The following is a 134523-nucleotide window of genomic DNA, read 5'->3' on the forward strand; positions in this document are numbered from 1 at the left end:
CAACTAACTCTTCAGGAAACGAACAGTTAAGCATATTAAATCGTTTTATTCACCTTTTTTCCAATTTTTCGTTTATAATTGAAATAATGCTATCTTATCCTTGAGTAGTATAGGGGAAGAGAGGGATCACGGCCGCATCAAATACCAGATAATCCTCAGCCTTCAGCTATAACGGATTAATCCAACTAGAAATGTTTTCCTTTTCCTTCCTTTTCCTGTACTATGAAAACTCAAATCAATCACAACGCAGGGCGACTCGGAGCCACATTGAAAAAAAAAAATGGGGATGTCAGTGCAGGTACAAGAGATGTCATATGCTGTCGAGAGACAGTCTGTCCACCACCGTCAAAGCAGACGAAGTATTCTTTATTCTTCAAAGCTGACCAGATGTTCAAATCGTTCATATTTATATCGGGAGCTTAGAAATCAAATAATGAATCTATTCTGCAAGAAGCTATTTTCTGTTTGCGCAGAAAAATCAAATTTAAATTTTCAAAAACTTTAAACAGACAGATAAACCAACCAAACGCCTTCTTGAAACCACCACCACGTTAAACTTTACGCTTATCTCTTCCTCAATAAGGATATAAATAAAGAAATGATGGAATTTCAAGTTTTTTGCTCTTGTTCTTTTTTTTCTTCGCATCTCCTCTGCCCTTAGTTTCCTTTATTTCGTCACCGTCATTTCCTCTCCTCCATCTATTCATATTTTTCCTTTGTATACTCTTTCTCATACATGTTTTGTTGTCTGCTCGTTGCATGGTTATCTAATAATTAATGAACATCTTGTTATCATTACAAAATAAATTTTCATTTGAAAAAACACTGAGTATAAAATCACTGTGTCGTCATATTAAGCTCACGCTCCTTCCTGCTTCAAATTCCTTTGTTCTTTTTTCTTTCACGAATATGCTTAACTGAAGCAAATATCTTGGTATCGTACCGTATTCATACATTAACTTTCCCGAAACAATACGAATGAGACATTGGTATTTTACATGGGAGGAAACTGTATAGAGCAGATCTCATATGTGTCAAGAACGCTGATTTCTCACTTATTATTATGAAGTGGGCGTTGATTCCCTCATAGGTAGAAAAAAATCATTCTAGACTTGATTCTATTCCTCGGATGACATAATGCAATCATCTGCAACTTATTCATATTGATCAATAAAAAAATCTGAACAAAACCAAACTCTTTAAATAACGCATAACTCTACAATTTTGGCAAAACTATACAATAAACGAGAACGACAATCTTTCACTGAACCGAAACTACTCCGATTGTAAATGCGCTACAGGTAGCACGGTAGGCTTATAGCGGCTTATTGCATGCTTATCTCAATGGACTACAAAAATGCTCCATCACTTTCAGAACTATTTACGCCGATGGATACCAATCACAAACAAATATTATTGATTTGAATTGATTTGAACGTATGGTACATTTGAATGAGGGCATGTAAAGCAATTACTTACAACATAGAAAGGGAATCACATCACATCTATTCACTGGAATAAATATAGACCAATAAATTAAGAGAACCTTGCACAACTCACAAAACAAGAGTCTAGCAGCTATAACCACTCTAATTCAGAAAGGCCGCGCCGGAACAATCGGCCTTGCTGGAATCTGGGGCGCTGTCCCATTGCTAGGTGTGGGAACTCGTCTGAAAGCAAACACATAGATTCGATCAGGCCGATAGATTATGTTTAAATGTAAAAAAAAATAGGAAACTAGAGAACCTACTTCATACCATAACAAGCACATGACGCAAAACCACTCAAGGATTTAGCTAAGAACAAACTCGACTTCGATTCATCTTGACCACAGGGAGGCTATCGTTTTAGAAGAATTTTATCGTGAGTAAGTTTCAATTTGGAAAAGCAAGGATATCGATGTTGGAAAAAATAGGCTTGGAAATTTGCACTATTTGTTTATTCAAAACTGGACGATTTACCGGTCAAGTTCTGTAGTAATTACGATTGTTTAGCAATTTCTGTAGCAATTATCTGTTTACCTAGCTATATCAAAGATCAACAACAGCAGCAAAAAACAAAACCCCAGCAGTGGAAGCAGAAATTAGCATATCTGTCTTCGAACAAGACATCATGTTCATAATTTTTTCCTGCATACATCCATAGATCCATCATGTACGTATATGTCTTTCACTGAAGGTGAACTATCCTAATTATAGCTCATTAACTCGTTAACTATTGTAGTTAACACTCAAATAAAATCACACCTGAAAAAAGAGCACAAATGACAACATTCCAAAATCCTTATCGAATCTACAATATTGACACCACCACCACAATCACAAAGAAAAAACTCAAAGCTTCTATAAACCCCGCAATGGGAAGCTATACGTCACATCTACGGCTGAGATATGTTGGGGATGAATATAAAATGAGCATTCTATTCTCAGCACAATATCAGCACCCACCATTTCTACTTCGGAGGACCCATCATTCCTGGTGGAGGTCCACCGGGGCCAGGACGCCTATTTCGAAACGACAGTTGATATTTGAAAATGAACGAGAAGAAAAACATTAATGTATGCCAAAATACTTACGTTGGAACCAATGGTGGGGGATATCCTCCAGCACCAGGCGGGGGGCCCGGAGGACCCCTATGCATAGGTGGAGGACCGCCCGGACCGCCTGGTCGTGGTGGCATCGGAGCTTGGCGTCCGCCAGGAGGAGCAGGTGCAGGGCGAGGGATTGGTGAAGGACCCGAAGGCATGGGTCTGGATGAGGAGATAATGTACCATATAAGATGTAGTACGCATAAAAATTCTAAGCTTTTTTTTTTCGAAAACATGCCCGGACCTACCGATAATCACTAGGAGGAAGTGGAGGCGGTGCATCGCCTAGGGTTGACATGTTAACCTCGGAAATGATACGAAGAGCTTCTTTGCATGCGTGGTACATCCGCAACATTTCTTCTCGCTTCTGAGCCTCTTGTTGTGATTCTTCCATCAAAGTCTCCTGGAAGATTTTCACAGAATAAAAAACGGTGGCTTCCATCAAAGATTTCTTACCGTATCTCCACATTGATAAATATGAGCTAATAATTCGTCGTGCATAAATTGTGTGACCTGAAATCACTCTATTCACAATACTTTTGAGCAGCGGATTGTGTACATTATTATCATTACCAATATGCTCTACATTTCTTCTGTGAGTTTAATTCGGTTGGTCTTTGCGAAATATTCACCGCTTTCATAATAGTATATTGATTAATGTGCAACACACTACACATTTTATAGAGGAAGATCTTACAGATCAAGTCTTTCTTCTGATGATAACGTATGAATTGTTAATTCGAGCTCTCAAAAATCCAGAATCCAATATTTTTTTCACGAAAAAAAAAACCTCAGTAGTTCATAATGGCCGTTTGTGCATCTAGAAGGCTGAGAAATAAAGTCAGCGTATCACGATTTTGACGCGTTGTGGGACCCACAGCGAAAGCGTAGAGTTCGGGTAGTACATTGCGAAACGCAGCATGGTACCGCTCAACGTTCCTTAATCGCCACAAACGTGCTTGTATGTACACATTTCGGCACCTTCGGCAGCCTATTCATTATCTGTCACTGTGTCTCACTTGAACACCCTCGAGAGAAGATGTCATTAATTTTCGACCGCTCGCACTTGAATGCGGTGCGTGCATAGCAGTGGCGAGTTGCAAATGAAATTATCGCATAGAACGGGATCTTCCACGTAGTTTTTACGACGATCAGAAAAAAAAATGAGCGAAACGAAGCTGAGTTCCCTAATCTACCCACACTCTACGCTTTCGTTGGGGATTCCGCAACACGTCCAAATCGTAAGATGCTGCCTTTAAGGTGTACTACTGTGTAGACTTCCTCGTACATTAAGCATATGAAAAAGGCATACAATTTCCTTTTGGATCGATATTTCCAATCTAAATCATAAACTACAGTTCCGAAACTTGGCTCTACTTACTAATAATTCGTTTTGTTCTCGTCGATGAGCTTGATATGCTAAAAGCGAAAAACTTCGAAGATCTGGAGAAATACGTGTGATCAGTTCTGCACTGGTACCCGAGAGAACAGAGGAGCCATTTCCACAAACGTCAAAGGGGAAAGGGAAAATCATCAAAAAAAAAGAAACTGAGATGTTATTAAAGGGTCAATGGAGTCATAGGTGGTCCTCCAAATTTCAATAGTCCGCATTCTTAAGGAAAACACCAGAAAGCGAAAACAAACCTGTGAGACAATGAGGTGCATAATAGCCTTTGGTACGAGATCCTTGATTGTTTTCGTGATAATCCGCATGTAAGAATCCACTAGATTTCGGATTGTTTCCACCTGAATATATTTATTAGGAAGTTCCACTTTTGAATTGTGTTCGTGCCAATAAGTAAATAAATTCTCAAATCACTAAGAAATCCTAGTTACGCAGTATATTACTACTAACATTCATTTCAGTGACTATTTGGATGAATGACTCACCTGACGTTCCAACTGTGGATCCATAGAAGTCTCCTCAACAACCTCCTGATTCTAAAAAACAGCCTTATCTTGGAAAATTTGAAATTGGTACAGATCAGAAATTCATGCGATGAAAGTACATGCAATGTGAAAGAGAATCCATGACAAATTTCACACAAAACATGCAATCCACCTATACAGAAAAGAAGACGAGATTACTTTACCTCCTAAAAAAACATGGAATTACATCACCAAAATTGAAGGATGTAAACAAGTAACTATAACTTGTAACTGAAATCCTCACCTCATCGTCAGGTGCCTTTTGCTTTTCGGGATACACGCCAGCACGTAGGAATGAAGCCTTCCAAGCGTCCACTTCATCAAGGTTATTACATCCCAACTCAAGTTGTTTGTAGTCTTTATAGATGTTCCTTAAGTTACAAAAGTAACTTCAGCAATATAACTCATTGACAAAAGGAAGTGCAGAAGATTAGCAAACTTAGCACATGCCACAGCACATTTCACACAAGGAAAAGTATTTCCACAGGACAGAACTAAGAGAATGCAATTGAAAAAGAAAAATGTAAATCTGAAAGCACCATCCCTCCCACTAACAATGTGGTAAAGTCTTGGTAAAAATTCTCCTTGGATGCGGGATATTCACTTAATTCCTTCTTTTTGGGATAAAAAATTAGTTAGGTAATATCAGAGCTTTTCACAAAGGAAGGAAGGTCCGGAATTATATTGAAGGTGGTTGGTTCATTTTAGATAGCAGAAGATTTAATTAGTGGTAAATCAGCCAATATAAATGGACATGTCTATTTATATTGACTGATTTACATCTCATGGCTCTAACAAAAAGATTTACATCTCATGGCTCTATATACGTCAGTTATATGGTGGGCTTATAATACAGTCTACTCTTACGCTGATATAGTCGGGTCAAAACGATATGAATCACAAGTTTAGTTGCGGTGCATTTGCGTACGCGCTCGAAACGGCGCGTACGCAAATGTTCCGTTACGCAAATTCAACCGTTAATGTGTCGGTCTTCAAAAGCTTGGAAAATCATCCTTCTATTTTTTTTAACAATTTAGTCCAAGCCGGTAGCATCTTGAAAGCGTCCATATAACAGGCCGCAACTTTGAAAAAGCAGATAGCTGTGGATTTATCGAAGAAAGCTTTCTTTGGGAAGGCAATGCCAAACATGTTTCATCCACTGGTATTGAGATGAATGCCGCAACTGAACACGCTTTCGTTTCTGGGCAAATGTAAATTCCATAAAAACTTAATTTGGAAACATTTTCGGGCATGGAAAACATGAAAACGGCACATAGAACAAAATTCAAGTTCTGCAAAGTTCACTTTCAAATGTTGCTGTTCCTCAATTTGATTTTTCAAGTTTTACCAAAACCTACGTGTGTACTATTCTCTCAAGCTGTGTAATTTATGAAATATTTCTTGTATTCTTGCAAGAGCATGTTGCTTTCCTTTAATTGCCATAATAAATCGACCATCTACGCTCTGGACGTGGGGAGGATTGAGCAGCTAGTGGAGCCTTATTTGTTAAGTCTTTTTTTTTTCAAAATTATTCTCCCGTATCCCAGAAAAAAGTAGTAAAGAGCATGTAGTTCAGGCTTTGATAAAAAAAAAAGGTCAAAATGTTTGGGAGGGGACACTAGGGAAGACCAATCATCAGGAAAGAAATTAGCTCAGGACTTTTGGGATGGAGATGGAGCAAGCAGTGCTAGGACGCAAATGTTGTGGGAGAAGAGCGACGTACGCTAATAACGTCAGTGTCACACTACAACTATACGACACGACCGCTTATAGCGTGCGCTTACGTGATATGTTAGCGTTCTATAGGTAACACATATAGAATCACTCACTTCCTGAAAAAATTAGTAAAATTGGTATTATTGTTAGCGTGTGATGGAGATTGAAGCAAAGGTTCAGATCGAAGGACAAACGTTGGACAAAAGAAATAAGAGAAAGTTGACACCCCAGTTACCACATTCATTCACATAATTGCGCCATGATTCTGCGCGCCAACTTACGTTCTGAAAACGACTAGGCAAAAGACATTGGTGAATGGGAAACAGTACAAGTAAGTGAAATAAAAACCAATGCAACGATGGTTACTAGGCAAAGTCAAAATAAGCCAAGCAAAAAGATTTTTATAATCTTCGAACATCTTACTTTCCATCCGGGTAGAAGAGGGCGAACTTATGTTGGCGGGACATAAAACCGCTTTCAATGTCACGCAACTTAATGCCATCCAATGGGAGCATGTATTTCTTCTCCTTCTCCTGAACGACAAGAATATCAAACTCGGATCTTTTAATATTCGATTCATATAACTCGCCTCATCATCTTTGAACCAGCTAAGACTGTCTGACATCAGTACAAACCAACAATCTTTTGAGCCTTTGATGAATGAGATGTTATTAATGGACAACCACCCCTTACGGATGACTTGCACGCCGAGGTTCTTCTTTGTTGTTTGTCCCTGAGATGCTTTCGCTTCAGCACTAAACCAGGATCAATCTTAGTCACAAGGAGACTTTTTTCCATTTAAAAAAATGATGCAAGTACTGAACAATTGTACAACTGTTGAGAAGACGTCTAAAAATGGAGATGAGAAGGAATTTTGTTTGAAATACTTCAAAATTAAATACTATATAGTAAATAAATATACAAACATATATATATACAAAAGATAGCACATACATGTTGAACTCTGTAAAAGTACTCACTTGCTGAACCCAATGAAGTCCTCGTGATTTGTATTCATGTAGGCAAGCTCATAATCGACGATAAGTGATATCTGGCTTTTTGCATATTGTTCCTTCTCACGGACTCGTGTCACAACAATTCGCTCGATTTCATCACGTAGTCTTGGGTAGCGTGCTAGCTGTAAAAAAAAGAAGTACATGATCCATCAAGGCAAAACAAATGGCTATGTATATTAGTAACTCACGCATTCGGCACATTGTCTAATGACGTTGGCAAGCTCATTTACTACAAGATCTACGCATTTTAACGACGGTTCCTTCAAACGAGCGATTTGTTTTTTTGCGATTGCTTCGAAAGCCATGTCAGGTGTGAACAACCCCACCCTGAAGTATGTATCTTAAATAAAAGAAGAGTTCAAGAAAATGTATGGTCGAGTTCGAAAAGGCAATAGGCAACAAGAGTTATAAAGGTTAATGGATAAAAAACTATAAATATAATATTTAGTCACAAAACAAGAATAAAACTGCTTCAAATTTGAAATAAACCACTAGTCCTTTCTTTTCGAAAAAGAAGAAGTTGTGTAAGACCCACCAAATCATTCTTAAATGTCATGTTAACAAATGCAAGGAAAAAAAAACTTTGTTTAAAAATATATAATAACAACTGATACTTGCTTCATCAACTTCATTATGAAATTCTTTGCGCCGTGAATACAAGGAGAAAAAGCAAAGAAAAAAAGAGAAACATGAACACACCTAATACCATGGATATTACGGATTGCAAACTGGATCTCCTTTCGCATTTCCTTCTCATCAATTTCCATTTTGACAATTTCAAACGGAAAACGTTCATGGAAGAGTCTGAAAAAGAAAGATATTTGAAGAAAACAAAATATAGTATTATTTGTTACGGTTCCTTTTTAAATTTAAGGGCACAACCTGTTGATTCTTGCACCACCACTTAATTCGTTTGTCGAGACAAGTTTAGCTGAAGATCCTTCAATGGACCTCTCAATGTCTACGGTGAATTGTTGCACCATTCTGGAATTTTGTATGCATCTCGATACTAGTGTAAGTAATAATTGAGCAATACTGCATTCGATTCTTACTGGAGTAATGCTTTAGTTTTTCGTCCTGGATCATTCGGTTGGAAGTTCTTATACTCAGCAACATCTTTTTCTAATGCAAAAAGCTTCTTCTGAAGGCTGTCACGAAGTGTTGGTAGAGTATCCCTACAATTTTAAATAACAATAAATGTCAGTAAAATTCAGACGCCCTTCGTACCTGATATGATTGGTTAACTGCTGATTGAGTGTGTGCTGAAGATACTGAGTACCCAATCGATCAGCCATATGTCTAAAGAATGATTGATCATACGGTCATCACATGATATAACCAAACATGAAATTTCAAGCAAATCGTTAATTCAGACTCAACGAAAATAAAAAGGAACACAAACACTGAGCGAAAGCAAATAAAGAAAATGAATTAGAATTCACCTGTAGGCAGGGTGTGCCATGAAGAACTTCCTTTCGGCATCTAATGCGGAACGGATATCTTTCTTTCCAACAATATCCTTCTGACCGCGGTTAACCACTCCAACATACCCTGAAAAGATACGCAAGACAGAATATGACCGCTACTTTCCTTACAAATCGCAAAATAAGAACTTCTTTTACTATCATTCACATGTGCCAAACACCTACAAATTGCGCTCACAGAAATGTTTCCCGTAGCTTTTTTTTGTTCCTCTACATTGACTCTCTCTCCATAACAATCCATAGATTACGATTGAAAAAAGAATGAATATTGAAAACATGTAAACACGCCCAAACGAAGCTAATAAACGTATGTCGTTACTCTCACAAAACTCATGTCACTCATGTTGTTTTGATAATTTCATCGTTCTTGCCCTCCTAATAGAATTGAAAAGCATATTAAAAGATTACGTTAGGATGAAGTAAACGGTTACCTCTCCTAAGAGGGAACAAACGATTCTCGAGAATATCACGTGCATCAGTGCCTTCATCCATTAGATCTAATTTTGTCAGCACTCCGATTGTCCGCAGGCCTTGTGGATCTACTTCCTGGAAGTTTTCCTTTAGAAAGAGCTAGCGAAAATTAGGCAAACAAGATTACCTTCGCTAGTTTCAAAGCATCAGATGTGGCCAGATCACTATTAGCAGGTGTTACTGCCAGGATCAAGCACGTTTCTCTGTTTATGAACGTCAATATCATATCTCGAATCTGATGTTCGATATCGGGAGGCTGATCGCCAACTGGTACTTTCGTTAGGCCGGGGAGATCGATAAGGGTGAGGTTCAGCACTAAAAAATGACTATTGTACTTTATAAACAATAGCATATGTGTAACAGGAGAGCAAAAACGTTCAAACGATTAAAGACGGTGATATTTCCAAGGAAATAACATTAACATATGAAAATGGAAGTTATGAGTTTTAATTTACTTTAATTTTAATTAAGTTCTAAGCGAGTAACACTTACCATTAGGACTGAAAACTCGCAAGTTGATTGGATGTGGTGATATTCCTTTATTAAGACCAGTAACTCGATCTGTTTCATCTTCAATTTCTTTGCGAACGGCATCAAAATCCGTAAAATAATGTCCTTTTTTGTGCAAGAATTCGGCATACTCTAGAAAATGTGAAAAACTTAGGATAAGAAAAACAAAACAAAAACAAGATACACACTTAAATGAGAGATATTCTAAGAATAGAAACCAGAAATCGAACTTACCATTTCTATCTTGAATTAATTGGAGAATAAGCGGACGGCGAGTAACAATACCGGATCCGCGAGGTAGGAAATCTCTGAAAAAAGTCATCATCTCAAATGATATATAACCTGATTACTATAGATCGATCTAAAAAATCAAATCCTATTCCAATATGCATGTTTCGAAAAAGGGCAACACGCAAAATTAGAAGGGATGACATCAAATATCGCCAAAATCGATGAAAGATACATATGGCTATGCCCGAGCGTTGTTAGGCGTTAGACAATATCGGTTTCAACTGAATCTCCGTCTAAGTTGCGAACAACGAGGACACTGCTAGGATTACGGAAAGCTCAGCCTATTTTTTTAATTCAAAAAAATAGAGCAAAGAAGGAATTGAAAATGATAGCAACCCACCTTCCAACGAAATTTTCCAACACCGATGATTTTCCAGCACTCTGTCCGCCAACTACAGCAATTTGAGGCAGTTCGAAATTTACAGTGGTACCTAGTTGTGAAAACGCATCCTGGAACAAAATCGATCAAATCAATAGCCGTCAAAAGGAGTCAATTCAACTAAAACCAATGGAGAAATTAATTTTTAAAGAAAAAACCACAGGAGCTGCTCACCTGGACCCTATTTATAACGGGAATGAGTGCTTGCATTCCCTGGTTGGCCCACGCCATTTTTGCCCACTAATTTCGACAAGGTTATCAAAAATATAACCCGTCCAAGTCGAGGGCAGGTCTGAAATGAGGCAATGGCTTATATAATGCATTCGAAAGGAATGAGCGAAGAAAAAAGAGCGGAAACACATCTCTTGACAAAATCTATCAAAAATGACATAGAAAATCCCCCAACGACACGGAGACATACGCTTAAAACGTAACACGAATTAGGTAATCTCCTAGAGATATAATAGTGGAGATGATAACAGAATTTTAAAAAAAAAACATCAATTAGTCATCAGGCCACGTGAGTCAGAATGGGGCGAAAACACGCGTACGCGACCGACGAGTGCGTTTGCGCCGAAATGTTCGGCCAACACCCGAAGCGGGAGCGCTTTTTATCGACATCTGGATCTGGTGGAGCCAGAAATTTGGCAAAAGCCGCTTATCCCCTCACTAAGAGAATTCCGACAAGAAAATAGGGTGGAAATGAACCAGACTCAAATATTATATGGGAGAAAACAACACAAAAACTACACAAATCACTAGTAAACAACAGTAAAGAAAAAACTATTTGAAATGGCTTGAACAGGAGCAGAAAGTTGTGTGATACTTCCGAGTAAATTCGTTGGAAATAAAAGAAAATAATAGATTATTCAAGCGAAAGAGTTGAAAAGAGTTCCCAGGTGATGAAAATTCTCAACGACATTTGAAATAATTTGAACAAGTGCAGAAGGTTGCGTGCGTGCTTCGAATGTTGTAAAAATCGAAGAAAATTATGGATTGTTCACGCGATAAAGTTGAAAAAAATTTGCTGGACGAAGACAATTCCCCACAGTGGTGACGGCACAGTGTGTGAATGGGTCACCGATCACATGCTGGAGCAATAAATCATGGAAGAATTATGGTGGTAATTATGGTAAAGTCGGTATGATTACGGTAAAATTTTATTAAACGCGCTAAAACGTTTCTATGCTCTAATGTTTACCCTAAACGATTATGGTGGGACTTTATTTTTGTGTTCTGACGTTAGAAAAAGAGTACAAGAAAGCACAAATCCAGTTCACCATGCTGAGAACTTCAAGAAAAGAGGACTTGAAGATTGTAAAACAGTACTATTTCTCGTGAACAAAGACGCATTTCTCATTTACTTCACTTCCTTTCGAACACATTCTCTTTTAAGTGATAAAGAACTCCAAGAAGCAAAGAAGTTACTTGAATAATTTTCCAACTTTAACATCTACACATTCAAGAGGTTCCACCACAATTTTTTCTTTTGCTTCAGGGTTCCCCGAAACTTGTTAGGGGTCTGGCCATAGAAATAACAAAATACAGTACAGTGAAGTCAAAACTGTCCCAGAACGTGGTGTAGCTACGTAAGCGGTTTCGCACGAAATGGGATGGTGGGACCATTGCTGATCTCTAGAGTCCGGTTGGAACAAGCGAGGGTCCCGTCTAGAACAGAACCGCCTACCCGATTCCACCAGGCTTCAAGTCTTCAACTTCTATTCTCTATTGTTCTCTCAGGAACGAGTTCTTCTATTTTTTCCATTTCCTCTTTTCCGACATGACGTATCACTCTGCGGTGGAAGAAAACCTGTCGGTTTCTTGGAAGCAGAACATTCAATTCCATTTTTGTACTTACTTTAATACTTTTAATGATAGTCTGTACGTCTCCATTTATTTGTGATTCTATGGAAAAACATGTTCTGGAAGTTCTGAATTGTGACAGTAGACAAACAACAGTAAAAGTGATGGAGCTATGATAGAAAGGGAACAAGAACTAGCCAAATGCACGTTTCCGAAGGAATGCTCTTTATACCATATATAATTACTGTAAATGATAGTCTGTACGTAAAATATGAGTTCTATACCGAGACCGGTCTAGAATGCTATCAACTTCAATAGAAGGAACGGCTTTTTATGCTTTTGCGCCGGCTTTGCGCGGACTCCTAAAGCGGCGCCTCTGTAATTATGTGCTCCATTGTTGTTAATCTGACCCAAACCAAATTATGGGCAAAAAATGTCCTATGGTCCACCAGTGTTGTGAGGAAAAGTAGTGCTAATCCAGACAAAGCGAAATAAAGGCGGAATAGTGTGGACTTTCAAGTTCAGGGCTGGGTATTGGTTGAGTTATGAATCCTTTTCAAGTGTAAAGAGTTGTGAAGTAATTAGAGAAGAGTAATTAGGGGCCAGCTGTGCTGCGTGCGTTTTTGAGTGCAGTGAAAAAGTGCTTTCTTTTCGAAATCAAATTGAATTCGGTAAGATTCTTCGAGGATTCGACGAAGCACCAAATTTGTTGGTTCTTTTTAGGGTCGTCTGCGAAGATGCCGCGGAACCCTCGTCAGGATCTTCGTAGGTGATTTGCGAGGAAAAAAAACTTATTGGAAATTTGCCAAATTTTGAGCACAACTGTGTCCCGCATTCTTTACGACTTTTGTCGAATGTGTTCAGCTAGGTAGACGCGGCTCTCTGCTCATCCTCTGTCTGACACGTGCTCCATTTTGATTCCGAGCTGCTCCAATCGAACACGAACGTTCACTCGGTTGAACACATTCAACTCCGACTATGCATAAAAGTAATAGCAAGAAATTTTTGTAAAGGAGTGTAGTTTGAAAAAAAAAATAATTCAGGAGCACACCTATCAGACTAACCCCTTTGTCTGGAAATTTCCACTGGTTTTCTTAAGGATGCTGGATAAATGAATTTTCAGGAACATGCAAGTAAACAAATTCCTTAAGAAAATTTGCACTAATTTGTTCGTTTATTTATTTACTTAAAAATACCCATGGGTATGCCACAAAACATAAAACAGAAACAAAAAACAGCAGAGCTCACTAGAATTTCGCCGAAGTTTTAGTTTTTGTGCAGAAATGCTGAAATTTGCTTAAGAATGATGGATAAAACTTCTGGAACGATCGAACAACTCCAAAAATAAAGCGTTTCTGCATAGTTCCTTGGGCCTAGGGAAGTTACTCATCGATCTATGCGGCAACCTAACTGGACTCGCTTTGAAAAACGTTGAGCAGAGAGGTAGCAGAGGACACGAAAAGGTCGATACTTGTTAGCTCCTTATTTGCTTGCATTACGCGGAATGTTATTCGATCGGCGCTTACCTCCGGACACAAACGAATGAACGAACGAACGAAAAATGCGGGAATTACTGAAACGTCAACGAAAAATCATGCATTGGGAACACTGAGAAAACTGGTTGCGTATTTGAGGTTTGTGGGGAGAAAAAAGAAAACACGATGAGGTAAGGAGCACTTCGTGACACGAGCGAGCGAAACCACCGTCTATTCAGTCAAGTTGTATATACGGATGTGTAGATGTGTGGACGTATGGGATGTGAAAATATTGTCGGACTCGGTGGATTTGAGTGACATGAACAACGCGTAGATGAATTAGCTTGACGCTAATAGCCGACGAGGAAGCTATTAATAGGTTGGCGATCCCAGGAAAGACTGCAGTTACAGATTACACTTTAAAAAATATAATAATATGAATTATCATCGATAATATAAAATCGATAATATAAAAACATTATAATGAAATGCAAAAGATCAACTAAAAAATAAAAACAAAACATAATAAAATAACTCAAAATATGAAATATAAAATAATATATGAAAACACGAATGGGATATGAATATGAAATATAATAAAAATAATTAAAATACATAAAATAATGTAAAAAAAAGTATGAATATTCAATAAGTGCGCAATTAGGGTATATTCGGTGTATTCCCAAGAGAGACGTGAATTTTAAACGTAGACCGTCCGGGAGAGGAGAAATCCAGCCAGGAACACCTCTCTCACTTCGCTCCCCCCGCTAGAAATTATACCGTATGTATCGGAAACTGGAAACGGTGACTAATTCTGGACGTAACACTGTTTTACAAGCTCCAAATAAAACAAGAGAAGGCAACTCCTCTTGAAATCCTACGCACTAACATCTTCTTGTTCTTCCCAAGTTTATTGCCCACTTGGTAGTCGTGGAATGGTGGCCATTCTCCGGGAATCGATAGAGATTAACTGCAAGATGAGACTGGCGTGTGGAATGGAAAAATCCAGAAGAAATGTCGATTGTGAGACCGTGAACCTAATAAGAGATACATAGGTTTCTTGACCTTTCGCAAAACCTAGAATAGTTCCTGTAACTGTCCTCATTGTTAATTGTATCCTGGAAGATACCAGTAACCCGCAGTGATTTAACCGCTCCGGATGCCAGAACCCAGGATCCGGGACTGGTCTGATTTCTCCCAACTTATCCATTCCAGCACAACTTGTGTACATATATGTATGACCGGGCAATGGTCTTTGTCAGATGTGTCATCAATCGATAATGCAGTGTATTCAGTTCGTCGCAAAATTTTTATGACGTTTAAGGCAACATATCACGAAATGAACGATGTTCGAGTCTCTCTGGGACAATATGGATCTCTGGATGTATATTACGAGTATGAGCGCAAACACGGCCAATTCGTTCTAGTTATCCTGAAAAACGGCGTGGAAAACGAAGAATTTGTTCCTACGATATGCGAGGAAACGCGCCACCCTTGCATGCATGCTCTGTCCCCTCAGCAGCTTATTCATTGGTTTTACTTGGATAGGATGATGAGGAGACCTTATTGATTCTCAACCGCTCGCTCGTTGACGCGACGCGGATGCGAAGGTGGCGCGTTCTGATGTGCCTCGTAGGAAGTGAAACCGTTTCCCACGCCATTTTACGAAACGATTAATGGGATTTAGGAGGTGGCCACGCTCGTATTCCTAATCATGAACCTGAACTTCATGCTGCATATCACGGAGATCTCAACATCGCTAATGTTTTGTGATATGGTGCCTTTAAGGGCGATTTTGTATTACGCCCAATTCCCATTGCTTCTTCATTTTGCCATGACTCTTGTCAATGGAAGAGCGCACCTTGTTAGCTGATCCTAAAACGATGCATTTATGAAGTCTGGAAAGAAAACCCCTTTATGCGTCTCAGCTGGATGGACAGTCTATTAACCATAGAGTTTCTATGCCCCATATCCTGTGGGCACTCTTATAATCAAGCCTACCGTGGGAAAAAGTAGTGTTGTTTACTCATTTACTCATTTTAGGTGTTGAACCCATTTACCTCATTCATTTATTTATTTTAACGATTGATTTTTATTTATAAAACCGATAAATTAGAGGGTTTTACTCGCATAACAGTTTTTCGAATTTGGGCACTGGTTTATTAGTTAGCTGCATTTTTGCATTCTTTTTTGTATTCTTACAAATTTCTCTATTATTTCCGGATCCCTGTTAATTAGTGATGAGTGAAGGAGGCTTAAAATTCCCTAGGACCAGAAGCTGGAGGAGACTGAGACTCAAGAAAGAACTCAACAGTTTGAGGAAAAACTTGAACTGTTTCTTGCTCCAAAGAATGTTTAAGGACGTGAAACAAGTGGTAGCGTGCTGATCGGGCAAGATCTGGGTAATAGGGTGGATGAGGGATCGGGACTCGATGCCGTTTCAGCCACTTGCCGTCAGCATGAGGCTCTTGGTTGGAAAACAGTTCCTCAACCGTTAAATTTCGTTTCTTTTTTGTATGCCTACAAATTTCTCTATTATTTTCGGATCCTTTTCAAATGGCGGCAAAACCACTTGCTCCGGGTTCTTATGTGCATTCTCCGAAGCGAAAATGGCTCAATTCTTTTACTGACCCCAAATCTGTTGTTGACTTGCTCTTTGAGTCTCAGTCTCCTGCTTCTGCTTTCAGGAAATTGTAATATCGACGGACGATCATTAATATGTAATTAAGAAACAATGAAATTGTGTGAGTAAAAAATATATATATAATATAAAAATTATGAAATCGAAAAAGAGAAGAAATAGAAGTAGATAGAACAAAAATATAAAAATATAAATATAAGCCTATAAAATAATAAATAAATAAATAAATAAATGAAATAGAATTTAATTGTAAATAAATAAATAAATAAATAAATAAATAAATAAATAAATAAATAAAATAGAACTTAATTTAGTAGTAATAGGCGTTAGCTGGAAAATACAGTCCTGAGAGCGTATGAAACGCGTGGATTCAATCTGCATACGTATGCCTGGGTTACCGTGGCGTCGTCAAAAGCGGCTCATTCCGTTGCAGTCGTCATCTATCATAAATGCAACGCGACATCTGTCACAATAACAAGCTTAGAGCTTTCAGAAAACGTTCCGAGTGGATTTGATTGGTTTGTAATCGACACAAAAAACGATGTTTCGACCGACATTTTACTGACATATTCGGAAAATTTTAGAAAATTCAAGTTCTTTTTTTTTGCGAGCAGATCCATCTTCAACATGGATTTTAAAAAATTTTAGCCCTAGGGGACTTGATCTTTAAAAATATTTCTGAATAGTAGAACTCGTATAAAATTACTAATAGTCCCAGTCATGTCCGAAAAATCCGCTACTTCTTCAATGGATCCACAAAAGGATCAGTTACAGATTTTTTGATCTTTTCTAAAAATATTATAAAATTCTAAGTCACTATTATATTATAAATTATAAATTACAAATTATACTTGCGCTACACCCACGCTTACAAATTATATTATAGATAATTATATTATTATTATTATTATTATTATTATTATTATTATCATATTAAAGGTAAAGTTAGTATGACAATAATAATAATGATATGATTATCTATAATATAATTTGTGTAATATAATTCATTCATTGTAGAACATGATATAATTAGTATAGTTATAATTTATAATATGATATAAATTGTAGTACATCACTGAAAAAACTAAAGGTTAATCTGCTATTTTAGTAATATTTTCGAGTCATATTCAAATTTCTTTCATGGCGTGGAAGGGAGTAATGTAAAGATTTGATCTCCGAAGCACTTGGCTTTTTTTGCTATTGTTGCTCTTTTCCTGAATGAAGCAAATAAATAGTTAATTCTTCCGATGAATTTCTGTTGCTGTTCTGAATAGAGATTTTAAAAGTTTTTTTATTCTAGCTTATTTATTTGCGAACAAAAACAAAAAGATCGATCCGGAGAAGAAGGTGTGAAAAGCAAATAAAATGCCGAGAAGTATGTACAGGGCGGTGTCAAAAATCATGTCGTCCTTGCTTTTATTGACAATGCGTGGAGGATCCGAAGCACCACTTGAAATGAATAAATCATTCGACACGTCTTTTGACGCGCGTCGATAGTGAGCGTGGCCGAGCATATTGCAGAGAGATCAAATCCACAAGAACTTGCGTACACTTTACGTAAAGTTCTCGAATTAAGTGGAAACACGTATGACGTCATGCAATTTCGAGTAAGCTATCGTAAATTTGAAGAAAAAAAAAACAAAAAGAAAAAAAAAGAAGAAGAAGAAAAAAAAAGGAAAAAAAAAGCTAAAACCGAGTTGATAAATGCCAGCTGAAGTTTCTATGAAATATTGATCAAATTAAGTTACACAGTTAATTAAATTTAAAATTAAAAAAGGATAAGATGAGATTTACAATTTTCTCCACAAATGGGAGCAGTAGAATTTCATCTATCGGTGGAGAGAGTGCCTCCAGAGAGGTCAAAAAAAGGTCATGCTCTTCTTGGGAGCGAGCAGTAGCCTCGGCGAACCACCGTAGTTGGCCCGTTTCAATCTCGAGCGCTAGAAAATTTTGTTCATAGTATGCTCAAGAAGAAGAGAAGCCGTTCCGCTCATCAGTACAAGCCGGCTGCCTCCCCTGGCAAGGATAATGAGGACAAGGTTCTGAAGAGGTAGATCTCATTTTAATGAGGAATCAGCAAAATATTCTGAATTTGATCAAATTAAAATAAAATCCAATTCAAAAATTAAATTAAAAGTCAAACGGATAACTTAAAATAGCAACTATTTCAAGTAGAATTCTAAATTTTATTTGGGACAGATACTATTTTGAGACATTTTTGAATATGTATAATATACACACAAATATATAATAAAACAAAAGTAAATATAACTAATAAAGTAAATATATAGTAAAATGTAACTGTGTAGGCGCATAAAATGTAAAAAATGTAAATAAATAAATGTTTATACCCAAAGATTCCATGTTCTCTTCAGGTAGTTAACATTTCAGGAGAATTTTATTTTTTATTTTACGAGGTTTGGCGATGTGCTGGACGAGATCTCTATTTTTTTCTGCAATGTATGGGAATGTTCCGTCATGTGGCACTGGAAGTCATTTAGCCCGTACGTTCCTAAGGCGTATGCTCAGATCCCTGACTGGGTTTAATGAAACCACGTCCACCACGTTCAGGTAACTTGTATACGCGGGTCAATAAATAAGTAAATAAATAAATATGATGATAGAAGTAGTGGAAGTAATGAATGGGAAAGTACAGGTAACAATCATAGCTGTATATACGGTGCAATAAATATGTAAATAAATAAATATAAGGATAAAAATGGTGGAAATATTGAAAAGAAGAGTACTAGTAGGAAAAAATAAGTTTTTGACTCAAAAATCTGTTGGGAAATAAAATTTCGTTGTGGTTTCCAGCAACAAGCAAATCTATAGAAGAAAAGTGGAACTTTTCATGAACTTTTAAGTTTCACATTGGAAGCTCATTCAGGAAAGGAAAAGAAAAAAATCACTCATTCTTTGTAGAAGCCATTAGGGTGTTATCGGAAAATCATTCAAGAAAAGTCCCGGGCAAACATAAAAAAAAAACTGGGATTCTCAGGAAAATTAAGGACGCAAATGTTGTGCTCGAAAATTCATATAGATTTATTATTTTTCGCTCAATTCACATGGTTTTTTTATTCACATAGATTTTCGTTGGAAAGGAGTTAACACACGCATGAGAACATGAGGAAAATTGAAACAGTAATAAATAAAAAATGATAATAAGCAGCATAAGCATCATACATATTACCTCAAAAAGATTATCAATAGCAAAAGAATTCGTGACAAGGGAAAGCGAGTAAATGCGAGGTGAAACTGGTTTACGACGTGAACTCTTTTTTTTTCTTTCTTACGGTAAGTGAAAAGAGGTAATGACTTGCTGGTGCCGCCGCCGCCGCTGCCGCTGCCACTCACTGCCTATGGCAGCAGTCGCTTCGGCAGCAATGTGTATGTGTGTGTGTGTCCATGGAGGGGAGAAATCAATTGCGCGACAGCACAGATAGAGATAACAACTCAGCAAGCAGCCTCAAAAGAGACTCACTAAGCACTGGATTCATACTGCGCCAAGTCCTAAGACGTCCGGATATACATCACATCGTCCTCACATCGTTTGGAATCATCGGCAAACAAAGCGACGTCAAAGGAGAAGAAAGTAAGGAAAGAGCCGATCTGTAGGGTTTTGGCCGGATTTGATAGCTTCAAAAGATCCACTTTGATCTTTAAGATCATCCTGATCACTAGTATCGATCCGAATCAGCTAGTATCAATGGAAATGTAATGCATGAATTGGAGTGAAGTAACCTCAAATATCTGGAAAGGTTCTCAGATTTCTCACTGAGGAAGACTGCCACTGTTTTTTATGTTTATCATGCGATTACTTATGTTTAGGTATGTTATTATTGTTGTTATTTATCTATTTATTATTTGTTCAATGTTGTGTTTGTTTATTTGTTCAATTTATCTATTTATTTATTACGCTCAATGACGTGCGAAAAGGATGTTGCAAGGATAAGACAAATACAATAAATACATTAATAAAAAAAAAGACAAAGAAGGAAAAGAAATTTGCAAACAACTGAATGTAACACCCTTCTTTTCGCTGTATGTGAAATTTCAACCAAAATTTTGATGTTGGATTGCAGTAGGTGTTTTCGTGCAGATTTATATAGGAGAAAAATGAAATATCCGGGTAAATATCTTGATGAAAGAACGTCCGGTAGAGGACGGGAGGAATTCTCGCATAACACTGGAGTAGTGCTCTAAAAGAAAAAAACTCCAAAATAAAGTCCTAAGCACTGACGAACCTTCTCTCCCTCAAATTTTTAAACAAACAAAAAATATGAAACAGATGTAAAATAACAAATTAAAAAATTTAGATGGATTTTTTTTTGAAATATGAGAAGAATAACTACAGGGAGAAATAAGGTCGTCATCCTAAACTCATCCCGTCTTTTTCTAAGCTATCGTCTGGATATGAAGGTTGTATCCAGCGTCAGGTCAAGGAAAAAGAAAATGTATAGAACTACGGGGATTTTTTTTTTAAATTTACTGCCAGCCTATTTTTCTCGGCTACTCTTAGGGCCAATAAGTGGGCTTGATGAAACCCCATTAATCAGAAAAATTCCAATTTTAACTTATCTATTCGTCGTAGAGATGGTCGTAGAGAATTCGTAGAGATGTCCCTTTAAAGGTTTTCTCCTAGAAAAAATCCCAAAAATTTGGATGGGATGGATGTAGGGGGCGAGCGAGAGCGAGGAAGAAAAAAAAAGTCCACATATGGTGTATGGGGTTTGTTTTCCACTCTGTTCACCTTATCCAAAGACTTTTATGGAATCATTCAATGCATTTTTCGTTAAAAGGCCTATGTCTCTAGTTTTTTTTTCTCTTCACAGAATCCATTAGGGTGTTTTTCCCTACTGACCAGGACTATAGGTCATATAAATGTGAAAAGCATCTATAGAAATGTTAATGCGTCTACAATTTTTTGAGTTCTTGGATTTGTGGCGCACTAATCTTGCGCATGCATGGAATTTCGCTCTATCACTTATCCAGAATCATCACTTCATCGAGTTTGCTTCGTTCTTTTTTCCTAGTGCTGCGGTAGTCCCTAGTGCTTTACCCTGAATTCATGGCTCCGGCGTTGTTTGCTTTTTCTTCTTAAGCTTCTCGCGTATCACGTCAACACTTAATGACGCAAGCGTGAAAACGATTGTCGTGGGAATTGAGCTTCCATTATGAGGTCTAGATCGTTGGAGCGGAGAAAGAAAAACGCGCTCTATATTGACTGTCTCCATACATACATCCATCCTCACATCGATCCCTATACTGATGACTTTGGGAATAAAAGGAAAAAAATGAAAAATAGTCCTAAAATTGCATGAAAATATGAAGTTCCAGCTTTTGTTTAAAAAAATTAGTGTCTTAGTGAGGAAGAAGTCACAAAAATTGAAAACACTGACGAAAATTTGAGGTTTGAGGAAAATTGCGGCGACAGAGAGTTGTCGCTGTGGACGAGTGAAGTGTCGATGTCGGACAAATGCTGGGAAAAACGAATTCAGAAAATCGATGCTACATACAATTTCAGCGAATTGTATTCATTTCTATTGAGAAGAGGCGCAATACACAATAGGAGGAAATAACACAAACGGGCCGGGCTTTGAATTGAAATTTGGAGGAAAATTTGGAATCATGTGAACACACGACGAACATGACAGCAAAATTTTCCTCTTTTTCGTTTTTTTCTCGAAGAAAAACTTTAAAATCTTTAAATCTCAATTCTGACGCTTATATTTATGTGTTCTGTCTGTAAAAGCAGGGAAATTGCGCCTAAATATTGGTACAAAATTTGTTGAAATTAAAAATTAAATTGCAAAAGTATAAATAAAAAAATTAAACTAAAGAAGTGGTATTCTTTCTCTTTCCCTACTGAAAAATCGGAAGAATAAATGAACATTATTATTAGTGTACTGTTATTATTATTAGTGTAGTATTTCTTCAGTTTAGTTCTTTTTTCTTTAATTTTTCTTTTAGTATTTCTAATTGTGATTTTTCTCATTCTGCCAACGAAATGCTACACATTGCAAGAAAAAAAAAACTGATACAGGATAGATCAAATTTCTTTCTCACGTTGTTGCTAATGGAATCAAAATGATGGGAATTTGATTTGGTCACGATTCGCAAATATTTGCTTTTTCTACATCATTCCATGTACGCTCAAACGAGACTATGATTAAAAATTATTTAGAATTTTCCAGTTTTTTTTTTGTGTAGTGAATAAAAAAAAGAACGGAAACTGCAAAGATTGCAGTTTCCGTTCTTTTTTCAATTCTTTAATTGCAGAATTTCTTTCAGTTCTTAGAATATTTCCAAGTTCAGAAACACTTTGAAAATCCACTGCTTCGTGAGAGATTCGGCTCTGTGAAGTGTATAACCGTGAGCAAAAAAAAGTCCACCACAAAGTACGAGGAAAAAGTACTTTTTTTAAAATTAAAAAAAAATGCGTGCTAGAAGTATCCAATTTTTTTTGCAAATGACAGTCACGTCTGGATATTTTTGACGATAATAAATCAGCGATAATTTATTTGATGGAGCGCACTATACACACGTATGAGGTCGTTACAAAAATCCACTCGTAGCTCAGTTTAGTACCATAAGTTCCATCCTAAGTGTAATAAGGAAATAAACCGGTAAATAAATAAACAAATAAGTAGATAAAGTTATGACGTAATAGAATGAGTATGCAAGTAAACTAATAACATTAGATCTTGGAATAAAACACTATTTTCTTAGGTCCACATTTACGGCTGAGAATGTAAAAAATATTCAAAAATAACGTGGAACGTTTTTATTTTAAATTCCTTAAAGACGTTTTACCAACACGTGCGTATCTGATCCGTTGAGAATCATCAAATATTGCTTGGAAGTCTAAAAATTACAGCGGTCCATGAAATATTATAGGTGACAGTCCAATTAGGTAGGTTACAGTGAAATTTTGCTAACCTTTCCAGTTTCAACTAGACACGCACGACAAGTTTGCTGCTACTTTTATGACACACGTCAGGGTTGTTTCAGATCTTAGTAGGCCGTTTCTAATTTTATTCTTTATTAATCTTTAATTGATTTTTTTATTCTTTTTTAATCTTTAATTGATTTTTTTGTTCTTTTTTAATCTTTAATTGATTTTTTTATTCTTTTTTAATTTTATTCTAACAATTCGTAAAGTGCAAACAGCTACATTGTTACTGTTAATCAATAATTTCTGTTAGTAGGAACCCTGAAAAAAAAGTAGGAACAACGAGAAAATTTTAAGAATGAAAAGAACAAGGAGGAATTGGAGGGAAAAGCTAGAGTTTACCAGGAGCGGTGATAGTTAGCCTCAATTATTTAATTAGATAGTGTGTCTATAGAAAAAAGGACACATCCAAAAGTACTTTTTTTCCAAAGTTTTGCAGTATAGTATAGCTGTAAGCGAGAAAAAAAAATTAATTTCCCTTGCAAATGACACTGAGTGGCAAGGAAAAAACGATGGAATTGCCGGATAAATGGCTTTGAAGCTAATGAAACCCCTCTGCATGCGGCGTCCGGAATCATATTTCAGTGAGCTCTTCCCGGTTAGCATAACTCTAGATGAAATTATTGGATTTTTCGTGACTTAATGGTCCTGTAGTGGTTACATCTGGGTGAGTGCAACGGTTGAATGTAGGAATTATGCAAAAATGTTTGTTGATTCCAAAACTTGGAAAAATTTTCCACAAATTTTCGCAATTCCTGCTATGGCCTCTCCTCCCTAATTTCAAAGAATTCTTCTCGTCTTTTCAGCACGGCGATGACCTGCAAAGAAGTTGGAAAAGTAGGTTCAGTGAGTTTTTTCGTAGAGGTAGAAGCCTTGAGGCAGAAGTCCACGAGGAGTTGAAGAAAAGCTGCTACGGGTTAAAGACTGGAACTGGAGGAGTGCGGAAGAGTGGAGAAGAAAGCTCACCTCATGCTTTTATCGACAACACAATGTGCGCAATGCGCGCGGACGCCTGCAAGATCTCGGAGGAATGGCCTTAGAGGTTCGTTTGGACGACGACCCCGTAGGTACTCGATCTTCCGGTGATTAACGTAGTCCATTGCAGGATGACATTACACCCTGAATGCGTGAGAGGATTTTTTTTGAAAAGTTTGGGGTTAGTAAAAATTGTCATTTTTGAGGGTTTTCCTTTTCTTTTCCCCGAAATCGAACCTCTCCCTTTTTCTCAATTTCTACTTTTTCCTCAATCTCCAGTGTACTGAAAGTAGCGAAGCTTGCGTCCATTGCAGAATAACATCACACAGCGCTAGACGGCTAGGACCATGGAAATAGGTTACTTTTCCGGAATGTGTGAGGTAATAAGCAAGGGAAGTCTTCCTTCTGGACGTTTTTTTCTGTTTTCCTCTGTTTTCCTTTCTCCGAGCCCTTTCTTGTTCCTCAATTTCCAGTTTTGCGGAAAAAAACAAATGCTTGTTGGAGTAATCAAGAAGAACAAGTCAAGAAGGCCGGATCTTGGTTACCCCTAATCCTCCCAATCCGAAAATTTATGGCTTTCATAGCATAGACTGGGGCTTTTGTGAGAAGGCTTTCCCCCAGAGATCACACAAAAAAGACGCAGTATATAGTCATCCGAAATAGAAACCCCGAGAGCTGAGATGAAATTAGAGCTATCAGAGATCAAAAACCAACACTCGGAAGAGGATCCTAGGAGGATCATCGGAGCGAAGAGCAGGGTTTGGAATGAAAGAATGAGAAGAATTTATGCAGAAGTGCAGATTTGAGGTTCTGGTGCGGCGAAATCCGGAAGAATAACAAAATTAAAAGCAAAAACTTTCTGATTTTAATTTAGACCTTTCATTTCCTTGATTACTTTAATTTTTCAAGAATTTTCAAGCCACAGCTAGTCAGAAGTGGGGAATATTGCGTGAAAATTCCCCCACATATCCTCCATATGTGACGGATCTGTAAGTATAAGTAAGAAAAAGGTTATTAATAAACAATCTGTTGTTTTTACCAGTATTGTTTACTTTTGAACATAAACGAGACCATCTGAAAATTTAAAAACTCATTAAAAGAGCTATAAAAAAGGGTATGGAAGGAAATACGATTGCATGGCATCCAGAGGTCTACTGTAGCAGATTTCGCTATGTCCTGGATGAATCCGAAATGTGTCTTCCGCATGATTTCAAAAGGATTGGAATTGTTCTCGTGTAAACAAAATCGAAACGAGGCAAAACTTTGCCGAATTTGACGCGAGGAACCCCCGGAAAGATTCGATTCAGCCGTCAGCAGCCACAACAACAGCAAAGGAAAACATTGAGGTATTGTTCGAGTTTATGGGGTTGGAAGAAAAAAAAACTTTTGAATACGTAACACTTTTCGCCACAAAAATAAGTGCAAAAATTCCAGGAAAATATGTGGAAAATGTGATCCATTTTTGGAGGGAAATTTTTCTGCGCAAAAGCGCTAAGCGTTCATTTTCACATCTTTCAATCGCTGATGCTGTCTGTGTCAGTCTTTCAGCTGCGAATACGGCTTGACATATGTTCGACAACGATTTAGTGTGACATGAATGTCATATGAGATGATCCGTAAAAATATAGATGGCGCTCGGAAATGAACCCAAATAATTAGGGACCAATGGCAGCCATGGATACAGAGGAGCAGGGAACCCATTAAGGAGTGATGTTGTAAAAAGAATAATCCACCCGGCCATAAATTCTACTCCATTTCCTTAACAACTATGTTTTCTGCTAATCCATATGGACGCTTCGTATAGATGATATGGCAGAAAACTAGGAAAATGATTCCAGACATGGCATACATAATGAATAAGACTCAAAAGTGCATGATAGTAGGATTTTCTTCGGGGAGAAATGCCTTTCCGGACAAATTAAAAACTTTTTCGTGACGGCTGAAACGTCAGAAAAAAAACCACATTTCTCGCATTGACATTAGCGCCAACATACCACAAAATTAACGATGTTGGGATCTCACGACGAAAAGACAGGGTAAGTGGTGTGATAGATAGATCAAGAATATGAGCGTGAGTTCGCTTAGTTCCTCCTTATCATCCTGAGAAGAAAATGAGATGGAGAAATTACTGGCCCCCACTTGATCAGTTCGAAGAATAGCGGGTGTCAAAATGAATATGGTCTTTAGAAATGGCATGGGAAACGACCGAATTGCCCTACAAAGCGCCTAGCAACACGTCATGTATGCGACGCGCGTGATGCCTAGTGCAATTTTGTGGTATGTTGCCTTTAAACCGCAACATCTTTTTTGTAAATTCATTATTACAAAGCTTCCAGTGAGTAGCGGTATTTCTACACTACTAGACAAAGAAAAGGCAGTTGCGATAGAACCGCAGCATGACCACGATGAACACTGCGTTGATTGGAAGAGATGAGAAATTTAAAACACTAAACTTTTTCCAACACTTTTCTGGATAAGACAGCAAACTCATAATTACGAAAAAATGTTGACACTTCAATTAGAATTGCAAGAAAAAATCTGAATGTAGATTTGCCCTTCATATTGACAATTCAACAGTTGTTGCAATGAAAGAAAATCCAACCAACCCTCAGTACGCGCCTTGGGCCGCATCGCAGCCGCCCACGCAAGAGTAAAAACGCAGCGACGCTGTAGGATAGATGCCTTTATAGAGGCTGTGCAAACACTAAATTCCTAATCGTAGTAAAAAAAAGCAGCGTGGAAGACGCCGCTCTTTCCTACGAAATCAGTTGCAACGCCCCGCGTTTACGAGCGGACGGTCGAAGATCAATGGGGGCTCCTCAGCGGCCTATTCAAGTGAAAGCTTTGTATAAGCTGCAGAGGGGACCGTGGCGTGTACATAGAGGCGCGTTCTAACGTACCTCGTAGGAACTCTAGAACGGTTCCCACGCTGTTTTTTAGGTTGCCTAAGGAGAATTAAGCAGGAACCACACTCGTTTCCGTAATCTACAACCCAACGTCTGCGATTTCCCTGGAGCATCCATTACAACTTAATTTTTTAAGAACCGGGGTGCATTGCAATATTCCACTCAAAGGTAACAATCTATAGGAATGTTCTTTAACTCATGCAATACTTGTTATTACAAAGCATCCATTTTATGGATTGGAGGGAGCGTGACAGGATGACGGACGATTGATTTCAAAAACGTTAGTCATGAAAGGGGATTTGCAGCGGTTGCAAATGTGACTACGAACTCTGTACTGATTGACACGGGGCTACAAATTCCGGTATTTCAGAATCGAGGCAGTTTCACCTCAGAAATCATTTCTTTGATCATCGCAGATGTAGGATCTCTTTTAGATACATACTTATATTAATCGACTGGTCAGAAATTAGCTGGTTGAGTCAAATTAGTTCTGTTTCAGAAAGGGAAGTGCGAACTAAACTAGTACCGAGAAGTACAGTCGGGACAAAACATCAGTGAAAGATGTGCATTCTGGTCCCTTTTCGAGCTTTTCTTCTTCTGTTTCCGTTACATTTCATTCTTTTTTTTTATCAAAGAATTATTCTTAGCAGCGTTTTTGAAGTTGAGGCGTTTCTTCTTCACCTGTGAAAGTAATCACAAAAGAACTCCTTGACCATTCATTCTCTTCACTACACACAAGAAAGCCGGTTAACTTTCATCCTTAATACACAAATACAATTAGAGGGTTGGAAGTGGAAATGGGGAATCACGCGCAACCTCGCCCACTTAGCCATTCCCTCGCAGGTCTCGTCTCGTAGCGCTACCGCTTCGAACAGTTCTGCAGTTCTGCGTTGTGTGCAGCTACTTCTGCACCAATAGCTCTGACCCCATGCGGACCTTCTCAGCTGCTCAGAGTTGGGCCCTCCCTCTGAAACCCTAAGGGAGCTCTGAATCCTGTCGACGACTTCTCGCTCACTAGTGGTTCGACTATAACCGTCCCCACTTCCGGAAAATACGCTCGGAGTCACTATCGTCTCGATCGCGCTGTTCTAGTGTCTGTGCCTTGAGTGTTTTGAGTCTTGCCCTGAAGTCGAGCGGGTCTCCGCTACGAGGTGTCGCACTGAACTAACAAACCGACTAACTGACTTCTGACTGTGAGCGGGCTCTTTATATAGAGAAATTTCCCGCGTGATATTAAAAGCATCACCCCACGAATCCGGAGTGGTGCGGGTTTCAGTTGGGTTATGCCTATCGTAGACTACGGAAAGAAGAGTGATTCCGTCCATTTCTTCCTAACTGCCGTAAAAAATGGCCGAAGATACGGCTTCGTGTGTTCCGGCGCGCTATTTTCTACAATGACTTCGATTGGAGCGCCCCAGCCTTGTGCACGCGCAGCATCTTTCGGGCCGTTTTTACGGCAATCAGGAAGAAATGGACGGAATCACCCTCCTCTCCATAATCTACGACCCCGTATAGGAACTCTCCACCTGAAATCCGTACCACAACAGATTCGTGGGGTGATGCCCACGCACGTGACTGGCGCACACATATCCGCTTAGTACAATTCGAATTCATACTTGTGAAATCAAAACAGCAACATTATGAAACGACTGACTACAGTGACTGCATGCAACAAACACATAAAGTTCAATATAAACTACACGGTACTGACAGCGTACTTTTCCGCTGCTTTTGTCGGTTGTTTTGGTGTTAGGGGGCTTCTAGTATCTTAGTTTGCTAGAATCGAATTCTCCCTCATTTCTTGCCTTTTTGTGCAGATCTAGTGAAATCTCAAAATCCGACTTAGAAGAACGCCCACTGTGCACAGTTACACGAAAATTGGGAGAAGTCAAATTTCTCTCCCCAGAAGATGTTCTGGCGTCAAAGGAAACTATTAGATTAACGAAAAAAGGTTTCCTTAGTAGCAGAACTAAGGAGAATGCTGATAATGCACAATTGCACAAAAAAGGGGAGAGATCAAATATCTACGAGCTAGGATCTTGGACTGACTGTGTATCTATGAGGAATGATATTGCTTGCTAGGGTCTTTATGGGCCTTTGCAGCTTTCACTGGATGAAATTGGTGTCTTCTCATCGTAAATGTGCAAAATCTTCATAAAAGGATAAAGTGTCTGGCGTTAATCAATCCGCTTGGGATGCGCCCTCACGTTCACTTCAATTCAGAATCGTTTGAGGTTTACGAACGTGTATCTGGCCTATACAATGACTTGCGGTGGCTACCCGATGTGTCAAGTCAGTGTTTTTATCCTCCCAGACAAGTCTGGTGCCAATTTATCGATCCCCCGAGGGATGAAAGGCTTGGTGAGCACTAGGGCGGATTCGAACCTCCGATCGATCGTGCAGGAAGCGGAACCTCTAGAAGCTACACTACACCCGCCCCAAAAATCTTCATACTAGTAGAAATATCCCTTCCAAACAAGTGATAAGACAATGCCGAACGTCCTCATCTGAACACTTTCCAGCACGTTACACCTAATCACTTGGCCGACAATTTTTCGTTGATAGGTGATCCTGGTAATTAGCGGCATCAATTGCATCAGCGATGAGCGAGCGCGATTAAAACCAGTCCTTTATCTATCCGATCTATGTTCGGAAGGATGGAATGCTTCCAAGCAGTAGTGATTTTTTTTCAAAAACTTCTACATAAGTTAAGGAATAGTCAATTCTTCCATAGGTTCTGTTGTAGCTGGTGTTGTAGCGAAGTGATAGCGAGGTTCCGTAGCCTTTGGATGGTTCGAAGCCACTCTTATACCAACCGAGAATTTCATGAATCGGTTGGCGATATATGGCCACCAGACTTCTCCATGAAGGCAAAAATACGGATTTGATGTACCGACTCGGGACCGGAACGTCATTTTATACAGATACGCGATCATAAACCTCAAACGACTCTGAACTGAAGGTGAAGTCACTGAGGTTCATCCAAAAGGTATCACGTCACGCTGTGCCACATTATCATTTTACGTTTATCAAAAAATGTTATGAGCAGGAAAACGAGCCATATTTCTATTCCACATTTAGATTCCTTGATTTTTAATTTAATTCTATTTTTAGAATTATGCCTCAGCGTTGACACTGTTCTGATATTCCTTCGAAGTATGTTGGTTGATTGATTGATCAATACCAAGAATCCTAATCCTCAATGTTGATACAGCTTCTAAAACCCGCACAATTTGTATAGTATTCTTCACTTATTTTCTAAATTGGAATTAAAATAAATTTATTAAAATTGAAAATAAATTAGGAGGTTTCCAACCCGAAAATTTTTTGTTTTAAAGAACGATCAAGGAAGTATAGGATTTATTTCCTGGATTTTTGAGTGGTGAACACCATGACTGATTATCCGTGAACTCAAAGTGCACGTGTACCTTGTTACACTGTGATCTGTGATTGAGAATGACAAAGAGGCCCCGGTTTTTCTCTCGCTGTGTTCCCTTCCACTCCTGTCAATCTTAGATTTTTCCAGAACTCAGTTTGTTTTTGTGGAAACAACAAGGAGAAAATGTTCCTCGAATCTTTAATAAAAGATTAGTGTGTTTATTTATCCTTCTACTGCTCGACCCAAATATATCAGTGAAAGCTGGAAAGGCATCTAATGATACGTATTCATTTGTGGAATAAGAAATTGAAGGCAGGATTTCCAGGGTGAGAAATTTTAGTGTTTTCAGTGCCTTTCCTGCGTGCACCTATTACAATAAATAACTTAATAATTATTGGTTGGTGATGTAACGAAATGACAAGTCAAATAGAGTAAATGGGTAGTAAATTAATTAATTAAATGTTATTTTTCAGGTTAATCAAAAGCTGAGATATCGTAAGCTCAATCAATAGCTCTTCCTCCTCTGCGTGGAGGAAGAGCTATTGATTGAGCTTACGATATCTCAGCTCTTTCAATATTAAGAATCAAGATGGTCGGTTGTGCAAATGCACCACACATTTTGAAGTTTCCGACTCGACCGTACTTTTTTTTTGATATACATAGCTTTAGAAAGCAAAGAAGGACTTTTCAACCTTAAATAACAAAGATTGCAGTCGTGATCGCTAACCATTTTGTGTATGACAACAAGGAATTCGTAGCACGTAGCCATAAACCAGTTTCCTTCCTTTTATCACTGAAAAGTGAGTTTCGATTGTATCAGTCGATTAGTGCACATAGCAGGCACCAAACATGTTCACTCAAGTTAACGCGACGCGACTGTCGCACCCCATGCTTCTTCTACACTTTCGTCAGAACATCCGTCAAGGTCCCAAACGCACAGCAAAAATTTTATTTTGGCCACTGATACGTTACAGTGTAGTGTACATTGAGTATAGTACGGTGGTCGGGTCAGGAAGCAGCGTGGTAGAGTGGAGCGGTTGGAATCGAGGTGGGACCCATGTCGACAATCGTTGCGGTACGTCGATGGTCGGGTCAAAATGACACAAAGCACGGTGCAGTTGTGTAAGCGGCTGCTCAGGAAGCAGTGCGGTAGAACGTAGCGGTTGGAATCGAGGTGGGACTGCAACGATGAGCAGCATGGGTCCCACCTGGATTCCAACCGCTACGCTGCTTCCTGGGCAGCCGCTTACACAACTTCACCGTGTTTCATGTCATTTTGACCCGACTATAGTGTAGTCACAGGTCCTCTAAGAAAAACAATTCCAGACATTTTTTTTACAATTTTTTCTTCAGAAAAAAAAATTAAGTGAGGTTTTTTTAGGGGGTTTAGTACGCTACGCGGTTTACTGTGTAGTGTAGTCTAGTGTAGTGTAGTGCACAAGTTCCGTATCAGTTATCTACACGGTTCTTCTTTTTTCACAGTTGTTTCTTCTAGGAATGAACGAGTGTTGTTTCACGGAGTCACACAATCAATAGCGTGTGATAAGTGCCAATACAAAAACGATGGCAACTGTGTTATTTTCAGATCTTGTGAATGTAAATGGACGTAAATTCCCCCCCCCCCCCCCCTCAGTGGTACGGACTACCGCATTTTTTGGGTTGGCGTTCGAGGTATTAAAGTTCAAGCGATAAGTGATTGTTCTCTGTTTGCTCTCTTAAAATCGTCTCGTTGCTTTTATCCACGATCTTTTCTGTTCATCAAATTTTCATCTCTACACATTTCCTTGTAATATTATAGTGCTTTTGAATTTTTTTCAATGAAAAAGAAAATTAATTTCAATAATTTAATAATGTGGTTCACCTGTGATGTTGTGAGAGATTTCACCAGTTTTCTTTCAGTTCTCATCCTGAAAATTTCGTTACGAGTACTGGATACCATCTTTAAAGTTAGATTTTTCTCAATTTCAGAAAAAAACTTGAATTTCCATTACAGGAAATTTCAGTGGATAATGGCTGAAAACATGCAAAGGGGGTCCACATCTGGAAGTAATACGAACAGGTTTGTGTGCAGAGATTTTCTGGACACTTCTATCACCATGGCCAGAGTGAAATTTTTTAGTTATTTGTGTTTCTTCAGTCATTTCAGGTTTATTATTATCTACATAATATCTTATTATTTACTTTTATTTTATATTATCATTTATTTTTATTTATTCATTACAATGCTATCTATTATTTCGTATTTATCCAGTCAAGAATTTTCTGAAAATGATAGATATTCAGCGGAAAATTTAAGCGTAAAGAAGAATCAAAGGAAGAATCTCTACAGGAACCAGGCTATCGTAAACTTTAGCGGAGGTACAGCATCTATTCTGACACCTAAGACAAAATTCTTCGAACTAATCAGTTGAATTCCCTAACAATTTAGTGTAATCGATAATTTTTCGAGCTGAAACCATTAGTTAACCATAAATAACTGAGAAATTAATAATTGCAGCTCCGAATAGCAATAGATATCTAAATTTTTCACTTTTAGTTTTAGTTTTTCTTTGGTTTTACTTCACAAGAATAGCTGTAGATATAATAATAATAATAATAATAATAATAATAATAATAATAATAATAATAATAACAATAATAATAATAATAATATCAATAAGAATAATATCATTAATTAATTATTACAACAACAATAATATTAGTTGACAGCGTCTCGCCTGGTCCCCTTTCTTCTGACGACAAAAAAAATCGTTCACGTAAGAGAAATAATATCCCAATCCTGAGAACCGCCGTATTCTCACATTGCACAGCTATGCGCAATCATTCACGTGAAAAACCATCGAAATGTTGCAATGATGCAATAGGAGCACGTGAATTCCACGTGTAAATTCCACACGGATCTGATCGGGACAGTGGCTCGGATCGTTGGTCCATCAAACGGACTTTGACCCGGACAGATCCTTTCTCTTATGGCCAATATCTTATCGTAAGATCTTAATTACATAAGGAGACAATTAATTGAATGAACAGTCATCCACAAATTGAGGGAATATTCTCTGCTTCCTCACTACACCTGAAAGAAAGAAATTTTCTCGGAAAATTTCCCGTTATTTGAGGATAACACCATACAATACTGCATATCTCATTCTAGAACATTCGCATACCTTTTAGTTTCGGGAATTTGTGCTATTCAATCCCCAAGGATAATTATTTAATAAAGCCTAAGCTTAAATAACTCTGGAATGTTCCGCCCAGGAAATCTCCCCAATTTTGTGTAGGAAATTTTCACATTATTTTTCTAGGACGTTGTTCTCATCGAGCTTAACCGTATCGCCTACTCGGATCGCAGTAATCAATTTTAGCGTACATTTTAGCGTACGTATTTTGGCGTAGCGTACTAATTTGTGAACACCGTGAGAAAATCCCGAAATTTTTCCAACGTGTTCTTTCTGTGATGTGAAAGGGAAAAGATTAAATGTCCCAAATCATATGGATGTTGAATTTTGATGATATATTAGTAATAATAATGTATTATTAATTACTACCAATATTACTGGACGTAATCTTATACATAGTATCCAGGATAAACAAACAAATAAATCTTTCTGGTAGCTAGATCGGATCTGTCCATCTCTTCAGGATTCATCCACTTGAAAATGTTCCCCGTACAATGTGTAATATATTTTCCTCTCGTTCATCGTGAGTGCAAGCAGGACGAGGGGTATCCTCGAAAACGAATGTCATCGCCCCGCGTACGTTCTCTCATCGCTTCACTATCACACTATCATGATCAATAAACATACAAATAAATAGGACTAGTTAAAAATGTTGATTTTTTTTCGGGAAAATCATGAGGAGGAACAGTTATGATCATGAGTTTATTGACACATCGGCGACATATAATCGCATCAATTTTTTTCCAAATATTTATGTCACGGGGCGAGTGTAGTGTAGCGGTTAGAGGTTCCGCTTCCTGCACGATCAATCGCAGGTTCGAATCCGCCCTAGTGTTCCACCAAGCCTTTCATCCCCCTGGTGTCGATAAATTGGTACCATACTTGTATGGGAGGATAAAAGCACTGACTTGATCCATCGGCTAGCCACCGCAAGTCATTGTATAGGCCAGTTACACGTGTGTAAACCTCAAACGATTCTGAATTGAAGTGAACGTGGGGGCGCATCCCAAGCGGATTGATTAACGCCAGAAACTTTATCCTTTATCCTTTTATTTATGTCACCAATAATACCTGTAAAGGCGAATTTTCTGAAAAAAAAACATTATCATATCTTTCTCGATTTTAACACGGCAGTAGGAATTCGTCTTATGTAAACTTCTGGAATCTTTCCCGATCTGAGCTATTTTAGGTCTTTTTTCTTCTTTTCCTTTTCTTTTTTTCTGGATTTCGCGTAAACAACACGTCGCAATTCCTATCGGGGTAAGCGATTCACTACTAAAAGAATTTTTTAGGCCAATCTTATGAAACGGGCCACTCTTATTTCTCCACTATTATAGGATTTTCCCAAGTCATTCTTATGAAATGGGCCACCATTTTTTGTCTCTAGGATCTCTAGGGCCTTTATGATCTTCAGAAGGGCGTAGACGCACTGAATATGCGTCGATGTTATCATTTCGGGAGCATTTCGTTGACAACAGAACTCTGATCGGTTTTCTTATCGCATGCATGGTTCAGGGGAATAATTTCGACATTTTTGTACCCTAATTCTTCTCTGTTTTTGTACTCTATGCGATTTTACAGTAGTGTCATGTGGGTACCGCGTGCTGACTACATAGTTCTTGTTTCGGTCCAAAGTCTTTGTCAGGAAACAAAAACCGGATACTTCAGTGATTTTAAAGTGCGGATTACACTGTTAGTCCGATCCTAAGAGTTCATTTTTAATCTTTTTCTAAATTAGTACTACTTTACTATTCTTATTTCCTTATTTATTCTTTTCATTAACATTTTCTTCCATTTATTCTCTTATTTCTTACTATTCCTATTTTTTGCCGTAAAATCACATAATTTTCCTTGGGAAGTCAAACATACTCTTCTACCCGTACTAATAGCACATTTTATAAATTTTATATATGTTGCAAAGCTCAGGACGGGGTTGAACTCCAAGTTCTTAGTCGGACAGCAAATATCATCAGCCTTTTTTGCTTTTTTTCTATTTAAGAACTGTCAGAGTATTTCCCCAAATTCTCTTTCCTCGATGTCTTTTTTGTGCTTAACGTCATCACCATACGAATCTGACGTGGTATCGATTTCCGATGGACAAACTCTATAGGGGGTCGTAGATTGCGGGATCAGCGTTGGTTCCGTTCATCTCTTCCTAATCGCAGTAGAAAAAAACTGAAAGACTTCACGACGACTTGAGTTGCAACGCGCCACCCTTGCATACGCGCCGCATCCAGCTGCGCAGCGGTCCAAAGCCAGTGAGTTCTCCTCGAGCGCTCACTCAAGTGAAACTTATGAAAAGTTGCTGAGGGGACTAGAACGTATACACGGAAGAGTGTGCTAACGTTCCTCGTCCGGGAACTAAAGTGGTCCCAACGTTGTTTCTTAAAGGCATCACCCCACGAATCTGAGGTGGTATGGATTTCAAGTGGAGTATTCATATACTTCATAGTAAATTACGGAGAGGGGTGTGATTCCGTCCATTTCTTCCTAATTACCGTAAAAAAAACGGCCTAGAAGATGCGGCGCCGCACAGGGGTGGCGCGCTCCAATCGAACTCAGAAAATAGTGCGCCGGAACGCTCGAAGCCGTATCTTCCGGGCGGTTTTCTACGACAATTAGGAAGAAATGAATGGAGTCACCCTCCTCCCCATAATCTACGACCCCCTATACGAATACTTCACCGGAAATCCGTGCCACTCCAGATTCGTGGAGTGATGTGTTTAATACGATTAGGGAGAGGTGAGCGGAACCACCCCTGATCCTGCATTCTATGACCTCGTATAGAGTTTGTCCATCGGAACTCCATATCACGTCAGATTCGGGGGGAAGAACACTCCTTCTTCTCTTCACATCCTGGAATCGCTGGAACCCGGAACTCATCATCGAGAAGACCCTGTAGAACATAAAATGATAGGCGAGAAACGGGGAATTCCGCGCAACACTAATTTATTAGTCATCTAGCCATCCAAGAACGAGCTTGCCATGCAACATTCAGGACCAGTTTTCGCATCTTCCTGGGGACATGTGGCCCAAGACAAATTGAAGTATGACATTAACCTCTTTGTGTACATATCTCTAGACATCAACGGTAGACTCAGCTTCCTATACATATGTGCTATTTTACTCTTTTTATTTTTTATCATTGTTTATTAACATTTTTAGTATTTATGTAGATTATTATTTGCTCGGATAAAAGTTTCATTTCTTACCAATGATTGCTATGGTAAAACACCGTCAGAATTTCGGTTTCCTTTTCTTTTCCTTCAAAAAATTGCATGCACTGTTTAGAATTAGACAGATTTTCTACAGAGGAAGGTAAAGAAACGCGGAAGGGCAGACATTTTATAAAAGTAATTGTATAGTTGTAAAGAAAGTGGTAGTAAAAAGTAATAAGTATAGTAAAGTAATTTCAGTAGAAATTCAGTTTCTTCCAAAAATTTCTCTTTTCTTTTTTGAAGGTGCGAAATATTATCCGAATTTCCGATGTTTGCTCCTACGATTCGCTCTCGGAAAAGAAAAATTGCTCCATAAACACATTCCTACCATGACGGCCTGGAATTTTCCTTATCTTATCTCGTTGTTCCAGAGCTGACTAAGTGATTTAGATTCTCGAGTCGAGTTCAGCTGAAATTTTTCTTGTGCTTCTACTGAGTTCAAGTAAATTTCTTTGGAATTCTTAACTGATTGTGTCGAAAACTCTCATTTAAAAAAAAACGAAAGTCTCATTCATCAACAGCTATCGTTTTTTGACGAAGTTAAAAGCAGTAAACAATTGTTCCAACAACAACAACAAAAAAATCCTACGTAACAATCAGCTGATGCTCTCGCATCTGTGCGCTGGCTATAGGCTGTCATGTGTGTGTGCACGTACGTATGCGTGTGTCCACAGTATCCACGAGTGTTTCGGAAAGTTACGAATGCGTCAATATTTTCAATTAACTTCACTCGTAACACTAACAATTTGTCTTTCCGCCCACTCCTTCTCGACTGTTCGGAGTCTTTCGTCCGTTCTTTTGGTTTATTTTTTGGATTTTTTCTTTCGAATCGACTCACTTTAACAGTATTTCTTTATTTCTGTTATTAACAGTATATTATATTAGTACTTAATAGTATTGTTAGTACAGTAGTATAGTAGTAGTTGAGCATTAGTAGTATTTAACGGTATTTCTTTATTACTATTTTTTTTTATCACATCACAGTTAAATCTTTGTTTATTATGAATTACTACTTTAGTTTACATATGAGTTATTAGCTCAACTTAAATTACTACAACTTTTCTCCACCGTATGTCTGACATTCGAGAATTCCCTTACGCATAGAAAGAAATATTCGTTTCTCGTAAAATTTCGTAAAAATCCAGACTCTCTAGAACTTGTGTCTATGTTTTGCACCGAATTCTCAACCATATTCGCATATATATCGGGTCATCATCTCATAAATGATTCCATTTTTTCAATTTTTCAATTTCTTAAAGGGATTATTCTAAAGAGCAAGTGAATTCTGGCGCAAGGTCACTGAAAGTCTAGTAGAAAGAAGGAGGAGAAATGCAGAAAAAAAATGAAGAAGAATATATCTTAGATTGGAGAAATTTTGTCCCTCTTAATTTTGGAGTGTGGAGCACAAAATTTCCTGGTTGAAAACTTTCTCTTCGTCACGCTTTATGTCTTCAAATAGTTTTTCAACAAGTGATGGTGCCTATTTCTACGTCTAGCTCTATATCCTAACACTTGGTTAATCTCCTAGTCATACAGCTGGATTAAAATCATAAACCATTGCTCCTCTCCACCTTTACGACGTAGTTTATCATAAAGTTTTTATTTAGCCTCTTCTCCTCATTTAAAAAGGAACTGCTCGACTTTTCTTTCTAACTCTGACTACTCTTTTTGGACAAAACTCTTGGAAATCCTTGTTGCAGCTGATGTTCTGTCAGTAAGATTGCATCCAGGTTATCCCTTGGGACAAGGAAATGATTTCAAAAAATTAATTTTCTTCCCTTGGGAACGGAAATCCATGATAAACTCGGTGTAGTTGTTAAAAAAACAACCTTATTAGCACTTGAATCGAGGATACTTAATCATGGATGATTCTCTCGAGTCTTACGTCGTTTACAATAATTATTTAATTGCAATTTTACAATACAAATAAAAGCGCATCTAGTTATTGTCATAACTACAGATTCTTAGAGTTACGGACTACGTCTATTTACGGACTATTGCGTAGACGATTGTGTATGAATACGCAAAGGCAACGTAGAACTGCAACGCCTACCGCCTACCCTTCGTTTACAGCGTGGAGTTTAGTCTTCTTCGTCGGTGGAGCTTGCGAAATCAGTCATGCTACGGAACCTCCCCGCTCTGTCAGCACTTTGTGCTCTTTCTGAGCTAAAGTTACCGTACACAGGACCATAGCCGGGAGGTTTTTGTGCAATTGTGCAGTGCCCACCTTTTTTTTTAGGCGCTGTACACCACCTTGATCACACCTTAACTCTCATTAATCTTTGAATAAATCGAGTGATTCTTCTTTTATTTGTTCCGATCGCGCGCAAGGGTTGTCAATGATTTTTGTTTTCGCGATGGACTTGAAGGGCGTTATAATTTTCTTTAAAGGCATCACTCCACGAATCTGAGGTGGTACGGATTTCAGGTGGAGTGTCCGTACACAGGATCCTAGATTATGTAGAGAAGGGTGATTCCGTCCATTTCTTCCCAATTGTCGTAAAAAACGGCCCGGAAGATACGGCTTCGGGCATTCTGGCGCTCGTTCTAGCCGATGTGTCATGTCAGTGTTTTTATCCTCCCAGACAAGTCTGGTACCAATTTATCGACCCCGGAGGGATGAAAGGCTTGGCGAGCACCAGGGCGGATTCGAACCTCCGATCGATCGTACAGGCAGCGAAACTTCTAGCCGCTACACTACATCCTCTAACCCTGATACTATATAGTCGACACCGAATGCGTTCAACTACGAGACCGCGACGCATCTGCTGAAATGCACGCCCTGCCTCTGTTTAATACACTTCTTTTTCCCTCTGCCATGACATAAAGTTGGGTAAGAACGAGCTAAAGTATGGTGAAACCTAAAGTATGGTGCGTCACCGACTGAACTTGAAGTAGAACCCTACCTAACAGGAGATGAAGGCCTCGCTTCGGTCGCAACTACCCCTCCCAACGCAGCCGCTTACGCAATTCCACTAGGCCACAGGTCCTTCCAACCGGACCACTTTCGAACGGGGATCACAGTCGTCTGGTTGCGCACATGTGACGTATCTGGCCGAAATTCCTGTTTTCAGTTGACGTCAAATATGTCCCACGACATCTTGTCTTTGTGAAATTTCTGATTTTTGTTAAGCACTATTCACGGAGAACGAATGGATCTCCATAATTAAACTAACATGGAAAATACAAAGGCTGTCGGACTTGTGTAACTTGGATAATTGTCACAAAAACAGAGGTCTGGCAAAAAAATTTCGTTATCTTGGTTGTCGCCTCGTCACTGAACCAGTAATAAAGCTTAAAACTAACATTTTTTGGTAAATAGGAGTAATATCCAGCAGTAATGTTGCTACGACAGGTTCTACACAAGTAAAGAACTATAGTAATAAAGTAACAGCTGGAAGTGGTGAGAACTATCACAAAGGCCCGCAAACGTATGGAACAGTTGTCCGTGGTGGTTTTGGCGCCTGCTCACAAGTATAACACTATTAGGGTAGTAGTATAGTAATGGGGAACACGTAATCTTCAGCGATCTGTCAAAAGCGTCATTAAAACACGTGCGAGAAGATGTCACCGTCTGATAAATCCACAAAAACCCCAGACGTTGCAAAAAGTGGGCGGTAGTTACGGCGCTCGTTTGGGTTGTTTGTCCACCCGGCGGACGCCGGGGCCCCGCCCACTATCCGTGTCCACTCTGTCGTTGTTGTCCGTATTGTGCAGAGCATCATGCTTCAACTTCAATATTTTAACGATGAGTACGATTCCGATCGAAAGTAAGTCCATTGTTTTTTCTTCCTAGTTTAAATTTGTTATTTATTTCTGTTTTATACGGAAAAATTAAGTTCTATTAGGGAATAGTAAAGAAATATTTGCATTCTAAGCATATTTCTTTTTCCCTCAAGTAGTACTAATGTTTTTTCTTTGTGTAACATTTGATGCTTACGTAATCACAAAGTTCAAAATGGCCGAAGTCTTAACTTGTTTTTCATCACCTGGCTCTTCCCGTCACCATTCTTCCCATGTCAGATTTCTAACTTCAGTCGAAATCCTAACTATTACACTACTATACGGCATTCTTAAGCGTGGAAGCTAATTCATTGACGATTTTTGGGATTTTTGACGAGAAATCGTCTTCCTAAATGGGAAGTTAACTAATAGCTCACTTGTCGAATTTGTAAATTATAATTTTGTCGTTCAACTTTTTCTTCTCGTTCCTCAAATTTTGTGATTTAGGATGACGTTTGTGATTTAGGATGATGAAGTTTGTTTTGTTTGTCTAATTTCATAGTTTATTCTTTTAGTATGCGTCAATCGATTGTTCTAAAAGCTCGTGTCAACGATATCGAGCAAGCTGAAAATGCTATATTTGAGCTCACGGAATCACTTGGAACATTTTTCATACAGGAAGATGTTTATTTCAATGTGCCAAATGGGAATCTAAAGCTTCGTATTATGCACCCTAACGTAAGTCTTTCGACCGAATTGCTATTTTAATTCTTTTCCCTCTCAAATCATTGTGATATTTGACTATTATTATCTTTTTCCACATACATTCACCATCATTATTTCATAATTTCAAAGATAATGAGCGTTTTTCCTTCTTTTGACATTGTCTCTATGTAATGACAGGCTAGACGAAACTTTCTTCGCTGGAATTGGATTGGGTCAAAGAATCGTGGTCCATCAACCACCCTCGGGGTTTTCTTTTCCCGTCATTAATCACAATGATCACTAGTTTTCTACGCATGCGCCTGCCATAGCGATATTCGTTCGCGTCCGTTCTTTAATCGGTAAACTGCCGGGTCCGTCATTTTTCAAACAAGTTTGGTGTAGTTTTTGATTAAGCGGTGATGTGGTATGTGATGAAGAGTCCATAAACGCTGAGCTACACAGCTGTATCTTTTCTTGAGATCGGCTCATTTAACTCATTTATTTTCTTCTTTTAACATTAAGGCCTTGAGTATACTGTTGGCGATGAAATCGCGAGCGAGTAAACCGGCTATATCGTTCTTGACGCTCGAAAATGAACTTGTATAAATAAATTTCACTCTGAATCAGTAATTACTAGTCTGAATGAGCGTTTGTGCACTGTAGAGCGCTCACGTTTATGCTTGCGTCAAAACGAACTGTAGCCCGCTACAATGGCGTAAGTGGCTGCACTCGAAGGAGCGCGGTGGAGATAGCGGTTGCGATCGAGTTGGGACCTTACTCGTCGCTGCACTCAGAATGTAGCGAAGGTCGCGCCTCGATTGCAAGCGCTTGCACTCTGAGTGGCGTTGGGGCCACTCAGAGTGCAGGCACTACGCAGTTGCACCACACGTCAGGTTGTTTTGAAATGACTACTATGTACCGTGTTCACTTCATTCAGTAAGAGTCAGTAAAAAGAAACTCAGGATCGATTTTTACAAAACTACTAGCACAAGCATGGATTTTTAGCCTTCTTCTATACGAGTAAATATCTGTACAAAAAAAAAATCTTGAAGAAAAGGCTATAACAACCATCAACATTTTTGAAAACTCTCCATGTAAGCGGGAACCCCTAGAAACCACGATGGGGAAAACAAGTCCCACCTCAATCTAGAGCGAATTACGTCTCATACTTTGGCGTGTAATAGATTTGTAACTAGACCAGTACGAAGTGATTCTTAGAGATTTCAAACAGGAGCGCGCGTCGAGACTAAATCGCTCCGGTGTTGGGGTCCAGAGGCTATGTATAGCTATGTATAGTCTATATAGCTTCGCAAATCATAACTAATGACAGTTTCTGAATTAGCACAACATTGCTTCGTACTCTTCTTGTAATTTCGTTTAGGAAAGGAGCATACGGCAGCCAAAACTCTCCCATAGGTTGTTTTTTTATTGACAACATCAGTCAGGTTATCTTATCTTTAACACGTTGCCCCAGAAGTTTGTTTTTGTTTTGCTGCGGTCCCTGGGATTCTTTGTCGCAATCGTTGTTGTACATGGGAACTCTTTTGAGGTTATTTTTAGAACTGCCTCCAAAGAGAAACGTGATGAAGTATAATTTTTGTTTTATTTGTATTCTATAACCGAACAAGGGTTTGTAGTACTTCGCAGCTTTGTATAGTGTCCTTAATTACGAAGAACTAATTACATAAAATGATGAAGGGAACAAAATTACAAAGAATGTATTTCTTGGTATTTCATTGGGCTCGTTATTTTCTTGGAAATATGAGGACCAGGAAATATGTATGTTACTCGGTTTTTTTTTGCGATCGTGTAAATTCAATCCTATTGTTATTATATTCGATGCACAAAAAAAAAAACATTTCTCTTCAGAGATGCGGACAATTGATTTACAACTCATTATCTGAAAAGTCCGACCACAAACTCAGCGAATCACAAGTGACAGAAGTGGAGGATGTGTACTCCATTCGGGTGCGTCGCCTTTCCGTTCCTTCCATCGTTTTTTCAAGCGTATTTTTTTTCATCTAGTATCTTTCTTTTCTTTTTATTAAGGCGTTGCCGCTAATAGGTTGATTGAACGGGGGACAGTTTTCTTTCAAACCAATTAATAATCTGTAGCTATCGTTGTACACAAACGAGATTCGATAAACACGTCAATGGCGCTGTAAGACGCTGTCAATTTCTGCTTTGCAGCGTAATGGTAGTTAGCAGATGTTGTTAGCATGTTAGTTGGTAATACGCCAGCTGCAAAAAGACAACTATTTACCACTGTTTAGTAGGTGTTTGTAGTGTAAATAAAGTAAGAACTGCTCTTTATGGACATTGTTGATCGGAGTGACAGTAGACGTGGTCGTCGACTGTTGAGAGATGTTTGAACTATCCGTACGTTTGCTCTTTCAAGCATTGATATTCGAGAAATGTTCTGTGCTCGTTATGTTCTCTGGTGGGTGTTTTCCAGTGAACAGTTTGCAGTAGACGTCCTTAAAGTCCATCATCCGATAGACGGTAGCAAAACCCGACCCGGAATCCTAGTCGTTTTAAACCAGACGTAGATTTAGATTAGACTCCCGAAATTTGGGTGATTACTACTTAATTTCTACTGTCTCACATCGGCTTTTTAACAACTTTAGCTTTTGAAACTCATCATTTTTGTATCTGTTCAAAGAAATCTAGACAGGGAACAATCAATATTTGAACAAAATGTGAGTAAGAGATCTCGGAAGGTAAAAACTGGCACTGCTGCCTAGGATAAGTGCGCACATTCATCAAAAACTTAACGATGTTCATTTTAATTAATAATAATTGTGTATCACTCGTTGTAATATTGCAATTTCGGGTGAATAGGCTGTGAATGATACTAAAAAGGCGGATAGAAGAAGTGAAGAAGAATGACGGTGGTAACTCCAGGACAATAGATGCTGTTTTAACGTAATTGTTGGGAGTTTCTTTGTGTTTGTGGTGCAATTAGACAAACTACTTCGTCCTGGTGTTTGGTATTTCTTTTTAAAGATCTGGCTATGGACTTTGGTTTTACGAACTGTTGCGAAATTTAAGGAAAAAACTTGAAAGTGTTTCATCTTAATCGCGAAAGGAGAAAATAATCTAGTCTGGCATAGCTGTCAGCTTAGATTATTTTCTTCCCATATTTTTGAAGAAATTGTTTTCGAAATTTTTCTGGTTATATGGGTGATACGGTGAAGTGACTGGATCCACTCCTCAGAAGATCACATCAAATATCTTGTTTTGCTGGTTACTGCGCTTGCAAGAAACCGTCGAAACGATATAGAAACAGGTTCTGTCGAAATCAATTCTGTAGATCTTACCGCAGTTTTCGTTGAAAGATCCTAAACAAAGGATAGTAAATAGTGCCTGTTTTCCGTGTAAACACTCCATGCAAAACGATAATTAAGTGCTTCAAGAAAAAGGTTTAAGAAGGTTAAGAAAGAAGAACATCTGACCTTTCAATCAGCTGCATAATGTCGTGTAATCATTTCGATGCCATAGCATTAGACATTGTTCGCTTTAAAAATTCGAATAAAGTAACAGTAAATGAAATCCGCCTCAGCATTTGCGAGGACTAAGAGGCTACGGCAAGCAGATATGCTTTGCCGTTTACTGAAATCTTCTGACTACTTTTCCTGGGGTTTCCCGAAGTGGAACACAACTTAGATACATCAAATTGCACTAAATGTTTATTGAATAGTACGTTTGTAAAGTGTAGTGCAATGAAGTAGGAAAGAATCCACTTTTTTGAGAATCTCTTCTCTACTTCACTATAAAGGAGCGTACACGGTAGCTACGCCATATGTTAGCACAGTGTTGAATTCATCTGCTTTTTACGGGCTGAGCACGCTTATCACCAGTCAAAGGGTGAACATTCGACCAGACAACTGTTCTCTGTAATCAATCCTGTCTGGTTAAAACTCTTTTTTGGTGTTACGTCTTTAATGACGTAGGAATGTGTTTTGTCGAGCGAAGTAACCAAAACGTCAGTCTTTGTTCTGTTACTGCTAATGATTCACTTGCTGTCAGGAAAACAAAAGTACGGTGGCTTTTTTTTTCCAAAATAGACCTTTCAGATGAATTTCTTGTATCGAGAAAGCTCGAAGAATCGAAGTTGTTTGTTTGCTTTCCCTTTTGAGAGTTATTCTTTAGATAATCTTTATTAGATTACTATTTTATTAGATTTATTATTAGATTACTTTATTAGCCTTGCATTGCGGTTTTCTTTGCCACTTTCAAAATGGTAAATGACCAACGAAATCTAAAACCACGTTGAAAATCTAAGATTGAGACGGTTATGTGCATAACAAGCATTTTTTTTTGTACAATGGCGCCTGAATGGAATTTTGAGACGTGTAAATACACAATAAATTATCTCAAGATTATGTAGTTGTCAAATTCCCCTGACATCACTCTCGATATGACGTATTTTCACGCTTCTTTGTTGAAAACACTGTCACATGTTCGTTCTTTAAGGTAATGAAGCGCCAAAAAAAAAACGCTATTTTATGGTATTGAAAAGTTCGCGATTACGAAACTTTGTGCCTCAAAGTAGTTAACTGGAAGTTTGGATCAGAAATTAGTTTCGTATTGAGCGATAACATTGCTTGTTTTCTCATTTAAATTAACATAAAAGTGTATAGTCATTAATTGTCTGAGATAGAAAACAACTAAGCAAGCTAAGCAAAGGAATCTCTTGAACTAACTTTTTTTCTGTACTTTTTTTTTCCTTAAAACGCAGGACGATTAGTGTTTTGGATGTTCATTTCTTTGCATTTGCTAATGCAAAAAAGGAACTAAGAAAGGTGGCAATGGAGTGCCTAAAATTGTCCTTTTTGTTTTCAGTTTTTTTTTCTTCTTCGAAATGCATGGCATTGCACAACAAAAACGTCCTTTTTTTTCTAGGCCACGTTAAATGCTGCACTTGGTGAACGGGGTACAATCACAAAGAAACGCCGTGCGTTCACAATGAATGATGCAAGGATCTATCTGGATGACGTGGATCATGTTGGACAATTCATAGATATTGCTGTGAGTCCCGCTCAATAAAGATAAAACTACTGATAACTGGTAATGGTTAAATAAGTCTAAGTTAACACAATTGCTAACAGTATTCTGGCATCTTAGTTGTTTCTTTTTCTTTTGATTTTCGTTCCATCTTTTTGTTTACGTAGTCAGTTGATGGGGCATCAGTGCCTAGTCATCATGTCGCGGAATTCTACTTGAGCAAAAAGAGTGTCAGCAGTTCGTGACTCCAGCGTGACTGCTGCAAAAACTAGTGGTTTCTTTTTTTCATTCAGCATGTAGAACGCCTATCACCTCTTTAGCGAATACGTGATTCTTGTGTTAAGAAAAATTTGACTCCACATTCTTTTATATTCATTTGATGAGTCACATTTTTACAGTGAAATCTATCTAAGTGATGAAATAGGAGCTTCATTATTGCCTCCAGCAGAACTTTTGATGTGACATTCGGTACAGAGGCTAGAAATGAGACTTCTATATTTTAACATTCCTTTTTTTTAAATGAGTACATTCGAAAAACTATTACTTGTGTTAAGGTAACGCTGACATCATCAGAGCCAGATGCGTGCATCGCTCGTGCTAAAGAAATTCGTGATCATCTAAAAATTGACGAAGATGCTATTGTTCCCGCCGCTTACCTGGACATGATGATGGAGAATCTATCGTTCGATGATGATCCACCGTCAAGAAAATCAACAAAAAGTGGTTCGGAAACCGAAAGTGACGATTCAGTGTTGAACAGTCGCGAATGCTGAAACGGTTGTTCTGATCTCGATAAGAGAATTATTTATCCGTATGAGTCCTCACATTTTTATTTTCCTATCATTTTTTTTTTACTTCTCGAAACAAGATAGTGTTGATTTTTAAGAGATTTCCTTTATAAAGTTTGAGCAACTTTGGCATTTTTGCAAGCCTGATCGTAGCTAAGGCTTAGTTGCTGTTATCAGATACATCTATCTATGTATGTGCGTCTCTCTACTCGGAAACTAAAACCGTAAACTATCAATAGATCCCAGTTTCGTTTTTTTCTTTACAGATTATTAATTATGTCATTTTTTATGTTGAAAACATTTTTTAAACATTGCTTCATCGTTCGGGTGTTTTAACGTGTAGACATTTATGTTTTCAAATAAATATCTATTTATTTTGGTACTGGTGTTCTCTAAAGAGAAAAAGATGACACGAAACGTTAGCAAGATTCAACGGAGAAAGCTAAATACTTGGTTGTAGTGAAGAAATATCACTTTGTCATCACTTTGAAGACAGCATGCCACGAAATCAACGTAGTGTGGAAACGTGCTGGAAAAGACAGAAAAGAAAAGAAAAGCGGAGTGTAGATTACGAATATGAGGAGCGAATATGAGATTATTCCGCGTATCACTAATTCATTAGTCAGCAGATCGTTCAAGAATGAATATGGGATGCGATTTATAGATTAAAGCCTGCGTATCGCGACTTATTGACGTAGCACGGAAACCTCACAGAATTCAGATCCTGGGTAAAGAACCCAGCGTGGCTCCGCTCAATTTCCCCTAATCATCCTAAAAAAAAGTGGGAACCGCCTAACTTCCTTCAAGGTACGTTAGAACGGGACAGTCTTCCATTCGCGCCGATTCCACCAACATCCTATTCATTGTTTTTACTTGAATAGATTGTTGAGGGGACTCCATCAATCTTCGTACGCGGCACGTGGACGCGGCGCGTGAACGGGCGTCGTCTTGGGCTTAGGCTCAGGACTAGCTTATGCTTAGGCTTAGGCTTAGTATAAGGTTAGACATAGGCTTAGGTTTAGGCTCAGTATAGGGTTAGAGCATTAGGCTTAGGCATAGGCTCAGGCTTAGCTTAGCCCTAAGCTTACGCTTTCGGGCTACTTGCTTAGGATAGTGTGACACTTGATGGAATACACCTAACACTACTCCAAGCAGCTTATATTTAAGCCTCTAATGACGGCGAAGAACCGGAATCGTCAGGCTAATAACGGTTCCGCCTAGAAACTTCGCAGGAACACTAGATTACGTAAGGAAACTAAATACTGATTTAATTCTGACTTCAGTTCTTCGTGCGTATGAGCTTCCCATATTAATATAACAGTATACGCTTAATATTTGGTTGTAGTGCGTGAATAACATTATTATCACGTTGAAGACAGCATCTCACGAAATTTTCGTAATGTGGAAGCCTGATGGAAAATATAGAGTTGGGAGTGTAGATTACGAATACAAGCGTGGTCCCGGTCAGTTTCCTTTAATGGTCCTGAAAAACGGCGTTTGTTCCTATGAGTTACGTGAAGACGCTCCACCCTTCTGTATGCACCGCATCAACGAGTGAGCGATCGATGATCGATGAGGTCTCCTCATGCTGCTGAAGGAATCGGAGCGTGTGGAAGATTGTCGCGTTCGAAGGTACCTCGTAGGAACAAACACCGTTCTCACGACATTCTTTGGGGGGATTAGAGGAAATTGAACGAGGTCACAGTTATATTCGTAATCTGTATCTCGCCCGCTATATTTTCCATCAGGTTTCCACACTACATCGATTTCGTGATACAAGCTGCCTTTAATTAGACACAAGGCGTTTGGCTGAGGCCCAAGTCTCTACTTGGTGTAGCGTGGCGGCTACTCTTCTGGACGCACCTAGGAGACCAGCGGTTAAACAGGTTTTGAATTGCTTTTGAAATAGCTTGACACGATAAATTAAATCTCAAACGCAAATCTAAACTAAGGTTTAACTTTAAATTCAAATTCAGGGTCAAACGCGAGAACTTGCGAAGCCAAAAACACGAAAACGGAATTTTGAAAAAAAAAAACAGGGAGGAGATCCAAGTGCTGGCACTCACATAGGGTTCGGTCGATTTTTTCCGTTAGTTAGGAAACTGAAGATGACCTTCATAGTCAGTAAAATCCGACAGAGAATGAATCTGCATGCGTAGTCGTCAAAAAAGATAAAAAGGATAAAGTGTCTGAGGGTCAGTTAATCTGCTCGGGATGCGCCGCCCCCACGTTCACTTCAGAATCGCTTGAGGTTTACGAACGTGTAGGTGGCCTATAGAATGACTTGCGGTGGCTGGCCAATGAATGAAGTCCGTGTTTTTATCCTCCCAAACAAGTCTGGTACCAATTTATCGACCCCGGAGGGATGAAAGGCTTGGTGAGCACCAGGGCGGATTCGAACCTCCGAGCGATCGTGCAGGCAGTGGAACCGCTAACCGACTGCGCTACTCCTCCGCCCTAGTCGTTACAAACAGCAGCGATGTAGCACGACTCGTATTTTCCTCTTTCTCTCTACTCTTACTACACAAGAGCATATTCCTTAATTCATTACTACTCTATAGTGAAATTTTTTAATGCTGTAATTTCCTTAAATCCTTGGGCGTTATCCTTGTCAAAATCTCGAATAGATTTTACAATAAAATGCTTTATTCGATTGAAAACAATAGATATACGAGAATGCTTCATTTCACACATACTTTCGGATGATACCTAAAGCGATATGTAAGTTAACCTGTGTATGAACATATTATGTGCAGAAAAAGATGCAACGATCTATCTGTGAATAAAAGTGAAGTATATTGTTAGGTCAGCATAGTTACAGACAAGACTGTAGCATCCATGGAACTATATAATGTATGTAGTATATCCTGACTGGTGTCGAGTTAATCCTCGTCATCGATGAGGCACATAGCAAAGGTACAGGAAGAGTAAGCCATTATCATGAAGTTCAGCGACGGAGCAGACTTTCCATAATTAATTCTGTAACAGGAACATACTAAAAGGCTGAGAAATGGAAAATAAGGTACGTCCAAACGAAAAAAATCTAAAAATAGATGTAGCTGTAATATTCCCAATTCCCAAACAACTTTTCTACTTTTCTTAATGCTTAATGAAAAATCCCTATAAAAAACCACTATCGACGTCCATTCAGTTAACAGGAGCAAGTACAACGGAGAGTGTGAACTACACTTTTAATTCGAGACACACAGTTCTGCGTAATCAATTGAGGACCGCACGGTTTTCACGTGAACGACACGCATGCGCGTCCAAGACACTCAGCTCGTTTCAGCTCGTTAGGCGTTATCGTACAGTTAGCGCCAAATGTTTTCACCCGGCTGGAGGTGATGTGGATGCGATGGGAGCAAGAAGGGTGCGCAGTGGCCATCCGAATGAACAGATCAGTGATCAGAATCGGAACAGATCAATACGGCATCACCCCACGAATCTGAGGTGGCATAGATTTTCGTTGGGCATACCTATATCGGATGATAGATTATGTATACTAGGGTACTTGGTTCCGCTCATCTCTTCCTGCATCACTGTGTACTGACGGCTTCGGAATGCGGTTCTTTACTACGTCCTCAATTGCAACGCTCAACTCTGGCTCTCTCCCGCCCTTGCCTGCGATTCGACAAAAATCCATTCGGACTCCCCAATAAGCAATTCATTTGATTCGGCGAATCGCAGGCGGCGGGGCGCAAGGGTTGCGCCTTGCAACAGAGGACGTCGTAAGGAACCGCATTCCGAAGCCGTCTGTTTACAGTGATGCAGGGAAAGATGACCGGAACCACCCCTGTATTCATAATCTACGACCTGATATATGTAAACTCCAACGAAAATCCATACCACGCCAGATTCGTGGGATGATGCCTTTAATCCATATAAGAAGAATCATTTTTTCAAAAAAAAAAAAAGAAAACTTGGTGTAATTTTATCATTGGATCTATTCACTTACCGCATTTTTGTAACCGTTAGCCAGCAGCACTGTCATCCAGATTGATACAGTCATTAGCAGACCAAGAGCGAAGAAAACCAATGATACTCGGACGTTTTGGAGCTAAAAATAGAATATACACGGTGCTTCAAATTGCAAGCATTTTGCATGTAGAAAACGTTTAAAAGTGGTTCGAAATGTGTCCCAATGGAAAGGTGACTGTTCTATCTGAATGCTGTTTTGCGGTAGATAAGCTGAATCTGCGTGTGTACGTGGATGTTTCGGTTCCATCTCCCGAAAATTCTTCATGCATCCTTTCTTGCTTTGCAGTATTCTTAAGAGCTTAAGAGTCATCATGAAAATCTCGACGTTTCTGGACGAGACAGGATTTGGAATTTAGATTGCAAGTATTATCCATCTACAATCTAATCCAATGCCACATCAAATTCGCTCTGATCGTCCTGTACAACGGAAACTGATCTTTTCTACCTACGGTTCCCTCAACGCACCCTGTTCATTGATTTTACTTGAGTTGGTTGCCGATGATACCTTATTGATTTTCGACCGCCTGCTTGTGGATGCGGCGCGCGTACAGAGGTGCCGTTCTCTGATGTATCTCGTGAGGACAAACACTGTCTTCCACGCCCTTTTCTTAGGATCATTAAAAGAAAATAGGTGGGACCACCCCTGTATTCGTGTATCTACACCCTGGACCCTATATTGTCCACGAGAGATGTAACGTCGAAAATTTCATGATGCAACTCCTCATTTTTCAAAGGCAGTATACTACACCTCTGACGTGGTGAGAGAATCCAGGAGAAAAGCTGGAGATGTGATTGTAGATTCCGGGATCCGCGATGGCTCCGCTCATCTCTCCCTAACATCGTGAAAAACGGCATGGAAGACGACGTTTTTTAACAACGACTTTGGTTGCAACGTGCCAGTCTTCCGCACGCGTCGCATCCACGTGCGAGCGATCAATGAGGTCCCTTCAGCACCCTATTCAAGTGACACCAATGAATAAGCTGCTGAGGGGACTGAAAGGTGCACATAGAAACGCGTTCTAACGTACTTTGTCGGAAATAAAGCGCTTCCCACGTTGCTTTTTACGACAATTAGGGAAGAATGAGCGTAACCGTGCTGGTTTTGCAATCCACTACCCAAAGTCTAGTTTTTCCCGCGGATTCCCTCATTCAGGAATTATTCACGTCAAATTCGTGGTATGCTGTCTTTAAAGGGATCTCACCATGAATCTTACGTGGTATAAATCCGAGTGGCAAAGACTATACGGGGAGGGAGCGGGTTGGGTGAACAGATTGCAAAAACGGGTGGGAATTCCCTCATCTCCCTGCATCACTGTAAACAGACAGCTTTGGAAAAGACTTCTTTACGAATGAATGAAATGTATTGCGCATCCGAATGGATTTTCGACGAATCGCAGGAAGGGGCGGGGCACAAGGGTGATGTGTTGCATCTGAGGACGTTGTAAGGAACTGTATTCCGAAGGTGTCTATTTATAGTGATGCATGGAGAGATGAGCGAGATCCCACCCATTTTTGCAATCTACACCCCCGTGTAGTCTTTGGCCCTCGGAAATCCGTACCACGTCAGATTCGTGAGGTGGTACCTTCGAGGAGGAGCGGTTAGTACCATGCAAATAGTTTGTTTTTAGGATGAGGAATTTGTTGTTTCTGGGGAAATTCATCCTTCTCATGAATCACCACCCTCACGTTTTTCGTTATTTTCAAAATTGATATCACGATTTGATGCAAGAGCATTTTTAATACGACATTGCGGCAGCAAAGGGTTTCGTTGGATCTTGTAATCTTTCCAAAAAGTTTTACAACCATTGCTATTGATTGAACTAAGAATCAATTAAGATCTTGGTTCTAAGTAACTTCTAAGTAGCTTCTAACTAACTAAGTAACTTCTAAGTAAAAAATAGCGACTTCTGTCTTATAAGACATCAGCCCACCTTTTCATTAGGACACATTTTTTGGTTAAGAGGTACCGAATCGTTGTCCTCCTTCTCTGCATCTTCCACGTTATCCATAAGGATGAATAGTAAAATAAGAACGATAAGTATGACGGAGGGTGCAAGCACCAAAACCATCTGTAATTCTCGTTCTTGCCAAATTTTAAATTCGAGCGCTGTGATTGCCGTAGCGGATGCTGAAAATTTAAGTAAATTAGCGCAGGATGGATTAACCGGAAAAATGTAAGGAAAAAGCTGTTCCTTTCCTACTTACTTGCTAAAGCAAAAGCTACAACTCCGCAAAGACGATGACCCCAGTTGAAAAGTGGTCGAAGATGATGTCTTGGAGGGCATCTAGAAATGAAGTAATCGATCTCACATTAGGTTTCAAACTCTGGAATTCGATCGATATTCGATCAATTCATCTTTTACCTGAAGAGACTGCCAATCGGCTGTAACCAAGCGAATATTAGCGCTAGAAGTCCTGTCATAGTATGTGTTTGAGTGTGATATTGAGAAGAGGATCCTTTAAAAATACAAATTATCAAGTAATTTTCCAAAAAAAAAAGAAAAATTCTCCAGAAAATCGTTACAAGCGCTCACCTGGACCGGTCCATCGCCAATCCTTGCAGGTCAGAATACAAACGAAAGATGCAATCATAAGAATGATTCCGATGAAGTTACTTACTCGATGGACCTACAGACAGTGAGGATAAATCCGGGAAGTAGAGATCACTTAATTCAGAACTAACCTGATACCAAATTGAGACTCCGCAAAACTTCACACCTGACCACGTATCTTTAAGGAATCGAGCGAAAACGAACGCAGTAGGAATGAAGAAAAACCACGCCAACACCATGAGAATAGCTTAAAGTAATAACACTAATTTTATGGATAGAAAACTGATATTCCACGAATTGGCAGTAGTCAGAATTCGGCTCGGTATCTTAGATTAGCACGAGACCAGAATTTTGCCATTTTTAAAGATGAATGACACCGATTAATGCACTTTTTTACCCTCATAATAAATTATTTCAAATTGAATTCAAATTTTATAAGTGGTAATAACTAAATTAAATTTAAAAAAAAAACCAAATAAACTAAATAAACTTAAATAAACTTAAACTAAATAAATTTTATACCTGGTGTAATTGTATAATATTTATAACCGCCAGCAGACAGAACGAAATTTATAACTACCGGTCAAAAGAAATCATCCGAGATCTGACTTGATCTGTGGAACAAACATGCATAGGCTAGATTTTTCGTTTTTCCAGATTTTTTTGTCCTCATTCGACGTCTAGAACCAGATTTTCGATGTGAAATTATTTCTGAGGAAATTCGTCCAAATTTGTTCAGGTCCAATTTTTTCGTGATTATGAATCCGGTCATTTCCCTAGCTCTTTAAATCTTTTTGTATCACCGTAATATTTGAAAAAAAACTGGAAATTGACAACAATTGCTTCTCATTATATTGATTACGTCTTTACATATTTTTATTTATCATATTATTTATTCATTTATGTCGTTTGTTCTTTGGTTATATTTTTTCTATTATTCTCGAGTATAAATTTCGAGTGAAAATTAAACTTCTATTCCAAAAATCCTTCCCCCCCCCTAGACTCAAGCGGTTCGGAAATGTATCCTTACCAATTTTAGTTCACTATGAGGAATCTTTGTTTTAATTGAATAAAATTCTATCTGGAAATGTTAGTTAATTTACATCTATCTCTTAAAAAAAGAACATTTTTCAATTAATTCATTCGTGATATATATTTATTTCGATTAATTTCCTAGTTTCATTGAAAAAAATCTTTTTAAGAGAGAAAAAAATGTATAAGTTTCGCTTACCATGAGCTTTAACAAGTTTTCGTCGAGTTCCCACATCCAGCGAATATTGATACTTTAGCGGACTTACAATTGGTGCATCCAGAGTGAGAGGAGCTGACGTGAAACTTTTGCTCACCACATGTCCTTCTAAAACAATTGATTGATTGATTTTTTTGGTTCCCCCCACCCCAGTATTTCTAATAACCTCACACCATAAACGTTTTAAGACCGCCGTATTGTAATTTTTTTGATAAAGAGGAAAAAGAAACGTTACTAACTGGTGGTGAAATAACAAAAAAAAACGCTGATCCGGAAAAATTCCTGGAGATGCCCTTGCATTTTTTTTTTGTGGAAAAGATTGTTTAGGACTTCATTTCATTGATTTCATTGATTACACGACCCACAGACCCCTAACTTTGACCCTAGGGTCGACGACGGAGGTTTACATAGAACACGGAGCAAGTCTGCAAACCGGATCCACAAATATGATCCTGATCTTTCTCACCTCTTCCAATCGGTCCCTCAGTGATCGTGATTGTGTACTGCGAAGACGGTTGGTACGTGAGCAACTGTAATGTTTGATCCTTTAAGAAAAAAAAAATCCTTGCTCGAGACCAAGATAAACAAACGTTTTTGTTTCGTCTGGTCGTATTTACAGTCATCATAGATTTTTCCAGAAAAATCCGATGGACCGATGTCTTTCTGACCACATTTACATTGCAAAAGTTGAAAAACTAACATTTAAAGTTAAAATTTATGAATCAACTGCTGATGTTTCGGTAAATTCTCAGCAGCAGATAAATAAAAATAAATTTTTATGTTGAGACCACTACAATGTTTCAATCATCGGAAAGTACAAGGAAAAATTTGGCGAGATTCGAAAAAAGATAAGAAAAATAGAAAGAAAAATTCTTATTTCTTGCAACAATTCTTTCTAAGAGCTGTTTACACATCGTTTTGTTGTTTTTTCTGAACAGTTTTTTAAAGCTTTTATCTTCTGATGTTATTTATATATTTTATGTTATTTATGTATTTATTACTTTTATTTTCTATTTATAAATGCTGCAATGATTAGGTCGTATAGGTAAAACTTACACTGGAATCATTTTTTCCATTGATTAGTAGCCTTGCACGACAGTATAAGGTCCCATTTTGGAATGAAGTGGTCGCATTCGTTACGAATTGTTCCGAAGAGTCCTGAAACTAATTTTTTATGTTTTTTTTTCACTTTTATTTTTAGTTCATTATTTGATTAATGGTCTCTTTAGCTATTTTAAGTTATTTTAAAAATTGAAGTACAAACATCTCCTAACATTTTTCCAGTTGCAGGTACTTGACTAAATTTTAATTTTTTAAATTGAATTCCACACATCTAACTAGATGTTATACCTAACATTTTAACTGCATTTATGAAAGTTTTGAATAAAATTTGTCATTGATGCATATGTTATGTAGCTTAATAGTTTTTTAAAATCAATATCCATTAAAAACACTGTCGTCGTATTTTGGCGAAGAAATGGAGAAAGACTGTAACACTGAAAAAAAGACTTAAAACTTCTTTACTAGTTATAGATCCATTTTTGTAATCCTAAAAATCGTTTAAAAATTCGCTTTCTGTTATTTATTACAGTAAGAGAAAGGGAGAAACACTTACGGATTCGCTGAACTCTTCTTCATTTCGTCGTACGGCAATTGTAGGAAGAAGATCGTCGATAGATGAGCATACGATGTTTGGCTAAAACTTCTGCGTTTCCGTCGCGTTACGATCGATTTTGACTTCCATTGATAACGAGGATAAAGCACATATGTGGAGTTATTGGCTTTGACTAATTCCTAAGAGAAGTGTCAGCCACTTCCATAGATAAAGGATAGGGGATAAAGGATAAAGTGTCTGACATTAATCAGTCCGCTTCACCTTCAATTCAGAATCATTTGAGATTTACGAACGTGGGTCTAGCTTTTTAATGACTTGCGGTAAATAGCCGATATATCAAATCAGTGTTTTTATCCTCCCAGACAAGTCTGATAGCAATTTATCGAGCCCGAAATGATCAAAGGCACGGTGAACGTTAGGGCGGATTCGAACCTTCGGTCGATCGTGTAGTCACGGTTGAAGCTCTTACCGGCTGCGCTACTTTTACTGATGCTATGAACTATTGAACACATCAAATATACAACACCGCTACTAACTTGTGTCCCAAAATCCGTCGCCGAATCCATGTAGTCCCTATAAAAACTATGAACTAAGAAATAAAACTAAACTAAACAATGTAAACTAAAAACTATCCCTATAAAACCTATAAAACTATGGTCGTATTATTCCTCTGTCACTAACTGTTACAAGATTCTAAACTTACACCCTTCCCTCTCTTAGATCCCACTATTTTATACTTAAATCAATCCAGTTGAAAATTATTGCGAATGGAAGGAATTTGTGAAGGAATTTGGCTTATAGGCACTCCACGAATCTGAGGTAGTATGGAATTCAGGTGGAGTATTCGTATACGGGATAGTAGATTATGGAGAGGGGTGACTCCGTCCATTTCTACCTAAGTGCCGTAAAAAACGTTTGCCAGAATCGGCCCGGAAGATACGGCTTCGAGCGTTCTGGCGCATCATTTTCTACAAGGAGTTCGACTGGAGCGCGCCAGCCTTGTGCACGCGCGGCATCTTCCGAGCCGTCTTTTACAGCAATTAGGAAGAAATGGACGGAACCCCCCTCTGCATAGTCTCCCATCCCGTATACGAATACTCCACCTGAAATCCGTACCACCCCAGATTCGTGGGGTGATGCCTTTAACGTTGTCCAAATACACCATTGCGTGCCTGCGTAATCGCAGAGGATGCGAGCTTTGAATCGTAAACGACGAACTCGGGCCGAAGGTATCAGATTCTCTAACGACTACATCAATATCTAGCCTTTGAAGGATTTTAGAGGGTAAGGATTAGTCGACTTTTCTTTTTTCAAGGTTCATTTTATTTATTTTATTTTATTTACTGAAAACACCTACAGGTGTGCCATAAGTTTTTTTTTGTCGAAGTTAGTCAAGGTTTATTATTATTATTATTATTATTATTATTATTATTATTATTATTATTATTATTATTATTATTATTATTATTATTATTATTATTATAAGTAATTATAGTTGTTTCAAAGTTAAATATTTCTGTCAATTTCCAGGAATTAATTTGTTTCAGCATTCTTGCAAATTTTCTCCACTTTTTTCTCAGTAAATAAATGGTTTTGTACAATTTATTCTTAAATGAAATCAATTTTTCACAGGGCCTCAGAGGTCGTTTGAGTGGAAAAATTGCAAACCAAAATCCTCCGTTTATTCCTAATGTTTTTCCTATTATTTTCTTCTTTATTCTTCCTTGAGATGATGTCTATCGTATCACCAAAATATAAGTTCGAGATCTGTTTTTCAGCTGTTTTTTTTTAAAGCAGCTTGACATAAGACCCTTTCAGTAGGACGAATGGCACACATCGGGACACACGGGCACAATACAAGTATTCCAGAACAATACCAAAACCTACCATATTCTCCAATCCCGAATCAAAAGTGACCGCAACAAAATGATTGGATTTTTTCACATCTGCACTCAATTCAACGTCTATGTAGGAGTCGGGAACGACATGGTAGGAAAATGCCAATCCTGGTTCTGGAATGTAACAGCCTTTCGCATTCCCGCATGTCGACGCATCGAATCCAGCCAGAACGAGGAACTGTAAAATTTGGGATCAATAGCTGGTCGGGTTATATCTAGAGAATATTGAAAAACAAATAGTTTTCGAGAAAATATCGATCGATTTTATGTTTATATCAGTTGTAGTTCAAGAAAAACAGGATTAATAGTTATAGATAAATAGAAAAATTTCCTGGAGACAACAAATCCAGGCGGCAGATATCCCGGTGTAGCCAGAGATTGGAGATGAGTAAAATTTGTATTTTTCCTCCTTAGTATTGTAAAGTGAGACAATGAACGTAAGAACAGATGAAAATCTACGTAGATCAAAAACAGTTTGGAGAAAACACTGACGATACAACAGTAACTATGTTTTTATACCAATTTCATACCTTAGCATAAAATCTTTAAATTTTTCATAAGTTCGTAAAATTCGTGAAATATCCCTATCATGGATATCTGTTCAGCATGGAAATTCCACAGTTTTATGGAGGTAAGAATAGGAAAAATTAGCAGCAGTTGCGATAGGAAAAGAACAAAAATCGTCTTAAGCTTTGTTTCTTTTTGTTTCTGTTTCGTGGTAGACCTATGAGCATTTATATTTATAGCATCAAATAAATAAATAAATAATCTTAGTTCATATCATCCAACATAACACGATTGAAAGACGCTTAAACTTTTTTCTTTACGATTTATTGGTACTTTTCAAGTTTGAGTGAATATTTTAGAAATTTTTATTCTTCGAAAATCCCGATAAATAATGGATAAATGTCAATAATAATCAAAAACAAACGAATAAAGTCAATAAATAAATATAAATAAGTCTATAAGTTGGAATTCTCACCGCTATGTTGCTTATTAGAACCAATGTAGTGCGAATCGAAGAAATGAGCATGGTGCCTGAAAATCAAAGAAAAAAAAACTCATAATCTCTCTGATAGAACGAAAACGTTGCAGATTTTGAAAAAGTGGAACACTAACCATCATTTTGCCCTTATTCAAATCAATTTAATTGATTAATTAAACTGATTTAAAGATCTTTCTTTCTTTTCAATCTTTAAATTCCTGAGAAAGAAGGAAAGGAAATGGTTGACGAGCGTTCTTCATAGAATCATAGAATATGATTTAATATATGGTATATGAAAATGAATATGAGTCATAGGCATCTGAAGAGAATGGTTCGTTGGTGACTGCAAAACAAAATCCATCGATTATTCGATTTTACAACGAAATTGCAGGGGACGACTTCCATTAGGAGCTAAACAACGGTGAAAACGCTACATATTCGTGAACGTTTCTGTGGAAAATCCGTTGAAAAAAATTGGGTTTCGATGAAAAAAAAAGAAACGACGTAGAGAAATCTGTACAAAACTGGTTTCTGGGAGTCATTAAATGTTCGAATTCGTTAAACGAAATGAGTGATGACTAAGGTTGAGGTTAGTTGTTCGTTGAACAAAGTCGATTAAAGAGTTCGTTCACTGAAAGGAAAACAATAATTTAATTATTTTATAATAGAGATAATTTATAATTTATCGGCTTGGAATGTATATATACAGTTACTGAAAATATGCCAATGTAAAAAAAATTTAAAAAAAAAGAAACAGTTAACATGAGTGAGTTTACTGATGACGGCAATTTTGTCAGCGAATCATTTATTTTATCGATTTGAAAAAAAGGTGCGTTTCAAAAGAGAAATTTGGAGAAAACGCTTTGAAAAAAAAGCAGTCAGTTTGCTTTCTTCGTAAGGGATCGATTGGGAGAAAAAGATAATAGCAGAAAGTGAAAAGCAGAGGAATAAAAAGTCTTAAATGCGGTTGCGATTTGGTCTCCCTTAAGTTTTTTGAAGTACCTCAAAAAAAAAGTTCACAACGATCGGTTTATCCTAATGGGCAAATTTAACTAGTGCCGTAGCCTTGAAATAATAATAATAGCTACTATGATATTAAGGAATATTAGGATGATTATTAGAATAATTAGGATATTTTAAGGGAAGTAATCAATACAATAATTGTTGTATTAATTAATGTAATAATAATTATTGTAGTACTTCGATGAAGGGATTTGATCAGTCATTTTCGTAAAGGAAAACCTGTTCAAATGATCCAAAGAATAAAATCGGAGGATATTTGATTGAAAGAGCTATTTTTATTATTTTGCTGGGTTTTTTGAATTTTTTTGATATTAAGATTGAAAAAAAAAGAGATAAGTTTGACAGAGAACTCAACCAGTAGCTAGAAGGTTAAAAGTGCGGCAAGTGGGCGAACGAAGACGTTAAGAGTTGTTTACTTTCGATTTCACATCTTTTTTTTTGAACTCAGCGGTACAATACTCGTAGAGAAGACGGCATTGATCAAGTAAAGGGCTACGAATCGCGTGCGGTGAACAAAAGAGCATAGTTGTTGCTAATCCGGTGCACTTTACATACTCCTCATTAAGAGGACCGACGGATCGATCGATATCTCCATATAGAGGAGTTTATTGCGAGTTTTTCTGGGTGTTTTTCCGTTTCTATTTGTGTTCATTAAGGGGAAATTTCGAAGAAAAAGAAAATCTGGGAAATTTGAGTGAGCACATTGAAGTCCTCGAACGAAAGGTGCAGATCGAAGTCCTCAATAAATCCTAAAAAAGGGATAGAACATGAGAAAACATGAGAAAACAATAGGAATTAGACGGATTTTCTTTCGATAAAAAAAAGAGAGAAAAAAAGTGAGATTAATGGAAACCAACATCCTTCTTTTCTGGATAGGTGCGGCCATTAATCATTCATACTTTTATAGACTTTCTTATCGTATCGTATTTCGTGAAATTTTCTCAACCGCACGTTTGAAGATCAAGGTTCGCGCCTATCGTTCGTAAATGCGTATTTACGGAGATAACAAGACAGAGATCGCAATTTTTTGAGGAAAAGTTCAGTGTGATGAAAGCCTAAAATTTGTAAATCCAACGTAAAACGAGTCATAAAACCTTATTTTGAAAAATTCTTCTAAAAAAATTCAAAAGCCACAACACCTTCTTTAAAATCTTTTAATCTTGTAAACTGACGACCAAAATACTGCAGAAAAGGTGTTCTTATTTATATTCTTGTTTTTATTATTATTATTATTATCGGTATTATTAATTGTATAGTATTTTTCCAATAGTACAGTGTCAGCAAAGAAAAACGCATTGAGTCCTCATTCTCATACCAGCTTTAAGGTTTAAACTTTTATTTTAAATACAATACAATAGTTTTCCAGTACTTGAGTACAATAGTTTTCCATAAAACCTTATTTTGAAAAAAAAAACGCTGACTTGATATATTCGTAAAATCATATTAGTCGCTATGTAGGAAGTTAATCATGGGTTCGTGAACCTCAAGTGATCCTGAATTGAAGTAAACCGGTTGGATCTCAATCAGATTGATTGACGCCAGACACTTTATCCTTTTTATCCTTATGAAAAAAAGAGTACTGTCATACGAACATGGCTAAGTAATGGTACAATCGGTGATTCTGGATTTTATTGCAACTGTAATTTATTTTACTGATATTAGCAGAAAGAAAACTGGAAAACGGAAGCAAATTAGAAAATTTTAACTATTTACTGGAAAACATCTCAGAAAAATAGAGCAGTAATGTCAATCGATTGGTCGAATTACAGCAAAGAAATTAAATCAACTCCGATCTAGTGTATGGCGGCAGCAGCTGATTAAATATTGAGCGGATGTAAGTAAATTATCATTGTGAACATTACAAAATTCAAAGAATTGGTTTAATTTATCAGTAGCTTTTAGCAGCACAATTTACTTCAAAGTCAAAGAAACAATCTATCACAGCAAAATAATCTGCTTTGTCGTTTTTTCCACAGTTTACCACAAAATTAACCACAAATCAAATTTGAGGATATTAGGCTCCTTTCACGAATACATATGTGGCGATATATATATATATATATATATATATATATATATACATATATATATATATATATATATATATATATATATATATATATATATATATATATATATATATATATATATATATGGCACCTCTAAACGTGCCGCTGCTGCCAGAGAGCAGGAGAGTCAGTAGCTCATTGCCGTTCTCCGCTCGCTGGCGACCGCGGCGCGTATGCATGCTCTCGCAAATGCGACACGTTATAAGGTGCTTCGTAGGGAGATTTTGTGATGCTCTGTCTCCAAACTTGATGCTTTGGCGGGATGTTTTTTAGATTAAAAATTTGAATTATTTTCTAATTAGGCCCAATACATAAACAAATTTGAAGACAGAAATGAAAATTTTTCTTTTGCGAGTCAAAATCACATACAGGTCGTCAGGTACATTAGATCTTTCATTGCCTTCCGGCATTTTTACTTATGTTTCCATTCTATTTTAAGCAATTTCCAAATAGAGACATTTGATTCCTCAAAGGGGGTGAATTAATGCGTTCATTCTGGTTTTTTTTTGTGTGCATAGTCAACGATAATCACATACAGTCACTAATTCCCTTTCATTTTTATCCAAAATGAGGCAAAACTCAAACGTTTTCACGTCTTTCGCACTACTATTAATTGTATAGGAAGGGATGAAGATCCAAAAAAGGTGCCACCTCCGAACGAAACCGCTTGAAATGGCGGTGGGATGTGAAATATTTCACTGCTTTATAAAAAAAAAATGCGATAAAGAATATAGCGGAATAATCAAGCAGAAGTGGAACAAGAAAATTCAGTCTTTGTATAGTCTGAAACGAAACAGTCGAATGAGTCAATGACAGGTTTCGAGAACATTCTTCCCTTTTGGTCTAACAGTACGGAAACATCGATAGAAACACACAAAAGAACCGTTGCCACCTCGTTTTGCTACCGTAGAGTGAGTAATTTTCTTCCTTTCCGCGTTCTTTGTTCCTCTAGGCACCTCAGGCCTCTTTTCTAACACTTCTGCTGGATTTGTGAGCTCTTTTAAAAAATGTACAGTAATCATGGAACAAGAAATACGGATTTTAGACGTAGCGGAAATGCAGCAGGAGGACAATCCCAATTAATAATATAAATAACATAAAAATGCTCCCCCGACCTGCCTACGTTGCCTCGTTCCGTGTTCTGCGGCATAGGAAAAATCCTTTAAAAAGCTATCGGTTGAGCGAAAATTACTTTCTATTATGAGGAGATTTTCCGGTTGAGGAGAGAGGGGAAAAGTGAGGTCTGTAATTTGAGCGTAGCACATCTGTGCCAGATGCGCTGCTACATCGATGTTTCATAAACATTCGGCAGTGACTATGAACAAAGAGAGCTTGGAAACTATTCTAGAATTGATGAGAGGAGAACGAAGAGAAAATGATCAATATGAGAACTGAAACGAAATGAAAACATGAGAAGTATTGAAGAGTTCCAGAGAAAATATGGTAACACACTAGCAAACGCTTTACTGTCGTGGCTACATTGCCTCGTTCCAAGTTCTGCGGCTAAGAAAAATTCTTCAAAAAGCCGTCGGTGGAGCGAAAATCACGATTTAATCGAAGCTGTTCGGGAAATTTTCGAAAATTGGGCATTCAGTGAGTTGATTCTTTATGACACATTTGAAGGAAGTGATATACATATGTTTTCAAAGGATTTTTTATGAGAATAAAATCAGATTTTCTTTTAACTCCAACCAATTGTTACATCCTTGGTTGTGAAAACAGATTAAACGCTAACGTGACATCTCTATGTGCTTATCTTTATATGCTGTATACTGTTTATATATTATATTCTTGCATTATATGTTATTATATTATCTTTATTTTATTTTTTTATGATCCGAATATAGTCACCGCCAGAAGTTGTGAACCGCGTGAACGCGCAGCGCAGCCGCAACGCACGTCTTCCTCTGCTTGCGTACACCCTCTTCTTCTCTACCCTGTCATAATCGCGCCAACATGGTTGAGTGCTTGTGATGGCGAGACGTTATATAATTTATCAATGGGAAAGTTTTATTGATGGGATGAGAAGTCGTGCAAAATGCACGAGAATGAACGAGTTCTCACTGTTTTTCTGTTCTCTTTTTCTGACTACTTTCTTTTAGATTCTTACACTTTTCTCCTCCTACTCTTTTCTTCATTTTATTAACAAATTTCAACTCACTCCTTTTCTTTTTTTCCTTCATTTTTTCACTCTCATTTTCTGGTGAGGTGGAGAAGGAATGAGTTTTCCCGTAAGTATTTCGCTGCAAGTTAAATCTTTCTTTGTAATCAAGACTGCTGGATGGAGTTTTTTTTCTAACAATTTGAATTATTAGAGTTTTAGATTTATTTTTTACAATCAGCTCTTAATTACTCCTTTTTTTACTTTTTAATTCTATTCTATTCTCTTAATTTCATATTCTTCCTTATAAACTTCCAGTTTTATGTTGAAACTCCTTTCTAAGTGAATTTCTAAAAATGTGAGGAGCTTTAGCTATGACGGCATATCAATCATGCGACCGGCTCTTATCGTTTTGTCCCTGAACTTTCGCAGCATACTATCGGTTGTAAAATGAGTTCATTTATCGTAGAATGCTGGCCTTCAGTCCTACAATCAACTACACGTCACACTACAGAATGTCGCTTGGAAGAGAACCCAGCTATCGGGACAATCTTATCTAGTGATGCTCACCTACCGTATACTCTGGAGCTGTTCGTGCCAACTGGCATGGTTCCAAAAACATTTACGTGGTTTCTTATCATTAAAAATTACCCTTATCTTCGGATTCAAGCTTTGAACACGATTTTATGCCAGTGTACTACTTAGAAGAGAACGTTTTTTTAAATTATATTCTTCGCATTCTTATTGAATTTTATATATTATATTTTTATTTATATCTTTCATTGAATTCATTACTCCTTGTTGAATCTACTTAAATATATTTTCCTCAATAGTTCCTCAATTTAATTTATTTAATTTCTCGAAGAAATAATTCAGTTAAATAACAAAAAAAAATATTCAAATAAATAATGATAATTTTTATATATGTTATATTATATCTCTCTTATATCCTTATTATATGGCACTGGTGTTTGAATCTTTAGTCTATACAGTACTTTTAAAACTGTTACTGTAACACTGTACGGATACTGTAAAACTTGGACGGAAATCAAATCAAAATCAAAGAGATATCAGGGAATGGAGAGAAGTAAAATGCAAAAAAAAGGAAATTTCGAGTGTGGCCAGCAAAAATGACTGTTTTCGAGACGCAGTGAAAAGGTTCGTTAGGTGAATCGAGTGAGTGTTATTTGTTTGTCCTCAAAGATTATATATAGATTCACGGATGTTGATTCAGTATCGTGGTCAAATAGATCAGACATCGAGATCCGATCATTCAATGAACAATGTGATCTCCTTGTGAACTTTTGTGGAATAGTGGAATAGTTTGGTACAATCACCGATGAACACTTTCATTTATTTAATATTTATTATTTCTATATTCCACTTAATGTTTATTTCTTATTCATTTTTTTAAAATTTCCCTTTTTGTTGCTGGTTTCGTTCAGGAACGAGTTCGAAATTAATTTCTCAGTTGCTGAGTTTTTAGAAGGTTAACATAAAAGTTGATTTATTTGATCCAACGTCCTACTTACTTAATAAAGAAGATCCTAAGTATACTTTTGGGTCCCGTAGCCAAATGTGGAGGTGTAGTCCACGCCTCAGGATCAGATGGGACTTCCCTGCCACTGCTGGATACGTACTGATCTGGTGATGTGACCAGCGCAATCAAATAACAGCTTGGAATAGTGGTCGAGTATCCGAGTAACTGAAAAGGATACCTCTTTGAGGTAGATTTTTTGGCACTTCCAGAACCGGGTGGTGGGCATCCAGAACGCCTTAGGAAATTCGCTCGCTGACAATAAACAAACAATAGATTCACACCATAAGATCATGATCTTCACATCGATTCCGTTGTGTCCGTCCACATCCGACGTATGGCCATCGAATGACGTGTGGAGTTATCGAATGGTTTTCCTCTGCCATCCAGGTAATTCTTTTACTATCCACGAAATATTTATTAGTATAGCTGTCTCTATTATTTATTCGTGTAGGAAATCAAATAAGCAACACATAAACTCATGCCTCAACCTTCTTTGTTATCCAGACGTATGTACTTGGCACTCCGATATGGTGCAATTACGGTCATACAGGCGATCGCGCATAGACCTTTGCTTAGAACTGCTAGACGGAGCCCTACAATCGCTACAATTTATTGTTAGTTTAGTAACTTATTAGTTTCACACCGATACCGCCGACTGACAGCGTTAACCTCATTGGAAAAAAACGGTGGACAAAAGGGTATCTCCTCATATATTAGGTGATATTTATTTATATGATATTTTTATTTATTTATTTATGTTAGATGATATTTATTGATAGATATTTTTTGAGAGTGTGTTCTTTTAATCATAGATCGCATTGCTGTGCAGTCGCCACTGATCGTGGTTTCCCTCGCACGATCGATTGAATCCTGAATATGTCGTTGTTATTCTGTTCGTTTTTCAATCCACTTCTCTCCTACTGTCGTTTTCCCGAGAATTTTCGAGAAATGCTGTGAAGTTGAAATGTGGTTTTGTCGTCATCCAGGAATAATTTTAAGCGGAGTCGTTTTTTTTTTGTGATTTTCAGCGCTACATTGTTGATGAGTGAGATTTTTGGAAGAAATTATTATTTTGAGTTTATAGCGATCGAATTGAGGTTTACTTGAAGAGGTTGAGGTGCAGATTTACTGGCTGGAATCGAAAGCAGATACAATTTGTATAATTTTACATCTACTAGTATCTGTTTTATCTGATCTGAAAGTGTTCTTCTCCTAAAAATCTTTAAGTGGAAGATATTTCAGATCCATTATCCATTATTTCACTTTGTTTTACTGTTTTATGAAGATGAGCGTTAGTTTTTGCTTCGCATGAGTCACTGATAACGTTTTAGTGGATTTTTTTGTGCTAATTTTAAAAATCACGGTTTTTTTTGCTGATTCAGCAAGGATTTTCGCTTTTTATTGTGCTGCCTTGTTCTTGTCCTTTCCCGTTCCTACAAAAATCTGCGTTTTGCTCCCCTTCTATGATAACGGGTTCCGCTGTGGTGTTATCATTTTCGTCTTCAAATATTCGTCGACTGAAGCTTTGATAAATGGACAGTTGCTTGAAAGAGCACCTGTTTGCATCCTGGATTGCACCTGCACAGATTCCTGAGTAGAAAATGTTCGAGCTTTCTTAACTACAGTAGATTCTTTAAGGACCGCAGCTTCAATATAGTTCGGGCTATATATAATTTTTTCAGAATTAACAAAATGGAAAGAACGGATGTGCCGCCACGGAAGAAAGATTTTCATGGAATCGGACGGTCAGTAACTCGAAACTCTGTACAGCCCCTTACAAACTTCTCACCTCTCTGTAGTCGCCGAGTTGGAAGCAGACGTGTCGGAGAGGACGAGGGTACTGACTCGTAACTTCCTCGAGGTTGACCTTCGCCAAACTGCCTCGTTGGTGATCCACTACGACTCTGGAATGAAGTTCAACGTGTTCTTGTATGTAGAAAAGGATTAAAGAATGCTATACACCTCATCCTTGAGATCAACATTTTTGTTCTCAGTCTTCGAAAATCCTGAGGATCCATTACTGAAACGTACTTTCCCATTGAGGGGAAAATGTACTTGGCAGAAGAGAGGAAGGTGGAGGGGTGGGATTGCACACAATGGGAATTTATTTCTGGACGCTCTAACTTACTTTTTCCTTACTTTCTCTCTTAGTAATTTTTGCCTTTCATATCATAGATCATCTAAGACTAATGTTTAGGTCTTAGGGCCCCGATTAATTTTATTATTCACTTCAAGGAATGAGGAGGCCACTGAGTGCCCCCGCCCCCTCAATTACATTCTACCCTCAATTGAATCGGTGGCATTTTCAAATATTTTTGAGCCATAAAATTCACAAAGAAAAAAACAAATGCATTTGTTTAAAGAGCTTCACAATCCTAAATTAAAGTTGGACGCTGTGGTACAAAGCGATAGATTAGCCCCAACTGATTAATTCGTTCAAAACACATGTTTAGTCAGCTTCTTTTATTTATGGAAATCCGAGACAAAAAAAAATTCAATACCCACAATATTTCCGTGTCCAGACTGACATATTATCCATCACGAATGGCTTTATGAGCAACATCATCTGCCTCGTCGTAGGTAGTCATATTCCAATAAATATTTCACTAATTTTTTTTGGAGTTGTTACAAAGTGGAGTATGGAGAAGTGTCCGAGTAGAAGAGAATTGCGCTGTCCTGTCAATCAACTAGAATTTTTATTTTCTTCACCTTCGTTTTTTTCTCGAAGCGGGGACTAATTTGGTTCGTTAACATTTTAGAAGTTGATAATTCGACCTCGTCATATTTGTAACCGTCGTGGTGAGGAGATCAGTGTAGTACGCAGAAATTAACTTGAAGAAGTATTAATTGTGAGCAATTTTAGGAAACTAGGAATACGGTAGAGAGGGGAATATCCATGTTTTCGAATTCTAATTAATTGTGAGACGGACAAATACAAATTATTGACACAACTGTCCCTTTAACAATCATATAAATATTTGTTTAAACCGAATTCAACGAGCATAAAAGGTCGCGATGTTGTCCTTCGCGGAAATGACTTCGGTTTTGAGGCTTCTCGTTGTGTACTGTATTGCCTTTACTGGTTTTTCGAAAGCGGTAGGTTTAAACCGAATTCAATGAGCACCAGTGTTCCTTCAATTTCTCCCCATTTGCTACTGTTGCAACCCGTGAATCCGATTCGAAAGAGACCGGGATCTCCGTGCTTTTTTGCATCGGGCCTTTGATCTACAGTAGATATCAGCTCGGTGGGACCCCTACTGGACAAGAGACAACAACAGCTGAGCTAAACCAACGGTGTCACATATCCAGGTCAAGATGACCTGAAAACTTTTAGAGTTGCGCACGCAGCTGCGCTTGGAACGGTAGGATTAAGGGAACGATGCGATCGAGATGGGACCCTTGCTACCTCTACTAGTTGTTGCAATCCGAGTGGAGTTAGCTGTGGTCCCGTCTCGATTGCTACCGATGGCTCCATCGCACCGTTTCAAGCGCAGACGCCTACGTAAATGCAGTCCAACTTTCACTCCTTCCATCATTCCGATCCACTGTGGCCTTACAGCAAGCCTCTCTGGATCCGAATAGTTCTGGCTCGGGTTTGGCTAACGATCCCCCTTGTTCCACCTGAATTAGAATAGGGACCGAACACTGAACTCCGCTCTTGTGCTGCGGAAAAACCGCACCACCCTCGTTCGCAACCGCGTACGCGATTCTCAATTCTCAATCGTTGCTGCCGGATTGTAACACTCATGTAGTTAATTACTGGAATGTCTCACGACTAATTTTTTGTTTTCACTCATAAGAAGTTTTCACCACTTTTCAGGATGCTGAAGACATCCAAGAAAGCACGAGGAGAACTTCAATTGAGGATGAGTTAACTCCTATCTTTCCTCAAGAAGAAACATTAAACAGGTATGATGAAACATTTCTTTAAGAAATGACAACCTATGCGGCATTAAGGCACCGTATCACGAAATTGACGGCGTTGGTCGGAAATCTCAACGAAAACGTAGAGTTCGGGTTGTAGATTATGGAAATGAGCGTGGCTTTGCCATCCTCGTAAAAAATGGTGTGGAAGATGACATTCTTTCCTACTAATCCAGTTGTAACGCGCCACCTCCCTGCACGTGCCGCATCCACGTGCGAGCTGTCGAAAAAAAAATCAATTAGGTGTCCTCAACACCCAACACAAGTAAAACCAACGAATATACTGCTGAGGGGACCGCGGTGTAAGTAAGGGTGAGCGTTCCAACGTACGTCGTAGGAATTAAAGTAGTTCCCATACTGTCTTCTACGGCGATTAGGAAAAGATCAGAGGAACCCCGCTAGGTTCCACAATCTACTTCCAGAACTCTACGCTATTCATAAAGTTTCCCTTACGTTACGTCAATTGCGTGATACACTGCCTTTAATCCAACTCCATTAATCTAACAAACTGTTTCGTGGAATTACGTACACCATTGAGACCGCGACGTGCAGCTTCTTTCAAATTTCTCTCGACGCCTGCGTCTTCAAAAAGTAGTGCTCTCTCACAATTCCGTCGTCTAACGTCTGACCTTTTGCGAAGAATTCTGCGCTAATGGAGCACTTGCGTCACATAAACCAACGAGATATGTTGCAATGCTCTATGTTTAGTGCAATTATCTTTGATGGAATAACTATTTTCATGAAAACGATTTAAAATTTGAAATTGGCAGCTTTATCTTCTAGAGAACTTTTGGAGGAGATCGATTCCGATTCCGAAATACAAGAAGAAATTTTTACAACACTTACTACGGAGAGTTTGGAGGTAAGCGATCCTTTCCAAGAGTTTCCCAAAAGTTTTCGCATTTTCCAAATCGTGTATTATTTTCACAACTTCCACACTTCTCATATTATACTCACTTCTCATTATTTCTCAGTTTATTTCCACAACAGGATAAACGAACAACATCCGTAAGCCTCCAGGAAGAGAAGAATACGGATCTCCTTACAACGGCTAGTAGTATAACGACCGAATCTGCCCGTGACCGTGAATTAACAACTTCTGAAATGTTAACAGAACGAATGGAGGACATCGACCAATCCACTGTACAGCAAATGACCTCTTCAACATCAATAAATGATGAATCAGAGGTGAGATAATACTTGGAACCGAGAATTTTCTTGTTCATCATTTATTTGATTGACAGAATGGCCATTTCTCTCTATTCCTGCTTTTTTAATAGCACTTCACTCATATAATGATACATAAAGGTGGCCATTCTTTTTGCACAAACCTAATAAACAATTTAAAATGTAAAATTCTACCTCACTAATATCTCATTAATACCTACAGGGTACTGTCAGTGCTGCCACAACGCTGAATGACGAAAACGAAGGCGCTTCGTCAGTCCTCACAATTGCTCTAGGAGAATCAAGCACTTCCGCTCAGATTGAATTCTTAACTTCTCCGGCAGCAGCTGAACGAATAGAGGAGGAAAAAAATATTGAAGAAAGCACTCCAAGACAAGAGACTTTAGCAACATCCAGAACGGAAACGTTTGAGGTGAGATAAGTTGCGACTCGTGGTTCTGCCTCGTGTTGGTCAGCGCAGCTGCACCTACTTTCCATCTACGCTACCTAGGTGTTTCCTGCCTCTGGCCTTGGGTCGCCTGTTTTTTATGAACCTTCTCCTGCCCAGTATCGCAACATTGCATATTTATTATTGTCTTCTCTTTTATTCTACGCTACAGAATTTTGCAAACAGTGGAAATTCATATGGAATCTACTTAGGGGAGGAGGGTGTATTATGTGGATCATGTCATCTAGCGCCAGCCGCGCGCCACCAATGCGTTTCGCGACGTCGTGGCTCTCCCTGCTACGTTGTAAACCACTTCGACGTTTTCCAGCTTGCTTTACTTTCCCAGCTCGTGTTACACGTGCACAATATATACCTACCAACCTATGGTACACAGCGTAACACCACTACATGCACAGGAGGCGGATACAAAGGTGATATTAATGTCGAGTCAAATGTATCACGAAATCATTACGAAACAGAGATAGAAACAGATAGAGGTTGGTGAGAACGGCTCCTTTACATAGGGATCGGGGAGTGGGCGGAGCTTCGAGGGAGAAGGGAGCCTATGTGCCTGCTCGCTGGTAAGATGGTACGGAAAGATACTAGAATTACTCAAATTTTCTCAAGGATCATCTAACCTGATTGACCAATTTCATTTTTTCAATTTTCCAATTTCTTGATCGTATCTATTAATTTTTATTTTTTCAATTTCAATTCCACAAATGATCTAATATTAGTTACTTAATTACTACGAATTACTTCATCTGGATCTGTTACTAATTGAACGATAGGAATGATGCTAGAACAATAATGTACAACGATACAATCATTTATCAATCATGGGCTCCAGCGCCTTAATTCGGAATAGTAGAAGTGACTGAATCCCCACGATCCCTTCATCTTTTTGAAGGTGATAAATTATCCCAGACTTATTCGGCGAGAAAAACAAACTGATTCAGTCCAGCGCTAGGTCCTCATATGTCACTGTTTAGGCTACATACGTCTCCATTCCTCAACCTTTATGATTCTGAAGTGAATCCTCGAACGCTGGCTGCGTTGGCGCATCTAAAAGTGGTCCTCATTCAGGTTTATTTGTATCATAGGATATTGCAACCACGATGACGATACCAAATGTCGAAAACGTCGACATTTCCACGACCAGAGGTGAAGCAACGGCATCTGCTCGTATCGAGTTATCGACTTCTACATTATTGCCCGTAAGAATAGAAGAACTAGAGGAATCTACGGTGCAGCGAATAACCTCTCCAGCACCAACAGAACTAATTTCTGAGGTGAGATATTGGAAAGATTTGAGAAGTTTTTGTTGGATTTTCGCACTATTCAACGTTTACCACGTTTACCACACTGATTGTAGTGGGGTCAAAACAATCTGAACCTCGTTGCGGATCCATAAGCGACAGCGTTTGGCACGGCAAGGTGAGGCTGGCGGTTCGGATCGATCGGATCGTTACCATCGTGGTACCATCGTGATCGGCAACGATAAGCGGTGCTAGCCAGAGTTCCCACTCAATCGTAGCCGCTACGCCTCACCGCTCCGCAGCGAGCGCAGCCGTTTACGTAATTGCACCGAGCTTCAGGAGGCTTCAGGGCGTTTTAATCCTACAACATACAGTCTTATCTAATGTTTATGGAGGTATTCGGTGTCGAACTGTTTATACTTGCAAGAAGACTTCAAGAAAGTCTTACGAATGCCAGCAAAAACGCGAATTATCTCTGGGAAACACACCGAATATCGGGAGCACCCCGTGAACTCAGATCACCCAACGACACAACTCTTTACACCCGCGCGCAAGTAACGGAAAGAAAGTGTGTTGAACGGATTAGTGCTGAGCTTAGGCATTCCAGGTAGTCCTCATACTACTAGTTTCTGGATTCCTGAGAGGTTTCCACTGAAATCTGGAAAGCAACTGTCTTATCCTTACCTACTAGTGGGAAGAGTTCAACATCAAACATTTTTCCTACCTCTACGTGAACCATTGTAGGATAAGGAAAACGTAATGACAACCAGGAAAGTCGAAAACGTAGAAAGTTCTTCACTATTCACGACGATTGCCAATGAGATGACTGGATCAGTTCGAAGCGAATTCTCTACTTCTACAATGTTGCCTGAAGGGAAAGAGGAGGTCGAAGGGTCCCCGGTAAGGCAAACGACCTCCACAACATTGACAACAATGGTTTCAGAGGTGAGATAGTTCCAGGAAAGTTTCAACTGGTTTTTCAAAATAAATTCTCTAAAAATAGTTTGATTTTGCTGAAAATTATCCGGAAACTCGCTTGATTATTCATGACAACAGGAAAATAAAACAACAACGATGCCGCTAACCAGTGATGTGCCAGAAAACGATACAGATACGAGATCTGATAATGAAACAATCACCTTTTCCCCGGTCGATCAAACTCCTCCCTCATCCTCTACGATCCAACAAAGGTCTTCTACATTGTCAACAACAACAACAACAACAACAACAACAGCAGCAACAACAACAGCAACAACAACAACCCCAAAGGTAAAGCGGGACCAATAGTTCAGAAATTTTCTAACTCATTGGCATTTTATTGTGGCGCAATTGTAAAAAAGCAGTAAAATATATTTGATTACAACCAGAACATAACCGTAAAGATAAGACGAAGTCAATGAGGAATTCGTAGCTTAACGATTATTTTTCTCCAATAAGAGAACAGGGATTTGATCCCGCTCTTATTCAAAAAACTACTCCAGAAAACAGAAAATCAAACGACCTAACAAGTAGTTAGAGTAAGCATCAAAGTTAGAAAATTGTCTCTGCTGTCAGAAATAGCCGCTAATAATGAAACAAAAAAAACAGCCACTTTAATCGTAAGATAAAATTTAAAAAAGAAGAATAAAAGAGAAAAAAGTTAAAAGATAACCCTAAAAGACAAAAATATCTTTAAAAATAACCTCTAAAAGACAAAAATATCTTTAATTATTTCTAGCTCACTACTCCACTACCGGAATCAACACCTAGCCAAGAATACATGTGTACTGATCAAATAAACCCAAAAACTGGACGATCGGATTGCCAAAAGTTCCGGAGACTGTGCAACAGAAAGAGGTTCAGTTGTTATGCATCTACCTGAAGGCAGCGAACCACGAAATTGAGGATGTTGGGATCTATCCATGAAAAGATACGGTTAGAGGTGTAGATTATGAATATGAGTGCGACCACTCCACTCCCTGGTTCTCCTGAATAACGGCGTGGGAAACGGCCTTCCAGATCAATTTTTCCTACGAGGCACCGCAGAGCAACGTGTTCCGTATGCGAGCGCAAGCATACGCGTCGCGCCTGCCAGCGAAAGACAGCGTCAGCATTTATTGTCATGTGTGGTCCGCTCACTAGTTTTTCTTGGATATATGCCAACATTTGTCACCATGGTATCGTGGTGTTCTGCCTTTAACGTTATTACGAGCGCATAACATGCATATACTCGACGTCTACTGTATTTTAAAAAATTTCAAAGAATCAGATTCATTTTCAGAGACGTCGGATACCTATAGAAGGGGGTGCGACGGGTCCATCGGCGCCAGATAGCCTTAGAAGGGGGTGCGACGGGTCCATCGGCGCCAGATAGCCTTAGAAGGGGGTGCAACGGGTCCATCGGCGCCAGATAGGCTTAAAAGGGGGTGCGACGGGTCCAAGACGTCGGATACCTATAGAAGGGGGTGCGACGGGTCCATCGGCGCCAGATAGCCTTAGAAGGGGGTGTGACGGGTCCATCGGCGCCAGATAGGCTTAAAAGGGGGTGCGACGGGTCCAAGACGTCGGATACCTATAGAAGGGGGTGCGACGGGTCCATCGGCGCCAGATAGCCTTAGAAGGGGGTGCGACGGGTCCATCGGCGCCAGATAGCCTTAAAAGGGGGTGCGACGGGTCCATCGGCGCCAGATAGCCTTAGAAGGGGGTGCGACGGGTCCATCGGCGCCAGATAGGCTTAAAAGGGGGTGCGACGGGTCCAAGACGTCGGATACCTATAGAAGGGGGTGCGACGGGTCCATCGGCGCCAGATAGCCTTAGAAGGGGGTGCGACGGGTCCATCGGCGCCAGATAGCCTTAAAAGGGGGTGCGACGGGTCCAAGACGTCGGATACCTATAGAAGGGGGTGCGACGGGTCCATCGGCGCCAGATAGCCTTAGAAGGGGGTGCAACGGGTCCATCGGCGCCAGATAGCCTTAAAAGGGGGTGCGACGGGTCCAAGACGTCGGATACCTATAGAAGGGGGTGCGACGGGTCCATCGGCGCCAGATAGCCTTAGAAGGGGGTGCGACGGGTCCATCGGCGCCAGATAGCCTTAAAAGGGGGTGCGACGGGTCCAAGACGTCGGATACCTATAGAAGGGGGTGCGACGGGTCCATCGGCGCCAGATAGCCTTAGAAGGGGTGCGACGGGTCCACGGCGTCGGATACCTATAGAAGGGGGTGCGACGGGTCCATCGGCGCCAGATAGCCTTAGAAGGGGGTGCGACGGGTCCATCGGCGTCGGATACCTATAGAAGGGGGTGCGACGGGTCCCACGACGTCGGATACCTATAGGAGGTGCGACGGGTCCACAGCGTCGGATTGCTATAGAAGGGGGTACGACGGGTCCAATGGCGTAGAGTTGGTGCACCGATGATAGATACCTTTAGAAGGGGGTGTGACGGGTCCAATGGCGTCGAGTTGGTGTGCCGGCGTCGTAAAGCTAGGGACGTTGTAAAAGTTTTATAGTTGTAACCACTTTCGGCGTTGCGCTCCACCTACTCGGCTCCGCTGTTCCTCAGAAACTGGATATACACGTTCAAACAGCTGCTTAAATAGTAGCACGCTGTTTATGTGATCTGACGTGGAACGCTATCTTTATCAGTACGATGATGTTGTCCACGTCATTTCATGTTAAACATTATTCTGCCGTAACTGTTAGGGAGAAACAACAGGAAAACCCATTCTTCGAATACCACTTTCAAATCGTGTCTACACTGTGTAGGGAACGAAAACGAATGAGTGTTTTGAGCTAAAAGTAACCTTTAGGGTCAGAGTAATTTCAGTAGAAGTGCTGTTCAGCAGTAAGAAGAGTTGTGCAAGCGAGGGGAGCACATTGAAAACCCGAAAGCTGTAAAATTGGGTGCGACGGACAGCGTGGAACTGTTGTACAGTATTATTTTGCAGTAATTTTTTTTTGCGTGTCGCAGAAGTTAAATGGCACGTTGCAGCCGTTTGATACCCGTGGCTACTGCGCGCGTTGTTCATCACCTCTATGACTCCTCCGTGCGTTTGTTTCCTTGCACGTTTGCCTCAGCTTGGTATTGTGCTCCTCAGAAAGTGGAAACACGAATGAAACCGGCTGCTTAAATAGTAGCCAACAGCTTACATAATTTGACAAAGAACGTTACCTTTATCAGTACGATGATCTTCACATTATTTTATGTTAAACATCATTCCTTGATAGCTGTTGAGGAAAATAGGGAGAACACCCATTCTTCGCGTAATGCTTTAAAATTGTGTATATATTATATTCGAACCGAAGTAGTGTTTGAAGCTAAAGTTTGAATATTCTCAAAATGTAGAACTGACGCGTTTAGAAAAAACTATGAAATTTTTTGTCTTTATATACATTAAAAAAGAAAGAAGAAAATAACAAAACAACATGAAAACAGAACTCTTATTATTTAAAGAAAATATCACTACCACTAATTTTTGAATTTCAATTTAAAAGTATATTTTGGTTAGTTGATGAAAGTGAGCGAAGCGAACACCACACAAAGTCTGAGAGTCCGGCGTAAGCCGGACGATCAGACTTGTAATTAATAATATGGGATTTCTATTAGAGCTGTGGAAAGTTGGGCAGAACTTACTTGTTTTATTTTTTGACCTGGCTTATCTTCAGGATAAAGAGTCTACGGGGTAATGTGTAGGGTTTGTAAAAAGCCAAAAATCGGGGAAAGAGCACACCGATAATGTGCCATAAGAACCACGTGGCTTTTACATACAAAAATATCTTTGATTGTTTCTAGCTCACTACTCCACTACCGGAATCAACACCTAGCCAAGAATACATGTGCACTGATCAAATTAACCCGAAAACTGGACGATCGGATTGCCAAAAGTTCCGGAGACTGTGCAACAGAAAGAGGTTCAGTTGTTATGCATCTACCTGAAGGCAGCGAACCACGAAATTGAGGATGTTGGGATCTATCCATGAAAAGATACGGTTAGAGGTGTAGATTATGAATATGAGTGCGACCACACTCCACTCCCTGGTTCTCCTGAAAAACGTGGGTGTGGGAAACGGTCTTCCAGATCAATTTTTCCTACGAGGCACCGCAGAGCAACGTGTTACGTATGCGAGCGCAAGCATACGCGTCGCGCCTGCCAGCGAAAGACAGCGTCAGCATTTATTGTCATGTGTGGTCCGCTCACTGGTTTTTCTTGGATATATGCCAACATTTGTCACCATGGTATCGTGGTGTTCTGCCTTTAACGTTATTACGAGCGCATAACATGCATATACTCGACGTCTACTGTATTTTAAAAAATTTCAAAGAATCAGATTCATTTTCAGTATTGAGCACGTGATGCGAACCACATGTCCTGTTACGTGTGGCTATTGCAAAGGTACGTTTCTCATGTCGCTGTTCTATTCGAATATCCGACCGAATATTATCGAATTTAGTATGTTTTGATGACGTGAACGTACGGAACGGACGCAGCTTATGTACTCGACCGAGCATTCGAAGAATGTGCAGAAATCGAAATCCGCGGATTCGTGGGGCGACACGAGTGAAATGTCCAGTGACATGTGGTGTTTGTACACCGGGAACAATTCTCGCATTACGTTGAATGGTATTTCTTTTAACATTCCACCTAGTATTCCACTGTATGGGGTTTCTACGGTATCACTTGGTACGGTAGTTCCTGATATTCTTTCTAATTCAGTAGTACTTTTAAAATCATTGGTTACCAAAAATTCCTCGAATCCTCGGTCGCTCACGTGTTTTGTTTTTTTTATACGCTGTGAACTAAACAGAATAATTTTAAATGATTCTGTACTTTGCACAACAAAATCGATAGCTGCTTAAATAACTGTAGTACCATAACCTTACGGCTACTGTTTTCTTTCTGAAACGTGTACTGAGTTGAGATAAAAGTGAAGAATTAATTGAAACATGTAATAAGTTTGAAACTTCATGAAATAAACTCACTAATAATAATAATAAACGTCTGGATTTATCAGGTACATGTTACAAACGTTCGAAATTTTTTCTCTACAAAAATTCGATCGATCCTGATGTATTGATCGAATTTTTAGTTACCCGAAAATGCTATTGGGAAGTTTATTCTTTAGCTGAAAAAAAAGAAGGTGAAAAAATTACTGTATACACAATGTAGCACATAGTTTGATCTGTTTCGAGGCAATAAGACACGCAATATGCTGCCGGAGGCGATTTTTCGGACGGAATTCGATCTTGTCACCATCTCCCAATGCCACCCGGCCGGCAGAAACTCTCGTATCCCCTTTTCCTTGCTGTGGCTTATCCAATGTTGTGAAAAATTTAGATTCAATGTTTTAAAAAACCGCTATAAATAAAAAAAAGCTTGGTTTAGAGACTTATGATCTAAATCTGATAGAAAAATTCAGACTTCCATGGTGACCTTCACACCGGATTTACATGGTGCTTTTCATTTTATTTCCCGCTGAGAGGTGAGCAGCAGGCGTCTGGACGGTGGGACCCTCGTCTAACTCCGACAGTTAGTGGTTGGAAGCCACCTGCACAGCTCCACTGCCATACGAATCTCGTAATAATTTCAGAGCATTTGAAAAGGTCCCGCTCACTTCGTAATCACTGGATATTTTGCAGCATAAATCAAAAATTTCAGATAGCACTGTACGTTTTTTCCCAATTTCTTACTGTACATATTTATTACGATTTGAACAGCGACCTCAATAGCATAGAATAGCTGATAAATCTTATTGAAGCTGATAAATCTTATTGAATAAAAAAGAAAGAAAACAATTATGCTCCAATCCCAACAAATACGGACAACGTGATGGTGATTCCAGCCATCGCAGTGACGCCCACATAAACAATTAGTTGTCGAATTCGGTGGATCTGTAAAAAAAAAAAGTCAAGAAAAAATTTCAAAAGTTTCTGAAAAAAATTTAGATGAAACATATGAAAAAGACTTACTTTCTGGAAATTTAACTCATTAACATCGATGAATTTGTCCAAGAATAAAAATAATACACTCAATATTATGAGCAACGTTATTGGCATTAATGACAAAATAATCTGAGCAACTCGATGAGGCCAAATTCCCACGAAATGATCTGCTGCGATACAAACAGTTGTCGCTGGAAAAGAAAAATGATTTGGCACAATTTCATGTGAGAAACAAAACAAATAATAAATAGAAAAATGTTTTCTCAGAGTATCACTCTCTTTTTTTTGAAATTAATTATAATTTCACTCACTAGCCAATATCATCGCAATAACTCCAATACAACGATGAACCCAATTGAAGAATGGTCGACGAGGATGTCCAGGATTACACCTGAAAAAAATATACTAGAAAGAAACCTACTAGAAAGAACTATTGCCTTAAAAACTGCATCCTTCCGCTTTAATTTTGAGAACAAAGGAAATGGAAGAAAGAGAATAGAAAATAGGAAAAAGATATCTGTAGATTGTTTTTTTTGTTGCTGCGTCAGGTTACGTCTTTACAAAGATGTATTTATATAATATTATCTATTTATATTTCATAAATACATACTTCATGCAATTTATTATATTCACATTTCATACTCGTTGTCATAGATCTCTCTTCAACTCCGATACCTGCTTGGTGATGATGTCAAGAAAATATAGCAGCTTAGTTTTTTTTTTCGCAACAAAATTACTCGACATCATTTCGGAGCTCCAGGTGAAAATTTTGACAACCAAAATTTTTTGGGCTGGCCGAAATATCTAAGTTTTATGAGGAAGCAGCAAGTAGGTAGGTTTTGTTGCCAAAAACTGGAGTTTTGTAGAGGATTTTTAAATCCATCCCTATACAAATGAGGAACGTGTCACTTATTTCAAAATCTCACCTTATTGCGCTTACAAATGGCTGAATCCAGCAGAGACCCAGTGCGAATATTCCGACCATCGAATGTGTTTTACCCCATTTACTGGATTGAGAGCCTTAAATATTAAAGCTCACCGATGGATGACAATGATTTTTTCCACGAGAAAAACATTCTGGCAGCAATTGAATGTTTTACATGTTCTTCACGTAACTTAATAAAATTAAAAATAAAATAAATAAATAATAATAATAAGATATTCAAAAATGCTATTAAGCTTTGAATGTGAATTTTATTAAAAATCCATACGATAAATATTCAAATAAACATGAATAGTTGATCGATTCATGCGCAATTTTTGACCAGGATTTACTACAAAATTTTTGAATAAGTCTACTCTAAAAAAGAGTTTTTTCTTGCTGAGATGAAAATAAGATCTTATGAAGAACTGTTAAGAAAAACATTTCTGAATTTCTGATGAACGTCAACAACTGAAAAATACCTGGACCAGTCCAATCCCAGTTATTGGCCGCTAAAATACAGATGAAAGACGATATAGATAGGGCAATGGCAAGTGTGTTGGCGGAACGATGAACCTGAACCGCGCTGAATTTCACAGTAAATTCCATGAGCAGGCGTCGAAAGGAAAAAAAAGTTGCACAGATTTCGAGTAGTGAAAAAGACGATTATCAAAACTGATTTTTTTGTAAATAATGAGAGAATACATTGGGAGCACTTACATGGAACCAAATTAGTAGACCTCCAGGTTTTAATGTTGGCCAACTTGTCCGGAGAAACCGAGCGAACATTGCCGCAGTCGGAACGCAGAAGAACCAAGAAAGAAGCATCAGAATCGCTTGAAATAATCTATTTTTAATAAGAGTACCGTAAGAATCGTCACCGAAAAAGTTCTTCCTGGACATCTATGCGTTTTTTCTAGACAAATCCACAAAGTGAACGAAATTTTTCAGGCACCAGCAGAAACGATCCGAAAAAAATCACCGTGTGCTCGTATCAATCGCATCTTAGTCGTTGCACTCATGCCATCGGAACCGTTTGCTTGGTAATCGGACAAGAGACGAGGACTCGACACAGCAGTGATGGAATGTTGGGTGAGACCTGACGACGGAAATTTTAAGAACAAAAAAAAACGGGATGGGCTGCGAACAAATAAATTAAATGAGAAAAAGGTGGGAAAAAAAGGTAAAAATTCAGTAGAAGGTATGGTCACCTGAGCTAATAGCGGAACCAGCGGCTAGAAGTAGAAAATATTTCTCTTCCGGATCGTATTTGAACACCTCAAAGAAACTAATTCGAAAGGAAAAGAAAACATAACAAAAAACTGGAATTTCTAGTGGTTCCCTAAACATTCAATCTTCACTTTTAAGATCTAAGAAGCGTTATCCAGTGTTGCTTCGATAAAATAGTTGAAATTTTCGCGATGAGAACTATTTTTCTGGATCTCTAGGTGTTCGTTGCCTTATGAACATGCACCACTCCCCGTAGATATAATCATAACACTGTTTTTCTCCTCTCGATTCCAAGAACTTTTAACTCCCCTCTCCCCCCTCCCTCCCTCCCTCCCAGTTCCTCACGTTAAAGCAATTATCGCACAAACGATAAAGAAAACGAACTAATGAACTAATATATGTGGTCATCTCAAGATATTGATGATCTAATTTCATTTTTCCTCCTACTGTCATTTCATCTACAACATTTATCTATTTTATTTCCAATTATTACATTATTTCTTCATTATGTATGCGTAGAAATCGCCTAGAAAATAGATGAAGTTGTAATGTTTCATAAAGTGTTACAAAAGAGGTTATTTGAGCTATTTCAACAAACACCAAGATGAGGAAGTAAGGGATGATGGCCACATCATCGTTCTCGAAAAATCAGGAAAATCGGACAATCCGAAAAATTGTAAAATTACTGAAGTGCTGCTTATAATTGCAGAAACGTTCTCCGACAGTCACTATCGAATACGCTCAGCCATGGCTGACGCTGCGACTGCACGATTAGGAAAGGTACTGGTGTGCCCAAGAAGCCTGTAGAGGATGCGAAACTGAGCCATCCATCAGCGAAATTGTCGCGGATTCGACGCGACTCTTTTCGCACAACATTTAAAGGACGCGCCGGGCAGAGGAGGCAAGGTCCCAACGCTCTCCTCCGTTTCGCGCTCTTTATGCTCCGCTCACTTTTGCCCCTATAAAAGGAGCTCTTCTGTGCTTCGAAAATCATTATATCAACATGTCAATTGACAAACGGTAACCGGGACTGCCTCAAAGGGCGGATGCGGTCGAACATGAACAACCGCGCCACTTTCGAGCAATAACATCAGCCAAAGGAAGATGAGGAGTTGTAGGAAGCTGGAAGTAACCGACGTCCCTGAGGCTGTCTGGCGGAGTGGAGCACGTACTCCCGCGTCCACGGGTTTGCACTTGCCAGGCCCTTAGTGAGTGGGTGATTAGCGCCCACCCTCTCTTTTTTAAACATTATGCTGTTGTGTATATGTAGTTCGGGATGAAAGTTGGTACTTGCTTGCATTTGAGTACATAGGAGCCACAGAAGAGTGGCGAGCCCATCAGTATGTATATGTTATATGTTATATATTATATGTGTATTGCTAAAGGCTCGTAAAGCCCACCCGCAAGCGTCCGAAGGGCGGCGGGCAGAGGATCCTCATTAAGGCCAGAGCACAATGAACGAGCCGGTATGAGACCAGAGTAAGTATAAAGTACAGCAAGGCATGGCGGTAGGGCCTCGGAGCAAATGTACTCGAGAGGCAGGGTGGAACCATCGATGCCGACGCAAGCCTGGGGAGCTACCATACCATGTGCGGATCAAGTCTAGCTCCAACGATCTGCATCTACTACTCTCTCTAAGTTGCTAAGGTCCAAGTGCCAGTTTTTACGGGACCCACACATCAATGAGCCTCCGAAACTGCACCTTGGAAACTAAAACCCGGAAAGGCGACAGAAATTTTCCGAGAAGGGAAAAGGGGAGGAGGGAAGGCAGTTGGCTATCCGTTTGCCGAATATGTATCAAATCATCGTAGTGTAACAGGCTTCCGGACTTAGATGAATTATTTGTTCACTGAAGACCTTAGGTGAAATCCCAATTTTGAGCTGAAGAAAGGAATTTGATCCAGAATGAAATTTTCATGCTCACCTGACCGATCGAAGAAGGCCAACCAGAAACATTAACCAACGCCGAGCAGTACATCACACCATCGCTAATTGCGGCTTTCGCGTTAGTAAAATATTGTCCACGAATATTCTGGAAAGTTGTTATGAGTGCTGCGCCATCAGTACGTATCATCAGAAATATAAAAGAATCAACATTTGTCTGCACAGTAAGAATGGTTCTCATAGATCTACAGAAAACTCGTTCTTATAATTTTAACATATTTAGTCAGTGGATTGATTGAAATCAAATGGGAAATAAGATTTTTCTTTAAAAAAAAAACCACAGTGGTAGCTTCTTTAGATACTGAATAACGTGAAACAACATAAATCAAGTCATACAAAGCTTTTGTTCTTTTTTTTCAAAAAAGTGACAAAATTGTTAATTGTTTCAATAGCCTTTTTGTTCGTGAACTCTTTTTTTTGTGAGTTTTCATGTTTTTCTGACGATTACTTTGAAATCATAGTTTATGTGCACAAACAAAATCGTGAAGAAAAATTATAGCAACAATTGGTTCAAGAACATTGTAATCCATGAATATTTGCAGTTTTTCTTTTCAAACTTTACGAGCAGAAATAAGTTGGCACCAACATTATCATTTCTGTTGGGGAAACTCTACCTCCTCTCCTGGGATTCGAACATTTTTTGTCGTGGGATTATAGGAGAACTTCATCGAGAGTGATTGACCAGTGAGTGCTGAGCATTCAATAACGCTTTCCTGACCCTAAAAAATTACAAATTCAATTAAAATCAAAAACAATGTTGAAAGAAGCAGCAACTTTTCTCTCATTTCCCAATGAATAATGATTATCCTAATTTTTTTAAATTATAAATCCGGATTTATGCACGGGATCGGATCATACATGAGGAAATGGGATTCGTTTCATAACTTCTTACATATGAACACGGCAGAAATGCTGCTCATCAAAAAGTCAAAAATAAATCAGCGGTCGAAAAGGACATGAGGGAAAAGGTTCCCAGACAAACTACAAAATCTTCAAATATCACGCTGGACGGCTGGAACCTGGAGAGCTTAAAATCAGGTAGTATGTAAGGTAATTCTGTAAAATTAGTTACTAGTAAGGTAAAGCAATCTGTTTTCGAAAACAATGTAGTTTTTTTTCTCGAAACAATGCAAGGATTCAAGAGTTTTATCACATATTAGTAGGCAACCATTAGGAGAAAAAGCAAGCGATAGAAACTTTCTCAAAGCATAACTGAACTCTCCCGTATCAGTCATTTAGCTAACATGATTTTATTCAAATCCTGTTTAAACTGGATATTTTATTTTAAAAAAAGCCAGGACTGCTCCAGTTCTAGTTTTTTTTTAGGACATTAGCAGGTTGCACAATCGTATACATTTAAAGCATTTTTTTTAAAAAGCTTAAGTTTTTTAAAGTAGTTTTTTTTTGAAGTGTCACAAATGTTGACACTTCGAAAAAAAAACTACTTTAAAAAATAACATGTATATATAAATTTCAGCCCTAATCCCCTTCACCCCTAAAACAGTCTAGGCCTGTTAAAATGGCAAATACAAGAAATTCAACCATAATTAACTTCGTATATAACTTATTGTACATTATTGTATTGTATTTATTGTTCGCCCCTGAAGTCATATCCTATCAGCCGTATACTAAAAAACTAAAAAAAGGTATCTGTAAAAATCTGAAAAACCAAAATTGTGCCCAATATTCTACCAAAAATTTTAATTAATAATTAAACTCTTTTTAGGTGGCAAAGAAATTAACTAATGAACTCACAAAATTATATAAATTACCCGGTTTGCGTTTAATTTCATTTAGTAGATCAGACGGACAGTGCGTTACGCAAAAAAATGAGAATGAGTTGCTGCGGATGCGTGGTGGATGCGCGGCGGTTGCTTGGATAAACGTAGGTGCTGAGAACTTCGATTTTTGTTTGTTAGCCGTTCTCAACTTATGCAACAAAACGAAAAATGGCGGTAAGATTAAATAGAGTGATAGATTTTTCTCTCAGATAGCAGATTTTAGAAGTAGTTCATTTTGCGCAACTTACAATTTTACTGACGAATTTACTGTCAAAACGATTGCGTATCTCCTTCTTTTTTAGGAGTTGACACTATAGGTCATCAAATTATTCACATTATACAACTTTCCTGAATTTAAGTCCTTTTACTCAAGTCCAGTGGCATGGTTTTAGCCGGCAAACACTAAGAAACTTTTACATTTCATTTAAATATATCACCAATAGATGGATATTTCCCTTAATATTGCATTGTAGATGTAACCGTTAATTAGGTAGACGTTTCTCTCTGAAATAACTCAGAGCACTCACCATTTTGTTATCTGAAGAGAATCCCACGGCTAAATACACAGAAGCAGTGGCGATGGTTTTCATTGTGAGTTCAAATCGAATCGATTCTGGTGAGATGACCTTAATTAATCGAATAAGAACAATTTAATGTTCTTTTAATCGTTGGTCTCTGAATATTTCGTTTAGTCGTCGATTTACATGAATTGCCGAATCTTATTCTAAAAGAAAAAAGTTGGACTTTTATATATAAAAAAGAATAAATAAATAATAAATAAATCTAAGTAAAAATTAATAATATATCGGTTAGCTTTGCGACATGCCCAAAATTCACTAGAATTCAGGTTCGTTAGAGCGTCGGGGGTGGTTAAACAGTGGATATCCTGAAATTGATTACCACAGGCCAGAAAGTTTTTGCAAAACACCAAAAACAAGAACATATGGAAAAACGGGACCGTAGCTGGGATACGAACTTGCTTGTTTAAGGATCTGTGGTCAAAACGGATAGTTGAAACTTTTTAGACTGCAACGGATGCTACTCCGACGTTACTTCTTCTCTCTTAATCCAGAAAACAATAAATCCAGGTCCTTTCTTACTCGTTTCTGGACCATTCTAATCGTTGCGACGGTGGAATCCCGCTGCGCGTCCTCTTTGGCTGAACTTCTCATGGTCAGGCTGAGCATGAGTTGCTCTAGTCGGATCCGAACGACATGAAGCTCGGAGCATGGAAATAGCGACTGGGATCCAGCTGGGACCATCGAGAACTGGAGCAATGAATGGTGCTAGCAAGGGTCCCACCTCTCTCCTCACCGCTACACTTTACCGCCATGCTTCGAACATAGTCGCTTACGCAACCGGGCCGAGCTCCACGGAGTTTTGTAACCGAATAAATTCTCATGAATCCGACTACAGTATTTTTCTAGGTCATTAATTCCTGCCCGAGGGCGTGAAGATTAAAGGTGTCTCCTTTAACATTATACTTATTAGAGGCAGGATTTCTGGAAATTGACGATGTTGGGGTCTTGAGTAGATTTTGTAACATTTATTGATTGAGAAGTTTACCAATCTATCAGAACCCTACCTGATAAGAGACCGTCATACCGTTTCCGGTATTGGCGGTGAAGCAGCCTTTAGTTGATCCGCACGAAGAATTATTGAAGGAACCCTAGAAAAACACTAAAATAAAAGAGAAAAAAAGAAAGTATAGTTGCTTCCGAGCGTGTTCAACCGGGCAAGCGAGCGAGGGAAGACGGGGTACGGATAAGGATGGGGAAGAGGAATTAATTTTAAAAACTAAAAAAGGAAAAAGGAAGAAAAAAAGAATTTCCTGCGTCTCCATTCATTTCAACACATTCGATTGTGGCTATGGTTTTTTTTTCCAATAGTCCCTTCATCCTGTATAAGAGGGCAAACGTATAATGGTCAGGTGCTAGGATGGTGACCTAATCCATCTTAGATTTTTTTTAAAAATCTCCGTTTTTGGTTCAGGATTTTTGAGAAATCCTAGGAGATTTAGGATTTGAAAAATGATTCACGAATGCCCTAAAATTTGCAAACAAATGCAGTCAATACAGGTAATAACGGTGCTGTGAGAGGATCGGTAGAAAGTTACTTGACAAAACAAAAAATAAATAAAGAGTAAGTAATAAATGGAAGAAACGGTACATACCGGAGTGTCGTCCGCACCCAAGAAACGTGATGATGATACGACTGCATGACTGTGCACGTTGAGTCCTGAGAAAATAAATTCGGTGACTGTGCACGTTCCGGAACAACTCTGTTTGAAAAAATATCCGTGCATCATAATTTAAACATTACACATCAGCATCTCAGACTAAAATATCGCCTGATTCCCATATTTTTTCAAAAGATTCTGGAAATTTCCTTTTTTCAGAAAAAAAATCATTCTCTGCGAGAAACCACAAGGGTCGCTTTGATCTTTTAAACTCCTTAAATCCTTAAATCACTGCTTTAATACTTTAGGAGAAAGATTCTCTGATCCTTCGAAAGCATTAAGAGTTCATTAAAAGGATAAAGGATAAAGTCACTGGCGAATCAATCCACTTGGGATGCGCCAACGCGTTTTACTGGAATTCGTAATCGTTGAGGTTTTGGAACGCGTGCTGGCCCACACAATAACTTGTGGGGGCCAGCCGATGATCAAGTCAGTGTTTCTACCACCCCGAACAAGTTTGGTACCAATTTATCGACCCCGAAGGGATGAAAGGCTTGGTGAGCACTAGGGCGGATTAGAACCTCCGATCGTGTGGCTACAACGGACCTCTAACCGACTGCGCCACATCCACCCTTAAGTGTTCATTATATTATATAATTTTCACAAGTGCCTTTGGCATTGGTAGGCGTTACCACCCGCCTATGCTGCTCGATTGCATTCCAGGAAGAAAGGCTTTGTACTGGTATCAGGAGGTGTGAAAAGCCGCGCGCCGAGAAGGCGTTGGGCGCTTTCTTATCAGTGCGCTAGGCATACTCATACGAGTAGAAATAAAAACAAAGATGACCTAGAGTTATTTTCTAAAAGGAGGCAGAACCACAAAAAAACTAGGTCAACTAGAAAAGTAAGAATTAAGGAGTCGAATAAAAACGGAGTGGATTCAGATAGCTCAATGGGTAAGAGGTTCGCTGTGGTCACACGGTCGGTGGTTCGAAACCGCCCCAGTGCCACCTAAGCCCTTCATCCCACCGGGAGTCGATAAATTGCTTCCAGACTTGTCTGGGTGGATGGAAACATTCGCATGATGCGTTCACAAATCAGCGCATAGATTAGCATGCGTTCTAAAACATCAACGATCACGAATTGCAGAAAAACGCCTTGGCGCATCCCAAGTGGAATTTTTCCCTTTCAAAAAAAAGAAGAAGAGACTCCAACAATCTCCAAGTCCTCTCTTATTGAAACCTTGGTATTTGGGAGTGTATTTATGTTTTCTTGTTATACCAACGAAACTTTTTATTGGGCTTGGCCTGACGTTTCCCTTTCGAAAAAAAAAGAAGAGATTCCATTCTTTTAACGAAAAAAAAATAGTAATAACGGAAAGAATCCCGAAATTTTCTATTCAGCTCTTCGAAAAAACCTTAAGTAACAAGCGAAATCTTATTTCCTCATTCGCAAACTTCATAGCTCTTTTTGATTTCCTGGAGATTCCATGAATTTATACATGAATATAAATCTAAAGAATTTAAATCAAATCTGGCTAACCTTGGTCATTAGTGGAACCGCTCGCTAATAGAATATAATACGGTTGAGAGGAATCATAGGTGAACACCTGAAAAAAGCGAATAAATAAAAGTTAACAGAACTTAACAATATGATGGACACGATCAGAGAAAAATCAATACGTACTAAGTATGTGGTGGGGTGAGAGATTTTATTTTCTTGGAATTAATTCTTTTCCTTCTTTTTTTTCCAAGTAATTTTCCTATTAAAAAATAGATTTGCTTGTGTAATTCGAAAACCCGAATATTCATAAAATTATTATTATTATTATTTTTATTATTATTAATGCTATTATTGCTATTATTATTTAACTACACTGTAAAAGGTTTAAAGGATCAATACATCGTTAATTGTAGACATCAATTTCTATCCTTACGGTCCCTAAAAACCCTTTCTCACCTCTTTATTCTGGCTCCATCCTGAAATATTAACAATAGCCGTACAGTACAGCTCTCCATCAGCTGATATCGTATTAGTTTGCGTGAAATAAGAAGCACGGATGTTCTGAAAATTTGTTCCTCCAGAAAAAGAAATCCATTTGTTGTTTTAATTCTATAATTGCATACCTCTTCTCCTGAAATACGAACATTGCTGGGTGTGGCGTTATTGTAGGAAAATTTTAAGCTATACCGTTCATTTCCCATAGCTGAACATTCGATTACGGACTCATTTCCCTGAATTTAAGGAGGAATTTAAATCTGCATGTTCATTGCAGGTGGTCGAAAGCGAATCATTCCTTGAGAAATTTTTCTTTTTAGCGACTACCGCTACCCGTAACCCTCCGTATTAAAAAAATACTTTTTTTTTGTGATTTTTCGGAAAATTCACGTGGGTAATCCTTAATGTCGGTTAAAATATTTTACCGTACCATTTTGTCATCATTTGAGAATCCCACCGCTACATACTGGTTCTTGCCGGCCAGCACTGAGAATAGCTCGATTTTCATCAAAGAATTTGAAAGAAGCTGGAAAAAATCAATAAATAGAGGAAAGAAAATTAATTAACGGACAAAAGATTAACCTTGTATGAGAATCCCATTCCATTACATCCTCCATAGCACTGGTCGGGTAGCACACAACTCTTCATGACTCCACATGTGGAAGCTGAGAAGTCGATCTGGAATTTTCTCACATTTACTAGTACAGGGGAAAGTAAATCCACAAAAAAGTATGATATTACAAATTTCGGCGCCAAAGTTGTCTCCTGGAGAAAAAAAGAAATCATCAGGAAATAAAAGAGGTTTGTGATCAGGAGGCAATGATCTTCGAAATGTCAATGAACATAATTTGAACTAGAAAATTCTTAAAATGAACTACATTTTGGGGAATTTGTGGTAAAATTGAGGAAATATGTGGAATGCAATTAAACTTTGAAAGATTTCAAGTAGCTGACAGAAATTCTCCAAGAAATTTTCAAGTCGTTCCTGGGAAGGAAATACTCTGCCACTAGTAATAACGATAATCATAATAATAATAATAATAATAATAATAATAATAATAATAATAATAATAATAATAATAATAATAATAACAATAATAATAATAATAATAATAGTAATAATAATAATAATAGTAATAATAATAATAATAATAATAATAATAATAATAATAATAATAATAATAATAATAATAATAATAATAATAATAGTAATAATAATAGTGATGATTATTATAATAATGACAATAATAACAATAGAAATAATAGTTGTAATGGAATTTTTCTGCAATTTCACCTCATTTTGTGATAAATCCTTGGGAAGTAAAGATGTTGAAGTCGAATTTGGCGGGAGTAATCCTGGAAAGAGGGGAAATAACGGTTGTTTTCTCCATTTTCTTAATAAAAGCTCTAGGTGCATAGTTCGTACCATTCGCAACAGCATTACCCGTGGTAAGGATCAGATAATATGGTCGTGGCGTGTATGTGAAAATCTAAAAATAAAGAATTCATTTCTTAAAAAGCTGAAAAATAGCTATCTGTAGAGTTTTCCGTTCAAAAATAATAACATCAACCGAGGCAGAAACAGTAAATAACCAATAAACAACATTTAAAACATATTGGTAGTTCCACTGCTGTTTTACGTAAAAATTTAAGAATTGTACATTTAAATGAGCGTTTGTTTTATTATTTTCTCCCTTAGTTGGCAAATATTTGAGAAAACGGCGGAAATAGGTTTCTATAGCCGGAACAGCTCTTTAGGACAATCGATGATTTTCCCGAAAAATAAACAAAACGTCGAGGAATAAAAATGAGGATAAAGATGTTACGAAAATATAGAGCGAACTAAAATTGAGGAGATTTTTGTCTTCTCCTTGTCCAACGATGTCATAAACGATGGTAACGTTCCATAAAAAGATCAAATTCTCATGTCTCACTTCTAATTTATGTTCGCAATAAAAAGCACGAAAGTTTCGATTTTCAAACTTCTATGGAGTAATTAAAATAAAAGTTTTAATTTTTTCCTACAAAATAAGACCTATTCCTACAGTGGCATCGACATAGAAAAATAAAAAGGATAGCGGGAACTGACGGAAATGATCGATAATTAAAGGATTGAGTTACATTATGGGCCTATATTGACCGTTCTGGTCGAACACCTCTGACCATCGGCGATCCTGATCTACCCTGATGATCACGGCAGTAAATCTTCGCAAAGCATCGATGCTTATATGAATACGATAATGACAGTACCATAAAAGGGCAGAAACACTTAAGATCAAATACTGTAGTTCGTTACGAAAAAGAAAAATCATCTGACGTTAATGAATTCAATCAATAGTAATTGATCGATCAGGCAGTCACAGCGAAACCTCTTACCAGTTGCGCTGCAGCCGCCAGTTTTTTATAGGAGTTAGTTAGGTAACAAAGAAAAATTTTGATCGATCAGAGACAGATTTGAAGACTGCTCGAACACAATGAGGCTTAGTTGCGCTATATCCTATCCATAACGTTCATTCTGATGAAATTTAAAGGTTTATTTATTTTGGGGGTAAATTTATTCCAAATTAGATTTTAGATTTATTTTATGGATGAATTTTTTTGAAGGTATCAATGCTTTTCCCCCATAAATACCCTCGGATTACAACCTAAAAATTCTTTAATACATACTTTTATAATTTCTTGCAGCAGGGAGGAGTCAGTTGACTTGAAAAAGTAAGGCCAACTTACCATAACATAGCGAAAAGGAAGTTTAGCGGCCTCCGATACTGTTTACCGTGCCTAACGGGAACTATCCCCATGGTAAAAAATACTCGTCGGCATGATCACTGGTCTGTTCGGATAAATTCATCTTGGAGAAAGGAGAGTTCCATGATTTTTTGCAAGAGAAGCATTTCAGAAACGTTAGCGTTAGCACATTAGTGTTTTTCCCCGGAAAATTTGCAGGATTTCAACAATAACAACCTAGTAGTTTTCGAATGAACGAAGCGGAACGAAAGAAATGCGCGTATGGGCCTAGAAAAGTCCACTTCAAACATTTTTACTTCTGGAACGATCAGTTCTGTTAACGGACACAACACGCCTTATGTTCTTGAAACCTCGGCAATGAGAACTGCATTTCACGTTTTCTAGGTGTGAGTTGGGTCCCATGGCGTCGAATTGGATGTGTCCCGGTGTCGTAAAGCGGTACTTAATTAAGGCTACTTAATTATATGCAAGAAGACATCTACTCCTACTAAACTTTCCTGTATTATTGGGAAGATTTTAATGGATTCTTAAGCAAACATGTAATAAGACGTTTTTTTTTTTCTTGAATTAAAGGCATCACCCCACGAATCTGAAGTGGTACGGATTTCCGGTGGAGTATTCGCATACGGGGTCGCAGATTATGGGGAGAAGGGTGATTCTGTCTATTACTTAATCCTAAGAAAATGGCCCGAAAGATACGGCTTCGAGCGTTCCGGCGCGCTATTTTCTACAACGAGTTCGATTGGAGCGCGCTTGTGCACGCGCCGCATCTTCCTGACCATTTTTTTTGCGGAAATTAGGAAGAAATGGACGGAATCACCCTTCTCTCCATAATCTACGATCCCGTATACGAACACTCCACCTGAAATCCGCATCACCTCAGATTCGTGGGGTGATGCCTTTAAGGGTTACGGGTTTAATCCGTGGCGTAGTAATACATTTTTCCATTTATTAATTTTTTCCTGTTTCTGAATCTATGTAAATAAGGAAGGGGGTGGGTGCGGTGGTATGCCTGGTTTGATCGACGCGGTATGTATGCGTAAATGTGTAGGATGAACTGTCTTCTATTTTGTGCGTATTATATTATTTATATACTATGTATTTATTATATATTGTATTATACATCTATATATTGTATTATGTTCTACTATTTTCCGTGTTTACCTGCCTAATCGCATTGCCTTTCATAAGTTTTCTTCCAAACATACTCTTTTGAAAAAAAAACAATAGAAATTAAACTTGGTCGTCAAAGACTTAGGCTACAGATTATTTCTAACTAAATTTTATTCTAGAAAAAAAATTCTCCTAAAAATAGAAGATTACCTCGTCACTAACTAATGATCCCTGTACGTTCACAATAGCTGAGCAATGAATTTTACCACTTTGGAAAACAGCAATTTCTTGCGTGAAGTAAGTAGCTCGTACGGCCTGCAACAGAAAAAAAGAGGATGTTGAGAAAATTCCACTGAGGATTTTTGAAAAAAAAAGAAACTGCAGTTCTGAACGAGAAATGAAGAATCACAGAAAATTTTATTGATTTTTCCAAAATTATTATTGTTTGCACGATTTGAATATTTGGTTTGAATAGTTGTAGCGTCTATAAATCAAGTAAAACCATCATTTATAGAATGGCTATGATAAAAAAAAGTAATATAGAAAAAATTTGCATAATTTTGATATAGTTTACAAAGATATACGTTCTCTAGGAATCAAAAAGTTTGAAAGAAGAATTTTCAAATTTCCCTTTTTTCCTCTTTTTTTTCTCTAGTCTTTAAAAAGAGCGCAAGTAATAAAATCCTAGAGTTTCTCGATGTTTCGGCATCATGACCCTCAAAAAATTATGAGTTAATTGAGATTGAGCGATGAGGTACATACTGCTGTGGTAATAAATTTCATAGTTGCGCCTGTTTTTCAAAAAAAGGGAAAAAAATAGAAATTAAAATTTACCTTCTCCCCAGCAATGCGAACATTGTTCTCATACTCATTGTTGTATGAAAATTTCATCGACATGGACTCGTTACCCAATGAAGAGCACTCTATCGACGAGGTGTTCGCCTGAAAATGGAGCAAGTAACGGCGAGTTGTTGTGGAATGTTAGGATGTATCAGATGCACATGAAAATTCCTTCTTTTTTTTTCGGTGCACCGACTGATGAGCTCCAAGTTACGGTAGTCGGTAGCTAATTTCATGGTTCCAGAGATTCTTCCAATAATACGAAGGTAAAGAATCTCCACTACTGAGATTTTCCGAATCCTTAGGTAGAGTATAGGGAAAGAAATTCAAGGAATTTTGGCAAAGAAAAAATTACCTTGAACGAAGTGTTTAAGCTGTTCAAAGTAGGTTTCGAGAAGTTTGAGCGAATATTATGTGTCTAAAAGCCTCGCGATAGGAGTTTTTCCAGAAAAATCTGCCAGCCAGTTTTGATAAAGTTTTCAGATGAATATCGGCAGGTTATCAAGAATAATTATGAACGTTCCTAAACTTCTCAATTCTCTCTTAATTGACGATCTAACGATACGTTTCATCGATGGAAATTTCTCGATCAGCACTTGTTCTTGTTCCTAAGAAATTGTCCATAGCTATCCATATCCACATACATACCAGTTGCCTAGAAGTTGAAAACGAAACCGCTACGAAGACGTCATTTTTGCTATCAGCTGGAGCGGTCAGTTCGAAGGCAACGAAAGAGCTGTTGAGCATCCTGAAGTGGGAAAAAATATATAATTTTGCTCGTAATTAATTTGGAAAAATTAATTTGGAATTGTAATTAAACAATTAATTATATTATTATTATTATTATATAATTAAGACATATTAATATAACTTGATATTTTCCTCATAGTTTGCTTACTGATTTTTTAAAATTTATTACCATTTTATTTTATTTCCTACAACAACACATTTTATTATTTATTACACTTACATTCTATTTGCTATTTTATTTTTTGTTTATATTATTTTTGTATTACTTGTATTTTTTATTATTTTTTATTACATTTACCATTAATTGTTTTTTTTTGTCATATTCATATTATTTTATTATATTGTTTTTATTTTATTTCACAGATTTGCGCACAATGCGCTACGTATTTATGTTGGCAACAATCCTTTTCGATTAATCACCTTATCATTGCGTTCTAAACTCATCCGGCTCATTTCAATGCATGTGTGATTCACCGGTGAACCACGTATTTTCGCTAGTGTGACTCACTCATGAAGTGTTCCATGCTACGATCTTTGCTACTAAGTTTCCCATGGTCTTTCCTCTCTAATCCCTAGGAATTCTCATCGGCTTTCTTATTAAAATATAATGTGTACGAGTAAAAAACATATTTTATTCTTCCTAGCAGCTAACAACGCACCCTGCTGCGCTATTCCAGTACTGAATATAAAAATAAATTTAAAAAATAATAGAGGTGAAAAATAATTTTAAAAAATAAAAACAAATGAACAAAATGGTGTTGGCGTCAAGAAGGGCATGAGTGGAGTGAGGGTAAGCGACGAGCTCATGTTTTATTTTATTTCACTCTATTTATAAAAAATTATTCTTCCATTTTTCATTTAACATTGATCAAGTTGAATAGATCAGGAGAGTAAACCTATTTATCGATTTTAGCTCAAAACCCGTCAAAAAAAACCCAAGCAAGCCTAACGTTCGGATTCTAAAGCGTTAACAAAATATACATTACCGGGATTGTGACTCTCTCGGAAATAATGAGATGACTTAAATAATGGTTTTGCTTCGAAATCTCTCATGATCTCTTCTATTTAACTGACGAAAGTTTCTGTTGTATAGTAATTATTAAATTATTTAATTAAATAAATTAGAAATTGAATCCGTGGGATGTATGTACGTTCAACTGTTCACCTATAAGAAACTGCAACTCCATTGAGTGTACCGTCTTCATTTGTAGCCAAATAACATCCTTTCGATATCCCGCATGGATCAGTATCAAAGTCAGGAACAATCTAGGTACATTTAATTATTTCTTGTTGAAATTTAAACATACATATAGGAGGCACACAAACGTACATTTATTAGCTGCAATGCCGTTGGTGTTGCGACACTGTGAATGTGACGGAGGAGACCTGGAATCGAAGGAGTTTTTGAGGGAATTGAATCCTTTTCACGCGAGAATAGTTCGGTTTCGAGATCGAGAAACCACATATTTTATTTACCTGGTCATTTTTGCCATTTATGAATAAAGTTGAGCTTTTTTTTGACATAGTGGATATTTACGTGTAGAGCAGATGCAGATATGCGTATAAATTTAGAATAAACCATGAGAAAATGAAAATGAATCGAATTTGTTCAGCGATCAAATTACGAATGGAAGAAGGTCAAAACGTTCACGTTACGAATAAACATGTATAGCATATAGCGTAAAGATATATTGTAAAATTTAATTTTTTTTGAGAGATGTTTTAAAAAAAATTAAAATTTAAAAATTAAATTTATTAAACAATAGCAAAAATATGGATGTCTATACTAGGCGCCAGATGAGACAGTACGGGAGCGGCACAGGGCGCAGACACCTACAGAAATACGAGAGAGTGTGGGTCGAAGAGAGAGACTTGTTATAACAAGAGAGAACTTCATGGAAAAGAATGCGGAGAGGGAATAAGAAAAATAGAGGGATTTCCAAGATTTTCCGACCCGATTTTAAATTTTTACATAATAATATAGTGTGAAGTAAATCATTGTGAATTTAAGGGATTCTTTTTTTTTGTTGAATCCTTTTTTGTTTTTGTCTTTCTTTTTGTTTTCTTTTTTTGTTTTTTTTGTTGTTCTTTTCCTTTAAAAAACCCCTCTCTAAATTTTATATTATTATTGTTAATATTTTTATATATTTTAATATATTAAGCAGAAAAGGGTGGAAAATGAGAGGCGTAGGTGAAAACAATTTAATTAATTGGTGGAGTAATTAAGACTAATTAAGTGATTAATTGAGCCAGAGCAAGGGCGCCAACTCGGCGATATGTGAACGAAGTTGGGAAAAGCACCTTTCTTATCCGTTGGTCCACTTGCCATCAGCAAATAATAATAGTTGGTAGGATCAAAATCCAGAAGACCCGCTTCCACAGCTCCTGTGATGTTTAAAACTCCAGCACAGTAGACGGTTCCGTTAGTGAATGATGTCAATGACTGGGAAAAGTACTCGGAACCCTGAGAAATTCTAGCCATTAGGTTTTTTTTTTGAGGAAAAAATCATTTTTGATTTCATGCTTTTGAAGAGTTTTTTTTTTTTGAAAAAGAAAATTTTTTTTTCATAGATTCTTAAACTATGTATATAACTCTGTGTTTTGCATATGTGCTTACTTGTTCGTGCACTGAATCGAATTACTGCAATTTAGTCTTTTTTGTTTGTTTGTTTGTTTGTTTTTGTTTTTTCTTACTGCTAACCATATTTGGCTTTTATCGCCGCCGTTTCCACTCACATTATTCGATAATCGTCGATTTGTCGGTTCTCCATCCGTAGAGTTATCGGTGGTTCCGTTAATGTTGTAGGATAATTTCAATGAAAGTGCTTCACCTTGAATTGACGAGCATTCGATCACGCTATCATCTCCCTGGAAAAGGGAAACGCGTTCTTTTTTCTGGAAGAAAATCACCTTTTTCTGCAAGATTTCTTTTTTTTCGAGTCGGAAACGACTTGAGTTCAGCTTGAATTCGAAACTATTAGCGATTATTATAAAAATTAAGTAACTTTTTGAATGAATGCAAAAAAAAACATGCCGAGAATGGAAAATTGCATAATCTCCTTGAGAAATGTTGAAAAACACTGCAAGTGCTTGAAGGATATTTAATGAAAGTGAAATTTTTCCTTTATTCCACACTTTTTCTCCGATTTTTCGTTGTTTTTTTTGGTTAAATAATCTAATAATAATAGTAATAATAATTTAACGCATATGTATTTGATCACTTTTGCCTAGCTTTCGTCACTATAGGGAATTATGGACTCAACGACCGTATCCCTTCAGGACACGGACACCTGAGCAGTCTTCCGGTGACTTGAGAGTGAAAAGACGAAAAGATTTCCAAAGGAAATTTTCTGGTAATATCTTTAGAAGTACAAGACATTCTTTTAAGTTTGAATTTACAGTGTCAATAGCTTCTAAAATGGAAAAAAATTTAGGCCAACCAGTCAGGATTAAAATTTGTTTTTCTCTTGGTGAAAATTTCTACCAATTCCACTAACCATCATGTCATCATGGGAGAATCCCACCGCAACGTAGATTCCATTCGAAGAATTCGCATCCACGGTAATTTCGAATTTCATAAGTCCTTCATCGATTAGTATCCATGAAAATCGCATTCCACTACATCCATTGTAGCATTCGAGATCTTCAGGCAGAAAGCAGCCTTTCGTTCGCCCACATTCGCCGGTGTCAAAGCCGGTGGCATGAGACTGGAAAAGGAAAGAAAAAAATTAAAAATAATTGAAAAACGTGTCTATCCGGAGCAGACACACTGTTTATTTATTTATTTATTTATTTATTTATTCGAAAACTCCTACAGGTGTGCCATAAAGGAAAAAAAAAACAGGACGGAACAAAGCTGACTAGAATTTCGCCTCAGTTTTACATAGCAAACCTGGCCCTTCACAGCACAATGCGTGGAGGGTTGACAGGTTATTTTCCGGAAGGCTACAGGAGGTGAAAAACCCCCACACCCTCTTTTCCCAGAAAACCCGGAACGCTACAGTAAATCAACGGATACCAGGTTTTGGGTGACCAATTTAACACAGAATGGAGGAAATCGTCAGGGACCTTGGGCGAACAGGCGGATGGGACCTTACGCAAAAGGGCTCGCTAACTTTGGTATCGTTGAACGGCTAACCATCACTAGGGCAGAATAAGGACCAATTTTAGAGATAAACTTTAAAAAAGAGCATGTTAAGGCAGAATATCAGTTAGTAAGTGTCATAAAGAAGAACAGAAGAAGAAGAAATTAAAACTTTGAGCTAAAAACATGGATCAACCCTATTCTTACTGTGATTTAGATCGAAGAAATATACCTATTCAAAACAAATACACTCGGTTTTCTCGACATCCTATTATTTTCTGGAATAAAAACTCACCCTTTGGGAACAGGCGAAGATCAACAGCGTCACAACTAGCGGCAGCATCTCGCCGAAAAAGTGACGAATGCTATGAGATAGGACAAAAAGTTGCACATGGCACTAAAACCCACCCCGATCACTGATATAACGACTTAACTGATAGGGAATGCTCTTGTTCCTGATGCTTGTATCCAGAATTAGTCACGCTTTGGAAACGGGGAGCGGAAGGGAAAAACCATCGAATAATATTGGGTTGGGGAATAAGTTCGTAGCGTTCTTATCAAGGACATTCATTTAATCAGAAATCATTAATATTAACAATAAATCAATCGATTATGTATTCACCGTTGTTGTTTACGACCTCCTCCCACCTCTCGACCAGATTGTCGATGCCGTTCCGCAAAAAATTGCTCGGTCTGGTATCGAGGAAGTCGCTGAGCCAGTTTTTAAGGTCCTCTTCCTCTTCTGTCGAAGGTAACGCCCCTCATATGGTTCGACAGGGAGCGGAAAAGATGGTAATCCGTCGGTGCAACGGCCCGGAGAATACGGCGGATGCTGAAGGACCTCCCATTCGAGTTCTTGGAGTGCGGCTTTGACGACTTGTGCAACTTGTAGTCCCCCAACCCAATATTTACCTAAAGCCACTCGAATGCAATGGTAAAATCAAAAATATTGGCCATGTTCGACTGTTTTTGAATCCTGAAATGTGGATCACGTAGCTTTTCCTTGATTTACTCGAACTGCGGTTAGGATTGATATTGATCTTTCGTTAACAGGTAACGTTTCGGCGTGATCGCCTTCGTCAAAGCCTGGAAGAAATCACAGCACACCATTTGTGATCTATTCTCTCAAGCGCCTTATCACCCTACGGAAAGTATTCAAATGGTAACTGAACCCAAATTAGGGTAAAGTGAAGTGAAGACTTGGTATTTTCTAGAACATATCCTTATCCATAGTATTTTCCATGAAAAATCATACAGATAGAAAGACGATACATTGAAAATTTGAAAATTGAGAAAAAAAACGGTTTACTTCATTTTATCAGCAACAACTCGTTAAATTCCTTGAAAATCGTCGCATTTTGTGAATTAAGTCATATTCCTCCACTTTGAATGGTACCACTACCGAAACACTTCTTGTCACTCTGCTCTACAAAGCAAAAAAACGCAACGGATCATGTAAGAAAATTCAAAAAGTTGTTCAAAACCATCACCGATGCATCAGCTCGAATATTCGAGCATTCAAATGCATACGGAAATGATTTTCTTTGTTTTCTCCCTCATATCAAACTCTGCATTCATCTATCAGCATGGTTCCTAAATCCTAAATTTGTTTATTTTGACAGAAAAAATTGGAATCATTGGCTCATTTTCTTCGATTGATGTTTTCAAAATTTTATTTTGACGTTTATAAAATAAGTTTATTTTTGCCGCATGTATAACTGGAGAATAATAGTGTGAACCTTAAGTTTAAGTGAAAATCTCTAAGTATAGCGAGAAAGATAGGTGGGAGATAAATTTTTAACTTTAATTTTTATTTGTATTATGACTCTTTGAATTCTTTTATTTTTTAAAAAAATTTCATTTGAAATTTATTGGAAGTTATACGCTAATGGAGCCGTGTTGTAGGTCGTTCTTATCGTCATCTTCTTGGAAAGTGACGTCACCTACGTGAATAATTTTTTTTCTCTGCCGCATTTATAGGTGTAAAATAATCCTGCGAAGATAACTAAGCATAGCGAAAAATGTTCGTGAAAGATGATTTTTAAATTTAAATTTAAATTTTAATTTTTTCAACTTGTTTTTTAATTTTTTAATTTTCTTCAAAATATTTATTCTTTTGAAGTGGGACGTTGGGACAGCTGGTAGAGCCGTGTTGTTATTTTTGTTGTTTTCGTCAACTTCCTAGAAATTGACGTCACCGACGTGGAATGGTCGCCCGGGATGAAGAGGGTCAAAATCTGCTCTACCTTATCAAGAACGTCCCTCGTAATCAGTGTTCATCGTTTGTCTTGTTCGCAAGATCGGCTGACGTAGCTGAACTCTCTACGATACGTTACTGCGCCTAACCACTAGAAATATTATCATTCAAGTGTTTTTTTTCGAATCTAAAGGATACTGTAGCTTTTTAAAGGCATCATTCCACGAATCTGGAGTGGTACGGAATTCCGGTGGAGTATTCGTATACGAGATCATAGATTATGGAGAGGGGTGTGGTTCCGTCAATTTCTTCCTAATTACCGTAAAAACGGCCAAGAAGATGCGGCGCGTGCACGAGGCTGGCGCGCTCCAATCGAACTCGCTGAAGAAAATAGTGCGTCGGTGCGCTCGAAGCAGTATTTTTCGGGCCGTTTTCTACGGCGATTGGGGAGAAATGGACGGAATCACCCTTCTCTCAATAATCTACGATCCCGTATACGAATACTCCACCGAAAATCCGTACCACTCCGGATTCGTGAGGTGATGCCTTTAAGGATAGGCATTATGTGTTCACATCCTGCCTATTTGCGCTTCGCAAGGAAAAAAAAAACCTCCTTTTCACCATTTTTCATCATAGTTTCGACAGAAGCCATAACTACATCGTGTAGCAGCCTTGTCTCTGGAACTGTTTTACGGAATTTTAGATTTTTTTTTGTTTTTTTTAATGTGTTCATCTTATATTTTATGCTTATATATATTTATTTATATACATATTTCATTATATACTTCATTACTTCTTTAGATATAATTATTTATTTATATTTACTTCAAATGGGTAACAATATAGTTGGTTGTTGGTTTTCGTTATGTAGGTTTTGGTCGAAATATTTCCTTTGGAGATACTATGTTTTTGAGGAAAACATAAAGTTAAAATCAATGAAAATAAAATATAAAATACATATTATAAATAATTATATATTCATAATAGCTTGAAGAAGTTAAAACATTTGAGTAAAAATGGAAGACACAAGTTCACGAAGGAAATTTATAATTCTTGGAGGAATTTATTTATTTATTTATTTATTTATTTATTTATTTATTTACTTGGTTATTTACTCGTCCATGTATATATGAACAGAGTATACAAGAAAGAAATAACAGGTATACACTTCATAAACAATCAATACCACAACAACACAAACAGTAGTCGTTCATACGTTACCCAATTCAAAAAAAAAGTCTTATTACATGTTTGCTTAAAGAATCCACTAAAATCTTCCTTATAATTCTGCAAAGCTTTTTTATACAGAGTAGATATCTTTTTGCATATAATTAAGTAGCCGGTGGGGCCAGTACTGTTAGCGAAAAAGTATTGCCTCACTGGCGATCCAGGGATAGCAAGCCCCACTTTGAACATGGGGCCATTAGTTATCGATTTTTGGATGAAAAAGAAGGATTGTTTCTTTCATTTCAGGGGTTTTCGGACAATAGTAGTTTCAGCATATATAAAAAGGACAAATTGATAGGCGTATCACTTCACTTGTGATGCGGCAACGGGTTTCACTGAAACCCGTAATCGTTGAGGTTTTTGGAACGCGTGTTGGCCTATACAGTGACTTGCGGGGGCCAGCTGATGATCAAGTCAGTGTTTTCATCCTCCCAGACAAGTCTGGTACCAATTTGTCGACTCCGGAGTGATGAAAGGCTTGGTTGGGATTGGAACGGTACCGAACCGTCGACCGTGTGGCCACAACGGACCTCTAACCGACTGCCCCACACTGCCTCACAAATCCTTCATGGTTATACTGTTTCAATCTTATCACAGAGGATTTTATGAACCATCGTCGTTTTATGGAGAGTGGTTATAAATCAAACAGTTTATTTCCGGATGATTCTCGGGAAAGTAATCTATTATGGCTTGAAGAGAAGATTTCTACTGTAACTTCACATTTTCTTAACAGTGACGTTACCGTGGATTCCTTTGATAAAGACAGAAAAAAGTGTCGAAATCGGAATTCTTTCTAGAAAGACTGCCTTCAGTCATCGACTTTGCAAACTCCACTGCTGTTCAGGAGGATAATCTCTAAGGATGTTGGTTTAAGTATCTCGTAAAGGATTGTGTTGGTGCGGGTGTAGTGTAGCGGTTAGAGGTCCAGCTTCCTGCACGATCGATGGAAGGTTCGAATCCGCCCTAGTCCCCGCTGACCAAGCCTTTCATCCTCCCGGGGTCGATAAATTGGTACCAGACTTTGATTTTTTTTTACTTTTTGAGATTTTTTTTATTGTTGGAAGGATAGGGAAATCAGTAACTTATTGTACTGTAGATTCAAGCGGCTGGTGTAGCGCAGTCGGTAAGAGGTTCCACTATGACTGCACGAACGATCGGAGGTTCGTCACCGCCATAGTGCAAACCTTAGATGCTTTTCATCCCTCCGGGGTCGATGAATTGGTACCAGACTTGTCTGGGAGGATAAAAACACTGACTTGACACATCGGCTAACCCCCGCAAGTCATTTTATAGGCCAGTTACACGTTCATGAACCTCAAACGATTCTGAATTGAAGTGAACGTGGTGGCGCATCCCAAGCGGATTAACTGACCCCAGATACTTTATTCTTTGTCCTTTTATAGGATTTTATTACATATTTATTTTATTGTGTTGTGTCTCATAGTATACGTATTTTCTAAAGTATCGCTGCAATGATGGTCATATTTCATTCTCTTCCGCTACTACCGGAAATGATTCTTTCTCGACCAATTCTTCTTTGTTCGCTATTTCTAATGTGACACTGTGAAAAACAGGTGATAGAGATGACCGTACAGCGCCTTGCTGTGTTGATAAAAGATCTCGTTCCTGGCTGATGACTCTAGTTGTGGCGTGACGTTCTGCTACGATCCTGGAACTCTGGACGAACTCTGGACGTCACGTACTCAAACTATCAGGCTATCCTTTTAATTCGAAATTATTTCATGCGTTTCATCTATGAGGCTACCAATCCACCGGTGAGAATATATTCTTGAGGAACAGTATCCCGATAATACTACCCAACTGCTAGGGAATAATTACCTCTTTGCGTAATCCGCTCGATGCTCGGAGCCGACACCGGATCCGGCTGTTCAGCTCGCCAACCTTGCTGTTCGGTTACCTGTGCATGTTAATTTCATTGCATTTTTTTAACCATCTCAGTCAAAGTGTGGAAATAAATCCTATCTGAGTCGATTTACATATGTAAAAAAAGACCCTCATTCGTTGCACGCTTTAATTACTCAACTTCATTAATTTCAACCATTATTTTAGTTATTTTAATCTTTACATTGTATTTGGATCCTCAACTTTATTATTTTTACCCTTCGCAATTTTTCGCGAAAAAATGGAGCGACGTTAGGCGGACCCCGTAAAGAGGTGCCACAGCTGCGCGAGTGATCCGGATCAAAGTGATCGTACATGAAAAGGTGGCGAAAAAATGAGCTATGCGAGCTTTTTCGGATCCGGAAAATAATGAATGTGCTTCGCGGGGAAGCGATGCTCGTCACTGGGCCGTGATGGATCCGGTGCGGATCAAAACGATCCCCCATCGTTCACGTTACCATTGCGCTCCCCCAGCTCGTCACTGTGTTGTTTTGGTGTGTATGTTTTTGTGTTGTTGTTCGATTTCAGGTCTTTTTTTTCTAATTTTATTGGGTTCATCCAAGTCGAACTGAAATCTACGCCATGTTGCCATCCAGGACATGTTTTCTTAGACTTTTGAAGTCCTTACTGAATCGCATGCATTAACAAAAAAAAAGAGCATAACAGCTTTAGCTGCATCAAGAAGCACAAATTTAGTTTTGTGTATTAAAAAGACGGAACAGCTGTTAATTTTCTTTTCTTTCCTCACACAATCAGCTCTTAATTCTAATTATTTTCATTCCTAAAAACCATCTGGAATGAAAAGTGAGTCGAGGAAGATTGGCAGCAACCCACTGGACAATTGTGAGTCCGGCGGCAGAGTTTGTGCATGTTGGTATGTCAATTTAGGAAGAATTAGTTCTAAGTTGTTTAATCTAAGCAAAATTTTGAGCTTTTTTTTAGAAAAAAGATTTAAAAAAACGTTTGGCAGGCAACTGGTCCGCTTATCCTGGACTTTGTTCTGCACTAGAAAACCACCCACCTATCCTGAGATAGATCTCTGAAATGTACTTGAAAGTGGATGGAGGAAAAAGGATAAAGTTTCTGGTGTTACTCAATCCGCTTGGGATGCGCCACCACGTTCGCTTCAATTCAGGGATCGTTTGAGGTTTACGAACGAGTAACTGACCAATACAATGACTTTCGGGGGCTAGCCGATGTGTCAAATCAGTTTGTTTATCCTTCCTTTATTCCTTACATTTTTACGTTTTCTACTTCGAACCAAATACCGTTGCAATTTTATTAGGGTCTAACAGTTATTATGGTTCATTTAATTTTTTTTTATTCGATTCTGGGGCTGGCTAGCATAGACCCAAATTCTGAAACTAAGGATAAAAAGGATAAGGTATGTGGCGTTAATCGAACCGCTTGGGATGCGCCTCCACGTTCACTCCAATTCAGAATCGTTAGAGGTTCACGAATGTGTAACTGGCCTATACAATGACATGTGGTGCTAGCCGATGGGTCACGTCAGTGTTTTTATCCTCCCTAACAAGCCTGGGATCAATTTTCGACGCCGCAAGGATAAAAGGCATCTAAGATTTGCACTATGCCGGTGGCGAACCTCCGATCGATCGTGCAGTCATAGTGGAACCTCTTACCGACTGCGCTACACCAGCCGCTTGAATCTATACAGTACAATAAGTTACTGATTTCCCTATTCTTCCAGCAATAGAAAAAATCCTCTTAACATAGAATTCTTAGAACATACACATGTGTAGAACTTCTGGAACACTCTAGAACGATAGAACTCATCTACAGTCATCTACGGTACATCTCAGAAGCGGTGCGCTCGTTTAATCTGTGTCGGCACAACATTTTTAACTTAGAAGCTTTCATTAATTATGAGAAACTGTTAAATAAACAATTCTCTATTGTATAACTTCTCTATTAAATGATTACTAAATAATATACTCTGAAGAAGGCCACACAAACAAAGCAAGAACTGAGAATGAGGCGGAGATGAGGATTGTTGCCTCTGGTTAAGAGGCAACAAGTAGTAGGATTTAAATAATAAAGTGCATAATTTTGCATAATTTTACAACCTTTCATAAGGTTTATGGAGGAGAAAAAAGCAATGACGAGAAGATATCACCAGTGAAGTGGCGTTCGAAGGGAAATACAACGAAGAACGAGAAATAACGGGAATAGCGGAGGAGGGAATGGAATGGTGTGTGCGTATGTGTGTCCAAACCAACCAGATTTAATAACCTAACCATGTGTGTCGGGTTTCGGCGCCGTTTTCCAAGCTTCCAAAAATCGAATCGACAGATTGGACGAGTTTACAGGACGAGATTTTAGGCGGTGAATCGTCTAGATGGTCGCAACTAAATCCGCTTTCGCTTTCCCAGATTTCCCAGATTTCGACGGTTTCTCGTTCTCCACTTCTGCACTTGCTTCCGCACTACCTTCGGCACTAGCCTCAACTCCTGAAAACGATCGTGTTGGCGGTCCTGCGCGGAATGCTAACACCTACTAGAGGATCTATGTAGTACCTGATCCTTCGCCAGATGTTTCCACTGCCTCACCGGATTCCCCGGATCCTTCACCTGATTCTTCACCAGATCCTTCTCCTGACCTCTCCACCTCTTCGTGAGCTGTAATAGAGTAGTTTATTTCATTAAATTCCATAATGCAACAGTTCCGAATATGTTAATATTTTCAGGTAAATTTAATTGATTTATTGATTTATCGACCGAATTAGATTAATTCATTCCAAGAAAAGGTATTTGCTGATAAGTGGAGTCGAATAGTTAGGATCTGGAAAGTTCAATATGTATTACTTCTTAATACAGGGGAACGATGTTTACAAGCCCATCTCTAATAATATGGGGACTTATAATTATTTGTAATTTAATTTAATTATTTTTTCACATATATATCTGGTCAGGTCATCAATTCTAGGCCCCCCAACAACCACAAAAAAACCCCAAAGGTAGGAGAAACGGTTAATGAATCAAAAAAAAAATACTGGAGATTTGAAAAATTCCGGAAGGTATTTTCAGACATAAAAGAAATTCGTGTATTAGAGGGAATTACAGTAAGATGGACATTGTTAAATTGTTCATCGAGAAGATTCGCTAAAAATGTGAGTAGGAACAATAACGGAGGCAAAAAACTAGGATTTAGAACAATTTGTTAATGATTCATAAATAAATTCTAATTATTTACCTCTTATTTTCAACATTATAATTAAATTTTGTTCATAATTTAAAAGTCTATTTTATTTGTTCTATTAAATTTTCTTCATTATTTATTAATTTATGGGAATTATTGAAAATCTTGAACATTCCCATGTGAATAAAGCGATGAACACAAAAACGCTTACATTCTGAGCTGCCCTCACCACTTCCCTCAGCCTCTGCTCGTTTTGCTCGAATCACTAAACTGCCGTCAGAGTCGGTCCATTGCAGGGAGGACTGAAAATAATTTTTATTAAAATAAATTACTACTCGTTAACGCACCAAACCACAACTAAGCCAGTTCTGAAGGACCATTTTGAGTCCTCGTTCATGTGGCGAGAACTGGTCCCCACCTCGTCATACGTTAGGATCAATTAGAAAAACAGTGGCAGCTTTTGGTTTACTTGCTGAATATCTCAATACTCGTATTTATGAATGCTTAATTGTTCCGTATGGATATTCTTTGAGCTCTTTTACTGACAAAAAAAAAAGAAAAAAAAAGAGAAGAGAAATGTGAGGAAGTATTTCTGACCGCTTAGGCTCAACTTAGATTTCCCTTTATTTTTCATCAATTTAAGAGTGGAGATTCGAGGATTTCCCATCAAGTTCATCAATCCATGGTTCTACATGTATTCTTGGGCCTACTTTTTGAATGGACTCTAGTGAATTCGACTGTGGAAGGCAACCACGAGCGCATACCTCCACTTGTATGCAACAAAGGTCACAAAGTACAGTATCCCGTACGGTATATGTTGTTGCTTGTCAGCTCCAATCCTAAGTATTTTTCTAATTGTTGTAGGGTTTTGCTGAGACGATTACTTTTCGAGATTGAATGATGAATCTCGTTCCTTTTTGAAAAAAAAATTGTTGACCACCTCAAACTTTTCTCTCCGATAAACTCGAATAGAACCTCCTCAATGTGACCAAAGGCCCTTCAATTACCAACTGTTTTGTTCCGTTACACCCGGAAAATTCTAGACTTTCACGCTCAAAATTCCATTTTGAATAGGGTATTATTCATGCATTCCTCGCTTTTTTCGCTGAAAATTTATTCATGCATGGAAAAATGTCGAACAATTATGATACATCACTGCTGAACGGTGTTTATGAACGAAAAAAAAACAACAAAAGCAATTTTGACACGGACGATGTTGGTGTCATGGAATTTTTTTTTTCGAAAAAAAAGCACCTGAAGAAAGAATCACTACTTCATTGTTCTTTTTCGTATCTTTTATTGTTGATATTATTTTATTATATTGTTTTTTCGTTTAGTCAACTTTCCTAACTTTTTTCCACTAAAGAAAATCGATTTTTCGATTAGTTAAAGTTAGGAAAGTTAGGAAAAAAATTTTCGATTAAAAATAGACGTTAGTGTTGCGCTCATGTCGAACCCCCAAGCCTACGGCCAAATTTTGGAAATATTGGAGCATAGTCATTGAAGAATAGCAACACATCGTTTAGGAACTGCTTGCAGCCGCCTCTTAGCGCTCTCGCTGAACCAATCAATAGTTAGGAAAGTCCACAGAAGCAAAAGTTAGGCAACGTTCATCCATAAGAGTGCACACGAATGACCTTAGTTTAAATTAATGTCATCCGTTACTACTGCCTTACTTACTTGTTCTCAGCACACTTAAATTCAATTAAAACCGTTAAACTCGCGTTAATGGCGTTATGGATTTTTCCGTGACGAAAAGAAGTTTCCCTATGTCAACAACATTAACAATGACCGCGAGAACGTGGGAATTTTTTCCCCTTCAGTTCCACTTTTCCCTCTTTCCACTCTGATGAGTGGAATTATTTAAAGAGAACACCGTTCGTGTGCAAAACTCGATGCATATCGGTGAATAATGGGATTGCGATGACGCGACCTTTGAGAATTGCAAAACGGCGGATCGAGATGAGAAAATCTCATCTCGATCCGGCGACGGCGGTGGATCACCACCGGCGCAAAGCTTCATCCAGTAGGAGGTCGCCGACTCCGCCCCCTTATCTGTATTGATCTCGAGAACAGGGGGTTACCCGAGGTTCGTTTCGTATTGCACTTCACTCCCACCCGCTCTCTCTGTCTCTCTTCATTTCGATATTTGACAATTTTTTTTTTGCCATTTCGCAGACCACCACCATCACCGCACTGCTTAACTGACAAATAAAAAAAAAGTGTTCAGCCGATGATGAAGTGTGAATGATCGTATACCAACATTACAAACATCTCGGCTGATTCATCGTTTTCATCCAAAGTAATTTGGAGCGCACGCCGGCCGATTGACCTTCGACGGTGCCGGATGGCACGAACGAGAAGTTATGATGTGATGGTCAAATTATGATGTAAAATCGTTATTTTTATCGATATGCTGTTGAGGGTAAAATGTGAAGAAATTTCTCGCCGCCCAAATAAGTCAACGAGTTATAGTTGCCTAAAGTTCACAAGAACTGTAGATCAAACTAGTCAACAAATCATTGTCTTCCGAAGTTTTACGAGTACTGTAGATCAAATTAGTCAAGTAATTATCGTCTTCCGAAGTTTACGAGTATTGTAGAACAAACAAGTCAGCGAGTTATAGTTCTAACTAAACGTTACGAGTACTGTAGATCAAACTAGTCAACGAATTATTGTCTTCCGAAGTTCACGAGTACTGTAAAAGTTGCTGATAACTGTATTAATTAGTAAAGGAGTGGTGGTAGGAGAACTGCGAAATTTCCGTTTTACTGCTCCTTTCGTCGTGGAATCAATTGTTTAGGAAAAGAGAACTACTAAGATCAGTAGTAAAATAATCAAATAAATAAAACATAACAATTAATTATGTAAATAATTGTGATATGAGTAACTGTAGCTACATTGACATTAACCGTATTACAGTAGAATATTACTAAATAATATAATCTATAATAATATATAGATATAATAAAAAAAATCCGTAATAATCTATGTAAATAGTACTACAATACAATAATACTATATAATACTACTATATTATCGGTATATAAAATATATTGATACAATAATACAATGATATAATAATATAATAATAAAACTAACCAAATTAAAAGAAATTTTGCTTTTTTTCTTCTTTTCTTGGGCTCAGCGGTGTCGCGGTCCTTCGGGACTCAACCAGCGGTTAAACTTATGCTTGAACTGGCAAGTAAGGGAAAATCCCTCATACCTCACAGAAGGTAAACACTCTTTAATCAATTATTCCCTAATTTTACCTAAAACGGTGATGTTGCCCCGCTAATTTTGGTTGAACTGCTGTTTAATTTTTAACCGCATTCATGTTTGTTTTCTGTTTCGAGCAACAACAAAAAAAAAAGACAGATTTGATTGAATAAAAATGAATATGAAAAATGAATAAAGCAAAAAGAATGAAAAAAGAACATAGAGCATGAGAATAACTATGTTTCTAGTAGAATAGTTTACTACGCAATCATTGACATATTCTTTACGATTTTGATCAACAAAGAAGAGTTGGGGAAAAACTCGTAGCCGGATTTTTCAAATGAGCGCTTTCTTTTTTTTTGCTTATGCTTGGCTTCAAGAGGTAAATTAGCAAACAAATTAACAAACGAAAAACATGAATGTGATTGTAAAAACCGTAGATTTCCTATAATTAACTGAAAAATCTTTCTTCGGATATTTCTAAATGGTTGCGAAAAAAGTTGTCAAACTTCCAGGGACCTGGCTGTGGATTTATCCAGTTCTATAAGCTTTTTCCACGGTTAATTATCCCCGTTGTACCTTCACGAAGCTTACGTTCCTTCACAATTTTAATCGAACGTGTTCTCAAAAAAAATGCAATTAATATTCAGAAACTTCTGGGAATTTTGCTCCGAATCCACTGAATTTACTGAGAGGTTTCTAAAGATTTTATTGATACACACATATGATTCCGATCATACGTACCTTTTCGAATAAAAATAGAAATCTAGAACTTAATACGACGCGAAAAGTGTCTCTTTTTTCAGAGGAGGAAAAATTCCAACTTAAGGCTTGATTGATGGAGCTGTCTAACGTCATCTTTAAGCCGTGAAAGAAAGAAAAAATGTGCTATTCATCTATTTTATTCTAATTAAGTTCTATTATTGATTAGTTTATCTATTTTATTATTATTTTTGTTTAATTTTATTACCTTTGCTATTTATTCTAACTCCTCTAAATTTTTTTAAACTTAATTTTAACTTTAACCTTAACCTTTATTGTCATTATTAATATCTTATTTATTTAATTATTCACTTATTTATTTATTTTGTTTGTCCTTCATTTTATATCATTTTATATATTATCTAAAAGAAGTGGAAAAAATCATAGTTCCTTATTTCCTGGAGTTATTTATTTATTATTAATTATTTTTCGTTCAATTGTTCACAGTTCTGAAAATAATTATAGTTTTGCTGTTGATTTCGCCTTCAATTCCATTTCTGTGCGATGGTTTCTGGCTCAGAAAATTAGGTTAATTTGTCGGAAAATCTCATGAGTAGTAATGCCTTAATAATGTCGTTACGTAATTGGTTTCTGTCCCAGTTTCCCTCTTAGGGAACGTCCCATTCATAAATTATTACCTGAACGATAAATGCGACGAGTACGAGCAAAATAATTGTCTGCATAGCGTTGACGGAAATCTATAAAATCAACGATTAACAACGAAAAAAAAACCTAAACAGAGGAAAATAACGAGTGCAAATGCAAAACTTAACGGCAGTAATTGCTGCTATTGTCTGTCCGCAAAAAAAAACATAGAGGAAAAAAAAGACCAGGTTCAAATTTGCTCGGATCGGGAAAAAAAAATCCGTAATGCTGGGGTTCAGTCACAGTTGTTCCGATCGTCGCCAGCAAGCAAGCTGTGCAAATGAGACCGGCACCGAATAAAAACTCGTGGAATTTGAGAAATTTCGAGAAAACAACGAATTAATGAGAGCGAAGATCAAGCAATAAATTGCAGGGTTTAAACAAACTGGTATCGCTTGGTAACAAATAAAAATTATATGGGAAACAGAGAACATATTACATACTTTCTGGCCGAAGTTTTTCCGGATTCAGAGCACATAACGAGAATTGGTGAATTTAAACAGGTACATAGAAGAATCTGCATTCGAAAGACATTTTTCTAATGGGAAATTAAGAATTTCATTTTATTGCTTTGTTACATCTTGGATACATTTCCAGAAAACATGAACATTGAATTATTCGCCGCTGAAGATTTCTGGTCACCACTGAAAATAACATCATGGAAAAACTGGAAGAAGAAAAAGTGTAGTTAGTGAACGAAACACTAGTCTAGACTATCCAGAGGCAATCTAAGGAAGACACTTTTTTGCGGAAAAAAAATAGCAGGCAACAAAATATAAGTTTATAGTCCTTAGCGCCGAGGAATGAGGGAGAAATTTGTACAGTAGCCCATCCGAATCGAATTGTTTCCCCAAAATAACCTTAAAACGTAAGGAGAAATCCATGTTTAGCCGGATTTTATTTTTTTTTACACTTCTTTTGAATATTTGTTAGCTCGTGGAGAGATTACAGACATATATAAATGTAGATATATATAACCAGCCAAAAAAAATATGCTAAAATTTTATCCAAGAAAGAACGCCTTAAGGAAACTACTACTAGAATTTGATACGATCCTTTACTTTAGAAATTCTCGTTCGAACAGCTGATTCACAATTTTTTTTCTAACAGACAGATGACACAAAAGAAAAAGCTACAAGCTACAAATTCAGTGATCTGCGTCGGATTTTTGGGGATTATCCAGTTTTTTTCCCCGGAAAAAGAAAAACATCTCTTGTCGCCTAATCCATCACAAACAAAACTCTCGAGAAGGTCCAAAATAAACTTTTTTTTCGAAATATTCTTGAACGAATCTGTAGGAAAAATATTTCCCCTAAGAAAAAGTGGACCTATTGAATATACGCCGATTTCCCGGAAAACTTCTACGATCAGAAGAACGGCCCGGAAGTAAGACCAGAAAGATATGAATATAGTGAAGGTTTCGAGTAAAACTCCAAGAAAATTGTCAGAATACTGGAGAAAATAATTAATTAATTAATTATAATTTAAATAAAAGCTTAACTGAGCAAAATCGATCGATTCGCCTCAATGTTCTTGGACGGAGAATACGGTAACAGCTATAGGATAATGATGAGTATAAATTTACACTGGAAGCACGAAGAAGCGAGATGAGGAAAGCCTGGCGTCGGCGGGGCTAAAGGTGCCGGGGGGGGGGGGGAATCCGAAAATTTCTATGAACAACATAAAGGTGGTGATTATGTGCCTTCTAGCCGTGAGAAACGAAGCGCACGATCGCCGACGAACGGACGGACGGACGGATGGAACGTTTTCCGTGTAGTGAACGCGGCGATCAGCTTCATTTATAAACGTTTCGCCTCCCGGCTCCGCCCCCGTTAATGTCGGGCGTCGTCGGCGTCGTCGGCGTCGGCGTCCGCGTCAGCGTCGGCGTCAGCGTCGGCGATCGCCAACAGGTGCGCGAGTCATGCGCGATTTTTTTTTCTCGTGTTCCCGCTGTAGTAGGTAGAGGAGTAGAGCGCGTAGAGAGGTTGACTTGACTCCGTCCGTACTCAACGATTTCCCGCACGATTCTTTGCCACATTTTTCTCTCGCTTTGTTGCCTTTTTTGCTGGATTTTTTTTTCTTTCGATCCTTGCTATGTCTTTTTTTTTTGCGTGATTCCTATGTTTTCTCAACGATTATCCACGATAGATAGATCCTTCCGTTGCGATTTCACTAACTATTTAGCACAAACATCAAGAAATATTCCCCTGCACTGATGAATGATTAGAAATCCTGCTAAAATGATGAGTCAGAAAATGATGGTTCGTTGCAAATCCGTAAAATCTCTAGTTTTTCCCCCATGTAACACGTCTTCACTAGTGCTTATCGCCGAGATCATCGTCGCATCCTCCAGAGTTTTTCTTTCCTGTTTCCCTGCAATAACAAATAATAATAATAATAACGTATTTTCAAAACAAACGACTAAGTAAATGACTAAAATAAACATCTGTGCTATCAATCATCATTAATTTTCCTACTAGGTGTTTTTTTTTTTTCATTTCAATGAAAAGTTCTGCATATATTTTCAATGACGAAGGTTAAACGAAAAAAAAAACGTCTGAAAAATTTTCAAAAGGTTACACTACAAAGTTAGAGCTAGCTGTCCTAGAACCACACGTTAGTTAAATAAATTTTAATTCAGAAAAAATTCCAAATTGAAATAAATTTCAATTTAGTTTAGTTCAGATTATCTGGGGAGAATCGCCAATAAATATCCGGTCAGACAATCATTTATGACTACTTCTGACGTTTTTAAATATTTTTTTAATTAGTATTGATGTGTATTTTTATTTATGTTTTAGTTTGATTTCACTTTTTAATTATTCTTTTAGTTTTCTAAGGTTTTTTGAGCATTTACATTTGTTTATGTTTTCTCATGTGTTTAAATTCTATGGAAAAAGAACACAGGAAGTATATGTGGGGTGAAAAAAATGGATGAGATAAATTTAAAACGATGTGCTCTAAATCTTACACTAAACTGTAGGAATATATAAATTATTAGTTCAGACATCTAATTTTTAGGAAGGTTTATCTCTTTTTTTACGTGTTCCATTTTTTTACTTTTTTATCCACAGGATTTACACTTGGGGACGTTCACAAAACGTCTTTAATGCATCCAAGACGTCTTCGGACGTCGAAATTCCATATTTGTTTCGAAAAATCCGAATTTTAATCTGTCAGATCAAATAGGAAGCTAGGCTCCTTTTTCTTCGCTAACAGTTTCGTGTTTTTATCTGGGTTTTGAGATATTAAAAATACTAGTAAATAAATAAAAGTTAAATATATATAAAATAAAATATAAGTAAAATATATAAATCGATACAAGGACTAAAAATCAATATAATTCTTACAAGTCATATAAATTATTCAAATTTTTGCTCTCAAACACACACATGATGACGGGTTCAAAAGCACACGACCTCACGTAAATATCACAAACATTCCTCTAACGTCACTGCTATGGAGTGATGAGGCAGTTAGGGAATGCTAGACGAGGTGATTCCTCCTCCCTTATCATTTAGCGCGATGAAATTTCCCAATGATCGACAAATCCCCGTTTTTTTTAGAGGAGAGGAGTTTTTCTTACACAAAATATAATATTAATAACTATTAATAACAATATTAATATGATATTATAATATTAATAACAAAATATTTGTTTGTTTGCACTAATGATATTTGCCAGAATTTACTGCGTTCTAAAAAATGTCCATAAAAGATATACGGAAAAAATCTTAAAAAATTGAATGAGCGAAGCATTTGGAATTATTTCTTTAGTCATACAAATTCAAATACAGTTAGCAGTTCGAAAATATTGACTTAGAATCAGAAAAGGATTTCTTCCTGATTTCTAGGAGAAATTAAAAGCAACCGATCTTTTCATGGTGAAAAATTAGATGATGGTGAAGATTTGATTCTCCTCTTAGAAAAGGTGAAGCGTCCCAATTTGCGAGAATTGTTCCCTATAAAAAAAAGAAACGTATGCGATGATGTACGAGATGTACAAGATTTTGAATATCTCTGAAATATCCATAGAAGTTATTTCATAGATGAACGAAAAAAAGAAGAAAAAAAAAGAAAAAGAAGTGTGTAGAGTGTTCAGAGCACCAATGTTTCTAGTGATTGAGGTCATTCGATCTTATTCCGAGAATTTTTAGCTGCCCTTACGGGAATAATAAAGATCTTTGTATAGATATACTCGTATTCAAAAGTTAGGAACAATAAAACGCTCGAATAGTAGGAATAGGTTCTGCGATTTTCCTCAAATAACTCCTCTATAACCTCAAATGAACGTAACGTCAAACTTCTGTAAAGTGATGGATCGTTTGATGAAATGGCGCGGATAGTTCGGCAACATTACTCTCATTCTTTACTGTTATTACACTAAAATAAGTAAAAACCAAAGGATACCAGTTAGTGTTTATTTTGGATCAACCCCCCCCCCCCCTCCAATAAAAACGATAACGTTTAAAGAATGTAATGAGCGTGCACATCGTAATGCTTACGAAGTTGAGGCCGTCAGCCGTTTCTACGCTTGAAATGTTTTATTCTGCACTTTGGCCCGCACTAGAAAAGAAAATCTCTTGGATTTCTTGTACATCCTCTATACTTTACACTCTATACGCAGCCAAGAGTACACAACATCAGGAAAAAGCGTTTTCCCACAACTGATTCCCACTGAAACCATAATCACGCCTAGGATCGTTATTTGATTTTTCTCCGCTAGATCTCAGGATCTGTAGACGTCACATCAGACCACTAGGTGACACTTCCCAACCGCAACTTGATCGAACATCGAGTTTCGTTCGACTCGAATGATCCGGTGATCACTTGGTGCCGACGCGTTAGCGCCAGCATTGTTTAGCCGTGGATTAGCTTCGGATCTTAGCTTCAGGATTCTGGAACGGTGATGCAAGATGATATGAAGGAGCCGGGAAAAAAACATTTACTGTTCAGCCTCGCAAAAAAAAAACCTCAGTGAAAATTTTTCAAAGAAAAAGAAATGAAAAACACTAAGGAACACAACAAATAGACTTTAACCAGTAAAAAGTCCCCTTCCTCATATTTTTAGAGGATTTTTCAAGACGTCTCTATTCGAAATTTCCAGAAACGTTGTGGAGTGGAACAGTTGTGGTCCATTATCAACACATAAATTCCACAGAAACATTTGATCCATGATTTTCAGGAAAAATTCCGAAAGTTCTTAAGTTGTAGAGCCATAGTCTAGGAAAAAGAATAGACTACGGAATAGAGTAAGGACGCAGAAGAGTAAATTTTGCTTGATTTATTCTTACGATTTATTTCTTCTGGATTTCTGTGGCATGTTTCTCCTTTTTTTTCGCCATTTTTTCCCGTGAATTTTTTGAAATTTAGACAACAACCGGTACCCTGGACTCCTAGGATTTTCTCCTCAGAACACAACTCCTAATCTTTTGAATCCAAAAAAATTATTAGAATTATTTCTTGGATTTGGCAAAATATAATAGTTTAGCAATCAAATAGCTTAAGCATAGTAACTGATAGATCTAACACTGGGGGAGAAAAAAGAAATTTCAAGGAAAATATTTTAAAAAGAAATTTCAAGGAAATAACGGGGGAACAGTTCATTCCTGAAAGGATAACATGTTCCTGAAGATCGACAACTTTTTAAAATAGTTTAGTTTTTTTTTGTCAAAGTCCAGATTTCATCGAAGTACACCCGAAGAACCGAATTAGGAGAAATATCGAAGTGATTAAAATTTAATGGGTTAAAGGAAAGTATGTATGGATGAATGGATACGTGCAGACATTTTCTTTGCGGGAAAAAGTTTTATGTGTTTGTAATTTATTGCATTATTGCATTGCACTAAGACAGAATTAAATTGCAGATCAGAAGCAGATAGTACGACTGAAAAGTGCGTTACGAGAATTTTTCTCAATGGTGAAGAAATTCAGAGTAAAAACAGCCAGCATCGCTCCAGATAACTATTCCAGAAATTTCTAGAGACAGGAATTTTGAGCGTACGGGTAAAAGAACTGAGTAATAAGAGCTGAAAATCTTCTACAAAAGAGTTCCCGGATCAGTGAATGGGATTTGTCGCAGTAAATTCTCCACGAATATTTCCCGAAAAACTGTGAATATAAAGGAAAATTCTCAAACTTCGTGAGTTTGAGAATTTTCATGTTTCAAACGAACGAAGAACGAACTTCCATGTTTGTTTTAGAAAAATGTACTAGGAAGAAAAATGTAGTATCAAAAGGAGTGAATTCATTAAAATTTGTTAATATTTATGTACTTATGACAATATAAGTAATAAAAAAAAACCTCGAGAAAGTCTAATCCTCTGACTCGTTCATTTTTTTCCTAGTTCGCAGCTTTTTTTTCTCGGCGACAAGAAATCATCCGAGAATATCTAGGAGAGCTCTACAAGACTCGTTTTCGTTCAAAACAATCTCGACATCATTTCTGTGTTGTTTTCACAACAAGAATGCACTAAAAATGCATGAATTTCGATTCGTGGATTCGTTGATTTCTCTCTTTTTGTTAGTGAATAATGCTCCCTACTAGAAGCAGATCAATATAGATCAATTGTAATTTTTTATTTTGTACACAACTCTAACATATTCAATTCATGGGTTTCATGGCATGCGGTTTGTTCAAACGAAAAATTTTCCTATAAACGCAAATTAAGTTTTTTTTTTTCCTTTTAGTACTAAAGTTATTAGTTAATTTCAAATTTTTCCCTTTTTTCCCTTACGTCCAGAAATATATAACTGAAAAGAAAACAACTTTTCTAAAATTAAGTCCTTAGGATTTCTAGACATTTTTCTAGATAACAATAACTGATCGATATTGTATCACATGTCCCATAATTCGTGAACGCAACAGGGACATAGTGCAATATCGATTTTCACACCAACCTTATGTCATACTTAATTCATATATTTAATTGATATATTATATCACTCTATTATGCATTATTCAACCATATTTAATTAATATGTTACTATTTTATTTATTTATTATTGTTATTAATTAATTTTCTTTATTATTGATTTTTCTTATTTTAATTAAGTTTAATTTGAAAATTGCGAGGAACTACTAGGAAGCGTCCTTCATCCGAAATCCAGCAATCTCTGCGGTGCTTCAGTCCAGTTTTATGTGCTTCTTCCATGTCTAGAAGATCCTAGTCGATTTGTTACGATAAAAACACGCGCTAACCACGAACACGTATTATATTGATTCAGGCAATTCTTAAACACGACCTAGTTAGCTCCAGTTCCAGAAAGCTCAATTCTTCCGCGAAAAACTCGTCCGCTTAAGGTCACAATTTCTGGCTATGTACACGTCGTTTCCTGTATATGTAGCGTGTTACACGCTTCGTTAAGCATTCGTGTACGAGTTTATATGGTACGGACGTGTTTTGTGCGTATGTGCGTGTATGTGTGTGTTCACGGAAGTAATAAAACTAATGAATGAAAGCGTTTAATGCATGAACGCACACACACACATACATACATAAATCGTTATTGGTTGAATAAAATGACCAATCACAGGAGAGCACTACTATTGGTCAGTATAGTATGGACATTCTATGACGTCATTCTTCTTCACATCCTTTTCAAATCCGGAAAAATCCAAGAAGAAAAAAGTTAACAATTGCAGATTTCATTCTTTCTGAGGACCACATCGACCAGAACTTCCGTAAAAATTCCCCTTTTCTTCCCCAGACACCATTATTATTCATATTATTATTATTATTATCATATTATTCATTATTCATTGACTACAGTAATTTGTTTCTCAATAAATTCACTATTTATTTTTCCTACAACGTTGGTGGTCACACCCAACGAACATTCCTACAACAGATGAAAGTGATCTTTTTCACCGTAGTTACGTTGTAATTCAATTCAATTCAGTTCCGTTCAGTTTTGCAAGAGAAGCATTTCAGAAACGTTAGCGTTAGCACATTAGTGTTTTTCCCCGGAAAATTTGCAGGATTTCAACAATAACTACCTAGTAGTTTTCGAATGAACGAAGCGGAACGAAAGAAATGTGCGCATGGGCCTAGAAGAGTCCACTTCAAACATTTTTACTTCTGGAACGATCAGTTCTGTTAACGGACACAACACGCCTTATGTTCTTGAAAACTCGGCAATGAGAACTGCATTTCATGTTTTCTAGGTGTGAGTTGGGTCCCATGGCGTCGAATTGGGTGTGTCCCGGTGTCGTAAAGCGGTAAAATAGGGTGACACGCGAGTCCTACGGCAGAAAACATAAACACAGGACACTACTCAGTTGGGAACTCAGAGAAGAGCGGCCAAGCGAAAAATTAGAAAATCCAAAAAATTAGAAAACCCCGTCATAGCCACATATGTTAGCAAAAATTCTGGCAATGATCCTTTTGTGGGGCACTACTCCTATTTAATGATTTTTTGAGACCTTGGAATTGGTTGTTTTAAAAATTTTACAATAAATACACCCTTATTTACTTTATTTACTGTCAAATTTCAAACTTCAAACTTCAGTAACTCAGTAAATTTTTTACTTTTAATCAGAATTATCCTATTTTTCTTTCATTCCCATTTTCTTTCGCATAAATCGATGAGATTTAGCGCTTCGTTTCTGTTAGAAGTGCAGAAAAATCAGAATAGAGGTTTGCAACATTTTGAAACGCTGGGACCCAAATATACGTGCATCAAGTTACCCCACATCTCGCCCCCTTCGCTTAGTCGCCTCATGATTGGACTAAGGAGAGGTCCCAGCGAGAATATCTGAACTGACATCATATTTCTCGATTACTAGCCCAAGAATTCGTTCTTTTATGCAAAAGCGGCTAAAATTTCTCTAAACCGTAACGTACGAATGCCAGAAAATGATCTGTTGATTCTTGTAACTATGGTTCCCTGACACGATTGATTGGATCAATAAATATGTTTTTTTTTTTTTGTTGACGAACAGAACTATAATTTACATGGTCTGAAAAGTCTTTTAACTCATTACGGGAAAAACCCCGTTTGGGCATCAACAATCGTAGAAAAAACTTGTCTACGTGGTAATTTCCGGTTTTCTCTAAGAAATCCCTGGGAGAAAAAACAAGAAAAGGTCCTGTTCGATTAACGTTTTTCTAAGCTTCTTGATTGCCCGTAATGGGCACGACATTACATTTTTACTGTTGCGCCATTCGATAGAAAATTTGTTTCTAATTAGAAAATTAAAATTTTCCTTAATGTGATAACTTTAAAACGTCATTTTTCCCCCGTCAATCATGCATGTTATCGACAATTTCTTCCTTAAATCCCTATAATTCGTCCCGATTGTGATGTGGAAACACGTGTGTAAGAGATTAATTTTGTTGTTTTTCAAAACTTTATTCTAAAAAAAGACATTTAGTCGTAAACGTTAAAGCGCAAGGCTTCTTCTTAGAATGTGTTATCCGAAGGAAAAAGAGAAATCCAACTTTTTTTCTCCGCAATTGTGCCATTTTTGTGCCAGAAAGAGCTTGGATGATCGAGAAAGATGATAAAAGAACATAGCAGAGTGATCAAAATCAAAGGCATCACTTCACGAATCTGAAGTGGTGCCGATTTCAGGTGAAGTATTCGTATACGGGATGGGAGACTATGGAGAGGGAGGTGATTCCGTCCATTTCTTCCTAATTGCTGTAAAAAAACGGCCCGGAAGATACGACTTCAGGCGTTCTGGCGCACCATTTTCTACAAGAAGTTCGACTGGAGCGCGCCAGCCTTGTGCGACGCCGCATCTTCCGGGCCGTTTTTTACGGCTGTTAGGAAGAAATGGACAGAATCATCTCCTCTCCATAATCTACTATCCCTTGTAAGAATACTCTTCCTGAAATGCACCACCTCAGATTGGTGGGGTGATGCCTTTAAGCCGCCTCTACGCAACAACCAAGTGATATTTGGGGACCAGTTCTCGCGAAAGCTCCCGCGTCTAATCGTCGATGCAAAGAATGATAATATGAATATGAATACCTGCAAAAATTTTCGGTGATGTGCTGAGTCAGAAAAGGTCCTTGAACCTCATAAGGATTACATAGGAACTACAGAAGGTTTTTAAGTGTGTGCATTTTTTCCCGGGATGAAAATCACTCTTGTAGCTATTTCCCTGATATCAATAACGTTTTGTTGAATCAGAGTTAATTGGAAAAATAATTCATCTATTCATTCATTCGTTCATTCATTCATTCATTCATTCATCTACTCATTCATTCATCCCTTAATTCATTCATTCTTCCATTCACTCATACATTCGTCCATTCATTCGACAATCTACTCGTTCGTCAGTCCACTCGTTCAATCATTCTCAACTCATTCATTCATTCATTCATTCATTCATTCATTCATTCATTCATTCATTCATTCATTCATTCATTCATTCATTCATTCATTTAAACTCCCCACTTGTTCCTTCAAAATACTTCGATTAGTTGTCTACATTCGCACAGTTAATGGGGCTAATGTCACTTTGTAATGTTTTTTGTTGACGACAGAGAAAAACGACGAGTCGGATGCTTGCCTTTTAGTCTCTCCTCATTTCCTTATCGCATACCTTGCGCACATACGTACTTACGTACGATGAATCGTTGAATAAGCAATGCGTCACGCATGCGTCATTAGCTGACACTATGACATCATAAAGTCGCAGTCGAAAACTCGTCGGATCGACTCATCGCTGGAACGGTTGGCCGGAATGATTCCCATCGAATTCCTGATCCCCGCTGGTTGTATCTGGATCGGATGAAACAGTCATCGATGGTCAACGATCAGATCATGGATTTTTTTGACGAGACGTGAGTTCAGTGAATTTTTTGGGCCCTGATCGATTGTTGACTCAGCTCTCCAAACTAACTCAATTAGGGAATCATTCCTTCCTCCTTCGGAATAAATTCGTGTACATAATACCGGAATGAAATGAACAAGTTCACGGTCCATCATCACATCATCGGGAAAAAAAAAGTTGGACGATCACTTAAGTGACTTGTGAGTAACGGTAGAAATAGGAAGAAATAGAAAAGGAGAACAAAAGGAATAAAAGAATGAATAGGAAATAAAAGGGATGGGGATTGAAAAATAATAGTAATAAAGTAATTAAAAAAAATGAAGAAGGAACTTTTTCTCTGTCAAATTCCACTGTTCGGATTGAGCTGCTTCCACCGTTCATGTACGGTTCCTCGTTTCCTCGAAGGAACGAATAAGGAATAAAAAAGATAGGATTTCAGAAGTAATAGTAGAAGGTAATAAAAAAAGAGGAGGAAAAGCAAAGTAAAAAGAAAATGCGGAGAAAAGAAAGGAATTTCTGTCAAATTCCACAGTTCGGATTGAGTTGCTTCCACCGTTCGCGTACGCTTCCTCGTTGAGAGCGTTGAGGTCTCTTGAGGTGGATGGACTGGAGATGACCTTGTAAGATGAACGCGTGAAGTCCACGGTCAACAGTTTACTTCCCGCTCAAACTCCAGATCCACCACCACCACCACCACCACCACCACTACCCGGTTCATTGTTCTCAAAAATTCCCGAAAAACCTCTTAAAATCCAGTTTTTTACACACCCCGTAAGAGTGTTTGAAACATTTAAAAAACATACGAAGAGCAACGAGTATGACGATCAACGAAGAGACTTGAACCGGAAAAAATGGGATGTTCTTGAAATAATCGGGAAAAAAACAAGTTCAAGTGTATAGAATGATTTGACCACTCGTCTGAACAAATATTCATCCGCTTTTCTTTTCTGGATTAGCTTCCACTTAAATATCTGAAAATTTGTCCTCTAAATATGAGGAACGTATCATTTGAGAGTTGAGAGGTGAAAGGATTCAGTAAGGGCGTGCCAACAGAGTTAAACTCGTCTCTTAATCGAGCTTAGGAGGAAATTTCGGAGACTTACATAAATCCGGGAAGCTTAAACTCGAAAACAGAACTCTGCAACAGAAACATTTGCTTCTTGCAAAGATTTGCTGTGCGGATTTTGGAAAACAACGACAATATTATTATTATTATTATTATTATTATTATTATTATTATTATTATTATTATTATTATTATTATTATTATTATTATTATTACTATTATTACCATTATCATTATTATTATTTATTATTTATTATTATTTAATATTACTATTTATTATTTATTCATTATTATTACTATTAAAAATATTTACTCATTTCTACTCTTACTATTATTACTATTTATTAATTATTATCATTTATTAATTATTATTACTATTATTTTTATTATTTATAATTATTTACTACTATTATTCATTATTTATTATTATTGCTATTATTGCTATTATTGCTATTATTGCTATTATTATTATTTTTATTATTACTATTATGATATCTAATTTGAATACGTTGAACACTGTGGCACCTGCTATTTCTCTTCGGACTTCTTCTTTACGGAAATCCAAAAATTTCTCCTTAAATTTGAAAAAGCCGTTCCTCTCCAAATATTTTTTCCTTAACTGCTTAGCGCCCTACTTACTCTTACTTACTAGAGCCATGCTCTCTTCTTCGCTAACACTATTTCGATTTTCTTCTGTCGCCTGCTGCTTCCGTTGTCCCCCGTAGTCTCTCGCCCTACGGATAAGTAAGTCTGAATTTTTGCTTTTTTAGTCGTTGCAGGATATCAGCGAAGATTCTAGCATTTATGGAAAGGATCCATTTGGCTGAAGCATATTTCGTAGATTTGAAATTTTGGAACCGGATATGTTCCCCCGGGGGTTTTGTTTTCTTCGTGAACAATCGCATCTTTTTTCCGCATCCCGCGATTACTGTAGTTCTTCCTCTTAGTGATCAGGTTTACTAGTATTTGTGACGTTAGGAACGGAGCTCCTAACGCTCGCCTGGTAAGGGGTCCGGCCACGAAAACATGGTCGATGGTCAAAATCATCCCAGGGCAACCGAGACCTCCATCACGGTCAATAACGTGGCATCAAACTTGTCTGACTAGAGAATACTATTACCCTTACTACCTAGAATTACCCTTACTACCTAAAATTACTCTTACTTCCTAAAATTACTAATGTTATATTATTAAATTATAATTACACAGTATTATTACTTACATACACTCGTATGCTCATACGTTATGACGTTACGTAAATACGTTGACATTATATATTTATGGTGCTTGGAAAAAATCCTAAAGTCCACAAAGGACCATCACTTACGCTAACAGAGGTAGCGCGAAACCTTCTTAGGGTCGAGCTTACGGTTAAAGTCAAGCTCGGGCACAAACTCTAAGTTGACTGCCTTCCGGTCGTTGTCCACAGCTCTTTTATCGCAAAAAAATAGATCATAACTGAAAATTTAGCCGAGGTTCCTACATAAAAACTCCTTCTCTGACTTGACATATTCATTCCATTGGCACAATTTTCCCCAATTAAAAAACATCAAGTCTAAAAAAATATTTAAAAAAAAACAACAAATCTTCTAAACAAAAAAAAAGAAGATATTTTCGCTCTACTTCGGCTTCCGCTCCCACCGCCGCCGCCGCAACTTTGTTAATCTGTTGAGAATCTCTTTCCTTTCAGCTCTATACTGTTTCTGCAGGTGCATCGTCAAAACAAAATCCAAAGCATCCTCTCACAGGGTCGACGCACGCAGGGAAATCGACGGGGATTCTAATCGTGGAGAAATCTTGAGAATTTCCAATCACATGACTCAGTTGAGGGATTTTCTTCTTCTTCGAGAAAAAAAACGTGATGAAAAATAATTGAACCAGTACATATTAATAAGTGAATTCTCGCCAAATTTCGTTTTTTTTTTTGTTGTTAACGAAAAATTCAATCATGTAATTAGCGCGTTGATAATTACCTTTAAGGAGATTGAAGAGGTATTGACGTCATCATCATTGTGGGATTCGACAAATTTCCCAATAATTCGATAAATTTCCCAATAATTCGACAAATTTCCCAATAATGAGTCAGTTATCGTGGAACTGGTATCCGTCCATACATGGTTAAGTTGTTTTGAACATAATTGAGTCATTTCTCGAATAAATTCCCGGTCGAATCACTACTAGACTAATCGAATATTCGAAAAGAAGCAATGAAATTAGGCGAAAATTTCTGGTTTGAAATCCGTGAGCAGAAAAAGTTGGGGAGCACAAAAAAAAAGAAAAATCCAAAAACACTTCCCGGGTTTCTCAAAAAAAAAAAACAGCGGCGTAGTGAAATCCCAATACTAGGTACTTCTAGGTATTATCTAACTTAATATCAATAAATTTAATTTTTTTTTTAGAAATTTTAGCTATTTGAAGGATAATATATTTTATAACAATAATAATAATAAACTTTAAATAAAATTAATTCAATATATTTTAGGAACAGTGCACAGATAGATATTTATTAATATTTAATATTATATTTATTAATATTTATTTATTAATATTTTTCCTTTCGCTATTTTATTTAAAGCAGAATAAATTTTATTTTCCCGCTATTTTACTTGAAGTGCTCCTATTGGTTCGTGAAAATAGACCAATAGAAGAAGGCTAACGATTCATCAATGGACGTTTTTACGTAATTAAAGTTGGCTAATTAGAGATCTGCCAGTCGTAATTATCAAAGAAAATCTATTCCATTAATTGCTTTAGATATTCTGGATGATTATGCACTTGATTTTTCCTCGGCTTTTCTTCGTTTCGTCGGAAATCATTGATGAAGCGTAATGGTTTTTTTATCGGACACACACACACATACACACACGCATACACACGCATACACACGCACACATACAGCAACAGGTCATACAGACAAACCTGCTAGAGATCGTCCTATGCGAAATCCAGTGAGAGGAGCGAAGCGGAGAGGGAGAACCAGCCGAGGAGATCTTAGTCAGATAAATCAGCAACAAGCATTCACAACAGACGCATTGTAATCGGAAAATGCTGAGGAATACACAGGACGGTAACAGATCCGATGTGTTGACCATTCGGGGAATGGCAAAACATTGTTTATTAGCATTGTTTACGAGATTTTTAATGAACAAATTAAACATGGACATGTTTGACACACGACGGTTTGTTTTTGTAAGCAATACAGGGGGTAAATATTAGTAGATACTAATATTAATAATATAAATATATTAAACAAATAAATATATATATAACTTTTTATGTTCGAATTCGAATTAAGCATGAACATGTTCGGCTCACGACGCTTTTTTTAAGCAATGCAGAGGAGGAGGTAAATATTAATACTTAAAAATATTAATAATACAAATATATTAAATAAATAAATACAACTTTTTATGTCCGAATTGATTAATTTGGATATATTTGGCTCACGACGCTTTTTTAAACAACACAAGGGAGGGGTAAGTATTAATAAATACCAATATTAATAATACAAATATATTTAAAAAATGAATCTCTGAGACTTTTTATGGAGCAAAAATATTTGCTTTATGAAATCATCCCTAAACAGTACATAGGTGGAATGAGCGTTTTTTATAGTTTTCCGCCTGAAAATCGCTCGAAATCAACGGATAAGTTGTTCTAAAACACTGTTATTATACCAGACAGGAAGTGAAAAAGGGAGTTTTTCACTTCCTGTCTGGTATAAAAGGTTTGATTTCACTTTTTTATTATTGTATTTTTATATAGTTTTTTTTCCATCTCGATTCCAGAATTCGAGAAATTTTAGAAAGAAAACGAATCTCTCTAACAAGCACTCATTTCTGAGAAAAAAAAAGAGAAAAATGAAATAAAAAGAAGTATATTCATGTAGTTTAAGAGCAGAACATCAGCATATAAAAAGGTCCTTCGTAATGATATATATTTGTTTACTTGTTCACTTAACTGATAGTATAAATATAAGATATGTGTTGAATAAGTATAAACAATGCCCTGGGGCTAACTGAAAATGTGGTGTCGTAACGTTGAAAAATATTTAAAAATACGGTATCAAAATAAATCGTAGCAGAAAAAAAAATAAACAAGAAATAAGTGCTACATAAACGGATATAGATATAACCACAATAAAACTGCGGTAAAACTCTTCACATGTATGTGCGGTTACACTCGACACTAAATCGGTTCAACCGGACGACCGCGAAGCGTCTGCAGCCAATCACTCTTTTTCTCTCAGCTTCACACACACTCTAGCTCCTCTCTGTCGCGCCCAATTTAAGATGTACTCCGTACGCTCAAGCGGATAAATCGATCTAGGTTGAATCTACTGGTATCCAGTTGAAATTTTTCCGCGCGCCATGCAGAGGAAAAATATATCTACTCGTTCTAGCAGTGGAAATATTTTCCCATCAAAGGTTAGAGGTCCAGGGTTAGGTCCCGCAACGAAGTACTATTGAACTAGGTTTGTATAAGGAAATCTCTCGAGTAGTACTGAACTGGACCGTTTGAAAAAGGAAGCCCCGGATGCTTTTCTACTTCCATTGTACATATTAACCCTCACTAAGACAATATATTGGATGTCAGGTCAGTTGACTGAAGGAGGGCACTCGATTCCCACCATATCCGCCTTCAGGGTGAATAGGTCCCATAAGCGCACGGCCTCAATCACCATCAGCCGGGGAAAGTAGGGTATCAATTATTGTTGACAGTACTTTTCTCTTGATACGTAAACAACAACCGAATACCGTATCTTGACCAATCCAGGTACGTTTTGACAAGACAGGGTGTTAACTTCTACAATTACAAATATCCTAAACCCTTTCATAGTGATTACTGTAGCGCTCTCTACTGTACTTGTGCAGAAATCCTCATCCGATGAGTATAAACTCAAGTCGAGCAGAGGAGCAGTGGAAAATGAGAAGAGCATGAGCGGGCTTAAACGTAACGTAACGCAACGCAACGTCACGTAACATAACGTGAAGAAATGTTAATGTGACTCTAATCTTCATCTTTGATGTCCACGACGCGAAGAAGTATAAATAGAAGTAGTGTAGAAGCGGAGTTTTTCTATTGGCAGGAGACACCTATTCAGAATGGGACCTAATCGTGAAAGATATGGGACCGTGGAAGACAGAATATCTATATGTATTATGAGACTTGGTGAAATTCTCCAAATTTATCCATGTTCTTCAGGACCCTATCGCCGTAGACCTTAACCGCCTTAATCGCAAATGTGCAAAAGTTATATCTATTTTAGGTTTACTGTAGGTTGAAGGTTCGAACAAGGAAAAAGGTTAACTAAGGATGATCAGCTGATATTATCATTTCACTCACTTTCCTCCAATGGTACCTCCTTCCAGAATATGAGTTCTATCGTAATTCATGTTCAGATACTCACTAAGTGAGTGAATCGAGGGGAAAGAACAGCGAAAAAGAGGTGACAGAGGCGTTAGAGTGTGGATTGATATCCGAGCATAAAATCATAAGATAAATATTCGAATCATAAAATTCGAGGAAAACAACCAATCCTGCTATTCCTCCTACATTTATTCCTCATTACCCTAGCTTTTTTCCTCAATTTGTACACTTTTTTTCTGATGAGCAAAAAAAGTGACAAAGAAGATAGCGCATTGTAAGGAATTCGAAAAATTCCAGTCGTTAATGAGGAAGCTTTTAGTGCTTCAACGCTTGGTTCCATGGTCGCAATCTCTAATTGGTAATGAAGTTCTCTGGAGGATGGAACCTGTGAATAACCGGATTTTCACACCAGTATACCACGAGGGAATTTCCGGCATCCATTTGTTCATTTCCGATTTTTTATTGTTTGTTATTATTTTTTATTGTTATTATTGTTTGTTATTGTTATTTATTGTTTTATTGTTTGCTTTGTTTATTTGTTCCGTTGTTTTTTTTCAGCGCTTATTTCCACTAATCTTTAGTTCTATCCGCGTTGTTGAGGAAATATCTAGTAGGTACATTTGTTGACGCACTTAACATCCTCTAAAAATGCATAAGTACGAAAAAAAATGAACGATGTTAGTGTGAAATTTCGAACCGCTGAGAAATTGGGGATTTGAAATTTTAGGATAGGCGATATTTTACTGAGAGAAACCCTAAGGATGTTACTTGCACATTTCTATAGGATTTATTAGCGTCACAGCCAAAAATTGCATGCCGAAAGTGAAAAATTCCATCTTTACCAGGCCAAGACAGCATCCCGAAAGCCTATCCATAGTAATTTTGAGTAAACAAACCCGTTTCCAGTTCTGCCACAGGATATCTCTCTTTCATTTACCGGAATAAGCTAAACAAAGAGGAACAAAAAATACGAACCATCACTTTTTTGAGAAGCAGAAGATTTTGTAAGAAATTCTCAATTCAATGGGCTCCACACGTTTTTGCTTTTTTTTTTTTGAAAAACGTAAGTCAAAGGAATAAGAGAAGAATCAGTTTGGCAGATTGAAACGATCTTTTTTTATACCGTAATTTATTTTATACCGTATTTTAATTTTATTGGAGAAATTAAGAAATGTGAATTGTAAATAAAGTAAAATGAAGTGAACGAAGTGTAAATAATAAGATAAATAGTAAAAAATAAAGTGTATTATGTAAAGTAAATATAAAATTCATAAATTGTATAAAAACATTTAACTCAGGCCAGCTTCCATTTAAACCTTCTAGGTTTTCTTCTTCACTGTTTTCTCCTTCTTGATTTCTTTGTGTTCTCTATAATTTTATAGTAAAATTCCAATAAAAATTATATAGTTCCAATAATAAAAATTCTCTACGGATTCCTATAATTTTCCTGTGATCCTGAAAACTTCCTAGAAATCGCTTACGTCACATAACAGGAGGAAAACAAAACTTTAAAACAACCTAAAACTATTAAAACACTATAGAATGGGATTTCTATGCTTGTGATAGCATTTATACTTTCGCTACAAATTAAACAGAACGTTAATTAAGCGAAATATTAAATTGATATTAATTTTTAGAAGGATTTTTGCAATTATTAATCAACTAAGGTTGGATTAAATACCATTACGTATATCATTATATTAAATAATTAAATAGACAAATAAATATTAAGGTTAATGCTAAATAAATAAATAAATATTAAATATTTATTTATTATTATGTTGTATTAAATTCAACAAGCTGCGTAGTGATATGATTCTCTGCAAAAAGTAAATAAATAAATGAATAAAACATAATAAAAAAATAAAAATAATAATGAAAATATAAAATAAAAATAAATATTAACAAAAAATACAGAAAACTAAAAATGAACAATAAATATTAACATATTATTACAAATATTAACATTTTGTAAAAGTAAGTACTAACTTAGTACAGTGTACTGTATTCTCATAAAGGAACTTCATACCTAATCGTTACCTCCTTAACCTTTCTCCTGAGAATAGAATCAACAAGAGTTCTCTTCCTCTCACGAACAACGAGAGAGTGAGGGAGAGAGAACGACCTCAACGACATGTTGTTGTTTATTCAACAAGGACTTTCACTTCAGAGGAAAATATTATTGTAACAGTACAGTAAGCAGAACACGTGAACGTCTTTGAATCCATATGACACAATGCTTTTCTCAAAAGCCTATGTAGGCTGAGTAAATACAAATGTTTCCGATACGACTAGGATGTGGTTGGTGATTGAGGTGGAGATTTCTTTAGCGCCGACCGATGAGATGGCATGCGTCAACGTAAAAACACCACACGATTACATATACACGCTTCGAAGAGATAGGGATTAGTTATTACTTATTTATTTTATTTTATTTATATTTATATATTTTTTATTACGAAATAAGACTTTTAGCAGCTAAATGTTTTCATTCTACGATTCGGTTTGGGACTTTTTTTTATTCTAGAATCTTATTTTAGAATTTTTTTTAATCCTAGGATTCTCAGAAAATCTAGTGAGCACTTTTATACACTTTTACAGGAGCATACAAAAGAAAAGCAAAACTTTACAAAGTCCTCTTGACGATTCATGGAAAAAAAATATGAAAACCCCGATGAAGTTGGTGCTCAAAATTTGAGAGCAAAAACTATTGAACGCGAAATGGATTTCAACAAAATTCTGCCCCATTAACAAAGAATAGTCGGCCGTGAAGGGATTCCGCAAGAAGAAAATTCGGATAATTCTGATTTCTGCTTCTTTTTTTTCTCCGTCTCCGGAAAAAAAGCCATGAGAGGCGCTTTTCAAGGAATTTAGCACGAGAATCGGCAGCGGAAAGGAAGTCCTGCAAAATCCGGGCACCCATTGATAGCCGGGCTGAAGAGAAAGTGAACGACAGAGACCTAATTCCTTTCTTTCCTTTAATTTCTCCACTAATTTTTCCTAATTCCCTACTTTTTTCATTGTATATATTAATAGTAGTTACCGTCATCTCAATCATCGGTAATTTCAGGTGAACCGAACGGAGATCACGTTCAGTTCACGTACGAAGCGGAACCGAATTCGTACGTACGATGTGCATGCGATTCACCATGGCATCAGTTCCGAAGATCACCACGGGGATCGATTCTTCCGTCTATCCGACTATTCGTCTAAATTTTAAGCTTTCACAAAACAATCAAATAGCTTGCGGTTAACTTAGCTTAACTTAACTTTTTAACTTTAACTTGTTTTTAACTTTTAACTCCAACTTTTTAACCTTAACCTTGGCCCCATTCAGATTAGATTTGTTTTTGTTTATCGATTTGTTCCTTGTTTTCTTTTACTCCATTTCTTAACAAGAACAGCGGTATAACATCAGCATCATCCCGGACTTCAAATATTGATTCCTTATTGATTTGATATTGATTCCTTTGATCAGAAAAAGCTGTTCGTAGAATTTGTGGATTTCCTTCAAAACAGTAATTCTGGTGAAAAAGAAGATAAAACACTTATTAAGGATTTATACAGTATCTATGGTTGCTGGCACTTATGTTTACAAGCATGACCGCGCCGCTACGCGCGTCGTGTGGCGCAATTTCATTCCTTGATACACATATACGCACATGCACACACATATACTTACATACACACAAATACACACATATATGCACATACGCATATACACAGATGCACAAATGCACATGTGCACATATACACACACCCATACACACAACCACTCACGTATACACATATACATTCCCAGGTACATATACACATATTCACACATGGCTATACACACATGTGCACAAATGCACAAAAGCACAAATACACACAACCACACACACAGACATACACACAGGCATACACAGAGATACACACATATACACGTATATACACATCCTCTCACGTATACCTATATGTACACAGATACATATACACACATATACGCACGTACGCACATTGATAATTACACGCACACATATACACATGCATACACATAGAGATATACGCACCTACACACATGCACACATACACGCATACACATATGTACACGTATATACATGCATGTTCACGTATGCTAATATGTACATAGACATATATAGACACATATACACACCGACACACATGCACACATACAGATATATACGTGTATATACAAACATATACACGGATATACACATATATAGTCGGGTCAAAACGACATGAAAGGACATGACGGTGCAATTGCGTAAGCGGCTGCGGTCGAAGCGGTGCGGTGGAGCGTAGCGGTTGGGACCGAGGTGGGACCAACGCGAACTGCAGGCAATGAACAGTGATAGGAATGGTCTTCAGTCGATTCCGACCGCTACGCTTCACCGCACCGCTTCGAGCGCAACCGCTTACGAAACTGCACCATCGTACTTCATGTATTGACTTTATGATACACTTTCACTCTACTCTTTTCTCGTTGCTGGATTTTCTATTATTTATTTGTATTCATTCTTTGCCTCTTACTCTGGACACGCCTTTGAGCGTAATAAATAAATAAATAAATAAATAGATGCACTCACATACACAAATATACATCAATATCCACACTCTCATCCGTCTCTCCTTCATCAAAAGCATTACCAACTTTTATGTGGAGTGAAGCTTGATGGAGTGAAGCCTAATAAATTCATTTTTTATTTTGATACTGAATCAAAAAATTTGCAGAGCTCTAGTTTTCAGGGTCA

The 134523-nt window shown here is 37.7% G+C and overlaps 7 protein-coding genes across 8 annotated transcripts; 3 read left to right on the plus strand and 4 right to left on the minus strand.

Moving 5' to 3' along the window:
- Positions 1-1594: 1594 nt before the first annotated feature.
- On the minus strand, positions 1595-10615 carry RB195_016992 (uncharacterized protein; the record flags this gene model as incomplete). Its single annotated transcript, XM_064183776.1, has 22 exons — positions 1595-1670; positions 2577-2750; positions 2837-2991; positions 3045-3101; positions 4233-4334; positions 4479-4529; positions 4762-4888; positions 6657-6766; positions 6823-6988; positions 7214-7371; positions 7438-7576; positions 7949-8053; positions 8132-8233; positions 8302-8424; positions 8477-8548; positions 8692-8800; positions 9165-9279; positions 9332-9519; positions 9697-9846; positions 9949-10022; positions 10346-10455; positions 10559-10615. 22 exons carry the CDS (start codon positions 10613-10615, stop codon positions 1595-1597), a joined length of 2520 nt encoding a protein of 839 aa, XP_064039657.1.
- Positions 10616-40632: 30017 nt separating this feature from the next.
- On the plus strand, positions 40633-47117 carry RB195_016993 (uncharacterized protein; the record flags this gene model as incomplete). The annotated part of the gene is made up of 5 exons (XM_064183777.1): positions 40633-40679; positions 41208-41370; positions 43207-43305; positions 46243-46368; positions 46899-47117. The coding sequence occupies 5 exons, from the start codon at positions 40633-40635 to the stop codon at positions 47115-47117; spliced, it is 654 nt and encodes a 217-aa protein (XP_064039658.1).
- Positions 47118-50105: 2988 nt separating this feature from the next.
- Positions 50106-59457, minus strand: RB195_016994 (uncharacterized protein; the record flags this gene model as incomplete). 2 transcript variants are annotated; one of them, XM_064183779.1, is made up of 13 exons in its annotated part: positions 50106-50111; positions 51088-51189; positions 53078-53238; positions 53316-53395; positions 53474-53567; positions 53645-53738; positions 53794-53909; positions 54894-55019; positions 55378-55441; positions 55968-56069; positions 56527-56607; positions 58414-58602; positions 59407-59457. In XM_064183779.1, the coding sequence occupies 13 exons, from the start codon at positions 59455-59457 to the stop codon at positions 50106-50108; spliced, it is 1266 nt and encodes a 421-aa protein (XP_064039659.1). The 2 variants fall into 2 exon arrangements, with proteins under 2 accessions (XP_064039659.1, XP_064039660.1); XM_064183778.1 differs by having other exon boundaries at positions 53042-53238.
- Positions 59458-66432: 6975 nt separating this feature from the next.
- On the plus strand, positions 66433-68090 carry RB195_016995 (uncharacterized protein; the record flags this gene model as incomplete). Its single annotated transcript, XM_064183780.1, has 3 exons — positions 66433-66529; positions 67825-67887; positions 67942-68090. The coding sequence occupies 3 exons, from the start codon at positions 66433-66435 to the stop codon at positions 68088-68090; spliced, it is 309 nt and encodes a 102-aa protein (XP_064039661.1).
- A 1085-nt stretch (positions 68091-69175) lies between these two features.
- Positions 69176-78534, plus strand: RB195_016996 (uncharacterized protein; the record flags this gene model as incomplete). Its single annotated transcript, XM_064183781.1, has 11 exons — positions 69176-69238; positions 69963-70051; positions 70850-70928; positions 71057-71254; positions 71457-71666; positions 72785-72973; positions 73685-73885; positions 73997-74209; positions 74658-74776; positions 78257-78309; positions 78368-78534. The coding sequence occupies 11 exons, from the start codon at positions 69176-69178 to the stop codon at positions 78532-78534; spliced, it is 1581 nt and encodes a 526-aa protein (XP_064039662.1).
- Positions 78535-79709: 1175 nt separating this feature from the next.
- On the minus strand, positions 79710-99782 carry RB195_016997 (uncharacterized protein; the record flags this gene model as incomplete). Its single annotated transcript, XM_064183782.1, has 29 exons — positions 79710-79805; positions 79884-80047; positions 80168-80247; positions 80783-80876; positions 81261-81354; positions 81499-81614; positions 81761-81877; positions 81990-82056; positions 83933-84040; positions 84567-84671; positions 86261-86359; positions 87319-87402; positions 87907-87971; positions 89452-89518; positions 89869-89973; positions 90036-90143; positions 90338-90433; positions 90490-90585; positions 91202-91263; positions 91334-91397; positions 93976-94080; positions 94600-94707; positions 95254-95353; positions 96521-96621; positions 96686-96741; positions 97657-97819; positions 98092-98223; positions 98853-99062; positions 99735-99782. The coding sequence occupies 29 exons, from the start codon at positions 99780-99782 to the stop codon at positions 79710-79712; spliced, it is 2910 nt and encodes a 969-aa protein (XP_064039663.1).
- A 7335-nt stretch (positions 99783-107117) lies between these two features.
- Positions 107118-112585, minus strand: RB195_016998 (uncharacterized protein; the record flags this gene model as incomplete). The annotated part of the gene is made up of 4 exons (XM_064183783.1): positions 107118-107233; positions 107300-107401; positions 108133-108223; positions 112541-112585. The coding sequence occupies 4 exons, from the start codon at positions 112583-112585 to the stop codon at positions 107118-107120; spliced, it is 354 nt and encodes a 117-aa protein (XP_064039664.1).
- Between the last annotated feature and the right edge of the window lie 21938 nt (positions 112586-134523).

The sequence above is a fragment of the Necator americanus genome, chromosome II (genome assembly GCF_031761385.1).
Source record: "Necator americanus strain Aroian chromosome II, whole genome shotgun sequence".
NCBI lineage: Eukaryota > Metazoa > Nematoda > Chromadorea > Rhabditida > Ancylostomatidae > Necator > Necator americanus.